Genomic DNA, 141,207 nt, shown 5'->3' with positions numbered 1-141,207 from the left:
CTCTGCCCTGTTCCTTCCAGACTGCTTAGGGCAGGGACTGTTCAGATGGCCAGTGGCTTCCCTACAGGCAGGTGGGGAGGCTTGGTGGAGGCGGGGTGGCTGGGGAGGGGGGAGCAGTGGTACTTCAGGAGGGAAAGGACCTGATTCCCGCAGGACAGCTGAGCCTGGCTTTGCTGCCTTGGGGTCTTGTTTACCCCACCCACCTCTCTGCCAAAGGGGCAAGTTCTCCCTTTCTCTTATGACTGAGTGGATCCTTGAGATGAACTGAGGGAGGGACAGGAGGCCGGCTGACTGCCAGACCAGCCCCATGAGGACGGGGGCCTTCACCGGCTTGTGTTCCACTGTGTCCTCCATTTCTGGGCTTCCTAAGCCATCAGGGAGTGTTTGTTGAGTGACTAAAAGAGAGTGAGTGGCCAAGGGCATGAGAAGAATAGATGTCTGCTGCCCTGGGGAGGTCGCAGTGAGAGCCCAGGTGGGCACCAGGTCTCAGGGCAGTGAGACCAGGCTAAGGGTGCTCCCCCCAAGTTCCAGCAGCCTGAAAACACCACGAAAGAAAAGGAGACTCCCACTCTGTCCCCGCGAGTCCTGGAGAAGAAACTGACATCAGAGAGAGGACACCAGGTGACTCTAGGTGAGGAGCCCCCCTGTCTGCCAAGCAAGGGGACACCCAAAGGCTCAAGGTGGAGGGGCAGGGCAGAGTGCGGGCAGACCCACTTGGGTCTGGCTGAACCACTCCGCACGCGCTCTCTGCCCCTGACCACGTGGGCGGTGGTTTTCTCTTCTGGAGAATGGGTCACTGAAGATGAACACATACTGGGAAGAATGAATGATAACATTGGGGACAACAGATAATGGGGCTCAGATGGTGGGTTTTGCTGCCGTGGATGGACACTCGCGCTTGTTGCTGTTGGACTGAGCAAGAAGCAGGACCGAGAGGAAGATGGACAGAGCGCGCCTCTTCAGTCCGCGCACAGCGACGCGCACGGGGGCCCCAGGAAGCCGCCGGCAGACCCAGACCCTTCCCCACTCCCCAGAGACACCCCGGCTGCCCTGCCGGGTCGGTGGCCGGCCCTTCCCCCTGAACTGATCCCCGGGCCCTGCCTCCCCCTCCAGCATTTGCCTTCTTTGCCCTTCACATAAAAGGAATCCCACAGCGGCTTTGTAGCTTTGTATCTGTGTTTTCTCCCTCTCACCACCGCCTTCTCTTCAGAGGTGCTCCCATCTGCCCTCGGGAACCCAGCCACTCCCCGACTCTGTCCACCTCTTCCTCCCCCAGCCTGGCATCCAGGACCCGACCGGTGTGGTAGCTTCCTAATGCTGCTCTAACAAACCACCAGACGGTTGGTGCTGTAAAACAAATGGATTATCTGGCAACACTGGAGGTCTACAGTCAGAAATGAGTTTCCCCAGGCCAAATTCCGGGGATCAGCAGGGCCGTACTCCCTCTGGAGGCTCTAGGGGAGAACCTGTGTCTTTGCTTTTTGCAGCTTCTAGAAGCCTCTTGGACCTCTGAGTCAGTAGTCATGTCGTCTCTCGCTGCCTCCCTGTTGAAGGACCGCTGAGGCTACTTGGATGGTACAGGATAAAGTCCCCATTTCGGGATGTGAATCTACACCTACAAAACCCACTGCCATGTAAGGTTGCGTCTTCCCAGGTCCTGGGGATCAGGACTCAGATGTGTTTGAGGGGTCATCATTCAGCCAAGGACATCTGGCCACCAGGAACGTTTCATCCCTCTCTCTTGCCCTCCACCTCCCTCCCCTCCTCCTCTCTCTCTCTCTCTCTCTCTCTCTCTCTCTCTCTCTCTCGGTCTTCCTCTCTCTCCCCTTCACCCCTCCCTCTTCCTCCTCCCCTTCCCAGAGCCACTGCTACGTCCTGCCTGGGACTCCGACCTGTGACTTTTAATCCTGGAGAGTCCTCAACCTACTCGTTGCCGGCTGGGGAAGTCGCCGGCTAACTATAGTAAAATGACTTTGGGCCATTTTAAAATGCAGACCGCCAGGGTGGGGAGAGAGGCAGGAACCTAAATGACTATAATTCAGGGCAGAGGGTGATAAGAGTCTTTTTGAGATGACAGGCCTACTGCTCCAGGCCAGGCCTTGGCCCCTGGGTTGCTGCCGTTGATGGGACAGAGACTGAAACAGGTAATTATGGTGCTGGAGATAAAGGTGGTTAGAGAGCCCTTCGCAAAGGACTGTGGAAGCAAAGGACAGTGGGAGCTGAGGAGAAACCAAAAATCTTTGCCCCAGAGCCCAAGAGGAAGCTTCCAGAAGGAGGGGCCTTATAAGGCGGGGTCTGCGGAAAAATTCTGAGCTTGAAGGGCAGAGATTGCGGGAGAGCTGTCCCAAGCTCGGAAGCAGCATGGCAAAGGTTCAGAGACTGATTTGGGCTAGAAACAGCCAAGACAGCAGGTCTGTGACATCAGGAAGCCTGGATTTACATTCTTTGCTGCCCCGTACTTTCTGGGTGGCCCAGGCATGAGCCTTTACCTGTCTAAATGTTTGGGAAGCGAGGAGAGTGGTGCCCACGTCCAAAGCCACTGCTGCAGTAGGGGTGTGGAGAGATGAGCCGGTGGACGCCTGTGGGTCTGCTGTTCCCGGGAGCCCCCATCGCATCTGCAGGGCTGTGACACACCAACAGAGACTCGCTAAGCTCCTCAGGACTCCCCAGAGTCCTCAGACTTCTTCCTGTCTGCCGGAATAACCATTAGCATTTATTGAGCACTTACAGTATACTGGCTGTCCTACCTGCCTTATTTCTGACCCTCTGCAAGTAGAGGCTACGGTCTGCAGTTTATAGACGAGGGAACTGGGGCACAGGGGCACTCGCTGGATGTTTGAATTCATGTAAGTGAAAAGCGGGAGACATAGAATTTGAACGTGAGACCCTGTGGGTGGAGGGAGCAGGATACCCAGGGGTCCCAAATCCTCGCTCACAATCTTTCCAGTGTGCATTCTTGATTACTTTCAGAGATGGGGAGCTCAGTCAGGGAACCTGAGGTTTAAGCAGGGTGGTGGGATTCCAGAAAGTCTCTCTCTGGGCCTCGGTCTCCCCGTCTGAAATATTTTGGTGTAGAGCACTCCTGTGTCTCAGTCCCTGCCCCACAGAATCAGGGAAGCGTGAGCAAACATATTATTGTAGGCAAGGTACCCAAGGCCAAGGTAGGTGGTTCCAGAGCCTGGCGGGAAAGCGGGCCATGAGAGGAAGGAGGAGGTTCCTTCTGTTTGGGTTTGCGCGGAGCAGGGAGGCAGAGTGTGAAGTGTGGAGAGGGGGTCACAGGGCAGCTGCGTGAGGACAGCAGAGAGGGCGAGCACCCCACGATTGCTGGGGGAGCAGGAGGGGAAACTGTCTCCGTCAGGAGCTCAGTTCACCTCATTCAAGTCGTTGTTTCCCCTCCTTTTCTTTTATGGAACAGCTGATGTGTGTGGCACGTCTGCACTTACCTACAAGGACAGAAATATAAACAAGCCTGTTCCACATCCCGACTTATAGCATTCCTCTGTTCCGCTCGCCTGGATTCTGGAGTGGTCGTTCTCTCTTAGGCCCACTGGGAAGGCCAGGCTGGGTATGGAATCTGGAGCTTGGAGAACCCCACTCTACGTGACCTCCAGCTGCTCATGAAAAACCCAAGTGACCTCCCACTCCTGGCAGTTCTGCCCGGTTGGGTAGGTGGGAGTAGGCCCAGGCCTCCCGGGGGACCGAACTTTCAACCAGCCTTCAGCTAACTTTGGGGAGCCCCATGTTCTCTTCCGAAAGTCCCCAGTTGAGCTTGGTAATGGTTATTTTATCTGTTTCCTTGGACCACAGTAACAAGCTACGACAGACTGGCTGGTTTGAACACAAATGTATTCACCTAATCCTGGAGGCCAGAAGTCTGAAAGCAGTTTCACTGGCCACAACAAAGGTGTCCGCAGTGAGGTCCCTACAGGGGCACTAGGGGACAGTCTCCCCTTGCCTCCTCCCGCTTCACAGAGCTCCTGATGTTCTTGGCTTTGTGGACGCCTCACTCCGATGTCTGCCTCTTTTGTCACATCGCTTTCTTCTCTACGACAGAATTTCCCTCCACCTCCCCCAACGAGGACATTTGTCATTGCGTTCGCCGCCGACCTGGGTAGTGCAGGTTCCTCTTCCCATCATGAAATGCTTGATCTAATCATACCTGCAAAATCCCTTTTTTGCCCTAGGAAGAATTGTTCACAAGTTCCAGTGACTAAGATCTGATATCTTTGGGGACCATTACTGAGACTGCCAGGATCATATCCCTCGTCCCTCAGGCAGGACAATGGCTCAGAGACACCAAGTGATACAGAAACCCTGCTTGGCTTCACCCTCTTCTCCGTTGCAATCCAAGTACAACTAGATTTATTTACAGTGATGGGATAATTCACGGGGACAGCTGATAAATGGTAAAGGTCATGTCATATCAGAAAAATAAAGGATATGTTCATGATGGAAAAGAATTCGGGCACTAAAATAATTGCGCACCTATGTGCCAACAAAAAGCTTCATCAGTGCAAAGAGACTCATGCTTCGCACTCTCAGGAAAAAGGAAGAACCGCACCCAGATCAGTGTGCGCAGGGATGACTCCCGAGAAAGACGATGGTCTACAGAGCTCACATTGAACTCTATTCTTACAGGGACATGTGAAGTTATAGCTCATTCCAAGAATCAGCCCTTCCTTAATAAGGGGGTCCTGGGCTCCCAGACAGTGATGCAGAGAAGGAGCTGGCAGAGTGAGAAAAAAACAGAACAAAATGAAAAGGAAACCAAAGCAGAAGGAGGGGGGAGGGGGAGAGGGACGAGTAGGAAGGTGAGGGGGAGAGGGTGGGGGAAGAGGAGAAGAAAAGAAAGAAGAGGAAGAAGAAGAAGGAGGAAGAGGAGGAGGAGGAGGAGAGGGGGAGGAGGGGGGAGGGGAAGAAAAGAAAGAAACAGAAAAAAGAAGACTTGGAGACCACAGATGAGCACCAGCAACCCCTCCCCATCACTCTACCTTCACTTAAATGAAAAGGGAAGCTTCCTCTCATCCATGATATATAGTAATGAGGAACTGTGTTTCCCATTTAGGAGCCATCCATGGGGGAGTCCCTGCGTGGCTCAGTCGGTTAAGCATTGGACTCCTGGTTTCTGCTCAGGCCATAATCTCAGGGTTGTGAGATGGTGCCCCGCATAGGGGCTCCACGCTCAGAAGGAGTCTGCTTGAGATTCTCTCCCTCCGCCCTTTCCCCGCACTTTGTCTCTCTGGCTCTCTAAAATAAAGAAATACATCTTTAAAAAAAAAATCCATGGTTTTTGCCTTAACTTGATTTTGTCTGGAGAAGGCTGTTGAGGGACAGAGGTGCTGGCGGAAGCAGGGAGGCAAGATGATGGAATGTGGCATTCCGGAAAGATTCCCTGCACAAAAAGGATTCCGTAAGAGCAAGATCAGAGAGTGGATCCTGGTCTTTGAGTCCCAGCGCCACTTCCCTGCGGCCAAGCGAGGCCACGGGGCTCTGCAGTGGTATGTGGTTGGTCAGCAGAAGCGAGATGGGCAGTTTCCGGGGTGAGTCATGAAGGGAAAGCACATTCTCTGACCTCCCCCTCTCTCTAGCCTTTCCTCCCCGACAGAGGCGATGGTGAGCGGCCGCCCCATGTTACACAGACCCAGGAAGCCCCATTCTGCTCACACGTCCTGCGCTCATGGCCCGGAGGTTTGTGCAATCTGGGGGCTGATGGTGAATCATCTCCAACTCTGGACTGAAGTAACACCCTGAGGACATCAGAGTGGTGAGGGAAAGAGCTGGTGCTCTCTCCTCAATGTGCATTTCAGCCACCGGGTGCCCAAACCTGGACGGTCGCATGAGAGAGAAATGAAGTTCTGTCTGGTTCTGGTTGGGGTTATTTCTGGTCTCTTTTGTAGCATCTGACCCTATAATCCAGCAAAAGTCAGCTCTGTCGTAGTCTCTCCCTCCAACACTGAGGGGTGTTCTGGTTAAGACAAGACCTTTCTTAAAACGGGCATGACTGGGGTAGCAAATCCCCCCTCCAGAGTCCGTCTACTGCGCCCTTGATGACCAGAGAGAGCAGTTGGCGATGCAAATTCAAATATGACCTGTAAGCCCCAGCAGGGCAGAGATTGCCGCACAAAGCAGACGGTTTTCCTTATTGTTCCATAGCTCGAGTCCGTGGCTCCCATAGCACTTGGTGGGGCTCAGCGGGTACTGGCTCAGTGGAACAGGAACCCAGCTCGTTGGTGAGCCAAGCCTGCACTCGCTCTATCTGAGCGCCGCCCCGCATGCAGCCAGCACTCAGGTTCATCCCTGGTCTGGCTCCTTCTGACCGTGCTCCTCCTCTAGGACATCCTCTTCCCCCAGGGACCAGCAGCAGGAGCAGGGTCGCCTAGGAACATGCTGGAAATGAAGATTTGTGAGCTCCACCCCAGGAACTCTGGGATGAGGTGTGGTGATCTACGAGCACACATGTATGTTTTGTTTTGTTTTTTGTCTTTTAAAAAAAGTATATAATTTTATTAACATATAATGCATTATTTGCCCCAGGGGTACAGGTCTGTGAATCGCCAGGTTTACAATTCATAGCACTCACCACAGTATATACCTTCCCCAATGTCCATAACCCAACCACCCTCTCCATACTCCCCTCCTTCCAACAACCCTCAGTTTGTTTTATGAGATTAAGACTCTCTTGTGATTTTTCTCCCTCCCAATCCCATCTTGTTTCATTTTTTCCTTCCCTACCCCTCCAAACCCCCCACTCTGCCTCTCAAATTCCTCATATTAGGGAGATCATATGATAATTGTCTTTCTCTGATTGACTTATCTGCTCAGCATAATACCCTTTAGTTTAGTTTGCAAATAGCAAGATTTCATTTCTCTTGATGGCTGCATAGTATTTCATTGTATATATGAACCACATCTTCTTTATCCATTCATCTGTTGATGGACATCTAGGTTCTTTCCATAGTTTGGCTATTGTGGACATTGCTGCTATAAACATTCGGGTGCATGTGCCCCTTTGGATCACTACATTTGTATCTTTAGGGTAAATACCCTATGACCTATGCTGGGTCATAGGGTAGCTCTATTTTCAACTTTTTGAGGAGCCTCCATGCTGTTTTCCAGAATGGCTGCACCAGTTTGCATTCCCACCAACAGTGTAGGAGTGTTTCCCTATTTCTGCATCCTCGGCAACATCTGTCGTTTCCTGACTTGTAAATTTTAGCCATTCTGACTGGTGTGAGGTGGTATCTCATTGTGGTTTTGATTTGTATTTTGCTGATGCTGAGTGATGTTGATCACTTTTTCATGTGTCTGTTGGCCATTTGGATGTCTTCTTTGCAGAAATATCTGTTCATGTCTTCTGCCCATTTCTTGGTTGGGTTATTTGTTCTTTGGGTGTTGAGTTTGATAAGTTCATTATAGATGTTGGATACTAGCCCTTTATCTGATATGTCATTTGTGAATATCTTCTCCCATTCTGTTCAGTTGTCTTTTGATTTTGTTGACTGTTTCCTTTGTTGTGCAAAAGCTTTTGATCCCAATAGTTCATTTTTGCCCTTGCTTCCCTTGCCTTTGGCAATGTTTCTAGGAAGAAGTTGCTGTGGCTGAGGTCGAAGAGGTTGCTGCCTGTGTTCTCCTCAAGGATTTTGATGGATTCCTGTCTCACATTGAGGTCCTTCATCCATTTTGAGTCTGTTTTTGTGTGTGGTGTAAGGAAATGGTCCAGTTTCATTCTTCTGCATGTGGCTGTCCAATTTTCCCAACACCATTTGTTAAAGAGACTGTCTTTTTTCCATTGGACATTCTTTTCTGCTTTGTCAAAGATTACTTGACCATAGAGTTGAGGGTCCATTTCTGGGCTCTCTATTCTGTTCCATTGAACTATATGTCTGTTTTTGTGCCAGTATCATACTGTCTTGATGATGACAGCTTTGTAATAGAACTTGAAGTCTGGAATTGTGATGGCACAAACTTTGATTTTCTTTTTCAACATTCCTCTAGCTATCTGGGGTCTTTTCTGGTTCCACATAAATTTTAGGTCTATTTGTTCCATTTCTTTAAAAAAAAATGATGGTATTCTGATAAAGAATGCATTAAATGTGTAAATTTTTTTTAAGGTAGGAGTCAATCCCATTTACAATTGCACCCAAAGCCATAAGATACCTAGGAATAAGCCTAACCAAAGAGGCAAAGAATCTGTACTCAGAAAACTATAAAGTACTCATGAAAGAAATTGAGGAAGAAACAAAGGAATGGAAAAATATTGCATGCTCATGGATTTGAAAAAAATATATTGTGAAATGTCTATGCTACCTAACGTGTGTGTGTTTTATTAATAGATTTTATTTCGTTTAGCAAGTGGAGCCTCACAGCAAAACTGAGCAGAAAGAACCGAGAGTTCCCGTATCCCTCCTGCCCCACCCATGCACATCCTCCCCCACTATCAGCATCCCCCATAAGAGGGTGCATTTGTTACTACTGACCGTTGTCCTGGGGTCTGCGGCTGACATCCAGGCTCACTCCTGACGCTGCACATTCTATGGACGTGGACACGTGTGTATCATGCAGAATGGTTGCATTGTCCTAAAAATGTTTTGTGTTCTGACTCTTTGTACTTGCCTTCCCTTTTCTCCCTGGGTGAACACCAATGCTGTCACTCTCTCTCTAGTTTTCCCTTTCCCAGAATGTCATAGAGTTGTAATCAGATGGAGCCTCTTCAGACTGGCTTCTTTTACTTAGAACTGTGCCTTTAAGGTTATCCCCTGTCTTTTCACAGCTTGATAGCTCATTTCTTTTTAGCACTGAATAGGATCCTATCATCTGGATGGACCACGGTGTATTTCTCCACTCCTCTATGGAAGGACATCCTGGACACATGACCTGTGTTTTAATACACCTTCCAGGTGATTCTGACAGTAACTAGCATTGGAAAATGACTGCTCTATACCGTAATTCCACAAATTTGACCTTACAGCCATCCCTTTACCTGGCTGCCTCTCAGTCTAGCTCTGCTTACAGCAGTCTCTCTCATATTTGGAGGGCACCTAAAATGCCCCCCTCTTCCAGTTCACCATAGTCTGAAATAACTCCCTGGGAATGTCCATCCCTACTGGAGCTCCCTGCCTCCTCCACTGGCATGTGGGCTCCTGCAGATGGGATTGGGTTTCCCGCAGTCCCAGCTCCTCATTCCAGGCTGGGAATACAGTGGTGCCCAATAAATGCCCTAAGCTTGAACAATACGATAGGGCAGCAAACTAGTGAGCTCCTAAATACAGACTTGCCAACAAGCAAGCAACAACGTGGCAGTGTGATTTTTATCACACTCCTAGGAGTGACATCTTACAAACACATGTCTCTCCAGACCAAAATGCATTTCCAAAAAAAGAACTGATAAAATCATCTTTTTTTTCTAGCCACGGAGAAAAGAAAAAAAAAATTAACATACATCAAGCATTGTCCATTTGCAGGCACCGTTTTTGCTTTTTCTATCTTATTATTCCTCACCACCTAGGTGGATGTGGTGAATTATCTCCAGTGAAGACAGGGATGCTCAGAGACATTCAGTAACTTTCTCTAGGTCACACAGCCAGCGCTTCAATATGGGCCCGGGGACCTGTGATTGGACTGCTTTCTCCACTATGCCAGGTTTACTTGGAGGGAAGGACTCGGTGAAGGGAGGAACAAAAGTTTGGCAGGCACCAACCCCTCCTGGCCTTCTTTGCACCATTCCAAAATTGCCGCCTCTTCTAGGTGCACCGCAGCTCTGGTGGGTTGAGCCAACAGGAGGGCTCGTGTGTGACCATCACAGACACAAGAAGAAGCATTCGTCGTCGGGCAGGAGGTTTACTGGGTCAGGCTTCATCTGGTTCGACTCCAAGTTGGTTTCTAAGGAGAAGTCATAAAACAAGTGGAGTGCAAGGGAACAGACTGTCCCTGCCTGGCAGAAATCAGTTCCAGGAATGTTATCCACAGCTGGTGGCAAGAGGCTGTAGAGAAAGGACACAGAGGTAGGCCTTGCCTGCCCTGGTCAGCATTTCTGGCTTCTCATGCAAACACTCATGTGTGCATACTGGGCAGTGCAGATGAACTACCAGTAAGTGGTCAAGCCTAGTGTTTACAAGTGTGCTCCAGCTCCCACGGATTGGAAATCTAGGGGCTGCCCCTCGGTGAGGCTTCTGCATTGTTCTAAACCTTGGTTTCCTCACCCACAGCGACAAAAAAGGATCTGCCTCTGGGCGGCTGTGAAGATTTGGGAACATAACACTAAAAGCCCAGCCCCGGGCCTACCCAGGACAATCTTGGTGAATGCCCGTGTCAGCTGTCTCACCAGGGTCTGATCTAGCCCAGGGTTTTCATACATGCTGCTTCCAAATTGTCGCAGCAAAATGGTGAGGAGAATGTAAATCCCAAATCTACAGAAAGAACAGCATCAGAGGTAGAGCTGGAAAGTAACTGCGCAGCTCGCCAGTTCTGGTCACCGCTCCTTCTCTGGCAGGCTCGGTCTCTGGGGGTTGGCAAGGGGTTGTGTCATTAGCAGCACCCAGACTGGAAAGCTTGGCATGCTGAATTGAGGCAGGAACTATCCCCACACTACTGCTAGGTCCATATTTGGAATCCACGTGCCATGTTTTAGAGCATCCATGGGATGCCTCTCCTGATTTTCCCTGTGAGGCCATGTGAGGGTGACCCTCAGGGAACAAGGGGGAGAGGCATGGCAGCCAAAGCAACTTGGGATCAGTCTGCAGCTCTGCCCCTTACAGTGTATCCTTCAACAAATCTCTCCATTGCTTCCTTCCCTACACAAGGAGAAGAACCCATCTACTGGAAGAATCCATATAGCCTTCTAGGCACAGAGCAGAGCAGGGGCTGGTGAATGACGGCCCCCCACCTACTTCCCCCACCAAGGCAAAGATATTTAGGGTCTTACCCAGGAACACTGGGGTAGAGAGGAGCAGAGTTCAGAAGTGAACCTCAGAACCAGCTAGTGGGGAATACACTGCTCCAGTACCCCCACTGCCATGGGCCTTGCATAACACAACCTCTGCCCTTAGGAAATTTCCAGTCTCCCCTGGAGAACAGAAACAGCTCACAGGTGACTTAAATCTAGTGGAATCAAAGGGCCTGCAAAAGGTACAAGAGAAGAGCTATGGGAGATCCCAGGAGATAACGATCCCAGTCTGGAGAAAACATGCAAGCTTCCAGCAAGAGGTGACACAAGGTTCTGTCTTGAAGGGTGAGTGGGTTTGGAGGGGAGGGGGTGTTGGGCCCTGCTGTGCTGGTATCTGCCATTCGGTGTCAGGATGACTCTGTGGTGGGCTTCGGGTGTGCTCCTTTCTAGATTCTTCTGCACATCCCTCCCCACCCCGGCCCCTAGCCCCCCACTTTCCACTCTCTACTGGAGCCCCTGAATTGGTAGAGGAACCAATCTGTAGTACCCCTTTTGACTAGGTACAATGCTAAGTTTTGCGAAAGTAGAGCCAGAACTCTGAAGCATGCGGATCAGATAGAAACCAGAATGGCTTAAAGTCACACAAAGGGCGGGGGGAGAATGAGGATTCCAGCCCCCTTTCCTCCAGTTCCCAAACCCAGCATCTTCCCATTAAATGCACTGCCTGAAAGGCCAAAAGGGAGCCTTTGTAGTAGAGAGAAACAGAGTCTTGTCGGGGAATGGTTTGGCTTGAACAACTGCCCGGGGGATTACTAACTGCTTGTTAGCAAACATCTATTGATACTAACCTGTATGTGCCTTGAGGGTTTTAGATCTTTCACCTAAATCCTCACTGCTGTTGCCTGTAGGGGAGACACTATTATGATGATCAGCTTCTATTTCACACTGGGAAATTGACAGGCAGAGTTTAAGTAGCTTGTCCAAGGGCACATGATTAATAGGATTTAAAGTTGGATTTGAATCTGCGCAGCCTGAATCCAGCTTCCTGTCCTAACTAGAATGATGTCTGAGGTTGCTCAGGCTGTGCCCTGTACCAGTGGAGGCTGAAATCTGGCATGAATTCTGCTCTTTGGGCTGTGTGTGCTGGCACGGGGCCTCTAGGAAGAAGGAGCAGCTTCACGTAACTTCTGCACAAGGGCCGCCGAGCAACAAGCTTGTCCTCCTGGCAATGACGGCTGCTGACCACATCGAGACTTTTGTTATTTGCACCACCAATTTTTTTTTTTTTAATCGTGACCTTCTCAAGGCCATTTAAGAGCACAGATTAAAATGCAAAGTGTATGGGGGCTGGGAAAGGTAGCTCTGCCACCAGCCATAATGGGAAAAACCATGTGAACTCAGCCAGCTCAGACCTTCTTCCTGCAGCGGATGGAAGTGAGCATTCTTTCCAGTAAACAGCCCTGCAGGCCTGGCTGGGCTGCATGTCTGCCTGGTTGACCTGGCGGGCTCTCTTCTAGGAACCGATCTGGCCGAAATGCTCATCAGCCTCTGAGAAGGTCTCTGTGGCAGCATTGTTCATAAGGGAAGAATGTTGGCACCTGCCCAGAACAGAGGAGATTGATCGGATCAATGATGGTGTGGCTCACATTTGAAAGACCACACAGGCCTTGGAGTGAGGGTGGTAGATTGACTTGTAATAACAGTGAAAGTTCATGAGATCTACTTCAAGTGTAGGACATTTTGTACTCTGGGAGACTGGGTGAACCATGTTTCCTTGCAGGTGGAAATATTTAATCACGATGTCGAAGGCAACAGAGAGTAGGGTAGAATCCCTCATCCCGGACACTGGCCTGAGTGGGTGATAAAACACAGGTCCCTTGGCTTACTGTGTCTGAGGGTTAAGGGCTCAGACCCAGCATCAGGGGTCCTGGTCTTGCCACTTTCTCCCTGTTGCCATGTTCAGTTTCCCTGCACTGAAAACAGACATGCTGATAGAGTTTTCCTCCTGAAGGTGTTGAGGATTAAACAAGTAAATCTACATGAGGCTTTCTTTGCTGGCCTGGAGAGCAGTGAGCCCCTGGGTCCTTCATTATGTTGACGCCTGGAAGAAAGGCTGGAGAAATGCACTCAGCCAACATGGGTCATGGCTATATCTGAAGAGTATTTATTGTTGAACGCACACATTCCATAGCACTTAACATTTTTTTGGGAAAAAAAACAAAGAATGAATTCTTGCAGTCAAAAAGAGAAAGAATTGATTTCAAAAGAAGACACTCACCACTGGCCCTCTAGGAGAAGTCAATGACTCCTTCCACTACATCCCCTGGACTAAAGGGTGGGTAGACTCTTGACTCAACCACAGGACTCCCCACCCAGGCTGCTGACTGTCCCTGCCCCCTCTCCCCTTAAGTCTGGTGCTCATCACTGTCACTGTTCTTAGCCCCTGGGTTGTCCCTTTATAAATATGCCCCCCTCCCCCACACATTGGGAGCTCTCCAAGGACAGGGATCTCATCTAATCCATGTCTCTGAGTCTGTAGGCCAGGCTAGGGCGTAGCACACAGTAGGTGCTAATGAAGGTTTGCCAAGTACTCAGTCTTGAATGTCCTGCTCAAGGGTTTATACATGACCCAAGGGCTGACTGGAGGAAGTTTCTTGTACAGTCTGGCAATAAACACTTCCTTCTGACCCCTTAGGAATGCTCTTGGCACTTGTTTCCAAGTCAGGCCCTGAAGATGAACACTGTGTGTTAATTACAGAGCAAAACAATGCATTCTGGACTCCACCCCAGGGCGTCCACGTGTGGGGTTAGCTGTTGCTGAGGCTGTCCCCAGGAAAGGGACCTCTGGTCCTTCCAGGCCTGGGCAATAGCTCCTGGTGTCTGGATCCCCCAGGGGCAAACCACAGAAACCAGGGGCCCACTCTGCATATTAACAGGAAGAGGTCTTGTTGCCGTGCATGTGTGTGTGCACCTGTGTCCTTGTGCACACCCACATGCCCCAAGCAAAATAAAAGCAAAACCAAAATATGATGAAAGAGAAAGAAAAAAAAAGTGGGAAGGACAAGGAAGAAAGGAACAGATAAATGTGTTTGTGGGCCATATAAAGCCCATGAGTGCATAATTCCTAACATCCATCCCCATGGCACAGATGAGTACACTGAGATGCTACAGCTTGCCCGAAGTCACTGGGAGTTAGTGTGTGGTCCATAATGAAGGTTTCTGCTTTCCCTGCCCAGGCTCTTCCTTCTGTTCTCCACGCTGAGACCAAGGTCTGCATGCCCCAGTGGCAGGACCTCTCTAGAGAGGCACCAGGCGCACCTGCCACCCCTCCCTGCCCCTCTCCTACCTCTCCCCAGGAACTCTTTGTGAGAAGGGGTGCCCAGTACCCATGCATCGAGTGGCTGATGCTCCTGTCCCAGGAGAGGGCCAGAGATTAGGGACTTGGGCTATCACATGAATCCTGGGAGATGGGAGATAGAAGCTTCTCTGAAATTGGGGTTCAAGAGCAGAGGGATCGATGTCAACTTTGGTGCTATAGATGAATCTGAATTGGAATGTCAGCTTTTTCCCTTTTCAGCTGGGTGAGTGTGGGTAAGTGATGGAAACTTCTAGGTGTCAGGATACTCGGGTTTAAAATGGGATAGTGCACAAGGCTGTGTGCAAGATCGCGTTCGTATAAATAAGGTCCCAGGCCCCAAGCGCAGGCTCCTAGGTTCAAGAATTCCAGATGGCCAGGCATGGATCTTGCAGGAGAAAATAGTCCTGTGTGGTTGAGGGAGACAAAGCGGTGTTCCCATGCTGGTCAGCACAAAGGAGAATCCCACACTTTATGCGGAGACGGTGTGGTGAGAGTCACCACTAGTACTGGGGAGAGACTCTCAGAGAGGTCAGCTCAGGGCTTACAAGCTCACATCCCAGCTCCCCTGAAATGCGCAGGGGAGGGGAGAGGGGAGATAGGGGACGGGAGGCTTCGGGCTGGGGTAGGGGGACAGTACAGGCCAGGGGGAACAAAGCGGCAGTCCTGCCTCTACCTCAGTGAGCTGTGTGACCTTGGGAAAGTCACTTAGCCTCTCTGAAACCCAGCCTTCAAAACCATAACAGGGAAAGTAGCGTTTCGCAGGCCGGTGAAGAGTAACCAAGTTTGTACAGTGCTGATGCATCACAGGCACTTAAGACACGTGACAGGTGTCCTGCCACACGCTGGCTGCCTGGCAGCTGGTGTCCCCTTCTTTTCCCTGCCCGGGCTCATGTTTGTGTCCCTGTAATATTTACCAATGGAAGTCCTTGGCATATTACATTTACGATTTTTGCCATAATGCAAACACATTTTGCACAATGTATTACTTCGTCAGGTTTTTCAAATGTAAGGGAAGCCCTTATAGAAACTGAAATACAAACTCAGTGAAGGCAAACATTGCAGCCCTGGTCTAAGGAGAAGCCGTTTGCTGCTGGTTCAAGAACTGAAGTCTCTGGTAAAAACAGGCACAGCCCAGAGCACTTGGAGGTTCTAAATCCTGCCCCGGAGGGACTTGAGCACAGAGGATGCCCTCTCCTTTCCAGGGAAAAGTAAGGAAGCGTCGGCATTAAAGCGAAATATTGAAGATGTGCTCCTTGATGGAACCAGGAGCATTTAAGGGTTAACTTGGGGGATATTTCCCTCTTCCACAATTTGGTTTTATTTAATGCCTTGAGTACATAACTCAGGAAGTGATGCTAGGGGACCCCTGCCCTCATCTCCATGAGGTTCACACCCCGGGATAGGGGGCCCCCTGGGCGATCCTGTGGGGTCTCCCGCTGAGGCAACCAGGGAATCCGGGGTGGGGGTGGCAGGGCTGGGAAGGCAGAACGGAATGGGAAGGAAGGCCGGTGAGGTGTGCAGAGGCCTGGAATGGAGGATGGGGAGCAGGGCTTGGGGTGGGGTGGGGAGCACAGGCCTGCAGGAGTGACCTAGGAAGTGGCTCCCACCAGGAACCAAGTCAGCCTCCATCTCGGACTTCCAGCCCGCAGGATGGAGAGAATCCGCATCTGTTGTTAAAGCCTCCGGCCTGGGCTTGAGAGCCTGAGTGGAGGGAGGCAGGGAGGCTGAGGCCCACACTTGGGTATCAGAAGATTGAATGTTCATTCCTCTTCTGCTGCTGGGACTCGAGGACCTGGTTTCCCTTCTCTGGCCTCAGTGTCTCCCTCTGTAAAGGAAGAACATTGAACTTTGCATGTACTCATTTCTGATCTTCTGAGGACAGGCAATGCCTGCGCCTCAGCTGACCTGTGCTGAGGATCCGGAACCGGAGGGAGCTTGGTGCTGCCCGTCTGGGAACTACCTAGAAGCACCCGGAGACCATGACGGTGGGGTGGCCCTGGGAAGGAACCTCACACAGCACTTTGAAGGAGGGCCTGGGGCCAGCACACACTCGTGTGCAGAGCTGTGCAGGCCTTGGGAAGCACAGGCCAGACCTGTCTCCTCCCTGGTTCAATATTTGCCTCCTTCGGCTCCTCTCCAGAGCCGTGGACATGGCCTTGGGAACATGTGGGTTTCAGGCTTAGGCAGTACTTTGCTATCTGGTTTTTTTATTTACCGGGAAGACAGATCCGTGGACACTTGCTCCCTCCCTCCTATATGCCCCACCTCACTGGCCAGCTGACCTTGGCTCCACTCAGGACCAAGGTCAGCCAGGGCCTCAGGCCACCTGGCAGGGGAAAGAGCTGGAGTCCTCCTGCTGATCGTGTGGGTCTGCATTCCCGTTCTGCCACTGGGCCAAGTGCATCTGGGCAATTCCCTGACCTCTCTCGGCATAGTCTGTACCCTGGCAAAAAGAGCTCATGGGTTTGTGGCCTGAGCCCAGTTGGTCTCAATGCTGCCCCCTCACAGCCTGCTCCATGAGCTCATGGCAGGTCTCCTGTGCTCCTGCTTCTTCTTTTTTTTTTTAAGATTTTATTTATTTATTTTTTTTATTTGACAGAGAGAAATCACAAGTAGATGGAGAGGCAGGCAGAGAGAGAGAGAGGGAAGCAGGCTCCCTGCTGAGCAGAGAGGCCCATGTGGGACTCGATCCCAGGACCCTGAGATCATGACCTGAGCTGAAGGCAGCGGCTTAATCCATTGAGCCACCCAGGAGCCCTGTGCTCCTGCTTCTTAACCTTGGCATTTCTGCCTCGGCTACATCTGCCCTTCTCTGTGGAGGCCGCTGGTAGGGGTCGGGCTTGGGTGTGGGTCGTCTCCCAACCTTGATGTCCTGTCCGTACAATGAAGGATGACCATCAGGCCTTCTTCTCTGGGTCGCTGGGAGAAGGAAGGAAGAAGATGCTTATTCTGCATTGTCACCAGTAAGAACCTTGCTGGAGACCAGCATCACTGTCAGTGGTACCCTCCCTACGTCCCTCTGCCTGCCCCCTGCCCCCTGCCTCTAGCCTCCCCCTTTCCTCGTCGTTGGTGGTGTCAATCACCTCCTCCCCTTGCCGCCATGCCACGCTTACCTCTAAAGGCATATGGCGGAACAGGCTGTACCGTACCGCGGCCTTTGCTGGTGATGGTGGTGAGCACCCCCAGGGCCAGAACCGGACCCCATTGATCTTCCAACCCCCAGGTCAGCTGCGTTTGATCAGAGCTGGCTTCTTAAATAAACGAATAAGTGGATGAGTGAGTAAATGAAATGACAATGACCTTCCCAGCCCCATGGGGGAAATGCTTTTGGTCTTTACCCATCAATAGTGATCCGTGCCCCACTTTCTAAGTCACGCCCTAGACAACGATCCCCAGGCTCGAATGCATGACACAGGGATCAGTGAACCAGACAGCTAGGCAGGGCAGGGGAGGGGGGCCAGAGAAGTCACATGGCCCCACCTGGGTGCACACGCCTCGCACGAGGGGGGCTGGGGGAGGGGGGAGAAGGAGCATCGCTATGTCTTGTCCTTTCATTGAGCTCTCCCTGGGCATGAGCTGACCAGGCTCGCAGAATGGCAGATGCCAGCTTTCAGGGAGTTTCTTTCAAGGAGTTGTATGGGAAGCCACCCTGGAGGAGTTTGTTGGATACACAAGACCCAGAGTCCGGCCCCACGGAGGAGAAACCTGTCCTTGCCGTGCACAGACCTTGAAAACGCTGCCACCACCCCGCTTGGAAATGCAGCTCTGCACGGGGCTGGGGAAGCGCTGAGACAGACTTAAGGATTGTAATAAAATACCAAGAGAGGAACCAAAGGCATTATAGCTCATTGTCCTTGGCACCATGCCTGCATTTTATTTTATTCTATTCTGTATTATTTTATTTTATTATTTTTAAAGATTTCGTTTATTTACTTGAGAGAGAGAGGAGAGAGCACAAGCAGGGGGAGGGGCAGAGGGAAAAGGAGACACAGGCTCCCTGCGGAGCAGGGAGACTAATGCGGGGCTCGATCCCGGGGTCCGGAGACTCTAGCCGAAGGCAGAACATTCAACTGCCTGAGCCGCCCAGGTGCCCCATTTCATTTTATTTTTGAGACCACTACAATGGTCATTCTTAACACCTACTTCCTAAGATTCGATAGTGTTCACATTTTAGTTACATTTTTGCTTTTATTTGCTGGAGCATTTGAAAGTAAAGTACAGACACCGTGATCACTCACTCCTCAATGCTCCAACAATTGTCTCCAAAAATAAGGGCATCATCTCACATAACCACTCTCTAGATGTTGCATGAGAAAATGAATGATGAATTCCTAATATAATTTAATACTCAGTCCATATTCAAATGTCCAGAATGGTCCTTTAAATAATTTTCATAGCAGTTCTTTCCCCCAAATCAGAATGCAGTCGCAGCCTCCAATGGAGGCTGTTTTGTATAGGACATGTAGCCTTTTGTATAGGACATTTTGTATAGGACATGTAGCGTTTTGTATAGGACATGTAGCGTTTTGTATAGGACACATTTGAAAACTCTCTTAACCAAGAGGTGTGTCTCCTGCCTGCACCTGTATTTTTATGGTTTGTTTGTTTGTTTTTGTCGGCACGTGATTCCTGACATTGGCTGTTTGTCTAGAGCAGGCCAGATGTCCTGGAGGACGACCCGCACCCTGGACATACCCACTGCTTCCTCCTCTGCCTGCAGCTGGCTCCCAGCTGGGCCTGAACTCAGCCGTTTTCAGATCTTCCTCTGGCTAGTGGTGTTAGTGAAACGGTTTTTGTGAACCTCTCAGAGATAACCCGGTGGCACGTGCCTTGGGGGCCCGGGAGGGTCTGAGCAGATGGCGTGCACTGCTGATAAGGCTCTATCTCTGTATCCGAGGGAAGCCAGAGGACGCCAAAGCCGGCAGGTGAGGGCATCTGGATTTCTCTTGACCCCACACACCTGTGTCACCTACTGCTCCTGCCTCCAGCCAAGAGTGCTGCCTCCCTCCCCACCCCACTGTCTTCCCCCAACCCCTTCAGGTCCAGGAAGAACCCTGGGTGCCCACAGACTTTTTCCTCCACCCTGCCCTGGCTCAGTGTCCATTCTGGATTGATAGAAGCTTTCAGGATCACATATAAACACACACACACATACGCACACACTTGAAACAACAGCAGAAACCAAGCTGAATATTATTGTACTTAATTGGGATGAGGAAGAGCTTTACCCATGACCTCAAAAGCTGAAACTGTGCAGAGAAGAAGGAATAGATCTGACTAAATCAATCAGCTCTAATGAGAAGCCAAACCAACTCTGGGGGAATGAATGAACCATGAAAATTAAATTCTGACCCTTAATATCTTCAATACAGAGGCTTTGATCTGTTGACTTCACACAAAGAGTAAGCGTTGGGATAGGACAAACTACCCCAAACTAGTATCCTGGGAAAACAATCATCTGAGGCATTTGCTGGTGATTCTATGGCTGGACAGGGCTTGGCACAGCCAAGTCCTCTGCTCAGCAAGCTGGTCACCAGTGGGAGCTCAGCCAGAGCTGTTTGGTGTATCTTCAGTTTCCTTCCTGAGGATTCTCTATGAGGCTAGACTGGGCCTCTGGCCGCATGGGAGTATCACCAGTTCTTGACTGCTGGCTTCCAAGGGAGCACAAGCAGGAGAGGCTAGGCTCTCTGACGGCTGAGTCCTGGAACCATCCCAGCGATGCTTCTACCTTCTTCTATCTATTAAAGTAGGTCACACAAGTAGCCCATACTCAAGGAGGAAGGGGAGCACAGGCACGAGTACCAGGGGCCCCGGGTCATTGGAAATGCCAAAGTAACATTCTGCCACAATAAGACATTAAACAAAATCCCAACAGAAAAATCGCCTATGCCAAAGAATAAATAAAGAGCAAAATAATAAATACAAATGGCCTCAGACATCAAAAAATGTATTCACTCTACCTGCCATTGAAGAAATACACTTTTTAATTTCACCTAAGTTTTCCCAGCCCATGGGAGGAAGAGGGCATTGGCAGGATTCATAGACCACTGTGGGAATGAAAATCTCTGTAAAGCTTCTGGAGCGAAGTGTTGATACAGTGTATCAAAAATCTCTCAAAATACTAATGCTTTTGAGTTAGCAATTCCACACGTAGATCTTTCCAGAACTTTTTAGGAAGGAAATACTCACAAAACGTGTACAACGTTTTTTAAATTAGTAAAAGACTAAAAGTGGATTAAACAAAGGGTTGCATTGATTTGTTGGAATACAGTGCATGAGATGATAGCCTCATGACCTTGGTTTTTTTTTTTTTTTTAAAGATTTTATTTGTTTATTTGACAGACAGAGATCACAAGTAGGCAGAGAGGCAGGCAGAGAGAGAGAGGAGGAAGCAGACTCCCTGCTGAGCAGAGAGCCCGATGTGGGACTCGATCCCAGGACCCTGAGATCATGACCCGAGCCGAAGGCAACGGCTTAACCCAATGAGCCACCCAGGCGCCCATGACCTTGGTTTTTAAGCCAGTGACCTTGCATCAGAAAGTATTTGCCAGCCCTTCCTGCTTCATGTCATGGGGTTTGGCCATCCGGACATTCATCTACTCATTCACGTAAATGTATTTTTCAGGTACGTTCGCATTCACAAGTCTACTGAGCACCACATGGGGAGAAGAAATGATGCATGTTCCAGTCCCTGGTTGAGGAGTGTTTCCACAGCCTTTGGAGAAAAATAAATAGAAATATTCATTACTAAATATAACACAATATGATCAGATGAATCCACATCGACAAACCCACCTCTTTCATCCAGAAGTCAACTAATAATTAGATCCAAAAAGGAATAAACTCGTACGTAGTGCGGGTGAGGACAAAGTCAAACAGGCGCCCAGGAGAGAGCATCGTAACTGGTGTATCGTGCTTGTCTTCCAGGAGAAGCTCCGTTAAATCAATTATTACGTATCCATTATGCGGAACTCTGTAACTGACTAGAGAATGGTATTGTTAAAAGAAATTTTTAAAAGATTGCTCTTTATTCTATTTATTTTTTAAAACGTGTTTATCCTCTCACCGAACAATTTGTACCTCACGCCCCCAATTGTGTAAAGCATATAAAAGGGAAACTTTAAAAAACATAAACAACCATTGTGTGAGCGGGAACTTCTGGGGAGTGGTCTTTAGAGCTGGAAGAAAGACTCACTTTTCATATTATGCCCTTTGGGCACTGTTAGGGACCGAATGTTCATGTCCCCCCAAGTTCATAGGTTGACATTCTAACTCCCACCCCCACCTCCTCCCCCCCACCCCTGCTCCCGCAATGTGATGATATTGGGAGGTGGGGCTTTGGGGGGCAATTAGGTTATGAGAGTGGAGCTTAGAGTGTCCTTATAAAGAAGACCCCCTTATAGAGAGACCCCTCACGCCTCTGACCCTGTGAGGACTCCCCTTCCAGCATCAGGGAGCCAGGAAGCGGGCTGCTACCAGACAGCAGATCGCCCAGGGCCTTGATCTTGAACTCACAGCTGCCAGAACTGTAAGAAATAAATGTTTTTTGTTTAAACCTCAGTCTCTTGTGTTTTGCTTACAACAGCCAGGATGAACTCAAATAGGCATGATAGGAGTTTCTGGTATCTGGTGTGTATGTTTTGTAAAAATATGGTAATAAAAACCTTTAACATGAATCAAAGTGCTTTCACTAGAGTAACTTATGGGGTTTTTGAAATTCACTCACAAATCGATCTGCTTGTTGGTTGATTCATTCAATAATTTGGTGGTTGTCAGATCCCAGGTAGGAAGACACCAAGGACTGGATTCGAGTTTAGGGGGCGACCTGTGGCACCAGGCACTGGGTACTGGGCACCAAGTCAGCACTGCTGGGGGGCTCAAGGAATAGGGACACCCTTGGTCAGCTGAGTGCTGTTGTAGAGCTGTGGAGGGGAGCAGCCAGCCAGGGAGGGGCTTCGGGAAGGAGGGGCCATCTGAACCAGGCTTTGAGAGGCCCTAGGAACCTGTGCCAGGTGAGGACGACCAGACAGGAACGTTGGCATCCAACCACACAAACAATACTGTTTCCAAATCAACTGACCTACTTGGCAGGAATTGAAAATTCACAAGCCAAAGGGAAGAGAGAGAGGGAGGCATCCAGATTGGGCAGAACATAGGAGGCATCTTATAGCTCATCACAGAAAGAAACACACCTCTCCTCCTCCCCCCACCAACCCCACCCCGCTACCCAAGAGAGCAGGAAGCTTCTCTCAATCAAAGACCCTTCTGTGCAGGGTGATGGGCTTTGTGTCTTCTCTCCCAGGGTAGCTGGAGATGCTCCTGAGCCCATCCAGGTGGGCTCTTGGAAGGACAGCCCATACTCTTTCTTAGATGCTGACACACATTTCAGGGATAGAATGGCAGGTGGCTGAGAGGCTCTGGTTGGACCTCTCAAACTTCTGTTATTCAGGGTCCCAGTTAACAGGGCTCCAGTAATCATGGCTCGATTCCTGGATATGTGAACCTGGGCAAGTCACTTTCTCTCTCTGAAGAGCCAGCATCCCAGAAGCATCCAACTCTTAGGATTGGTGCAAAGATTCTAGGGACACTGCCCCTCACCAGTGCCACCCACAGAAAACTCATCCTCATCATAAGCCTGAGCTCTACACTCCAAGCATGTGGATGAAAGTTCTCCACCCGGACACCTGTGGACAACAGCCATCTCCAGCCTCACAACACTTTCTCTCCTGCCCCTCTGGACTCCCTCAGCCCAGTCCCCTTACTGGTTCCTCCGACCACGGTCTCAGATCAGTCTTCATCTCTCCCTTTCTACGAGATCACCAATTATCTCTCTGCTCTGGTGCTGCCATCACACAAGACACCAAGCCCTTTTGGAAAAACACATGTCTGCCTCTGTCTTCTTCCAGCCCATAACCCTTCAGTGGTTCCCAGTTACCGAAAGGGCAATCAAAACTCCTTATGTGGCATATGAGGACCCAGCTAGCCCCCATCTACCCAACAGACCCAATTCTAGATTTTCCAAACCCCATACTTTGTGCCCAATGAATGCGGTCCCTAACCAGTCCCAAAGCATGTCATGTTTTCTCCCACATCTGTGCTTTTGCCCAGGCTGTTCCCACTACCTGGAAATACCATGTCCTCCAATCCTTTACTTTGTCGAGAAGAGCTAGCTCAAGGGTCGTGTCCCCTCATAGCTGCCTGCCCGGTGGGGCTAGGTGGCCAGGCTCTGTGCTTCCCATAGCTCTCTGGGCTACCTTAGGCCATCACAGTTAGCACACAAGTCTGGGCTTAGCTTTCCTCTGTACCTACCTCCTCCCTGACCTGGGGTAACCTGAGACACCTGGCTCAGGGAAGGTGCTAATTGAATGACAGAATGGATGGTCCGATGCCAACCCAGTGTCTGACTGTGGCCCTTGGCTTACAGTTCCAAACACAGTGGCCCCTGCCTGGGAGCTCACACGGCATATGGAAATGACTGCTGCCACCTTCCTCTCCAGGAAGAATGTTTTCCTTCCAAGGCTATTTCTAGACCTGTGGAATATGAAGGGTTTAATGTCTGCCCATGATTAAGATAGAGATTATTTCTGAGTAAAGGAATTTCCCCTTTCTGTGAATATGTTTAAATTAACATCACCGGGCTTCCGGGGACCAACGGGCCTCAGAACACATCTGGTGAGTTCTGCTTCTGTACCCTGCAGACGGGGAAACTGAGGGTCAGAGATCAGACTTTGAGGCTGGGGCCAGCTGGTGGACAGAGCCAGTCCCGAGGTCCTCCCAGCATGCCTTGCTCTCTGGGCAAGGCCTGATTCTTCTCTCCAGGGTCTGTGGCCTCGCTGTCTGGGGCATGGGGTCCTGTGTTCCAGCGGATCTTTAGAGATCTCAAAACTCTCCACCCCTCAGAGATGGGACTATTAATTCTCAATTTTACAGATGAGGAAACAGGCCCAAAGAAGTGCGGTGTCCCGACATGAGCCAAAGAAGACAATTCAAACCGGGACCGTCCACCCTCCAGCCCTGCGTCTCTCCCACATGCCACCCATATCCATAAAAGCAGTAAAACTTACTTCCAGAAACTAGAGGGCAAAGACACATGGCGATTGCCTGTATCTTAGATGCCAGAGGAAAATATAGAGCAGAAAGCCAGGGAGGAATTATTGGAGGGACATGGAGTAACTTCCCTAAGCAGTGTTTGCATGCCTAAAATTCCACTGTGACCCTCTAGAAAGCAGTTCCTCTTCCTGACCTATGCAAAGGACTCTGTGCCCCCCTCTAAAAGTAAGTATCTGGCCCTATCTGGAAATCAAAATCATGGTCTGCTCACTCATACAATTAAAAAAAGAAAAACAAAACATGTAATGCTCCTACTTTAACACAAAGGAGGAATAAAAGGAAGACCATCGGTAGCACACCCACGCGGACTTCAGTCTGCAGATATCCGTGCCTGCGTCCATGGAAAACCATAACAAGCAGTCAGATCACCTACACCTATAAATAAAAAATCACCATGAATACAATTACAAATACAGACCGACATGGGTGTGTTTTGCTGGTGACTCAAAGCACTTCTGTGAGTGATGTGATTTTCCAAAACAGTGAACAATTCTTGGAAAAACCCCAGAGCCAACATCCCTTGATTTGCCCCGTAGTGGCATTCTAGAAAATGCAGGGAATGTGAAAGCCATGCAAAACCCCCTCGAGTGTCTACGTCAAATGGAAGTGGGTTCCAGGCTTCGATCATTAGAGAAAACTGTTTTACTTGTGGATGTCCGGGATGAGATTTTTCAGCAGGGTGGGGTCTGGGGGAATCTTTGTCTTATAGTAAATGAGTGAACCGTGCAGGGGAGGGTAGCGCACACCAACTAGAACGTGCTACATGCCAGTGGAAAGAGGTACATGGTGATAGTACAGATTAGCACGATTTGCCTACTTTTTACTATGTGTCACGGACTGTTCTAAGCGCTTCTGCTATAGTAACTCACTGAATGCTCACAAAACCCTAGGAGGCTTGTTTTTCTATCAGGCCCATCTTACAGATAAGGAAACTGAGGCACTGCCTTGAGGTCACACAGATAAGAGGTGTTTAGTAAGTGGCCACAAATGCCCATGAGTACCTACTGTATGCATGGGCTGTGCTGGGGGCAGGGGAGAGTTGGGGGTGGGGAGTGAGGGGGATGTGGGGGTTCATCAGGCTCGGGGTCCGTGGAAAGGAGAGCTGATGTTTACTGAGTACCTGTTCTGCACCCAGGTGGGGGCTGGCGGGCATACCAGTAAATCCTTCTCCAGTGCTCTCTGCTCTGTACCTTCCCTCCAGGGGCCCCGCCCACCTGAGGTGGGGACTGGTACCCTCATTTCCAACCTTACCCCCACACCTTTGCCCAGCAGTCAGAAGGCTTTCCCTGCTGCCCCACCGTAGGTCTCGAGGCTTCTCCTCACCCGGGATGGGGCCCCGGGCTCCTGGTCAGCCCAGCACTCTGCCTCCAGACCCTGCTCAGCCCTGCCTCTTCCTCATGGCCACCCCCCACACAGGTGATGCTTCTGGCCCTGGCGGGTTCCTCCCTGCCCTGAAAGGCAGATCATAGAGCTGATCAGAGGCCTCCTCTGGACCTCTCCCAGAGGTGCTAAGTCCTCTGCGGGCCCAACCTCTCACTCTGGCTCCCTTGGAGCTCACGTGGCTCTTCCTATCACCTAGTGGTATCACCTGCCTCCTCTGGTCGCTGTACACGGACATCAGGGCAAACACCGGTTCTCCAAGTGCCCCTGGATTCTCTGTATCCAGCACAGAGTCAGCCTCCACATCACGGGCTAAGCAGGTAAAGGCGTAAATGAGGAATAAATGGATATCCCCACTCTGTACTGTGCACACAGGGGAGCTCTATTTTGCTGGTCTGAAGCAGGGGTGACCGAGCCCCTGAGACCAAGCCCACAGCTGCCAAGGTAACCCGGGGGTCACCAGCCCCTGACCAAGCCCAGACTCAGGGTGGGTCCGCAGCCCGGGAGGTGGAGCAAGGGCTCCCACACATGCGGCAGTCAGGCGGGGAGGCATCTGGGGATGCCGACCTGGAGCTCTTCTCACAGCAGCTTCTCACAGTAGCTTCCTCAGGCCTGACTCACCCACAGGAAAGCTGATGAAACATTGAGAAAGTTACAGGAAGGCCACTAGGTCCATGCGCCGTGGGGCTGCCTGGCTGGCCGGTGCCCTGGGGCAGCAGCCCTGGAAGGCCCTGGAAGGCCTAGAGCTGAGCTCTCCCGATGAGGGATGAGGGCGCCCACTGGGAGAGCCCAGCTGCTAAATCCCTGTGGCGCCTCGCAAGGCTGAGACCTGAAACCTGGGGGTCCCCTGTTTCTTTAGCTAAGGTTCCGGCCAGTGGGAAATGCTCACAAGTCAGAGTGGAGGGTGATGTCCTCAGCTGGGGAGGGAACCAGGAGACGGCGCAGGTGAGCCGGCAGAGAGTGTGGCATCAGATGGAGGCCTCTGGACTCCTCCTCCAGCCATGGACCTCCTTAGTTTACCTCCCTGAGAAATGGAATAGGTCAGAGTGTGTGCATTCCTGACACATCACTGGATTGCTATGCGATCACGGGAGAGAGATGTGTAAAGCAACCACCCTTCCCTTGTTGGAGAAGTCTGTCCTGCATTAGTGAGACCCTGGCATTTCTCCTTCATGCGGGAACGTTTGTATGCACAGATCCTGCTGTTCTTTACTCACTGGAAGGAACCAGCCTGAACCTTGTTCTACCTCATCTTAGGAAGGCAGTCTGATGGTTCCAGGGCTTGAGAAGAGGGCTTCAGTAACCCCGGAGCCAAGACCACTCCTGAGAGGCAGGCAGGGGGAGGGAAGGGGAGGAGGGAGCAGGCCCTGTGTGCTTTGCCCAGACTTTGCAGAGCACTTTGACATTCTGCACCTCAATGGGCAAGGTAATATGATGGCTATTATAGGCTTAGAAGCACAGAGGCACAGAGAGGTTAGTCCCACAGCTTCTTGGGACTCAAAGCCAGGTCTTCTGATTCCAATTCCAGGCTATGCCCTCTGTTTTGAGCATGTTCCAAGAGCATTTGGCATCCTACCTGGTAGCCAGGGAAGGACCACAGCTGTGTGCCTGGCACGTACTCAGTGCTCCATAAAATGCCACCGTCCTCAAAGAGTCTCCTAGTCCTCGAAGGACAGGTGGCTCCCACCTCGCAGCTTTCTCCCCCTGAAACACACAGGAAAGGCCATCATACCAGCGATTCACTTTTGCACAATTCTTATCAAAGAGTCTATGCCTACAATCCTCTCTTCCCTTTCGGGATGCACACCTGCCATGGAAGGAGAATGGCATACGTCAAGGTCATCAAACACTCCGTCCCTGCAATCCGTGTTAATGGTCCAGGGACCGAACACACCCGTGGCCAGGCTGCCTGCACTCAAACCCAAGCCTTCCTGGCGAGCATCGTGGTCTAGAAGTTTCTTCAGCTTCCCTCTTCCTGGCTCTGTCAGCGGTTCATGGGATCATGAGGTGACCGACCTCAGAGGGCTGCAGTAAGGATTAAGAAAGTCAGCACACGTGTCTCATAAGATGGCTTTTATGAGTCCCTCAGAGCAGTCAGCATTTCGTACGTCCTACTACCGCGTTGCAAGAAGCATGGGCTAATGGTAACACCGTGCAGCTGCGGTTAGCTATGTGGTCCTTTCAGGGAGGTTTGGGACCGAATATCTCATCTCTGGTCGATAGGCTGTGAGCAAAAGTGACTGGGCGCCCGTTTGAAGTCAGATGCTCCCTCCCTTTCCTCCTTGACATGTGCCCCCGATGGCCCCTGTCCTACATGGAGCAGGGCTGCCCGACCTGGATCTGACTCTGATTGGAGCAAGAAATCAATTCTTATGTGAAGCTCCCGAGACATCAGGAATTATTGTCATTGTGGCATATTCTGGCCAAGCCTGACTAAGACAGTGGAATGCATCAACGCTTACTCAGGCAGAAGAAATTCCTCGTGGTGAAGCCCCGGACTTTGGGAGTGAAGTCATATGGGTTTGGTTTGTATTGCTCAGGCTGCCCTAGACTGCGTGGCAGGAAAACCCCAACTCTCGGCGATTTTAAACCACAAAGGTTTCTTTCTTACTTGCCCGATGTGACTGGTAACCTGGGTAAGAGCTCACACACTCGCTGCCTTGATGCACTGAGGGGACCGCCCCATCAGGAAGGGGTGTGACCGCTTACAGGGGGAGAGGGAGAAGCTGACAGAACTGTGCCTTCACTCTTAAAGCCCCAGCTTGGAAGCACCAGCCCCCACTTTCTGCTCCCACCCCACTGGCCCAGACTGGTTACATGGCCACACCTCGCTTCACGTGGTCAGGGCAGCCCACTTCTCCAGCAAGCCTGGCAGGAGAAGGGGGACGCTTGGTCGAGGGCATCAGTGAAAGCCTCCAAGTTAGAGAAGAACCTCCATGGATTCCGTCTGCTCCTCTCACTTGGGCTTGAGCCTTTCACTCGAGCTTCTTTAGAAATGCTGCCTCAGTTTCCCTAACTCTATAGAGCTTTCTGAGGCTGTTTGAAACCCCGTCAGCATCTCCCTGCCTCTCAGGGTGAAGGCTGTCCCCACGCGTTTGTCTCCATCACCAGACGGAGAACTTCTCAGGGTCGCAGACGGCATTTTGTCCTTCTGTTTCCCCACTTTCCAGGCTGGAAGAGTTTTTCGGCAAATTATTCTGGAGCGAATGAATTCTCATTAGGAGGGTTCAGGCAGAGGAGAGAGCTCCCAGACAGCCAGCAAATACCGCACAGCCTGTTCAGACTTCCGCAGATCTCAGGAGCCCCGACGGAGTGCAAGACTCGCATCCAAGGGCTGTTTTGACGCGTCCTGCTTGGATGTAAGTAACACGCAGGAACAGGAAGTCCCGTGGAGATCGCCTCCTGATGATTCAATCTGATTTTGAGCCTCGTCTGGTGTTCTAGTCCTGCCACTGTCTTAACACATGCCCTGGGCAAGTTCTGTTCCCTGTCTGGATGTGGGTATGTTCCTGAGCACCAAGGGAAGGACTCAGAACATCAACAACATGCTTGTTTGGTTTCTAGGCTGCAGAAGCCCACATCACCCGTTCTTCTGCACAAAAAGTTTTCAGAGACAGGTGAAGCCTGAGCATGTGACTCTTGCAGCTTCTTCAAAGGCCCTGTCTGCTGCCCCAGGGGCTCTGTGCTTGGGGAGCGGGGCGATTACCTCAGACCTGATCTAAGCTTGGGCTCTCTCAGTGGGTCTTTGTGACTTCTGCAGAAGCCCGGAGAGCTGGGGGGGGTGGGCTGCTGCGGCTTTCATGGGTGCCCAGAGCAGGACTGAGCTCCCTGGGACCAGAATACATTTCACCCCCTAGTCCCACCTCCCTGGGCCACCTCCCTCCCCTCCATCCCACTGGTCTTTGAAGGCACTTTGCTCTCAGTAGTGGGGGGTTGTGCCATACAGCTTTGTGCCCTCTCGGTTTTGTTTCCTTTCACTATGGAGCAATTCTTCTTGCTTACCTTCATTCACATGCAAAATATTTATTGAGCGCCCACTATGTTCCAGGCTCTGTTTTATGCACAAAGAACACAGTGGTGACAAAGACTGCTGGGGCCCTTCTCCCCGGGCCTCTCAGTCTCTGTGGAAAACAAGCGATAGACAAACCAACAGGCAGAAGCACCATCTTCCATCAGCAACGACTGCCATGAAGCGAACACAAAACAGATTCATGTGATAGAAGAAGAAGATGGGGGAGGCATCTTTGGAGAGCGGCCATCTGGGGAGCCCCACTATGTGGCTCAGAGTTGAACTGAAATCTGAGTGGCATGTCCTGGTTGAGGAAGGCAGGCACATCCAAGCTATCCCTGGAAAGGAGCTTTCTTTTTTTTTTTTTTTTTTTAAAATAGTTTAAATATTTTATTCATTTATTTTAGAGAGAGCTTGCAAGAGCAAAGGGAGAGGCAGAGGGAGAGGAAGAAGCAGACTCCCCACAGAGCAGGGAGCCTAATACAGGGATTGATCCCAGGACCCTGAGATCATGACCTGGGCCAAAGGCAAAGGCTTAACTGACCGAGCCAACCAGGTGCCCCGGAAAGGAGCTTTCAGAGGCAGGAGGATTCACAGGGAAAGAGAAAAAATTAACATTGGTTGAGTATGTATTGTGTGTTAGGCTTTTAATATATACTATTATATTTAATTCTCCTAAGACATTAATGAGGTAAGGATGGTTTATGCCTATTGTAAAGATGGAAAAACTGAGGCTTCAGTGAGCAAGCAAATTGCCAGAAGTTGCTCAGACAGGAAGTGGGATTCAGGATCTGAAACGCAGTCACTGAGGTGGCACGCTGAGTTCTTGGTCACTGAGGTCTTACTCTTGCTCTGTCTATGAGATCACTTCAGTCCACTGACAGTTTGAACCAGATAATTCTTCATTGTGCAGGTGGCCCTATACAAGGTAGGATGTTTAACAGAATCCCTGACTTCCACACAGTTGAGACACAGTGGTACTCTCTCTTTTGTTGTGACACAACTGAAAAGGTCTTCAGATGTTATCAAATGTCTCCTAGAGGCAAAATCACTGCAATTCACAACCACTGGTCCAGAACCTCTGTGACCATGTCTTGGAGAATACGTTTCTAATCTGTGGAAGGTGAAGAGATGTGCCTGTCTTCAGATGTTCCCCTACAGCAAGCTGATCCCTCCAGACTACCTCAGACCTTTTCTTCTGCTCTGGAAATATGTCATTAATCACCCACCGGATATCTCTAGGGCTGTGTCCCCCAGACAACTCAACCTGAATGAAACCAGGCTCAGCATCTCCCTGTCAACCCTCCCTAGTATTTCTGTGAATAGCTTCTCCAGGCTCAGAACTGCTCAAGCCAGAAACCTAGGAATCATCCTAACATCTCCCTCTTCCTCATCCATCTCAGGCAGCCGACTAAATCAAGCCAATTCTGTCCACCCTTCTCCATTCCTTTTGGGACCACTAGCTCAATTCTGCATTCCATGCCCTACACAGGGCACTTTTAATCTCTTAGTATTCCTAATAAGTCAAAAGATCTCAGAAATAAACAAGAAAAAGACTAGGAACCCCCAAATGGGCAAAAGATATCAATAGAAAGTTTATAATAAAACACATAAATGACTTTTAAAAATATTTTTAAAAGATGTATAGCTTGACACCAGACAAATGATAATCAAATAAGACAATACTGAGGTACCATTATTCACCAATTAGATTTCAAAAATTAAATATTAACTACAAATTCTGTTGGTGATTTTGGGTGGAAACTGGTTTATTGCTGGTGAGAGTGTAAATTGGTACAAGTTTATGGAGGGCAATTTGGCAATACTTGCAAAGTTATAAAAGCATGTGTCCTTTGAACCAGCCAGTCCCACTTCTGGGGATTTATTCAACCAATAATCTTGCTTAGTTACTAAGTGGTATATGTTATTGCAGCATTATTTGTAGTAAATGTTGGAAATATAACTAATATCTATCAAGTTGAAGACTAATCAAATAATCTAGTAATCCAGTCAATGGAATCCATGCAATGTTACTTACACACACACACACACACACACAGCAACCCATCAGAACATTCTTTATGTGTTAAAGAGCTCTGGGATATAATGTTACTTGAAATAAACAAGGCATAAGATATTATACAATGTATTCAGTGTGCTAATTTTCACATACTAGAAGTAGGGTGATAATCATATATGTTCATCACAAGTGTGTTTTCTCTGGGAAACTCAAAATGGAATACACACAAAAGTAATAGAAGTGGTTATTATGGTGGAGGGTAGGGAACACAATGGATGGGGGACAGGAGTGGAAATAAGAAATTTTCACATGTACATTTTTATACTGTTTATTTGTTAAGCTATTAGAATATACTCCCTATTCAAATTTGCTTAGTATTGAAACATTGGCAAAATTAGCACAAAAACAATTCAAAGAAGCTGGGATACAAGTGAGAGGAGAGAAATCTCAGGGTCATCCATGATGAGTCTGCTGAGGCCCCTCAAGCTCTTGGCCCATGGCTGAGGAGCTGGTGAAGAGAATGCAGGTTTTCAAGCTTTCAGTTCTGCTGGAACAAACAACCCCAGATCATCCAAGCATTCCTGAGTCAGCACCCAGCCTTGTCTCTGCTTGCAGAGAAATGACTGTCTAAAGGTGAGTCCGTGAAAAACGTGTTCCTACCCTAAGCTGGTCTGTGTGGGACAAAACACAGTGTTTCCCAACCCTAGAGGGACCACACAACTGTCCATGGTGAAAGCCAAGGCTTTGCCCCAGACTCAAAGCCAAATGCGGGTGGAGAAGTTTGCCTGGATGATTCAGCAAGAGCAGAGGAGAACGAAAGCTTCTGTAATTGTTGGCCTTATTGGAACACAGTGGGGCCGAACGGAAGATTCCAGTTCTGCCTCTTAACAGTCACTTAGCGGTCCAAGGAAATCATGTTTCCTAATCTGTAGAATGGGCATACTCGTACCTAGCTTGTGCAATTGTTGTGAGGTCAGAAAAAATGTGTATAAAGAGCTTCATCTTTATGCATTTGTCTTACATTTGTCTCAGTTCTGGGTAACCTAACACAAAATCCATATCAATACATCTTTCGTTTTCAGCTCTGCCTAGAGAAGACCTGCACCCAGGGAAGCCAGGTCTAGCTTTACTAGGTGTAACCAGTAGATAGGAAGAAACTAGCTCAGGTGTGACAAATACCCTAACTATGCATATATGCTCACCTCTCTGATCAGGACAGACATCACTAGTCGATATGACACTGAGAATTATTTTCAATATAGTAGGCCATTTCTCATCCACCGCCATGCAGGAGAGATGAAAGTCAGTTTATCCACTCTAGAGTGGTCTTCAGTGTCCTATTACAATCTTGTTAACCAATTTCTCAGGTTCTATCAGAAATTTAAATAGAAAATAATTTTAATATCCAATTATAAAAATCACTGAAATATATTGCTGCTTCCAGGTCACTTAACATTTCATTGACATTGAAACGTTTCTCTTTGGTGTGATTGCTGAGGCAGGGTGCAGAGCTTTCCTTCAAGGTCTTGCTGTGTCTGGAGGGGATATCAGCTGGCGTGAGCTCCACTTCTCTCTGTTCACCTGTAGACAGGAGATTATGTAAGACAAATGCATGTCCTTCTCTATGTGTGCTCTTGAAATAAGCTCTGTGTATCAAGCTTACCTGGCATAAATCCTCTAGGCACTCACTGTCATGGCCCTAGGGATGGAAAGGCACTCACTGTCATGACCCTAGGGATGGGAAGGAACAGAGGATATTTAAATGGCTTCTTCCCCAAGATTCCAGAACTGGTAAGCTGATTGAAGGAATCTCCTACCTGTTGAAATAACTGATATGTGGCAAGACAAACTCCCAAACTAAACCTGTCTGGGTCAGATTTCAACAACCAACAACAACCCAGGTTCCATCTCTCATTGTTCTGTTACATTTCATTCAAAAGGTTATCTCATGGTCCATCATGGCTGCTGGAGTCCCAGCCATTGCATTTCATTCCTGCCATCATTAAGAAGGAGGCAAATCTATTTGTGCATGCTTCCTCTCCTTAAGCATACTTCCTAGATTTTAACTACTTCTATTTAAAACTTAATATTGTCTAAAACCTTAGTCACATAAAAAGGAAGCTGGAAAATATCATGTTTTTGCTGGTTTTGTGCTAAAATCTGGTGTTCTCTTTCGTGGAATGAAGAGGAAAATGAATAGAGCCCATTCTTTCTTAGATAATTTGGAGCTAAAAGAAGGCCTTGGGCTGGGAATTAATTTATTCATTGTTCATTCATTCATTCATTCATTCTTCAAACAAATATGTATGAAAGGCTTACTTTGACTCATCTGCTTCTCCATTCTGGGGATTCAGGGTGATTAAGGCATACACAGTCCCTACCGCCCCGCCTCCCAAGAAATCCACAGTCTAATTGGGTGTCCAAGTTCCAGTTAGAACAGATTTTGTGACTTTGGTAAACCATATCCCTTCCCAGAGCCTCAGTGTTTTCACCTATAGTATTCTTGGAGCCCATAATTGATACAGATCTCCCAGTTAAATATTCTCTAATGAGGCGTCTCTGAGATATAGGGGAAAGGTAGGGCCACAGAGAACCTGACTTCCAATTTCTCCTTTCTGGGGTAACAATCACTAATTTGCAGGGTTATTGTCTGAGTTGGATGGGCCCTGGGGGCAGTACCCAGCAAGATGCTTAGTGGAGAGGAGAATCTTTTCTTCTGTTCACATACCTGTTGCTCTGCTCCAGGGGAGGGAAGATTCCATGGCCATGGGAGGAGGTCATTTTGTAGCTTAAGAGCTCCCAGGGAATGTGGGGGTGTCCAGGGCTTGGAGAGCTGTGAGGCAGGAGGGGACTTGGAAGTCACCAACCATCACTTCCTCTCACCCCCTCCCAGAGTCCCCTGCTCTGGGAATCCCCCAGACGTAGGTTAGGGGATCTCTGTGGCTCTGTCATCCACGCTGGCAATCCTCTGGGAGATGCAGCAGCCTGGGCCATGAACCAGGTGCAAATCCTGGCTCTGTCACTGTACTCCCCTTGCCATATTCATATGTTGAAGTCCCCACTCGCAGGACCTTAAAAATGTGACTACTTGGAGACAAGAGGTTTAAAGAGCTAATGAAGTTAAAATGAGGTCCTTAGGGAGGGCCCTAATCCTCTATGACTATGTCCTTATAAGAAGAGGAGGTGAGGACACGGTCACACAGCAGGGGGACCATGGGAAGACACAGGGAGAAGACCACATTTACATGCTAAGGAGAGCGGTTGCAGAAGACACCAACCCTGCTGGCACCCTGAACTAGGACTTGCAGCTTCCAGAACAGTCAAGAAATCGACTTCTGTTGTTGAAGCCCTCAGTCTGTGGCACTTTGCTATGTCAGCCCTTGCAAACGCCTATAAGCTGTATGACATTTTTTCACTTAACCTCTCTGTGCTCATTTTCCTAATCTATAAAATTGGACTGATAATAGTATCTCCCTTGTAAGAATGTTCTGAAGCTTCGCATACAAAGAGCACTGAGAGCAGGACCTGGGCAGAATGAGCGCTCAGTAAGTATAAGCTGTAATTGCACTGATTACTGCCCGTGAACCTGTCCCACTAGAGCTCAAGGACAGAGCTCCCTCCTGCATTCCGGGACCTCCAGGGCTCCCTGAAGCAGAAGAACACAGTGCTTAGAGCCGGGGATACTTCTGGATAAACGGGTGAGTGCAGAAATGATGAACATGCGAGTGAACGCTGTTTCCGGTGTTTCTCAAAAGATCAAGACGCCATAAAATGATGCTGCCAGTTGATCTCTCTCTACCGTCTAGTGAGGAATGCTTAGAGACAAAGTAAGTGCCCAAGTGTGAAAAGAAGGGATTTCTTTATTCCTGCAGTCGGTGGGGGAAGGTCGGAGTCACCAACGCCCAGCAGGTGAGCCTTGCCAGACACACCTTGGGCCCGGGGCCAGAGGCTTACCTGCATCCCGGGAGGCGGATGCAGCATACGTGGGGGACGCAGCCGACGAGGAGGACGTGACAGAGCACCCAGGCAGGCGTGGGCAGGGTGCCGATGTCAGAGAAGCAGTGAGTCGTGGGGCCAGTGGGCCGCTCCCAACACCTGCACCATGCTGCGCGCAGAGAAGGGCTTATCTGCCCCAAATGCTCCACATACCTGGCCTTTGTCCTCTTGCATCTACCGAGTTTCAGCCTCCCCTCCCTTTCCTTCCTTCCCTCCCCAGATTCGAGCCCCTGATCTCTCCGCTCTCCTAGCTGGAACACCAAAGCCTGTTCTGTGAACCTAAGAAAGCAAGGAGGAAATCTTGGATCACTGCAGAGAGTTCTCTGGCTCTTAAACACATAGGATTCTGCCCAGAGTTGGGGCTTGTAATCAGCAAAGATTTCCTGGAAGTGATGAGCTTTGAACCCAGTTATGCTGGCGATCAAAATCAGTTACCCCAAGCCAGCCTGCCATCTGACAATGTATCCATCCATCCACCATCCACCTATCCATCTTGTCAACATTTATTAAGCATCTACTATATGCTGGCCAGGCTCTGATTGCCAGGAACATACTCGTGACCAAGAGATTTTTCTTGAAAGGCTAGCTAGTACGCAAAGAGAAGAGACAGAACTGCGATAGAAAGTGAGGCTTCTTTTCCTTTAATTTGCTTTTTTTTAAAAAATAAATTAACTAATCTCTATGCCCAATGTGGGGCTTGAACTCATGAACCTGAGATCCAGTTGCACGTGCTACTGACTGAGCCAAGGGGACGAAGGCGGGGGGGGGGGGGGGAGAAAATGAGGCTTTGACATGAAGTAGACCTCTTTCGGCCTTCCTCAGGGTGCCAGAGGGGAACACAGCACTGGAGACTTCACCTCAAAAGAGCATCCTGGAAGGCCTTGAAGGAGGGACGCATGGGTGTGCCTCAAAAAACAAAGTGGCCACAAAATCCCCATGCAGGCCAGGTGGAAACCACCTGCACACACACTTCCTCTGCAGAGAGCTGTGTTTTCTGCTGTTTTCTCTGAGCTACTTCTTCCATACCCAACCTTGGAAATCCTTAAAGCCGTCCCTAAAAACCAACAGAGGTCTTCACTTGTTGTCAGGCGCCATGGAGAAAGTTGGTTTCTTGATGCTCCCTGGGGAACCACCCTGTGATCATGAACACCATTCACCAGAACTTTCTGCCACAATGGAGCTAAGTATTGGCTTGCCCAGTGGCTGTGAGATACATGGGGCTATCAACCACTTGACAGGCGGCTAACTGGAAATTTCATTTCATTGGAATCAATTTACAAACAGCCAGCCCTGTGGGGAGTTCAGCCTCAGTCTAGAGTGGGGCATCCGGTACCCCCACACCACACCAAGTGTCATCCCAGATGTCCCAGGGTGTGTGACAGAGAAGACAGCAATGGGGTAGGGCAGGCTTTCTCCCAGGCAAAGTTGCTACCTAGGCATCTGGACCCTCGGGAGAAGGTGGGTGAGGATACTGTAGCTCCTCCTCAAAGGCCAGGGTCAAGGGTCCTTGATGCTAAAGGACCCCTAGGCTTGCCCCCACCCCAGGCAGAGGGGTCTCCCTTTTTCACCTTCAAGTTCTTCTCCTTCCCTTCCAGGAACCTTGGAACAAAACCTCACTTGCTTCAGCCATTACTGAAAGAACTCCAGCAAGGTCCATGTCGTGCGTTGGGTCCGATAATCTCATAGCCGGGTGGAGAGAGCTCCAAGTGGTCCGGTTTCTTCCTAGAGCCCTTCAGAGAAAGATGAAGGGAAGAATCCCACTATTTCACTTTGCAGTGCGTCATACAGACTTCCTCAGGGGACTGTCATGCCCATGCGAAGGAAGGGATGAGACACCAGGGAAATACATCCATGTCCAGGGGGAGGCATATGTAAAGGCATGGAGGCAGCTGAGCCCTGTAGCAGCCTGATGGCATGGTGGCAGCCTCAGAGTGACAAATCCTAGAGCTGGGTCACCGCGTGGCTGTTACGTGATTCTCCAGCTGTCCTCACAACCCCTTAGATGTGCCCCGACCATTTCAAAGATGAGGTTCTAAGAGTTAAACAATCTAGACCAGGGTACGAACCCAGGTCTCGCGAACTAGAAGCTTCAGTGTCTACAGTCCATGGAGCAGATAATGTACATCAGGAGCAAGGAGGGAGGTCAGACAGCAATTTGCTTTGGGAATGGGGTGCCCTCGAGGTGAGAAACCAAGCCCTCCGCCAGGGGATGAGTCAAGGGAGACCGCCCAGAGTCTGAATCATCCAGATGACTCAAGGAACCAAGAGACCAAGCTGGCCTCGTACCCGGAACCTGCAGCCTGTCGCCAAAGGCACACACCTTCCTAAGCTTCTATTAATAATCAGCCACAGGAAACCTCCCACAGTCATTCACACGTAACAGTTCAGCCCATTATCAGCACTTGGGAGAGCAGCCCCACTGCCCTCTGCGGTGGAGGGGCGTGGCCGGGGAGGAGGTGACGTCATCAGCGAGGCCCTCTTTCCCCTTTCAGCAGAGGTGGGCGGGAACCAATACAAGTTAACCTGATTCAGAGTCACAAGATTAGGGTGGAAGGCCAGCAGCTTTCTCTCTGGTTGTGCAGGCCCTGCAGACAGAATGTTGGCCCCAAGCATCTGCCCACCGAAGTCCCATAACAGAGAGTTTGCGGAGCCCCTTGGATTTAGAAGGCACGTGGAGGTATAGGAGAAAGAATGTGGGTTGGGGGGCCATCCAGATACAGAGGTTAGGGACAAACTTGGGAGCTGGGCTGCCTGGATTTGATTTCTAGCCCTATCACGTACCCGTGGGGTGTCTTGGGCAAATCCCTTCACATATTTTCCGGCCTTGGTTTTTCCATTTATAAAGTAGGGATGACAAAAAGAGCCCCTTAAGTCTTGGAGACATGGTGAAGATTATCATTGTTACATGCAAATACTTTACAATAGTTCCCAGGCCCTTTATGCAAAATGGGTATTAGCGACTCTTGTTAGAAACATTATACGCAGCGCGGTCCATCCTTCTGAGGGAATAAATACTATGCATTGTGAAGAACAATCTCATTGCCTCGTGGACGGTGGTGGTAGCAGCATTAAGGGTTCCCAAGGGGAGGTTGTGTTCGCCGTCTTGGCCCAGGTAGTTGCTGTGGACTCTGGGGCGTTCATTTTGTAATTATTCCATTATACTCTGTGCTTACATCTGATGCACATTCTGCTTTATACATGCTGTCTTTTATGACAAGACAGTAAAAAGAAATGTGTGGGTAGATTTTTTTTTTTCAACTGCAAAGATGTTCATCACATCTGGTTATCTGAAAAAAGCAGGTTATAACAAAGTCAGTAGACCTTTTATAGGCTGTCATCAAAATACCTGCTTATAATTAAATGCTATCATAAATTTTTAATATATATTTTCACACACATCCAAACATACATGCTCACAGAATTTCTAGAGCAACAAGCCCCGAGATATTAACAGAGTATTACAAGGGGTGACTTCCTTTAATTTTTTTGTGATTTTTGTTGTATGTATTTCACGCCTATCTGAATTTCCTAATAATTCCACATGGAGTATTTATTTTTGAATTTTTTTGTTGTTGTTGTTAAGGCAACAGCCGCTTCCATAGCACCTCTTAGCGCATGATACGCTCAGATTAAAGTATGGTCTGCTGACATTGAACGCCCCTGCGCTAAAAATCACTGTCTGCTTGGGCAAGTGTACATTTCAATTGGCTATACACCAGGAATTGTCTGTTTCAGGAAGACTGGGTGACTCAGAACACACCCCAGCCCCAGATGTGGCTCTGGTGGCTCTGCCCCCTGCTTCGCCTGGCTGGCTGGTGGGACTGAGACCGCCATGTTTTCTCTTCTCCTGACACTCCTTCCCCGAGTGTCGCCCTGCTCAGAGACCACCTGCTCATGGCACCAGCTCCCGGTCCAGCCCTCACGCAGTCTGTCAGCCACTGGGGCTGCCTTCCCAGGCCTCGGCCAAGACGGATGGCTTTGTGTCATTGGTCAAATCTGGGCCTCAGTGTCCTCATTTGGGAAATGGGCACCTGCATTGCTCACAGGACAGGGGTGGGGGGGGCTTCCCTCTGAAACCTTCCTGTGCTCCACCATTTTAAGAAAGAGTATTGAGTACAGACCTGTCCTTCTGCTCAGGTGAACTCATCGACCCTCAGCAGATTGAGTAAGGGCATACTGGTTCCCCCTCCACAGTCTTCCCTTCTTTAGGAACAGGACAGCTGAGCGTTGGTCTTCTTGTACCTTGAAAATAATACTAACTTCTTCTGCCCCGGCCCCTCTCCGTTGTACCCTCACAGCTCTATCATCTGATCCCTTGCAGACTGCGGGGTGAATGCCTGCACTGTGCTCCCCAGCCTGGGGGGTCGACTGCCAAGACTCCTTCCCTTGAATTTGATCCTGGAGGTGGTCAAAGGCGCACATTGCTAGAATGCCTGGATGGGATGAAAATGTCAGTTTCTGTCCAGAAAACAGGACCAAGAGGCTTTGCAGAATCAGTGTTACCACTGAGCTGTGGCTTAGGAGGCTCCTAGCAAGGGGTGAACCTGAGAGTCATTTTGGTTTAGCTTCAGAAAGCACAGCAACTTGGGGGGGTGGGGGTGGAAAGCCACGGACTTGCCTTCCTAATTGTAATAACATGGGGCAGGCTAATTTATTGACCAAGATGGAATTCACCACTAGGTCCAGTAGATGGGGGGCTGACCCAGCTCCGCTTCAACACAAGGCATGCGAAGTTACATGATGTTCCTTCAAGGATCTGGTTGGCAAGTCAGTTGCATGGTTACTTGATCAAGGTTCCAGGGGATGGTGGGCGGGGCGGGGGGGGCATCGGTCAGGAGCCAATGGGGAGACTTAGGCTCAGGTTTAACTTCTCCAAGACAAGCTTTCACTCAGGGCATCAGGGAGCACCTCTACGGGGAAGGGGGAGGGAAATGCAGCCTCAGAGGTAAAAAGAGCAGATTGAAGTTTTGAAAGTACCAAGGGGCAAAGGAAATACAAGAAGCAGCAGTAGTTGTAAGCTGATCCTCTGTACCTAGGTCCAAAGCCTTTTCCTCCTCTCCCCTCTCTGCTTCCTTACATTCAATCAGCAAATACCACTCAGGTCTTGCCTGCTACCTGCAGGTTGGTGTGTTCCCAAGAGAGAGGAGCCGCTGCCCCTGTTGGCCGTGGGCTCTGCAAAGACGCAAAGTGTGAAGCTGCCCGGCGTGACTGGCCTGGGCAGGCAGGCGAGTCTGACTGGAAGGTGCGGTCTGTTGGTGGAGGCGGTGGTGGCAGTGAAGGGAGCTGGTCAGGCCAGGAAGGTAGGCGGAGGAGGGTTAAGGGCCAACAATTTTAGGAGGAGGGCCTGCCAAGCATACATTCAGGCTCCTCACGGCTGCCATGGCCTCTCAGAGAAAGGCAGGAAAGATTTCCCAGGGCTCTGCTTTGTTCAGAGATGAGGAATTCTCTAGCTCACTGCGCTGCAAATCCCTGATAACCTTCTGATGGAATCTAGAAAAGCACTGCCTGAGAACAAAGCCAACTTGGACTAAAGGAATCTGAGAGATACGGAGAGCTAGAGAGGCAGGAGCCTGGTGACGTCAGGCCCTGGTTCCCGCTGTGCCTGAAGCCAGCCTCCACCGGACTCCGCTGCTCCAGGAGCCCATAGCCAATCCCCTCCGTCGATTGCTTCAGCCATTTGAAGTGGTATGTATGCCACATATGCACTGAGGGGTTCTGACTAACAGAAAGAAAGGAAAACATGCAACGTTCCGAGAACAGAAGGTGGTGAGATCACGCTCCCCCACCCATGCCTCATTTCCTGGCAGCCTGCTTCAAATACCCCTTTTCCAGGAGGGTTCTTCTAGACCTTCCAGGGCAGGCGAGACTCTCGGGTCATGGAGTCTCCTAAGACCCTCTGGGCTTACCTGAAGACACCTACCCGTAAGCTCACAGGCCTGCCCTTGTTCGATTCATCCCTTGGTTCCAGCACCTCACCCTGTGCGGGAAAGGCTTGGGAATGCTTGACAGCTATGCATTGAATTTGAAAAATGAGACTGGTTGGAGAAGAACAAGAGAGCATTCCTGGAAGAGTTGACATTTGGCGTGGCCTGGGACGACACAGATCCAGTCAGGATGGGCTGCGGGGGCTGCAGCGACAGGTCTGCTCCAAGTTGTAGTGGCAGCTTAATTCTTCTCCATGTCACATAACTACTTTGGGTCGGAGGGGCCGGGGGGGGGGGGGGCTCTGCTCCATGCATGCCTCCTGCTGCTAGGCCTCAGGGATGGAACCCACAATATCTGGGGCATTGGTTGTCACAGTAGCAGGAGAGCAAAGCGAATCACATGCCGGCCATCCGGGGATGCCTGGGGTGGCTCCCTGCTTCTCCCTCTGCCTGCCGCTTCCCCTGCTTGTGGGCATTCTCTCTCTTTCTCTTTCTCTGAAAGGTAAAGAAATAAAATGTTAAAACAAACAAACAAACACGTAGCCATCCAAAGTGACCCAGGTCCCTTCCATTCCATGGTCATCGACAACGCCAGGAACCCCACATGCTGAACTTCAGGGAGAAAGGGACAGGAAGGAGGAGAGGTGAGATGGGGAGTGACTAATCCTGGTGGTTTCCCCCAGTGAATGAAATCCCCACAGGGGGAGGAGGCGTGGTGGGGGCTTTCTGGAAGGAGAAACAGTGTGGGCAAAGGATCAGAGGTGAGGATGTGAGGGGAGGCACTGGGTAGGTCTTTCTGCAAATACACTACAGATATTTGTAAAACACATAGTAGTCTAATACTGGCGTGGATCCCATCCCCCGGAAAATCATTTCCACTGGGAACCTCCGATTGAGACCTTATTCGGCAATGAGGTCTTTGCAGATGTAATTAGTTAGGGTTAGATGAGATCTTGGTGGATCAGGGTTCAATCACACTGGTGCCCTCATTAGAAGAGAAGAGCCAGAGATGGAAGCATCCAAGGAGAAGTCCGTGTCATGTCAGAGGCAGGGATCAGAGGGACCCGTCCACAAACCAAGAGACATCAAGGACTGCCAGCACACCCCAGAGGCTGGGGACATGGGGTACAAGGAAGGATTCTTTTCTACAGCCTTCCGGGGGAGCAAGACACTGAAACTGACCTTCTATGGGGCCAAAGTTGTACATCTCTTTGTCTGTTCAAAGTAAAGGACCATTATGAGCTCGGAGCATAGGCTAACATCCAGCCTCCAGTGGAATTGTTCCTTTGCACCTTTTCCCATTGCTTGCAGCTGGATTTTATAGGGTAGGCTTGCTCTCAGAGCGCTGGGAGAATTTACACAGGTCCGCGCATGGAGGTCCTCCCACATGGACTCCCAAAGCAAGGCGAAAGCTCCCTTCCCCTCCCAACAAAGTCCAAACAAGTCCACACAAGGTAGGGAGAACTGGGAGAGAAGCACCTGGATCCGCTCACTTACTCAACCGATGCTTACTGGATTTCGGGATGAACTGGGCACCATGCAAGATGCCAGGGAAGCCGGGCGGGATGATGAATGTGGTGATGATGATGATGGCTGCTAACGTTTTATCAAGAACAAGAGTTTCTTATGTGCCCCACGTTGTTCTAGGCACTTCACATGTGTTAGCTTGTGTATTTCTCATAGTGACCCTGGGAGAGTTAACGCTATTACTATGTGCTTTTGGGTTTTTGTTTTTGTTTGGTTGTTTGGTTTTTTAAAGATTTATTTATATGAGAGAGAGAGAGAGAGAGAGAGATGAGAAGGGGGAGGGTCAGAGGGAGAAGCAGACTCCCCGCTGAGCAGGGAGCCCTATGTGGGACTCCATGATCATGACCTGAGCCGAAGGCAGTTGCTTAACCAAACTGAGCCATCCAGGGGCCCTTGTTTTTGTTTTTGATGATGAGGCTGAGACAGGAAATCCAAGCACTTGCCCTTGGGTGCAGAGCAAGTGAGGTAGGGAGGGTCAGGAAGGCAATTGTTCTTCCTAACAAGGTTGGCAGAATTATTTGTCCATGAACTTGATAAATTAAATACTTAAAAGTGAAAGGGAGGGGGCACAGAACATGGAGAGATGTGTAGAGACACCTCGTTAGCGTAGTTTGGTGGGGGAAAGACAGGGAGAGGAAAGGGCTACCGTCCCCAGAGGGCAGCTGGGGTCATAGGACGGGTCATGAATTGCAGTGAACGTGTATTTGTTGATTAGAATGATCCAGAAAGGAGGTAGATGTGGATTCCAGAGGATGGCGGGGGGGGGGGGGTGGGGGGGCCCAGGATTGGAGCTGGGAGATGCTGGCTTTTCAGGGACATAGTCTCATCTCAACTGGAAGAAAATTTGAGATGGCGGCCTCGGGCTCCTGAGTTGTGCTGGGAAGGCCTTCTCACCCATGTGCTCCAGGTGCATGTGGGGGGACAGGTGTGCAGAGAGGTGGGAAAACTGCCCCAGCTACCATCAGCTCCTCAGTGCTGGAATCCGGAGAAGAACTCCAGCTTTCTCTTGGGTCTGTCTCAACTTCGAGTACCCAAGCCAGAAGGTTGGGACTAGATGAATCCTATGGTCTTTTTAGTCAAGATAGTGTATAATCAAATCTAAGGTATTGCTAGATAGAAACTTCCAGAGGCTATGAGTCCAGAAACTCTGATCTCATCCCGTGATGGATTTGCAGCACACACTCATTTACGAAGCAAATCTAATTCTCTTGCTGACCAGAGAGAAAAAGAAATAATTTAAACAGTGCAATTCAATTGCACCCACATTTGGCTCTAGGTGCTTTTGCTGCCTCAGCGTGTCTGGGCTGGGGGATGGGGGGGTGTGGTGGGCGGCTCTCAGCTCCCAGGGTCGCTCTGATGGACGGGCATCTTTAGAGGCATGTGCATCCAGAGTTGTGCCAGAGTCAGTCTTTCCTCGACAGTGGCCACCTTGGGTACAAGAACGTGGTTTCATCCGGGGCTCAGTGGAAGAAACAACACAGTGCAGCGGGAGGAGAAATTGGCTGTTCTGGACCTGCGGCAGAGGGTATGTGGGATCTAGTGGCACTTTCCCCAGAACATCTCCAAGTGGATTTAGACCCTATACCCATCTCATCTCAACCTGGTTTTAGAATGCTGCTGCTCCCTGAAATTCTACTCCTCTGTGGTTACAATTCTTTTTTTTTTTTTCCTCTCTATGCCTTGGGCACCTTCCCTCCCCTTGCTGGAATATGTTTTCTGCTCACTGTCTTCTGGAAAGTTGCGGCTCCTATAGAGCGACTTTGAGGCCTCTGGCTGCAGGTCTGGGCTGCTCTGTGTGCTCTGCCCCAAAGACTTCCTCAAAGGAGGATCTTGAAATGGCCTCTCTTGGCAAAATGCCCTTCTGTGGCCCACATACTAGCGTTTCAATTTGTTGTTGAAGGAGGAGGCAGCTTCCTCTGTAGTTTTGAACTTGACTCTGTGTATTTGGCAGGTAATAAACCAGAGGTGCTCAAAAACAGAGGAGGTAAGGGAAAATGGATTTACGTGAAAGGGCTGCCAGGTTTGGGAGGGTCTTCAGATCGCAGGCTGGCTCCGGAGGACGTGAACTTTCTGTTCATGACCATGTCCTTAGTGTCTAGGATGGTTCCTGGACACGGTAGGCGCTTAATCCAGGTATGTAATGAATGAGTTCGGTGTAGCCTTCTTGCTGTGTGGATGGGAGAACAGAGACTCGGTCTTCTATGCTGTGCTCCTGAGGGGAAGGATTTTGCCTCTTCAGTCCTTATCCCAGTGGCTGAGCACAGAACCGGGCTCATTGCAGAGGATCAATAAATATTTGTGGAATGACAGGAAAAGTAAATGTCAGGGCCTATGGAGGTAAAGGGGCTGCACAGAGAGTCAGGTCCCTTGCCTTGAGCAAAGCATGGGCCGCTGGAGGGAACAGGTTTGTCACTAACCAGAGGGAGGAGGGTGGGGGAAGGGCCCTTGAGCTGCCAGTATGAGGCCTGCCGGGGCCTGAGGGACAGTGACAAGGTCTTCCTCTAATGCAGTGGTTCTCACCTGGCTGCACATTCGAGCCACGTAGAGAGCTTTAAAAACACCCCAATTCCTCCTCTGCAATCCCTGAGGTTCTGATACGACTGGCCTAGGGTCCATCCTAGGACCCCTGGTAGGTATCTTTTAAAAAAAATTCCTCTGGGAATTCTAATACGCAGGGTGGGTTGAGAACACGAGGTAATCTTTAAACAAAACGAGGCCGCAGAGAAGGGCAGCTAACAGTGCAAAGGGTGCTCAGAACAAGGTCTGGGCAGCAGAAGACTCAGGGGGTGAGGATCCTCCCAGCCAGGGCTCCTGGGGGAGGGCAGAAGGCCAAGGGAGGGAAAGGACTAGCACGGTTGGGCTTAGAGCTGATGGGGTGAACAGAATGAACGCGATGGATTCAGTGGGAGCGAGGATTTCAGCGGAGAGATGATGCAACAAGACAGGGGCATGGAGTGAGAGTCGCTGGGAGCCGCTCCCCCCGGGAAGGCAGTTAAATCGGGTTGGGGAGCTAAGACCTTGAGACTTGGAGGAAGTAGGGAGTCGCCCACCAGGGATGTCAGGGCGTGGCGCGATGGGACTCAAGAAACTCTGAGACCGAGATGGGGCCCTTGGGTCACACAGAGACACACAGCACATGCTCACGCGCGAGCACACGGACTCATCCCCAGGGCACATGCCCACTGCACCCGCGGAGGCCTTGGCCTTCCGGGGGAGGAAGGCGACCGCGCAGCCGAACCGCAGCCAGAGCTCGGAGGCCCCTCCCCGCCGCGCCCCTACAAAGGCTTGCGCAACAGGCGGCGGCTCCGGCGGGCGCCCGGCGCGCTCAGCCTCCGCCCGGCCGGTCCCCGCGAGCTGGCGGGAGCGGGAGGAGCGCCGGGGAGGAGGGAGCGGCAAGGGGTGTGTCCCCGCGGTGTGCGGGTTCCGGAAGGCCGGGGCGGGGCGAGCGCGGGGCGGGGCCGCGACCGCGGCGCCTATAAAGTCGCCCGCCGCCCGGGCATAAACAAACCCCGTCGGGCTCCCAGCTTGGTCTACGGAGCGCACGCCCGTCCTCGCCGCTCTGCTCCGCGCTCGCTGGCCGCCGCGCCTCCAGCCCCCGCTCCGGCTCCTTTTGCTTTTCTCTCTATACCTTAGGTAAGCCCGACACCCTCCTCGTGCCGGGCAGGGCGGGATCGGGGATCGATAACCCCGCGCCTGCAGCTGCGGCTTCTGGATCGCTCTCTGTGGCCCCCGGAGCTGCAAGTGCGTGGTGACCCTGCGGCGAGGGCGCGCGGAGGGGCTTTGGGGCGGGGCCGCCGCTGGAATGGGTGTGGGTTTCGATGAGCGAAGAGGAGAAAGGGGAAAAAAAAAAAAAAAAAAAAAAAACAGGTCCCTGCTCACCTTCCCCCAAGTGGGAAAGTGGGATCTCTTGGGTTCCAGGGAGGGGTGGAGAGCCGGCCTGGGCACACCTTCGTCGCGCTTCCCAGCGCCACCCGGAGTCACAGCTGGCGCCGCAGGCCTGAGAGCGCACTGGAAGTGGGAGCCGGAGGAGGGCCTGGGAGAGTGCGTGTGTGCGCGCGCGCGTGTTGGGGTGGGGTGTATTCTCCGAGTGGGGTGTCTGGGGAAGGAGGGTGTGAGCGCGCGTGTGTGGAAAGGAGGTGAGTATGGGAGAGCGGCGAGCTGAGGCTGGAGAAAGGGGGCGTGGGTGTGTCCGGTTTCCCGGCTGAGCTCTGAACCGATGTGCCTGTGAGGGGCGGGGGCCGATTCAGCCTCGAGGCCAGGGTGGGGTGTGTGCGTGCGTGCGTGTGTGCTGCCGGGGGGGGGGGGGGGTTGGGAGGGAGGGTCTGAGTGTGTCACAGTGCGTGCCAGACGCGCGGGAGCGAGTGTTGGCCAGGACCGCTGGGCAGGGTGCGTCCCCGGAGGTGGCCCGGGGTTGGCGCTGTGGTGGCACCGAAGAGGTGGCCTGGTCCAGAGGGGTCGTGTGGGCAAGGGGCGACCCAGCGCCGGCCGAGGCTGCGAGTGGCGTCATTTTCGCCTCCGCCCACCTCCCTGGCCGGGTCCCCCTGCCTTCGGGGACTCCTCTACTGCCCTCCTGAGGGAAGAACAGCTGGAATTACTCCGATGTTCCTGGGAGATCCGCGGCCTCTGATTCAGCCTGGGGCGGGGAGCGCAGGGCGTGTGGAGAGTGGTAGGCTGGGGGTAAAGGCGCTGTCACCACTTCTGTCACTTGAGTGGCTGAAGCTGGGATTTAGTGAGTCTTTTCCTTCACCGTCCCCCGACAGGACACAACCCCCCTCCCAGCCACTCTGTCGCCTGTGTTGTCAGACGTCCCTGTGGGTCGGGGCAGCACCCATATGTGTCTGGAAAGGGGAGGTGCTTGGCAGCCAGTGGGGGAGGGAAATCTGGTTGGGGAAGGTTCAGGCTCAGATCTTCGAGTGTTCCAGGCCCTTCAGTTCTTTGCTTCCTTTAAGTTACTGGGAAAAGGTTGAAGATTCAGAGTTCAGCCCTTGGCCGCCCGGGAGAGCATGATTCTCTTTGTGATGTCCATTGGCCATACTTAATGTTCTCAGCCACCTCCCATGAGCCAAATATTGAAATACAAACTGCTCTTGCTATGAAAATGCAGTTCGAAGACAAGCTCACCAGCCCCTCCTCCTGTACCGAAAATGCTAGGTTTTTACTGATTTTCACAGATACGAATTGAAATAAGCAAGGTAGAGTGCAAGTTCCAGCCCTTGCCTTCAAGGGGCTCACCCATTTGGGGGGAGAAATGCAGGCAAAGAGTGTAAGTGCTGGTGTGGCCCGGGGTGGGGGTCCCAGGTATGGCGAGGTAGAGGTGATCAGGAAGTGTTGGGGAACTGTGAGGGACGGTGCCCTGGTGTAAGCAGTGAAATCTGGGGTGTCTGAACTGTGACCTCTTCGTTTTGTGGGACCTTGTCCCCCACAAGAGGGTGAGTTGGAAGGCTTCCCTAGCCCTGCCCTGTAACCTGGTACCTGGCCCAGGAGTTCAGATACATGCATTGAATGAATTGAATGGCTCCTTTCCTCTGTCCCATTCCCCTGTAATCTCTTGGGTAGAGTCCCAAGCAGGCAGTTGACCTTCGGGGTGGTGGTGTTTGACTTGGCTTTCCAGGGAGACCTTCCAGCACCTGTTGGGATCTTCCCTCCCCAGAGCAAGAGTCTTCGGAGCAAGGAGCAAATCCAAGACTACCAACAGTCGGTCTGATAATTTGGGATGGAATCAGGAACTCAACACATGTTCCTGATTCTGTATCTTCCATTTTACAGAGAGAAACTGAGGCCCAGAGACAGGGTATGACTTGCCAAGGCTGAGCCAGAGCTGGAACTTGGCCCTCCAGACCCCTCTGGTTGCTATTGAAGGTGGTGAAAGGGGTTCTTGGTCTTGATTGTTGCCCCTCTCATAGCTGACATTGGGTCTTCATTGCATTTCTTGGTGAGGAAACTTTCCAGGTGGAATGTGGTGATTATTTATTTATTTAGTGTCAGTCACATGTTCTTGAGAACTTAGCAGAAATCAGTCCAGTGAGCAGGAGGAGCTGTAGCCCTGCTGAGGGATGGTTGACTGGATTCTGGCTGCCCCCTCCAGGTTGGACTTAGATCTGAACAGAGCTGGGGACTCCCTCCACCAGGCTCACAGAAAGCTCCTGGTCTGGGCTTGCCTTGGCATGGATGTGGAAGAAGGGTTGTGTTGTGTGTTTTTGGTGGCCCAAAGCTGCTGTTCTTCCTTGGGACCCAGCTCCAGAGAATCCCATCCAAGGCGTGACTCAAAGTCCCTGTGCCTCAGAAAGGAAGCCAGGATGATGAGTCAGCATCTAAGACTCTGGCTGGGAGAGGGCAGGGAGGGGCAGGACAGTCTTCCTAGTCAGCTGCTGCATCCCTCCTAACCCCCGTCCTCCTGGCCAGAGCGCGGCCTGATCTGTATTGGCTCCATTGAGTAGATAAAAATGAGGCTGAGAAAGTTGGAAAGATTGGCCCGTGGCCACGTGGCGAAAGGTGGGAGAGCCGGACTTTGACCCCAGAGAGGCAGACACCTAAGCCTTTGTTCCTTTTCATGACAGCATGTTGGGATAACTGGAAAAAACTGGAATGAAAGAAAAGTCCAGAGATGTGATGAGGAGTGCAGTGCTTCAGTTTCCACTCCAGTAAAATGCGAATAACAGACACTGTCTCATGGGGACATATAAATATTAATGAATTAATCCATAGAAAGAGCAGAGAACAGTGCCTGGCACGTGGAAGCACCATGTAGGTGTTGGCTGTCAGTGATTCCCACAGATTACATTTCTCAAGGCATTCCTTGGCGATCAGTTTCAGGGACTTGTGTCCTAAGCCTGCCCATGCGGGTGAAAGTGCCTGCAGGGACTGAACTCATGGTTTGAGTTCAAGAACTTCTTGAAGTTCTTCCAAAAGAACTAAGCGGATGCAGACAGCATAAGAATATAATGCGAATGTTGTCTGAAATGCAGATTTCCAGGCCCAGTAAGTCTGGGAGGCCCCGGGAATCTGCACCATCTCCAAGCCGCCTGGGCTGGATTAAGGGTGGGGTGTCGTGAAGGCTGGTGGAGTTGAGGCCATCTGCTCCAGAATGACTGCGGAGAGGGAAAGGAAAGGAGAGGCCAGAGCAGCCCATACTTCTGTACCTCCATTCCCAGGTGCTCTGTAAGCCCCGCTTACCTGGCCAAGGAGCCTTGATGTTTCGGCTCATCACCTCATTCAGCTGAGATACGTGACATTACTGCCATTTCTCAGGTCAGCGAACTGAGGCACGGGCAGATGACCTGCTTGTCTATAATCAAGTGAGTGGGGTCCTGTTCTAGGTGGACCATCCTGGTGGTGTCAAGGTCCTCCAGACCCTTCTAGACCTGTCTTTGAAGCATGAACTTGGTTTCCTTGATTCATTTCATGCGCCCATTTCATGTGTGGCAGTTCCTACCTGCCTGATCCCAGGCCTTGCCTTTCTGCTTTTTTTTCTCCTTCCATTTGGAGACAAGAGATGGACGGAAGGTAGTGTGTGCTACGGAGGTAGAGGTGAGTTGTCTGATGCCCTCTTGGCCTCCTGCCATGGCAGCCCAGGCTTGCTGGAGGTGGGTGTTCTGAGAGATGGGATGTGCTCCCCTTGGGGAAGGTCTGTGCAGGCTCTGTGTCTGGGCTTTTCCAGTCCAGCTGAGGTGGTGGGAGCTGAGGCTCGTTAGTGTCTGCAGGCATTGAATGGCCTGTTCAGGAGTTCTATCTTTTTTTTTTTTTTTTTTTTTAAGATTTTATTTATTTATTTGACAGAGATCACAAGTAGGCAGAGAGGCAGGCAGAGAGAGAGGAGGAAGCAGGCTCCCTGCTGAGCAGAGAGCCCGATGCGGGACTCGATCCCAGGACCCTGAGATCATGACCTGAGCCGGAGGCAGCGGCTTAACCCACTGAGCCACCCAGGCGCCCAGGAGTTCTGTCTTTTACTTTATAGTTTTTCTTCTCTGAAATCTGTAGAAACCTCAAAATACAAGTGTGAGTCTTACATCCACGTGCAGCCTTCCTTGAAGGGGTAGATGGGGACCAGAGCTCTAGGCCGTCCCCATCTCAATCCCAGCTCCACGCCCTTGGCTTTGAGAAGATTCTCTACAGCTCTTTGGGCACCGCCCAAAGGTCCACAGTTCCCCAGCTGGGAACCCTGGCCGACTCTCCTCTGTCCTTAACAAGCATTGAACTGGCCTCCTTTCTCCAGGAAGCTGTCGCTGGCTTTCCCTTCCAAGCTGGCATGCTGCTGTGTGTGCCCTCCTTGGATCATTCTGGACTGAGTCTCTGTTTACCCTGTTCCTGTGGCCCCTGAGGGCCTGGCACTTAGTAGGCACTCCGCGTTGGTCAGAAGAAACCCTCTGTTTATGAAGCAAATAACTTGGGCCATCCTGTGTAGGAAAGATCGGAAGACCATCCAGAGTGTGGAAACAGCGAGACCATTTTGAGCAAGGATCCTGTCAATGTGGCAACCGCCCCATCTCTGGGACAAAGGGTTTGTAGGAGGAATCTGTTTCCGTGTCCTGTGCCAACACTGGCTCTGTTTGTGGGCTTTTGATATCTCACAGACCAGCGAGGGTAGCTCATGCTTGTCCTGCAGATTTGCAGACGAATCCTCGAATCCCACCAGTGTCCTCCTTCAGACTTCCATTATTCTGCTTGTCCTCTGGATGGTCTTCTCTCTGCCAAACCGTGGATCGGGCTGCCAAGACTCCACTGAGAAGCTTCAGGAAGATCCCTGGGTCATGTTACAGAGAGGGGGTGGGTGGTGATGGATTGCCAGCCCTTCCCTCTTCCTGCTCTGTGTCCCGGACCCCCTGGCTAGTTCTGTGCTCTGGTTGAACACAGGCCGTCCTATTTTATGAGACTGACAGCCCTGTAAGCTGGGGTTAGCCTTTTTCTGGAAGATTCCTTTTTCTTTCTTTTGGCATCAAGCAGTTTCTTGAATGCTGCTGAGCAGGCCCCATGCAAAGCGGGAAGGGGACACTCTAGGAATTTCTAGTCTGATGTCCCCTCTGCTTGGCATTTTTACCATTTTATTGACTTTGAGAACCCTGTTCTCGACTTCGTTCCCCTAAACTGGGGGACTTTCTTGAAAGTCCAGTTCTTCTAGGTTCTTCCATATTGTTTACTAGCTCAATTACATAAGAAAAACATGGCCATTTAAGACCACCAACTTCTTACTCTCCCTAGAGCCTTGAGTTTCAAAAGATCTAGAGAGAACCGTGAACTACCTTACAGTTTGACATCACAATCTCCTTGGCCAAAAAAGAAAACACTGCCTCTATCTACAGTAAGAAAGGGGTAGCCAAGGCATACCCCAAGGCTGCTTTCCTTGAGGTTCATATGGACGTGGGGCTGTTCTGGAAGCTTCGGGGATTGCAGTATCCAGGGACGTTGCTATGTCCAACAGTAGCAGCACACATTGATTTCCACCCCAACCCCTGCTACCCCCTTTTCAATTCTGTTCCATAAAGAGCCCAGTGTGCTGGAAAGAACACCACTTTCATGTGGCTTTGAAACCGGGTGTGTTACGGAGGGGACAAAATCTGGGCCAGTTGCTGACGATCACAATCGATGCAAGCTTGTCAACAAAGCCTCCTGGCCTGCCTTTCCCTCTGCTCCACTAGAGGTGACCATGAGGATGCCGTCTGTCCGCCCCTGCTCTCCATGCGTGCCCCCACATTGAAGGGGTGGGTCTTGGCCTTTCGGAAGTCATGTGGACCTTTGCTTTTGTGCCTCGGGTTACCCATCTGGAAGCCTGGCTGGTGATCCCCGCCTTCTGCCGGGGACCTCCACGGGGCACAAATAGAACAAGGCAATGAACACTTTCTCCAAGTGTCAAAACTGCTGAAGGCATCTTGCCGGCGCCTGGGTAGCTCCATGAAGTGTCTGTCTCTTGACCTCGGCTCAGTTTTGATCTCATGGTGGTGAGTTTGAGGCCACATTGAGTGCCATGTTCTGAATGGAACCTACTCAAAAAAAAAAAAAAAAAGGTGGAGGGAAGCTAAAAACACAGCCTTTCTGGGCATTATGAAGGAAAGTAGGAAAGTCTAGGACGGGGACTCTGTCCAGAGCCTAAGCCTAGGCGTGGGGGCCCTGCAGGACTGCGAGGTGGAGGGGAAGCCCGTGACTCCCTGAGCTGACCTCCCACAGGAAAAGCCTCCTGGCCACAAGCAGCTTGTTTTTAGAACTTAAGAACATCCCACCTGGACGAAGGGTGGGCGCCCAGTATAGACCAAGCCAGTTGCACAGTCAGCTTTCTCCTGAAAGGTTTCTTGAACCTGGGCTAGCTTGAGGCTAGGTGACTTGGGGCACATTTCTTCACTGCTCTGTGTCTCAGTTTCCCTGTCTGTCACATGGTGGACATGATAGTGCCCGCCTCTGGGTCCTGAGAAGCTCTGAGGCAGTATGGAATTCAGAGTCTAGTAAACACTGGGGACGTTGTCCCCGTGCTATTTGTCATGGTGTGTCTGTGTCTGTGGCCTCTTGGGCCAGGCTGGGTGGATCCGGGCAGGACGCTTGTGGCCTTTGGGTAAAGCACGTTCCCATCTCAGCAGCCTTCGTCCCCACGTTTCTCATGGACCGTGTGATGTCCCTAGGGCACACTCAGTCTGGTTCGCAAGTGGGGAAGCTGAGGCCCCCAGAGAGGTGCTGAATGACTTGGTCAAGGTCACATGGCAGCAGAGTGACTGGCTTTCCGTGCCCTGCTGACTCCTCGGCCAGGGCTGCTGCTGCTGCATCAAGGCTTTTGAGAGTCACAGGCTCTGAGTGTCCCTGGTCCCCGTGACTGGTTAACCGTTTTCTGGGTCTCACATGACCCAGCATACCTCAGTCTCCTGCCCTCCCAGATCCCCAGAGTCATGGTCTTCCCTTCTCTGGGCAAATGCCAGTCTTGGCTTCCCTTGGAACCCAGGAGGTCCAGCTAATTGCTAACTGTGTCCTGAGTCTACTGAACCGGAAAGGTGCTCGCCCAGCTGCCCTTGGGCCCTCGTTACTCATTCACCAACATGGCTAATGGAAGGAAGACCCCCGTGGTGGTGCGCTGGGTCCGATTGCGGGAAACCCACCTGGTGCTTGCTGAACTTCCGTGAGCGCCCCCTCCTTGCTGGGTTGATTCGGGGACTCATAGCGTATAAAACCCAGGGTGTGTCCTCACAGATGTCCCTGGATCTCTGGGGCCACCAGGAAGGGGGAGTGCACTGATGAGTCAAGCAATCAAGCAGACAGCCCCTTATCCATGGTTTCAGCTCCCCACGGTCAACCAGGGTCAGAGGCAAATGACCCTCCCTCTGACATGTCCTCAGAAGGTTGACAGTAGCCTACCACCATGACACACGCCTGCATCGTTCCCCTCACTCCATCTGGTCCTGGGGGCACGTCGCCTCACAGCGACGACACCCTTCCAGGAGGGGTGAGCTCGGCACAGTAAGACCCTTCAAGAGACGGAGCTCGCAGTCACAAAGCTTTGGTTACAGTATATCGTTAGAATCACTGCATTTTATTAGGAGGTATCGTTCATACTGTGCCTTTGACACGGGTGCGTATATACAGGAGAACGGTGCGCGTAGTATTCAGGGCGTCCCCTGGGGATCTTGGGAGACTGTGCCATGTGCCAGATTGTGTTCTAGTCTTCAAGCCACGCTGCTGCTTGCTGGGAGCAGGAGTTGGACCCGTTTCACAGATGCACAAACTAAGGCCATGAGGCTGGGGAACTTGGCAGGGATTACAGAGCTAATAAATGACGACGCTCAGGCTGACCCTCCAGTCTTCCGCCAGCTCCTGGTGACTGTCCCCTTGTCCCCTTGTCCACCATGGTTTTCCCCTGAATTCCTTCTGGGGAGAGCCTGTGGGAGAGGAGGACGTGGTGCTGTGAACTGGTTCTGGCAGCTGGTGTGCTGCCCCAGAGCTGGTTTTCAGCCCTGATTTGGGGTCTTGGCCGGAGATCTGTCCTGATCTGATTCCATGTCTGTGCTTTCTGGGGACACAGTGGGCAGATGCTGCTCACCCATCGTCATGCTGGGTGGGGCCAGAGGCCTGGAGTTCGGACACCCGGCTTCCCACCTAGTGCCCTGTATGTCCTTGTCCTGTCACCTTCTTCTAGAAAAGATCACCTTGGCCCTTTGGGACCTGATGTTCTGTGTTGGGACTCTCCAGGAGGTGGCAGAGGGGCAGGGACTGGCATGCAGTAGTGGGCCGTAAGCTTGGGGATAGAACCTGCTGAGACATGTGGGGCCTCGGATGGCCTGGGGGCACCAGGCAGAGCACCCCAAACCAGGTGACCCCACAGGCGTCCCTCCCTCCTGGTGAAGGAAATCAGAGTTGCCTGCAAAGCGGCATGAGCTGCTGGACCTGCTTCCTTGAATGGGCCATAGGGTCTCGCTGCTGTGGGTTTGAAACCTGTAGCAAAAGCTTTTTAAGGAAAAGTGTGGTGAAGAAGTTGACGATGCAGCAGAGGCCTCTGCATCCGGGCCAGTCTGTCCGCACCGGCACTGTGCCGTTCCAGGCCGGTCCCTCCATCCCCCGGGGCTGCAGGCGAAGTGATGGTGGTGGTGGTGGGGGACATGTGGGACTCTGAGTCTGGGAGAGTGTGGCCTTGCGGGGAGACGGGCAGCCATGATGGGGGTCGGGGGTGGGGTGAGCCAGACTGCGAGCTCGGTGGGGCAGGGCTGGCTGTGCTCATGACATTGCCCATGACCCATCACACAGTAGGGCCTTGTCAGCAAAACTTACGGGAACTGTCACACTTCGCTTGGTCCTGGGCACGGGAGAAGCGAGTACAGAAAACAGTTTCTGAACGAATCATTGTTTCAAAGCCCACTCTCCTGGGACTCGAAGGGTGTTTGAGGGTGGGCACAGAGGCACAGGGCAGCAGGGACCCACGGTAGGAGGTGGGGTGGAGGGGGAGGTTCGGGGGGGCTGCCAGGGGGCATTGGGTCCTATTCTCCGTGTCACCCAACACATGCCAGCTTTTTTTTTTTTTTTTTTTTTTTTTTTGGCTTTTTTGTAAATCTGTTTTATAAGATTTCTTTAGGCAAACAGGTTCTAAATAAAAGTTTGCAATGTTCTGAGTCAGGCAAAGGAAAACGGGGTGCGGGCTGGCCTGGGGCTGGCCCGAGTCAGCAGAATTGTGTTGGAAGCAGTCACCTGTCTTTCTGCCCCTGGCAGACTGACCGCCTGTGGTCAGGGACAGAAGGGGGGCATGCCCCAGGGGCAGAGAGCACCTCAGCAGCCCGGGTGTGGGCAGCCGTGGTTGCTGCGGGGCAGTGACCTGGCACAGCCCTGCCGGAAAACTCGCGTTCACAAGTACAGGCGGCCGTGGACCCGCGGCACCCCCACCTTCCCCGGGGACACGTAGTACGGAAGCTGCTTCTGCTTTATCCCAATCTCCCCACAGACCTCAGAGTCCCCAGGGCCCTATGAATATTTCTCCATCTAGACCTGGGTGTCTCAGCCTGGGTGCTGTTAACAGCTGAGGCGGGACAGTCGTGCCGCGGGGGCCGTCCTGTGCAACACGGGGTTGCTGAGCGGCGTGTCTGACCCCCACCCACGAGACACCAGCAGCGTATCCGGGCCGTGACCATCAGAAACATCTCCAGACATTGCTAATGTCCTCTGGAGGAACCGAATCACTTGTTTGTCTGGAGAATCACTTGGCGGGGGTTTTCGGGGGCCTCACCAGAGCCTCTCCGAGGTCCCCAGGGGCTCCAGAGAAGCAGTGATTCTTGAGTATTTGATCTTCAAGACAGACTGGCCAGTTCTTGGACCTGCTGCGTGGCGTGGACTGGGAAGCTGAGTTGTAGGAAGGAAAAGGAGGGAGTGGGGGAAGGAGGCTGCCCCGGGAGCACATCTAGGAACCCGGGAGGGCTGGGATGAAGCTCTTTCCTGTTCTGAAGGAGAATGAGGGAGCCGGTCCAGCGGAGGCTGAGGTTCTGATGAGATCCCAGTATCAGAAAGCCACACACCACGCTGGGCTGAACGCAGGCATGTGCTGGAGTCCCGGGGCATGGGGACTGTTTCAAGTCCTCGCTCCTGTGGTGTAGTGATGATTTAAGACTGAATTTAAACACAGACGTGGCTGTTAGACTGCATCAGACCTGTTCATGTAATCAACAAGCGAGTTGTGGTCCCAACTTTGGGGACGAGGTAGGTAGCTCCCAGTCCTGGGGAGCTCGCAGGTGGGGCTGCCCTGCGTGTAGGAGCCTGTGGAATGGGAAGGGTGGCATTGCCAGAACCTGGGGCTTCTGGAAGGCTCCTTAGGCTGTGTAGGCGAAGGTGTCCCACGGGCCAGGGTCTCGGGACCACGAACACGCTGAGTTAGCAAAGCCGACAGATTTCTCCCTTTCATGCTTCCTGCCTCCGAACTGGCAGCTGCCCAGGAATGCTCACAAACATAAAACCGACTTTGTTTTCAGAATGTTCTCGAGCATAGACTCCAAAGCCTGCATAAAGGCATTCTTGTGGGGCTGGTTATCTGCTGGGGATAATCGTGCTGGGGCCCCAGACCAGAGCATCCCGGGGGATCTGCCCACAGAATGCCATATGTTGGCACAGGGGGTGGGTTCAGGGTGACCTCTGAGAGGTGCCTCACGATGAAGATTCTCACGGGTTCTAAGAATGGGTCTTCAGAGGAGCCCTAGTTAAATAGCTTTTGCTCTCTCGGCCCCCTTGTGTCTCCGGAGTGCTGGGCCATGCATCACTGCCCAGAGCTTGCTCCGGGGACAGCTGATGAGTCCAGAACTCTCCTGCTGAGCTCTGTAGGGGTCCCTTCCTGATCCTTCTGTGCCTTCCCATGTTAGAGCCAATCAGAGCCTTCTCCGGCCCACTCTGCTCCCTCAGCCCGGCTCCGTCCTGCTTCCCTCTCACTGCCCCCACCCCTGCTCCCCATCCTTGATCTCACCCTCCCCGTTCCCTGCCCCCTCGCCCCACACCTGCTCTCCCACTCCTACCCCCACCCTGCCCCCACCCTGCCCAACCCCACTCTGACCTACCATCGCCTCCCCCCCCTGCCTCTCCCACCTTACTCTCCCACACCCTCTTTCCCACTCCCTGCTGCCTTGAAAGTTTTTTCTCCTTCAAAGTCCCTCTGAATGTCGAGTCCTGTAGACCCGTGGAGATGGAGGTGTTCCTGGCCCGGCCCCGTCCTCACCAGCACGTAGCAGAGAGCCCTGCACGCTGGCGGACATGGAGGTGTCCGGGCGGCGCAGCCCACTGTTAGGACTAGTTGGAGAATGAAAGGGGACGAAGCTCGCACCAGGCCTTCATACGGGGAACCTCCCCTGACTCTCCATCCCCTTTTGGTCGTCAGCCTGGGGCTGCCGGACTTAGGATCAGTGATGCGGGTCCTACCCAAATGCAGCAAGATATCATCCGATTTTTGCTTTGGTTGCCCTTGCCTGAGGAGACACCCCAAAATAGTGCTTAGACCAACATCTGCGAGCTCACTGCCTACACTTTCAGTAGCAACATAGGTCCTGTAGTCAACACCGTTGTCCTCACTTGGAGACCTGCCGTGGTGATCATTTCGTAATGGATAAAAATACCGGTCACCCTCCAGAAACAAATATCTCCGGAAAGGAACATCATACCGCATGCCAGTCACAAGTTAATGAAAAGAACGCCATGAGAAATGCCCTGGGTGAGGCGGGGGGGTCTGGGGGCTGTGGGCGAGGACCCGGCTTAGAGTGTCAGTCCATCCCTTTCCCTAGAAAGGCAGTTGTGTCCTCGAGCCTTGGTTTCCCTGCCCGCCCCCGATGCAGGAATGGTGGCACGGAGCGGGGGGTGGGGGTTACTTGTGACTGTGATGTGCTGGGTGGGTGGTGCGAGCCACTGGGCAGAGGGGGGCTCATTCCGTGGCCTCAGATTTGCTTCCTTTGGGCAACGTCTGTGAGCAGGAAGAGCTGACCCATGGCCTTCGTTTCTTTGCCAGGTAACAGCAGGGACATGTCTCGGGAGATGCAGGACGTGGACCTCGCTGAGGTGAAGCCTTTGGTGGAGAAAGGGGAGGTGAGTGGAGACGCTCCTGGCTCCATCCGCTCCCATGCACGCTCGTACGTGGACATCGGTGGGCATGCAGTACAGACACGTGTGTGCCCGCGTGGATACTCACTTGCATCTGTCCCCTGCTTCCTAGTGTCCAAGACTGCAGAAGGACAAGAGGTATCTTGATGTTTCACATCAAGGAGGCCTCCCTGTTGGAAACAGAAGCCCATGTCCTCCAGCTTGGGCTGCCATGGGTCCGTCCTGGGCCGGAAAAGCCGTTCCATTTGCACGGTTGACGCGGTGTTCGCCTCCCTGTCCTCCCAAGCTCTGTAACTGCCTGGGATGATACATCTTTTTAAGGATACAAGGCTCAGGCTCAAAATGAAGTTATGCTAAGGCCAAGTAAAGGCTTTCAAAAATAATGATTAACACTCACCAGCCATGTCTTGCATGCCCGTTTCATGGTTCTCTTGGGCTGACCGACAGGATAGACTAGGATGAGTTGATGCTAGGTTCTATGATCGTTCCCATCTTAACAGAAGGGAAAGGGGAGTCTTGGAAAGTTCATGTGTTTTCCGTCACATAATTACAGAGCGTGGGGCATGGAGCCAAACCCAGGCCAGTTGCTTTGGGTGAATGGCCTGTTCCTTTGGTATTTTCATGACTTTGCATGTGGCTGCTGTGTCTTAGGTCCATTATTTCGTAGATTTTTTGTTAGGAATGTGTGAGGCCATCGTGTCTCTCCCCATTTTGCAGAGACAGACACTGGTCTGTATTGGGAAGGGAATCACCCACGATCATCCAGGAGGAGGAGGAGAAGCCAGGCCCAGGGAACGCTGCAGACTCCTTATTACCATTCTGCCCTGGGGGTCTGCAGATATTTTCTGTAAAGAGCCAAACAGTGAATACCTCAGGCTCTGCACACCATTCCGTCTTTCATAACAACTGAGCTTTGCCATTAACAGCATGAAAGCAGCCATAGACAGTTTGTGAGCAAATGGACTTGTTTGTTCCAGTAAAACTTTTATTGACAAAAATAGAGGAGGACTGTCATTTGCTGGTCCCTGCTGTCTCTACACATGCTCCAAATCCATTTCCTCTTCCATCTGGGGTCAGTGACAGAGGCTTTAAAAGGAAGCAAACCAACCAACCCACCCTTGGTCATACAGAGACATAGCAACATGGTCTAATTTTTCCCTTTTAAAAAGCCATATGGGGTGCCTGGGTGGCTCAGTGGGTTAAGCCGCTGCCTTTGGCTCAGGTCATGATCTCAGGGTCCTGGGATCGAGTCCCGCATCGGGCTCTCTGCTCAGCAGGGAGCCTGCTTCCCTTCCTCTCTCTCTGCCTGCCTCTCTGCCTACTTGTGATCTCTCTGTGTCAAATAAATAAATAAAATCTTTAAAAAAAAAAAAAAGCCATATGAAATAGTAGAGCACACCTTGCCTTTACTCATGTAATGAACTCTCTTGGAGACCTTTCCAGCAAGGGTCCACAGGACATTTTTCCCTTCCAGTTTCCCAGCGTCCCCCAGAGTTGGTTGGACCAATGCCTTGTCTGTGGATATGTGGGTCTTCCCAACCTTTTGCCATTCCCAGCAACGCTGCGGGGTACTTGCATCATTTGGACCTTGGACCTGCGTCATCTGTATACGTGCAGGTGCAACGCTGGGATAAATTCTCAGGGGTGGCATCTCTGGGTCCAGGTCTAACTGCATTTCTACACACAGTCATTATACTTTCCAGGCAGCCTACTGGTATCTTGGGAAAATTTTATTTTCGAAACCAACATCTAGGAGGTTATCACTTGCAGGTGGCACGTCTATCTCAAAGTGAATATTTGCCTTTTCTTCCAAGGTTTTGATGGAAGGAAACCTTCTAGTTCTTTTGATTGTCTCAGCAGAGTGTTTTTAATTAGACTTGCTTGGGGAAGCTCTTTCTGATGCCTCTTCTCAATCTGGATGGCCATGGCGCTCTTGTTGACACTTGGCGGGGTTGTACAGAATGGCTTTTCCAGCCCCCTCCCACCGACACACACGTTCACAGAGTGGGCGTTGGCCACATCTGCTTGTACCTTAACCCCGCCCAGGGTGTGTGAAGCCCCTTTAATCTCCAGCAGCGGGACACCTGTTACAATCGGGTCTTCCAGCTCTGGCTCTCCCAAGGGGTTTCCCTCTGTATTTCCTTCCCCTCATTTGCATTTTGCTCTGCTGAGCTGTCTTCCTCCCTAGTGTTTAACTATAGGGTCTGGAAGGGGTTTCATTTTCAGAGTGTTTTGGACTCCCATCTCTAGGCCAGAAAAAAACATGCCAGCAACATCTCCTGGGAAAGTTGCAGTCCCTTCTCAGAGCCACGTTCTCCCTGCTCCCCAGGGGACTGGGACCCCTGATGATGGCGGTAACCATGGAAGATACTGAAGGACAGTGACATGGTCAGGTTTGAGTTTAAAAGTGTAACTTGTGGGTAGAGGCAGGGAAACTACTTAATAGCCTGTTACATTCCTGTATCTCTCAAGCTTGTGGCCAGCTTAGACCTTCAGATCTTTTTTGATCAAGTGTATTGTCAAAAAGGATCTGGCTAATGTGTCTACTTTTTTGCTGGACTGCTCTTCCTTGAGATGAAAAGGAAAGTCTCTCTTTGTGAGAAATTGGAGAGGTCCCACGGAGGAGGGATGGTCAGGATAGACTCAGGGCTCGGAGAGACCCGGGTGTTCCAACATTATTTTTTTTTCCCCAGGAAACTGACAGAACTGACTGATCTCATCTCTGTTTCTCTCCACAGACCATCACCGGCCTCCTGCAAGAGTTTGATGTTCAGGCAAGTGAGAGGGTGTGGCTGCCCTTCCCCCTCCCCTGTTCTGTTTTCTCTCTTTCCTTCTTCTTTCTGTTGGTTGAAGATCTTTGTTCGGACACTAGGGGCAAGGGGAGGGAAGGAAGTTGCGTCACCGGGTTCTCCACACTCCGCTCCTTCTCCCCGGAGAGAAACTGGTTTGATCGCTGGTCGAAGAAGCAAGAGCCCGTCTCTCCCTAGGAAGGCAGGAGGGGGTTGTTGGGCTGTGGGGCATATGCGGGAGGGACATGGGGGAGAAGTTGGGTGGGCTTGGAACCCGGTGATGGGAGGAAGCCGAGCAAGGCTTGATGTTCTTGGCTCTGCTTGGGAAAGTGAGCCCTTCTCTGTGGTCTCCTGGCTCCATCCCTGCTCAGGGTTGGCGCGGGCGAGGGGGGTGTGTCTGGAGCTTTTTCCAAGAACAAGTTTTCAGGAGAGCAGGCTGGCTGGTCTTGGCAGAGGGAAGGGTCAGAACCTCAGGAACTGGAAGCCCTGGACTCATTATTTCAAAGCTGGCATGGGCCTCACGTGGGGGTGGGGGAACCCTGATGGGAGGTGTCCTGGGCAGTGCTGGGTCAGTAGCACACCCTGTCTACTAACTCTTCTGCGAGTTGTTGTGTTGTGTCCCCCCCCCCCCCAATCCTTGTGGTGAAATACACATGAAATTTACTGCCCTAACCATTTTTAAATGTAAACTCCAGGGGCACTAACAACATTTCTGGTGTTGTGCAACCATCACAGCTGTCCAGCTCCAGAACTCTTCATCTTGCAAAACTTAAACTCGAACCCCAGTAGACACAGATTCCCCACTGTCTCCTCCCCGCAGCCCCTGGTCACCGCCGTTCTGCTTCTGTCTCTGCATCTGGCTGCTCTGTATGGCTCATGTAAGGGGTATCCTGCTGAGTTTTGTTGTCTTGTCATTAGCTTCTTCTGCTTCACGCCACATCCTCGGGGTGTGTCTGTGCTGCGGCAGGTGTCAGGCAGGATTCCCTTCTCTTCTAAGGCTGAATACTGTCCGTTGTAGGTGTTATGGACCATGTTTGGTTTATTCGCTCATCGTTCAGTGGCGACTTGGGCTCCTTCCACGTTTTGGCGATTGTGTGGAATGCTGTTGGGAGCATGGGCGTGCAAATGTCTGTTCGGGAACCCTGCTTTCATTTCTTCGGGGTGCACCCCCAGATGGAGAATGGTTGGATCATGTGGTTATCGTAGATTTTTAAAAGTTTGGTTCTGGATTTGGAGAAACCTTGAAAGCATCGTTTATTTGTTTCCCAGGAAGATAATTCCCCGTGTTTGTGTCTTTTTTGGTAGTGTGCAAACCACTGTTAGATGCTGTGATTTCCAGGCACTGATAGCCAGTAGAACAGAGAACAGCACCTCCGGCCCCACCTGCCATCCCAGGTTACCACCTGACTTTAAGGTCGCCCCGGCTGGGGTGGGTGGGATGCTGTATCTTCAGGACATCAGCAAAGGGAAGTCCTGGCCGGGGGCTGGGAGAGAGAGGGTGAGATTCTCCCCCAACCCATCATGCACCAGGCTGGGTTGGGCTCTCGCAGTTAATCCCAGAGCTGTCCTGTGAGGTGGGAGCATTTTTCTGATGTGCCTCCCTTTGTTCCTTTCACAAATGCCTGCTTTGTGCCTGGCATTGTCTTAGGTGCTGGGGACACAGTGGGGGGTGTGACAGGCGGTGATCCTTGTTTTCAGGAACTTAAATTCCGAACTCCTAGCTCAGCACTGCCAAGCCCTGAACACATGCCAGGCATGGCTCTGAGCGCAGAGGGGCGAGCTCACAATGGTCCCTCTCACCGTGGTGCGGAGGGAGAGCCCAAAGCACAGAGAGGTTGAGTAGCTTGCCTGGAGCCTCAGGGGTGGAAAAGGGTCTGAACTCAGCTGGTGCGTTTCCAGAGCGCCTGTTGGAAACCATTTCTTCTGAGTTTGCTCTGAGTCGGGGGAACCAGTCAAACACGCCAGCGCCAGCTCCTGGACGGGCTTTGAGGACATCAACTCCCCCTCCCACGGTGGGGTGCTGTCCGGGAAGGCTGTTGGAGGCGGTGACATTGAGCTGAGACAGGTATGATAGATGGAGCCAGTCATGTGATGAGCAGAAGCTTAGGGACCCATCATCCCACACAGAGGCCCCTCTGGCTTGGTTCCCGAGCCTTCTGAGGGTTCCCTAACATCTTCTCTAAGCGAATAGGTGCGATCTTTCCTGTGAATCGGTATCGGGGCTGAATCTGGGTGCGGAGTAATACTCTGTCAAGGCTGTTTGCAAAAGTATCTCTTTGTATAAAACTATACTAATATGGATTTGGCTCCTAGACCTGGTTGACTCATGGTGTTTATGAAAGGTTCCGTCAGATTTCCAGCAGTCTCCGAAATCGTGGGTGTGGGTTGCTGTGGGGCATTCCCTCTGAAGCTGCACGGCCCTGTGAGGCTCTCCGTATCCTAAAGAGTTACCGACCACAGGCCAGAGGTGGAGAAGGACAGAGCCGTGCTTCTGTGCCCCAGGGAGGGACTCACCAGCCGACCCTGACCTCAGACTTCACACGGGGCTCTGGCAAAGGGTCTCCTGCCTGCTGCAGATTTCATTGGCCTCAGATGAGCCAGGCTAGTGCCCAGGGCTTCCCAGGCACTCTTGCTGACTCTTCTGGGACTTGTCCTATCATCCCTCCTTGGCAGATCGGGAAACTGAGGGTTTCCAGCAGGTGTGAAGGGGCCCCACTGAACCCAGTCTGACCCTGACCCTTTCTCTCTGCTGTGATGCCTTACAGTGGTGATGGGCCTGGGAGGGCCGGTGGGGGCTAAAAGCCAGCATATCTTGGCAGCTCCGGTTGTAAACCAACCTGGCTGGGCAAATACTCTGGACAGTACTTTGGAGGGGGTGAATGTTTAACCCCCGAGGGGGAGCCGATGCCGGACTCACAGCGGGTGTGCCCTCGTGGCGAACTGCTTTCATCTGTTCATTTAGTTGGTTCCTTGATGCTCATGAAAATGGGGGCCCTGGCTGGGCGGTTCCTTGAGGGCCAAGTTTAAGGAGTCTGAGCAGCCTCCCTGCATGGATCCCACGGCAGCCCATGGTATTTCTTGGAAAAAATTTGGTGCTTCAGCATTTTGACTAACTTAGGCAGACTCTTTGTTCTTTTCCCAGAGTAGTCAAGATTTCTTTTCCCCCTGAATCAAAACACACTGTAGCCCAGATCTCAGCAGTCAGAAGCTGCTGGAGGGTCTGTGGCATGAGCCTCAGGGCTGCCTGCCCTAGGAGAGAGCTCCTTGTGGGAGAGCTCGCTGCCTGGACACAGGCTTTGTGGCCTCGCCTCTTCCCGGCTGACATTACCTTAGGCTGGGCACTTAGTTTGGGGCCTGGCTGATGTTTTGGGGCAAATTGATTGGTTCCCAGCCTTGGAACGTTGTGACGTGCTCTTGGGACCTTTCTTTGCCTGCCTTTCCTGGCGACCCTCTGGGGTCCTCAGAGTACAGGGCTGGGTGGGCTACTGGGCTGAGGTGCCTTGGCTGTAGCATGGGTGCAGTTCGATCTGATTTTGCAGAGAAGGTTTTGGCATCAGGAACTAGGCTGTTGTGTTTGCAAATTGGATGAGTAGGGTAGGTGGAAATATTTTGGGTTCCAGCTTGCTTTCTTTGGCTAGACTCACAGAATCCAAGAATATCAGACCTGGCAGATGCTTTATGAGCTGGCCCTTCCCTCTCCGCTCCAGGTGGGGAGGCTTCCTGGAAGGCCACTAACGGGAGGGGGGAGAGGGGCGAAGGGAACGAATGCATTATTTGAATTCCTGCTTACTGTTGGAGGCCGTCCGTGCCAGGTGGGAATGTTACCCTCTTTCGCAGATGAGAAATCAGTCTGGAGATGTAAAGAAATGCACCAAAGGGTGCTGTCAAGATAACCCTCAGTGACCCACGGGACTCTGAGATAGGAGATAATCACGGGAGTCCTGATTACTGATGTTCTGAGCACTAACCGTACCCCGGAAATAGTTCTGGCCTCTTCTGTGTGGTGTCCTTAACCCTCACACCAGGCCTTCAGCTGACGGCTTAGTGCACCCGTGTTTTATAGTGGACAAGGCCCCAGAGAAGGTTGAAGGGATTTGCCCCGTGTTGCCCCGTGATGAAATAGATGACCAAGCCTGACCCAGTGCCCATGTCTGGAGCCAAAGTCAAAGTCCCTATAACCAGTTGCGGGGAGAGGGTGGCAGGGTTACAACCACTGCCCCTCACTCCAACACTCCAGAGGTGGGACACTTGCTCTGGCCCCAAATGGCCTCCCTGTTAGATTTGCTGTTTCTCATTCCTTCCACCTGGATCTTCAGTTATTCAGGTGGTTTGATCTGATTTGGTGTCCGTGGGAATCTGCGTCTGTGTGCTCCTCAGGGCTCCCTGGGCAGGGAGCTGATGACCCCGCTGGGCCTCTGGGTGTGGAGCAGCAGGGGCCATGGCACAGGAGGCAGTGAGCAGCGTCCCCTGGGGTCTGGCTCCCACTTCTTAGCTCTGTTCTGAGCCTGGCAGAGGGTGATGGTGTTGGGAGAGGTGATTTTCCCCCCATTTTTTGGAAGCAGATCAGCTTCTAGGGAAAATGGAAACAGTGACCTTTTACTAATTTTCTTTCTTTGCACACAGTTGCTTCTTGTGTTCATGCTCCCTGACTGAAGGTGGGCAGAACTCAGAGGCTTGGAAATCCTCAACCCACCATTTCCCATCCCTGCCTTCCCCAGCCCCACCTCCCAGCCCAGCCACTGGGGCTTAGAGCCAAGCCAGAGTGACAGATGGCAGAAGTGCTCCTCTGGGTCACGGAGATGACTTGCTGCTTCTCTCCTCTGGGGGTTTCCTGGGAGTGCCCTTTGTGGGGAGGGGGGCGGTGGGCCAGCAGAGGGGTGCCTCACCCGCCAAGCACCCCCGTGGTGGGGCTCAGCTCTCCCTAGGTCTAGGCTCACAGTATAGACATCCATGTCCTGGAGTCACAGGGCAGGTCCAGTGGACAGAAGCCGGTTGTCTTTGTCGGCTGTGTGTCCTTGGCCGGTGGCTTGACCTCCCAGGGGCTTAGTCTTCTGATCTGTAATCTGGGGGAGGATCACTACTCCCAGGGGTGTCGTGAACATGATAAACACAGCGTGGGATGCAGCACACAAGCCTCCCTCTTCTGCTCCGTGGGTGGGTGGCTGGCCGGTGCTGCTCCTTCTCTTTTCTCTGATCCGACAAGACTTCCCTCCTAACTCTCTCTTCCCTGCAGAATTGCGGTCTTTGGTGTGGGCTCCAGCTTCACTCTGTATTCCCAGGCTGACACCGTCTGCCCGCAACAGCTGGTTTCCTGACTCTGTAGCTTTTCTTTTCCCTGATGTGATGACAGCATTCTGCTGGGCCTCCTTGAGGTCGTGTCTTCCGAGGGGGCCCAGTGTGCCTCCTATAACCTGGGGCTTGGCTGGCAATCTGGACGTGGGGGGCCCAGGGGCCTGTCCTGAACCTTGCCTCTGCTACGTGCAGGTGCGTGTGCTGAGGTGCACAGATGCTGGCTTTTTCCGTCTGTGAAATGGCTGTTACTGTGTTTGCTCAGTAAACAGACGACTGTCCTTACAGGCAGATCATCTATGTTTCTTGCACACACGCGCCCCTCCTCAGCATCTTCCACTCTTCACCTGCTTCTTAATGGAAAGGTGGTCAGTGGCCTAGCCAGCGGTGCCCCTCCCCAGCTGTGGGCACTGGAGATGAACCAGGAGGATGGGGGGAGGGCAGTCCCCTGCCATTTCCTCTTGAGCTTCTGTGGTCATGATTTGCCTTTTCTTGCCTCAACAAAGCTTGACTTCATGCTATGTCTGACTAGCCCAAATCGGTTTTCTTTGCCTATTTGTTGTTCCAGAGAGTGCCCTCCACCCTTGGCTGTGCCTTGACCAAGGATTGCTAGACTTCGGGGAGGGGCAGCCCAGTGCGCCAGCTGACTTAGCGTCTGGCTAAGTGTGTCATCCCTTAGAGTCTAGATGATTCTGTGTCTCCCTGGGGCCAGCTGGGAAGGAGGGGATTAGGGAGGGAGGTGGTGGCAGCTGGTCTCAGAGCGCCCCTGGATCACTCAACCAGTTGACTTAAGCCATTGGGACCCCCTTGTGGCTTCACACTGATTATCTCTGGGATAAGCATCTGTGACAGCCAGCATGGAGCCAAAGGCTGCCTTTTCTAGAACACTTTGCAGCGCATCCCATGGGGAGCAGCCCCAAGAGCAGGTGGACTCCTTACTGCCCTCAGCTGACAGCTGAGGAATTCCCACACTAGTCTGGTAATTTGCCCAAGGGCACATGGGGAATGTATCATTAAGATTAGTATTCCTCAACACACACTGCTCTCAACAAGGAAATGTTTGCTATTCTGCTGAGTTGGAAGACCTGTGAAGTCACCCAGTCCCCGACTCCTTCCAGCTTCCTGCTCTGTCTTCTCTAGCATACAGTTTATGTCCTCATGCTCATAAGATGGCTGCCAAACCTCCAACCATCTCATTCACATTCCAGGAAGGAAGCAGGCAGAGGGGTGAAAGGGAAAAAAAAAATCAAAAGGCCAAGTTTGACCTTTTTTAAAAAAAACTCTTCTCAAAACTCTGCTGACATCTCATGAGGCAGAAACGAGTCTCTGGACCACCCCCCCACCCCCCGCCCAACCGGCTAGAAGGCAGATGGGAGAAGGGAAAATTTTATCAGGCACATTGTTGGGAATTCTGTCCTAAAGGGGGAATAACAGATGTGGGAGAGGCCAGCCCACATGGTCAGCCATAGTTAATAAAGCTCCGAAGCCAGGATTGGCAGCTGAAATGAAATCTTGAAGGAATACTTAGTGGTAAGTGCTGTTTCCACCACCTGCTGTCTTGTAAGCCATGTAGACAGTAGGAATAGGATAGGTGCCCTTTCGCCATTTACCAGCTTATAGGTGGTATGGACTCTGTGAATTTTGGTGCCCTTTGGGGGCCAGAGCTGGCCTCTCTCTCTGGGAGTTGGCTGTCAGGTGGGAGGTGTGATCAAACAGATACTTGCCCTATAGTGGGCACTGCAGATAAAAGTACCAGTACACGGTGAAGGGGTCAGCCCAGTGCAGTGATGTTTGTGCTGAGGCTCTTCCGAGTGGGACACCTGCCGGCCTACGACAGTGTGGAGGCAGGTGCACGTCCTGGGAAGGATGGGCGGAGCCAGTGTCATGCCTCTGTTCCACGTGCCCAGTGTACCCCTAGCACCTTGTCTGTGGATGGCACGTTCCTGGAGATGCTGGGGCCGTAGAAGGCCGTCCACAGTCACATGGGAGGGGTCTGACTTAGAGTCCCAGTGCACATTCTGTCTTAAAGGTTTCTTTTCTTCGTGTACCATCTGGCACCGAGAGCAAACAGGTGTCAGAGAGCACACAGAGTCCAGGGTTTTGGACTTGGAACAGCCTCAGATTCTGTTGCAGCTGTGTGACCTCGGGTAGATCACTTGCCCTCTTTTGGCCTGTCTTCTCTTCTGTAAAGAGGACAGCTGTTACCTGGTGGGGCTGCGTGCATTTGGGGAGAAGACTTGAAACGAATGCTCGGGGTGGGGCTGGAGTCGAGTAGGAGGCCTGATTGGGTGAGTATTTCTGCCATATTGCCACCTCCTCTGTATCTTGAGAGAGTGGCTTTCTAGGCTTTAACAGAGGAGGTGAGAGAGGAAAACTGTACAGCTTGGGTTTCTCTCTGTTGCTTGCTTTTGGCTGGATCAGACCCCTATGCAAAGGCATTTCGAAGATCTGGCTCTGAACCAGAGAAGGGTGGAGGTTGGAGATCTGGCTGGTGGAGGAAATCCAGCCAATGTCGTAGCCAGAGAGAGGAGCCTTGGCAAGTCCCAGAACAGGGGACGTCCTCTCTCAGGCAAGGGGACAAGAAGTGCATGGGCCACTGCGTTTCTTGGTGCCCTCTCTGTGGGAGAATGTGGGGGTGTGAGGTAGGCCCCTTCCTACAGGATACGGCGTAGTGATTCATCCCCCTGGAGACAGAAGGACAGAATGTTCTTTGGGTCGAAAGAGGACAAAGCATGTGTTTTTGTTTTAATTCCTCCATCCATCTCAGGTGCAGTCTTGGTTTTGGCCAGTGCAGAGAGAGCACCAGGGCTGGCTTAGCATCCTGTGCGTGCGTGTGCACGTGTGTGTGTGTGTGTGTGTGTGTGTGTGCGTGCTTCTGTGACTTAAGGAATGGGACTCGCACAAGAAAGATCACATCGGTCTTTTTTCCTCCTGCTGCCCGAGTGCCCTTGCTGTATTGCTTCCGCTTTCTGAGACTGGCTGCCTTATCCTTCAGATGAGGCGAGCTGCGGCGAATGCTTTTGGCTGCACAGAGGTCCAGGCTAGTGGTGAGACGGCGCGGGCCATGGCCACCACCGGCCACCACCCTTGGGTGGTTCCTCCCGAGGATGAAACCTTAATGCTCCATGGGGCTTATATGCAGTCCTGGGAGGTTCTGCACTTGTCCTGGGAAATTTCGTGCCAATCCTGGAGTTTGCAAGTGGGAGCAGGAGCTCTCCAAGAAGCCTAGAGCCAATTAAGAGGCAGAGGGGAGCCTGAACCCAGAGTAGTTAGTGGACTTTCTGAAGAAAGATAATTTATTCTCAGGTCTTAATGCAACAGTTCCTGACTGTCTGCTGGGGGCATGGACTGGGTGCCTGGCCTGGGGACAGAACAGTAAGCCAGGCAGGGCTGCCCCTCGCTTCTTGGACACCTTTAGTTCTGGTTACAGGGAGGTATAATTTTAAGGCCTCCACAGAGCTGAGTCAACATCAGCTACACATCCCCACCCCAGTGGGCTGTCAGGGACATCCTTGGTGCCTGCCAGGGCTGGGCATCCTGTATCTGCCACTAAGTAGTACCCAGGCACTGCATTCAACACCTCGTTGCCGTGTCCCAAAGACCTCCTTTCCTCCTGGCACTGTTTCAGACCCCAAGGTGACCTCCTCCCTTGAGGATCCCAGGGTGAGGTGGTTCGCTCCTGTCCTTCAGCTAGGGACCCAGGGCTCAGAAGCATCGGGGAAGGGTAGGACTCAGATTTGAACCCTGATGACCTCAGGCTGGCAGGGATGCTGCTTAGCCTGGCCTATTTTTAGAGGGCGCCGTGTGGGTCCGCTGAGGAGACAATGGAGAATGTGACCCTCTCAATGAACCATTGTCCCCGATTGGCTTCAGGGCCAGGGACGGGCCCAGCAGATGACTGTGGCCCCCACTGGGGCCGGGCTGTTGCTCCCTCGTCTGTGGATTTTTCCAGTGCTTGTAGAGGCAAGATCGGAGTGCTGGGCACCAATGGGAAGAGAGACCGTGGACTCTGTGTTCGAGGGACTGACTGCCATTGTTGGGGTGATGAGGGAGGCGGCTCAGGAGGACCCTTGTGATGGGGATGGGCCTGGGACCGACAGGGAACAGGCGTCCCCTCCGTGCTGTGGTCTGTGTGGGCCCATCAGCGTCACCTGGTGAGCGCTCATACTCGGTGAGGTTCCAGCATTCTCCCTATGTCACAGGTGTGAGGGCAGCCGGGGAAGGCCCCCTCCAGGACCCAGAATCCCCCAGCTTGCTTTAGGGGTCCTCGAGCGAGGGCTGGAAGCGCCAGCACTGCTTGCTTGGGATGGGGAGGGGAGCGGCTTCTTGCTACATGCGTGGAGAGCACGCTGCCCTGTTCTGGAGGGAGAGCCTGAGAATTGGGGTGTATTTCTTGATTTGTGAGCCAGTTTCTCACAGGTCTGGGATGGAGGGGCTGTGGGCACCGTCCCTCCTGCTGTGTCCTGTCCCGTGGGCCTCCTGGCATCCCCGGAGCTGCCAGGTCCTAGGTCTGCTCGCAGGGTACAGCCTGGGGGAAGGGCAGCTTGCCCAGCTCCATGAGGCTCCTAATTGGGGCATCTGGCCCGTTTCTTCTTCTTGTCCACGTGGGGTGGACCCTGACCTGCTCTTTCCCGCCATTCATCAGCAGTTGAGATGGTTCACGTTTAGGTTGGTTTTGGGAGCAGGTTAGATGGCATCTAGAATGTTCTCTCCTCGGTGAATAAATGTCAAGGGCTGACCTAAGGTGGCTTTCTGAGGCATGAATGTGGTTTGACTCTTCAGGCTTCTCAGAGTGTGAGGGCGTAAGAAGCCTGTGAAGAATATTGAGTGTGATCCTGTGGTGGGTCCTGAGTGTGATTCTGGGCAGCTGCCTTGGTTTCCCTGATCCAGGCTGTCACCATCCACCGTGGGAGCAGACAGTCGAGGAAGCTCAGGCTTTGATGACCTCCATTTCCCAGGTGGAGAAAACCAGATCCTGTGCAGAGAGGGGCTGGGGCTGGTGCCTTTCCCACATTTCGGGCGGTTAATGTCCGCATCCGAGCCAGGACTCTTTCTTTCCTCTGCCTCCTAGCTTAGTTCCCCTTCGCTCCCTGGCTCTTGGAGCGGTTTCTCTGGCCGGAGAGATCTGCTCCCCAAAGGCCAGAGCTCTGCTGACCAAATGAGAAACATACGTGGAGCTTCCTCAAAACACAGTTGGAAACTGGACGCACGCAGTCAGCGGTCGCAGCCGCAGCAACGCTGAGAAGCCCACATCACAGAGCCCTCTGTCTCTGTCTTTCCTCAGGAGCAGGACATAGAGACGGTGCATGGCTCCATTCACGTCACGCTGTGCGGGACCCCGAAGGGAAATCGGCCCGTCATCCTCACGTACCATGACATTGGCATGAACCGTAAGTTCCCGGGAGCCTCGGTTCCCGCCGGGGTGGGGAGGAGGGCCGCGCGGAAGGGCCGCTGGTGGGAGGGCCGGCTGTTCCTCTTCTGCTGACACTTCCTGGGGCGGTTGTGAGAGTCTAGAAGAGGCTGGAATGCATGACACAGGGCACAACGTTGTCTTTGTGCCTGGGTGTGCTGGGAACTCGGGGCCCTCCACGTCTGTGGGTGACAGTGACTTCTTTTGATCAGTGTGTACAGTTGTTTTTATGATTTTTGACCGAGTTGTACAACCATCAGCACAGGCCATTTAAGAACATTTTTTTATCACTCTGAAAACTTTGTTCTCGCAATCTCCCGAACCCCCCAGCCCCCGGCCACCTCTGGTCTACTTTCTATCTCTAAGGACGTGTGTATCCGGGACATTTGTTATAAACGGAGTCCTACCACACGGGGTCTTCTGCGGCTGGCTGCTTTCCTAATGGTTTCCGTCCATCCACATCATCCCCTGTGTTACGTCCGTCTGTCCTTGTTCCTGAAGGATACTCCATTGTGGGCATAGACCACAGTTCATATTTCTGTCCTTCCGTCGATGAACACTTGGATGGTTTTGCTTTTTGGCTATTCCAAATGAGGCTGCCGTGAATGTTTACGTTGTATTTCTGAGATTCCCAGGAAGTGTTACCATATGTGGGTTCCCCATGTTTCACAGACGGTAAAGGCGTAAGGTCTGCTGAATGTTAAAATCGCGCAGGATAGAAGCGAATCTTTCCGTGGAGATCGAGAAGGCACTGACGGCTTGCACGTCCAGGCCCCTCTGTAATCCTGAGTATCGCAAGCTGGGTGATGGTGTGATCGGTGATTGACAGCCTGCCTGGCTTGCGTGTTTTTCCTCCAGCTTCTTAGTACCTTGAGGTAGTGATGTCAGTCACGGAAAACCATTTTCTTTCATCATCCCTTCTCCTATATCCCTCTTCCTCTCTGTGCCCACCCTTGGATCCATTAGCTACCAGCTCCCGTGCTACGTCCTTGGATATCTGCCATCTTATTTTTCCAAGCCCTGCTAAGGGATGGAATTGCCTGTGGCTGTTACCCTGTGGTGGAGGCTCACTGCTTCAGTAAGCCAACTGCAGAAACAGAAGCCCCCAAGATCTCTGTGGCTGTACACAATACACATCTGTCTCTCCCTCCTGTAATGCCTCTGGGCATTCTGTGGGACACCTTTGGCTTGGTGATTCCAGAATGTAGGTTCCTGCCAGCTGTGGCTCCTCCATCCCCTGGGGCCTCAGAGCCTTCTGCATTTGGCAGGTGGCAGCAGGGAGAGAAACCTAGAAGAATGGGTGGCAGGTATTAACAAGAAACTGCGAGCTTCACGAGTTACTGGCTAGAACCCGGTCACATGGCTGCCTCTCATTGCAAAGGAGTCTGGGAAATGTAGTCCCGCTGTGTGCCCAGGAAGAAAAGGGGGGTGGATGGGTGAACAGCTGGCCCTCTTTGCCTCAAGCACTCAGCAGTTGGGAGACTCCTCCAAGGCCACATAAGAAGTGAGAGCGTCCGTGCTTTATCTCCTGTGCCCTCCTTGGTTGAGAGTCATGTGCCCTGGCCATTACTTCCAATGCGGGGGTTCCAGGAACACAGACAGAAAGAGGACATGAGTGCAGCAAGGTCCGTCGCAGCCCAGCTGATGGGGGGTGATGCTGGAGCCATGACAGGAGCCTCCTCACAGCACCAGCTCCATCCGTGTTTGGGCTCCAGCCGCTGCCGTATGCGGTGGAGCTTACCTGCCCTTGGCACCACCAGGCCCGCTTGCTTGCCTTTCGGCACCAGAGGCAGGTGAGGGGACAGGAAGGTCGGCATTCTCGCTCCTGCGTTCATTCCTCCCTGCATGGGAGTGAGAACAGCAAAAGGCCATTACATGCCACCAAGCACCCAGATGTATTCCGCCCTTACTCCTTCCTCGTCTCTCGCCCCTGCCTGTTCTCCAGACAAAACCTGCTACAACCCCCTGTTCAACTCTGAGGACATGCAGGAGATCACGCAGCACTTTGCCGTCTGCCACGTGGATGCCCCTGGCCAGCAGGACGGCGCTGCCTCTTTCCCTGTGGGGTAAGACCTAGAACCCCGTGCCCCCAAAGGGGCACAGAAAAGCTGAGCAGAGGGTGGGGGAGGCGTCACACTGGGTCTCTGTTTTATGGCGGTAAGGTATATATAACCCCAGATGCACGCTTGGAACCATTCTCGAGCCTGGAGTTCAGTAGTGTCACGTGCGTTCACACTGTAGTGCAGCCGTCCCCACTGCCTGTCGCCAGGGCTTTTTCAGCCTCCTAAACTGAAACGCTGTCCCTGCTAAGCACTAACTCCTTGCCCCCAACTGCCCCGACCCCCACTCTCACCCACCCAGGGAGCTAGCTTTTTAATAGGTGCGCATGACAGGCACACGATCGAGTGGAGAAGACTTTCACAAGAAAAACAGTATGGCAAGTTCTAGAAAGGTGGGAAGAAAAAGAGAGGGAACAATAGGAAATAATCTTGATGAAGTACTTCCTGTGGTCCAGGCTTAGGTTATTTTTTTCTTTTTCTTTCTTTTTTTTTTTTTTTTGAAGATTTTTTCAATTTATTTGACAGACAGAGATCACAAGTAGGCAGAGAGGCAGGCAGGGAGAGAGAGAGGGAGGGAAGCTGTCTCCCTGCTGAGCAGAGAGCCCGATGCAGGACTCGATCTCAGGACCCTGAGATCATGACCTGAGCCAAAGGCAGCGGCTTAACCCACTGAGCCACTCAGGCGCCCTCTTTTTTCTTTTTTAAGATTTATTTGAGAGAGAGAAAAAGAGTGCCCAAGGGCAGGGGAAGGGGCAGAGGGAGAGGGAGAGACAATCCCAAGCAGACTCCCAGCTAGCAGGGAGCCCAATACGGGCTCAGTCCCATGATCTGAGATCATGAACTGAGCTGAGATCAAGAGTCAGATGCTTAAATTAACCTACTGAGCCACCCTGGTGCCCCCACCCCCCAGGTTGGTTTTTATTCATACGGGTCACTTGCACTTAGTCCTGTGGCTAGGATATATGTGCCTAGTGTTACAGTTCCATTTCCTGGATGAAGAAACTAAGGAGTGAAAAGGCTAAGTACCTTGCTCAGAGTCCTGCAGCTCATTTAACTGGGGGAATCGGAGACTCTGCTGACTTGAAGGATCATGTTCTTTTTAGAACTTCAGGGTCTCTTGTCCCAGGGATTTAGCTGCCTGCTTCTCCCCAGTGTGCAGCCAGCATGGGCTTCTGGTTTCTGCTGCGAGGCTGAGGCTTCCTGAGTGCCCGGGACCATCAGTGGCCCCTGGAGGGAGGCAGACCTCTTGGAGGCTGTCATTAAACCGGGGTGCAGCAGGCTCAGGGGTTTCAAGTCTCCCAGAAGGGGCCTCTTGACATTCACAGGTAGCTTCCTCTCCGCTCTTCTCTTTTCTAATTGGTGTTCAGAATTATCCTTAATAATGAACCTTTGTCAGAGACCGGGAAGGACACCGGCACATGGGGCCACGACCAAAAATGAAAAGCTTCCTAATACCCTGGGACCCTGTTATCTCTTCACTAGCAGATGAAGCCATAGGTCTGTCAGCAAATCCATCCTAGTTGGGAGCCAGTGTTTGAAAGACTTGTGGTAACGCAGTGGCTCTTAGCTCCCCATAGGAGGATTAAAAAAAAAAAGTCCTGAGCATTGAGCCCCACCCTGGGGAGTTTTTATTAAGCTGACCTGGAGGCCAAGGTTCAGGGTGTTTGCCCCCCATCCCCCGGGTCAGCAGGTGATCTTAGTGTGTGGCTGGTGGCAGCCACGGCCTGAACAGGCCCTGCCGTATTTCTACCTTCTGTAGTTGGGGGTCTCCTGTACCCTCTGGGGTATGTTCCCTCTGTCCCGAGGCAGAGGCAGCAAAGCAGGGTTGGGGACCCCAGCTCTGGAGTCAGCTTCCTACATATGGCGGGGGGGGGCTTGTGTAGAATCCCTTTGCCTCCTGACTCTGCATCCAACCCCAGGAACAGCAAGGAAAGAAGCCGTTGGGTAAGTGGCTTCCCCAGAATCCCCTTTTAGGGACTGCTGGCTGTAAACTGAGCCATGGCCATTTCAGAAGGAAACTGGCCCCATTTATGTGTAGACAAACCAGCCAGGCTTTTTCTGGCTCTTTCCAGAGCTTTTACACCTGCTGGGTTTCCCTCCTGGAATATGTTTCCTCTACTCTACACTCCTCAAACCCCAATGCCTCTTTCAGTGTCACTTCTTCCAAGAAGCCCTCCCTAACCACCTGATCCAAAAGAACAGGGATCCCTGTCTGAACACCCCCACCTCCCTCACTGTTACATCCTTTGTCATTACACTCCCTTGTTTCGCCTGGCCTCTGTGTGGGACTGGGGTTTTGTGCTCATGTGGTCTCCCTGGGGAAGAGTGAGCACCTGTAATTCCTTTGTGGAAGGGCCTCCTCCCGGAGTCTTCCTCCCGGAGACCAGCCCTGTGGGATGCCTCCTAGTCCAGGATGCTCCTGTGCCTCCCCGATACTGTGGCCTATCTGCTGGTCTCGGGCGGAGTTTTTCGGGCTCCTCCAGGGACCCGTCCAGAGACTCATGGGATGTCCGAGGAGCTGGTCCTGAACAGCGAGCCGTGTGCATCTTCTGATAAAAAGGGCCCGGCTTGCTCATGGCACCCAAGGCCTTGGGAAAAGGGGTGATGGAGTTCTTCCAGGCAAGTCGGGAAAGAAAACATGCAGGAATTCTGGCTAGGGTTGTTGGCTCTTGCAGGGGCAGAGCTTTAGTTTTTCTGGAGATCCAGGGAGGTGAGCACACACGGTGTGAGCAGGCAGAGGGAACAGCTTATGTGAAGGCCAGGAAGAGAGCAGGCGTGGAAATGCTCCACGAGACACTGGGGGCAGCACTGGTGGGAAGTGGCTCCTCACTGTGCAGGGGGTTGGCATGGGTATGCCCATGGGAAAGGGGGGCACAGAGGGAACAAGAAGCCCATGTGGGCCTGGCCTAAGGACTTGGTGACAGGCAATGGTGGTTCCCTGCACTCTGGGAAGGGGAAGCATCCGCCGTAATACGTAGGCTTAGGACAGCCTGCAGACTCCACACTCAGGCAGGAACCATGGTTCCAGAAAATGGGTGAATCGAGGCATCCCAGTGCTTTCAGATCCTGCTGGGTGTTCCGTCTCCCAAAGCCCACTGTGTCTAGCTCATCTGCATGGCCTGCTTCTCTGTGCTCTCTCCGAGTTCCAGAGCATCTCTCGGGGTCAGGGGGGAGAAGGGAGGAACTTCCCCGTGGCCAGGAATGTTCTAGGGAGAGCTGCTGGCAGGCTGCCTTCTGGGAGGTGAGAAATCCCAGAGCCCACGGGAGATGCCATTCCAAAGGCCGGCCTTGCTGTGAAGCCGAGTGGCTTATTCCAGCTTCACTGCTATTTATAATCTGTATACCAGGGGAAATCACGGGAACCTCACAGGGTTGCCGTAAGTATTAGATGAGCTGCTAAGCCTCCTCTGATGCTTGCTGTGGGACCTGGAGCCTAGGAAGCAATCGTTCAAGGGTCAGTTAACAAACGGGGAGGATTGGGGTGGGGCGCGGCCTCGAGCAGGGACTGAGGCTGGTGCGTGTGGCTCGATGCCGGGACGGAGGGCACAGGGGACTGAGCAGGGGGCTGAGCGGGGGCTCGGGCACATGGGTCAGGTTGTGCAGGAGTCCTGCCCTTCAGTCCTGTTCCTGCTTGAATGGTTCATTTCCGCCGGGGTCCAGGCCCCCACTAATGGCCTCTGCATGGCTTCTCCCAAGGTACATGTATCCCTCCATGGACCAGCTGGCCGAAATGCTTCCTGGAGTGCTCCACCAGTTTGGGTAAGAACGAGGGATCGATGGCCCCAGCAGCCTGCAGAGAAAGGTGGCTTCTAGCCTCTGCCTCTCCTTTGGCTTTGATCTGGCCTAGCCACTGAAATGTAGGGTGAATGGTCAGGAAAGAAATGAGCTGTCACACCGTCTCTACTCCATGGTCTACCTCCCTCCCGCTGGGCTTTTCTCCATGAGCAAATCCATCACCTAAAGCCCGCCTCCCCCCCATCCTTTCCCTGCCCCCTCTTCTTTCATTGCTCTTCCTTATTGATGGAATGTTCTGGAAGAGGGTGGCCTGCCTTCCATTTCTCCCTCCATGCCCTATTTCTGAAGTGCTCATTTGCCTTTTACTTGAGCCTTTTGTGTGAGGATCATACCTCAGAGTTCTTGGCCAATTTATTTTCCTTCCTAGTTTCAGAGTCTAAAATAAAGCTTAAGAGGGGAAGAAGTGGTGCCGTAATGGGCCTTCCCATAAATGTCAGGCAGTCTCTCAGAGCCTGCCTGAGAAAAGGGATGAGTCTCTCCCAAGGTCACGGTGTTCTGTCAAGCCGTAAAGCATGATGCATGTCGGGTCCTTGAGGCAGCGTGTTCTGGCTTGCCAGCCACACTCCGCCATGAGCGGGACAGACGCTGGGGGCAGGTGGTGTTCCTTAGGGGCCAGGAGTGGGGGGGGTTTTAAGAGGGTCATTAGGGCTCCCATTGCTCATCCTTGTGTGACATGCCTTTTTATTTCTGCTTGCAGGCTGAAAAGCATTATTGGCATGGGAACGGGAGCAGGTGCTTACATCCTCACTCGCTTTGCTGTGAGTTCTTGGGCATTTTTTAAAAAAAAAAAAAATGTGTTAAATGCAACTGAGTCAGGATTAAGGAAAATAACTGGAAAAGCATCAAAAATCCCAGAATGAAGAGAGAAATGACCCATAATTTAAGTCTGAAGGAAGAACCGCAGTTCACATGGTGGTGTGTGGTCCAGAGTCATGTGTGCGCACACGCGTGCGAGTGTACTCATATACGTGCTGACAACCTTGCCTTTCCTACCGCAGACAGACTGACTCTTTGATCACTGGTTTTGCTCACTTCTTGGTTGGTTATGGGAGGTCCTCATGTCACCATATCTTCTGCTGCTTCATGAAAACCCCACAGCTTCCGGATTCTGACTGATTCTCCACTAGAATCAGAGACACATAGGTTCACGTGACTGTGGGTCCAAGCCAGGTGCTCCTGGAGCCCCTGTGTCCTTACCGAGCAGCTGCTTAAAAATGCAGCAGTGCTCGTTTGATGAATAGACTTGAAGGTATTCCGACTGCATGTCATTTGCTGGACGTTGTCAGAACTCAGAAATGCTGGTATGAATTAAAAAAAAAAAACAACAACAAAAAAAAAAAAAAAACAGAAAAACCCAGAACCCTGATGGACGAAGCTCTGGGCTGATAAAGGAAGATCCGTGTTCGATATGAGATGGACACAGATGTGTCTTCCAGGAGTGGTTGCTAAGGAGCCATGACATGCCCTTCCTGACCTTGAAACTGGTGCTCTGGTAGACCCATCTGGCAGCTGGGGGTGCAGGAAGGGGAAGTGATTTGCCCAAGGCAGGTGTGCCAAGCGCACACACGTCTCCTTCCCCTGCTTCCCCGCCCCACTGTCTCGGGCTCAGTCCTGTGTCTGTTGCACTGGAGCCTCCATTTGGCATGGGAGGTGGGGCTGAAGGGTCTTGAGGGCAGCAGACTGCTCTGGGGATGCACATGGGCCCTTTTCTGGTACTTTTCTCCATTTTCTACTTCACCTTGGAAGTGCATGGTATCTGAGATCACAGCGTTGCCACTCACCTTATGTCTTGAATTGCAGCTAAACAACCCCGAGATGGTGGAGGGACTCGTCCTTATCAACGTGAACCCTTGTGCAGAAGGCTGGATGGATTGGGCTGCATCCAAGGTGAGGCTGGGGGTCAGGGCCAAGACCAAGGTCACTATCAGGGTCAGGGCTCCAGTCACGGCCAGGGTTAGGGCCAGGGCTATGGTCAGGGCCAGGGTTAGGGTCAGGGCTAGGGTCAGGGCTGGGCCAGGGGCAGGGTCAGGGCCAGGGTCAGGGTCTGGGCCAGGGGCAGGGCCGGGTCAGGGCCAGGGTGAGGGTCTGGGATAGGGTCAGGGTAAGGTCTAGGGTCAGGGTCAAGCAAGTGGAATAGTTGTGCCCACCCAAACCCCTTGCAGCCTCCTACTCCCCACCCCTTTAAAGAAAACAGTTTGCTTTGCTTTGTTTGGGGTAGTAAACATGACCTCAGCCATTTGCCATTCAGAAGATTCCAGTAGGACACTGTGATCTAAACTAGACATCCCATGGGGATGCGAGTCCTCGAGCCAGCTTGGATAAGCATAGCTTGGGTTAAGAAGTGTTTCCTGAGGACCTAACATGTACTGGGCTTCGGTCAAGACACTGGAAATCAAAAGAGGAACAAGACAAAGGCCTCTGATGTCAGGAACCCACATATCATTGATGAAAAAGGAGGGTGTGTTTAGGACCAGCGCCGCTACTCATTTGATGACGACAATAATTAGCTAGTGTGTCCTGAGTATTTCCCAGGCGCTCTTCGCACTGTCTGACCACATTGAATCCTCCCAGTGACTCCGGGCGGTGGACTTGTTAAAACCAGGTTCTGGAGGAGGAAAGGGAGGCTCAGAAGTGAAGGAAGCTGTCCAAGATCGCACAAAGCTAGACAGTGGGAGAACTAGGGCTGAATCCAGATCCCATGGACTCCGTAGTCCTTGGGCCTCACCTCCTGCCTCCTTCCCCGGTCTCATCCAGCAGGTGTGGAACGGCCCCTTGACCCAAGCACTGCAGGTCTGGGAATACAGAGGGGGCAGGACCCATGCCTGCCTGGAGGGGAGGGACGCATGCTGTCTTGGGAGGCTCAGCTCTGGCTGGCGTCCTAGCGTTCCTTGTTTATCTTTTAAAAATGATTATTGTGTTTTTTCATAAAGGCACCAGTATTTGCCAAGGGAAGAGGTTAGCCGTTCCAATTGAAACAGGACAGAACCTTTCAAGCTGGGGTGATCCTGGCCCTTCATTTTGAAAGTATGTTTTTGCCAAGTGTTGGGTGGCTGTCGCAGACCAACGTTTGAAGGGGTTGCGCCCCTCCCTGCTACCTCCCACACGTCTTGGCCACTCTGATACTGCATTTTTTTCTGGAACCTTCTGCCAAAATGCAGGAGCCCATCCCTCTGATCTGCGTGATATTCAGAAGCGGAGCACACTCCCTGTTTTTTATTCTATTTTCCAGGAAAGGAAGTGATATTACCGTCAGCCAGTTTGGCTTCTGGGTAACTGTTTGGAGCCAGACGTGGAGGGCTGGGGACGCTGACCATTGGCCAGAGTAGGGCCTGAGGAATGTCTGTGTGGCTTTAGTATCTGCACCATATCCTTCCTTTCCAACCCCAAGAGGAAAAAGCCCTATATCGGGAGTCGTCTATGATGTGTCAGGCACTGATGTCAGATCCTATGACACGTGTGGTCGCTTCATGTTATCCTCACCTTGACCTTGCGTCTTTGAAGCTCCCGGCACGGCTGCTTAATAGATAAGAGGCTCGAGCTTCAGAGACTCTGCAACCCACCCAGACCCACACAGCACGTGTAGGGCAGGACCCCCAGTCTGAAGAGTCCCCTGGTCTGGAGCTTCTCTATCCTGCCCATCCTTGCCTGACACTGAAATTGGTCAGCACGCATTTATGGAGCTCCTGCTGTATCCTGATCATTTATGGAGCTCTTCTTACGCACCTAGCGTTCATGGGGCTCCTGCTGTATATCTAGCATTTATGGAGCTCCTGCTGTATACCTGGCATTGTGTTGGGGAGAGAGAGAGGGGAGAAAGTTGGCCGTGTCTTTAGTGACCTCCATATATTCCAAGAGATGATACTGGCTCGACGGGGGTAATCTAGAGGATGATACAGGAAGGCTAGTTCAAGGTAAGCAGGTCCTGGGGTAGAGACTAGAAGAGCTTGGTGTGTGTATAGAAGAAAGGGAGGGGGCCCTCCTTGGGAGAACCCAGTGTGCTACAGCACAGGGAAGGCCAGGAGCAGGCTGGGTCTCTGTTCAGCTCCTGTTTTCTGTGCATCTTTGCACTGTGCGTGGGGCCCTGGGAACAAGTGATTGGTGGAGACTCAGGTGCTGCCTTCAGGGAGGGCCCAGGTCTTTCAGGCAACTGGAACAGGTAACCAAGTGCCCATGAGGGGGCTGTCTTCAGACCTAAAAGTGTGGGGGGCGCAGCACTGAAGGCTTTGCTGACCCACCACCGCAAACACCTGTTCTCACCACACCTGTTCTTGCCCTGCCCAGATCTCCGGATGGACCCAAGCCCTTCCAGACATGGTGGTGTCCCACCTCTTTGGGAAGGTGAGTGGCGTGGCCTCACATCCTGTCCTTCATGCCATGCGACTGCGTGCTGCTTGGGCCTTGGGCGCAGAGACCAGCCAGACACAAACCCCTGAGACCTCTGCTGACGTCCGCCTCGCCCACAGCGCCCGTGACTGCTTTCCAATGAGGTCCCGCTTGCTCTCTTTCTAACATGAGGCTTTTTAAAGGTGCTTTGGTATTAGAAGTATGAAATTTCACCAATGCTGACACATACGCACATTCCCCATAAAGCCACACTGATTGAGATGATGACCATATCCATCACCCCTGAAAGCCCCCCATACCCTTTGCTAATAAGCCTTCCCTCCCTGCCCCTTGGACAGCTTCTGATCTGCTGACCATCGCTGGAGATGAGGTCGTATTTCCTAGAGTTTTACATAAAAGGCACCACCTCGTGCGCTGGGCGCAGTTGCTTTGAGATCCGTCTCTGCAGCTGCTCCCTTGCTTTTCCCGCTTCTGGTAGCTTCAGAATTCTCTGGCTTGTGGCTCAGCCCTCCAGGCTCTGTCTCTGTCTCTGGGGGCCTCTCCGCGTCTGTTTCAGATCTCCCACTGGGGGCGCCTCAGTGGAGCGCCCGACTCTTCGATTTCAGCTCTGGGCATGATCTCGGGGTTGTGAGATCGAGCCCGGCGTCAGGCTCCGCGCTCAGCATGGAGTCTGCCCGCCCCGTGCCCTCTGCTCCTCCCACCGACTCACTCACGCTCTCTCCCTCTGTCTCAAATAAATAAATAAAATCTTAAAAACAACAACAACAACAACAACAACAAAACCTCCCTCTGCCTTTCTCTTATAAGGACACTTATCGTTAGATTTAGGACCTACTGGGATGATCTTGAATGATCTCATATCAGGATCCTTCTCAATGGTATCTACAAAGACTTCTTTTTCAGATAAGTTAGCGGTCACGGTGCCCAGGGGCTTGACATGGATGTGGCCTCTGGGGCTAGCCTCGGCCCACGGTAGCTGTCTTCCCCTTTGTGCTCCCTTCAGTTTGCGATACGATACGTCTCCTCCACCGGAGTGTGTATCATCTGAGCCTGAGGGGACCATGGGAGAAATTAAAGTCAGTTTCTGTATTTCCTTGCAGGAGGGGGTGTCAAGTGTAGGGTGAGAGTCTGACCTGCTTCTGCCCCACATTACTTGAGGAACCCCCAGGTTGCTATAGTTTGTTGTTTTGTTGTTGTTGTTGTTTTTGTTTTGTTTTGTTTTGTTTGTTTTTGTTTTTTGTCTGAACCGGCAGCACAATGTACGATGGTTTTTTTCTTGATTACGTTTCTAACGGCATGTTGGCTTCTTTGTTGCTTCACTGATTGATCATGGACTGTCAGACAATAGCTCGGGCTGGACACGCGGTCCCTTTTGCTCCCTCCCTGTCCTGCCCTGGCGGCCACTGATCACATCAGGCCATTTCGTGGAGCCGTCACATCCGCTCTCTTACAAATGACAAACAGAGCAAGCTTGTAACTTGTTTGTTTGTCCCAAATCACATTCAGAAAGAAACCAGGGAGAGGGAAAGCTAAGGCTTCTGCAGGTCTCTGGCTCGCCCCCCCGCCCCCGGAAGCTGAGAAGGCCCTTCTTTCCAGAAGGTTCACAGGAGTTGCATGCTTTGGTTTTGTGCTTCCAGCATGAAAAACTTCTCAACTCCCCCTTAAAAACATTAACTTCTAAGAGTTGCATCAATTTTTACTCTTTACAAAGGGCTTTTATGTGCACCACCTCTCTTAATCCCACAGCCTGCTGATACAGGGAATAGTCATCCCCCCTTTAATTTTTGAGGGGACTAAGGCTCCAAGAGGTTAAGACACTTGCCCCCAAAAAAGGAGAGTGTCAGAGACAAGCTCCAGGTTTGGGAGGACTGACCTCAAATTAAAAAGGCCTGAAGAAGTAAGGAACCCAGAAGAGCGTTTTTTTTGTTTGTTTGTTTGTTTGTTTGTTTTAAGATTTTTATTTATTTATTCGACAGAGAGAGATCACAAGTAGGCAAAGAGGCAGGCAGAGAGAGAGAGTGAGAGGAGGAAGCAGGCTCCCTGCTGAGCAGAGAGCCCGATGTGGTACTCGATCCCAGAACCCTGAGATCATGACCTGAGCCGAAGGCAGAGGCTTAACCCACTGAGCCACCCAGGTGCCCCCCAGAAGAGCGTTCTTTTCCTTTTGTGGGTTTGCATTCCTTCCTGTTATCAGCTGATAGGCAAATCAGACTGCATTTCCTGCAGTCTGTTCAGGCTCCCTGGGAGTTGAATGCATTATGCCTTATTATCTCTGTACCTGCATAACCCGAAGAATGGAGGTACTCGGGAGTGGCCCCGGGGACCTGGTCCCAGCAAAGGCTGTCTTCCTCTTTCAATGCAGGAGGAAATGCAGAACAATGTGGAGGTGGTCCACACGTACCGCCAGCACATTGTGAACGACCTGAACCCCAGCAACCTGCATCTGTTCATCAACGCCTACAACAGGTATTAGTCCGCGGCTCGACCACCGAGTGGCCATCAATCGAGTTCCTTTTGTTGGTCTGGAATGTGGCATAAGGCAAAGGGGGCTTATGAAGTCAATAGAGGATCCAGCCCCTGAATTTGAACAGAGATGGCTGGGAGAGGGAGACAGGTGCTTCCCGGAGTTCTGCACTCCAGACGAGGGGGACGCAGGCATGAGGGAGACACGGTCACGCGCACACCCCCCCCACCACCGGGGTTTGGAATAAGTGTCCGTGCCCCGGCTGACCCTGCAGAGAGGCCAGGTGTGAGGAGGGTGAAGAGAGTGAGGGGCGGGAACGAGTGGGAGGGAGGAGTCCAGAGAAGCTGCCGGAAGGTGAGTCAAGCCAAGGACGAGGAGCACATCCCTCCAGCCTTTGGCAAGGTGTTAGCCCTCTTCATGATAGTGAGGGGCTGGTCTGGACCTCAGCTAAGGGAGGGGACAGCTCAGGGACACTGGTGTCAGCCAGGTGTTCTGCAAACAGGGAACGCCATCTGCTGCTCTCCCATTTGGGGGACAGGAAGGAGCCTCGGGACTGTATCTCTCTGCAGTCAGTAGCTTGCTTCATGAAAGGCGCTAGTGTCTAACAAAGTTCAGTGTCCATCTCCTCTACCATCCTCCCAGCATCCCGCCTCTCAGTGCAGGAGGGAGAGGTCCTGCCCCAGTGGGCAACTGAAGACGTGGGACCCTGCAGAGCATTTCTTAAGCAAATACTTCCCGAGAGCCTGAACAATTAGGCTGTTGGCTAAGCAGCAGACCTGCAGAGACCAGAACAAACCTCCAAGTCCCACACACTGCTTTACCCTCATGGTGCCCCTAGGAATCAAGTAAATCCTCTTAAAAATCCTGGGACACTGTTACCATCACCATTTCCTGCCAAGGAAGCACATGCACAGAGAGGTTCAGCATTCTGCCCAAAGTCACACAGCGAGTACATGGAAGGGTGTGATTTGAATCCAGTCTCTCTGGCTCCAGGCCATGCTCTGGAAAAGGGTGTCTGCCCTCAGGAGGTGAGAGGCTGGATAGACGGCTGCAGGGGTGAGCCATGGGGCTGGCCGGGCCCATGCTGGGCAGGAGGTGGCACAGTAGGAAACCGTGGGAGGCTTTGAAATGCAGGAGGGAAAGGATCAGGTCTGCAATGTAAAAGAGATTGTGTAGAGGACTCGGGTTGGGGACAAGGAGGTGGGTGCCATGGGAAATGAGTGAGTCCTGCTGTCCCTAAAACCATTTACATGGGCCCTGAGAGGCTGTGCTGGCCCGGAGAGCCATGCGGGTTGGGACACGAGTGTTTTGCCAGGACAGCCAGTGGCAGGGCCTCCTGGGATTAGGGAGATGGGAGGGGCTGTCCAGGTAACGATGTAACCATGCGTTTGTCATCTGCAGCCGGCGGGACCTGGAGATTGAGCGGCCGATGCCGGGAACCCACACAGTCACCCTGCAGTGAGTGGCCTTTCTCCCCCTCGCCATCTTGTCGTCTTGCTCAGCCCCTGGCAGGGCCGTCCTTCTGTGTTTGGCAGGGTTGGCGCTCTGTGCCAGGACATCCATCAGTGGCGCACCCTGGGTGTGTGCTTCGCAGGAGGCAGGCCTGGCCCAGTCTCTCTCGCCTACTTGATGTGCAGGGGTTCAATTCCTGGGGGTGTCCCTGCGACTTGGGTGGGGGCCTAGGGTCTCAGAGAAGGAGCGATGCGTGTACTTTGGATAAAACTTACTAAGTACCTACTCTATGTTGAATATTGCATTAGGCTTTGCTTTCACAGAACCGGGAGATGGCTAAGACATTAGTCCCACCCTGAAGTACCCTATAAGCTAGTCATGGGTACAGCGGACTGCATTCTGCCAGTATCCTCTGTCTTTTGTAGTTCTGTCAGTGAGCCATGTTATTTGACACCTGAACTTGGCATATGCCATTCCCTTTGTCGGGCATGTCCACGTGGTCTCTGGTCTTAATTGTTGGCAGAGCCCTACTCCTCCTTCCTTGAGGAGAGGATGCTTGAGACTAAAACATCAGGGCCCAGAAATTCTCTGGCTGAAATTCATACTAAGGTGTAAATGACTATCATCTCAGTTTATCTTAAAACAAAGCAGAGAATGGAAGGAGAAGAAATTTCGAAGAGCAAAGGGTACTGGGGAGACCAAAACAAATATTTTTAGAACTCTGGTCTCAGCCTGGGAGGCCTGGGAGCATATGAATCTTTAATAAGTAAACTTTGTGTTAACTCGCTCTTCTCTCTCTGTTCCCAGGTGTCCTGCTTTGTTGGTGGTTGGGGACAACTCTCCTGCTGTGGATGCTGTGGTATGTAGGAATCGTCCACTTGTTTCTGTGCTTAATTCGACAGTCTGAATCTGGTTGGCCTTTGGGCAGAGGGCCCCAACATCAGCCTCTACCCCTGGTGACTGCCAGCCCTGTTTGCTTGGCACCGGGTCCTCTGTCTTTTATTTCCAGGCCCAACACCTGCTGTTCCACCTCCCATTGGTCTGTTTAGATGGGCATGTTTGCCGCTTGGCTTCCCGGCCAACAGACTCTCCTCTCGTTCGGGAATCTGGTAGAGTTTCCAGACGTGCTTGGTGCCTGATTTTCTGGCAGGGCAGAGAGGGCCTTGGGGAGTGGCGTTTAGACCAGGCTTTCTGACTCATTTCATCCCTTAATTCCCACCTGGGATGTTGGAGAGGCAAAGTGCAGACCTGACCCTCTCATAGCCCCACAGCTGAAGACAGAGAACCTTAGGGGTTACTGAGCAGAGTGCTAGCATGGTGACACACCTTGTGGCTACAGAGTGGGACTTGCAAAGGGCCATGAGTTTCCTGTGATCTGACCCACCAGGCGTAATCGTAGGATATATCAGTGCAGAGATATTGTTCATATGAAGGGAGATAATAATCTTACTGTAGGGCACTTGGAACATCACAGGTTACATGTGGGTATTTTGTCCAGTTTGGATGTGCTTCTGAGATAGTCATTGACAAATTAAAGCTAGTGGGTGTTAATCTCGTATGAAGACTGGTTGTCAGGACTGCAGATGTTGATCCGCTTGTAGAACCTCTGGCAGCACTGGGTTAAGTAAGCCCATTCATGCAGCAGCTGTTTCTGGAGCGTCTGCTGGATTTTAGCTCATCTTTGTAACAATCCTTCGAAAAAAGATTACCCCCATTTTATGGATAAAGAAACGGAGGCTCAAAGAAATTAAGTAACTTGTCAAAGGTCGCTAGTAATGATGGAGCTGGAACTTCGGTTACGTCGCTTCATCTTGAAGCTCACATTCTTGCCTCCGTGCTAGTGGGAAGACGAGTTGCCACTCTGGGGGCAGCGAAGGGGGAAGGCTGATGACCTTGGCTGTGGGTGGGAAATTAACAGATCTCTTCTCCCTTTTCCTGGTTCAGGTGGAGTGCAACTCGAAGTTGGATCCAACAAAGACTACTCTCCTGAAGGTACAGGCAGAAGGATGCGAGTTTGCCTTTGTTTCTTTCTCAGAAACCCCTAGCTCGCTGCAGAATGGAGTAGTGCCTAATTGAGGCACAGCTGGGGGCAGAGACCATTTGAAATAATTATTTAATGTGTGTGTTCGTGAACATCTATCTGTTGTGCCCGTGGCTGGACACCCTAGGCTGCAGAGATGAAAGGAACTGTCTAGACCCCTGGGGGGAGCCCTAGAGTCTGTGGGCTACTGGCCTTGGTTCTCCAATGAAGGATGGACTAGGATTTGTGCAAGCAGGGGCTCTCCTAAGTGTTGGGCTGGATGTTCCTCCAAGAGGGGCTCTGCCATGGGAGGGCAGGACTTTGGCAGCTTCTCTGGGTACTTGAGGTGCTCGCTGTCCCTGAGGCCAGATGGAGGGTCTGTGCCCTCCCTGACTCCCAGTCCAGCCACCATATTGTTTGTGACTTGCGTAAAGGCACCACACAAGATGAGGACCCTTTCTGGTTGTACCTCCAGGAGGGCAGGCAACCCAGGTAGGGCCTGCGTGGAATGAGCTGAGGGTCTGTGGAGGACTGTGCCTTCAGTGGCCTTGTGAAAGGCACTGGGAGGCGTCTGATACTGAGGAGGGGACCTGGTCCCCGGAGCCGGCTCTTCACATACATTTCCTTTCTTTCTTTCTTTCTTTCAAAAGGTTTTATTTATTTATTTGACAGAGAGTGAGATCACAAGTAGGCAGAGATGCAGGCAGAGAGTTGGGGGGAAGCAGGCTTCCTGCTGAGCAGAGAGCCCGATGTGGGGCTCGATCCCATGACCCTGAGATAATGAACTGAGCCGAAGGCAGAGGCTTAACCCACTGAGCCACCCAGGTGCCCTGACTTCACATACATTTTCTATCAAGATTCCTTCACGGGAAATTACAGGTGAAGATGTGGGGCTTTGGGCCCCGGGGGGCTGCTGATCGGCACCAGGAGGCCCGTTGACTTTCCTAACTGTCCCAGCAAACTGTGTCTGGATTCTGGCAGCACTGGGGCCGCTATCCCAGGAGAAAGACAGAGAGGTCACAGTTACTGCTGATAGGGAGAGGAGGATGGAGCATTCGAGAAGGGGTTTAGTCTCCTCGTCTCCATTATAAGCAACCAGATCAGGGGAAGGGGGGTGCGGTGCTGAAAGTCACAGGAGTCTGTTCTCTTGCTGCCATGCGGTCAAGAAGCTGCAAGTCCCAAGTCCAGATGTGGGCAGGGCCACGGCCCCTTCGAGGGCTCTAGGGAGGCCCCTTTCATGTTCTTCCCTTTTGTGGCCGTTGCCGACAGGCCTCAGTTTCCCTGCTGGCAGCCGCATTCCTCCTGTCTCTGCCTCCATGCCGCCCAACCTTCTCTCTGGGCAGCCCTGTGTCTAGATTTCCCTCTGGTTTTAAGGACACCCCCCAGTCACTGGATTTCAGGTCCACCTTCCTCCAGTACGACCTCATCTTAGCTCAGCACATCTGTGGAAGGAAGGTGACAACCTATGAGCAGGGGCGGATTTGGCCGCGATGAGGATCTGAGTCCAGACAGCCTGGCCCCTGGGGTCGGTTCTGGTGTCCTGTCGCTGCATGGGTGCCCCCAGATACCCCAGTTAGCCTGACCCTGAGGCGAGACGCTGGGCCTTGGCCTGGCCCAGTGCCAGCTGCCGTCCCGGTCCCTCACCAGGCCTGCCGGTCCCGTGTCTCTCCTAGCCGTCCTCACCCCGTCCCCCCTGCTGTCCCCACCTGCTGCCCCAGTCTCCCGAGCCCTGGGTCTCTGGGTCATGGTCCCACGTGCCTGGTGGTTTGATGATTCCGTAGAAACTTTGGAAGCTGTGGTGTTTGTGCTGGTGTAGCCAGTGGGGAGACTGAGGCCGGCCTTCCCAGGTGGAGCGGTTTCTGTCTAAGGGAACGTTCGGAACGTTCGACGAGAACGTGTGTGTGTGCGGGGCCTCCCGCACGGAGGCTTTCTGGTCAGATGGACCCTGGCCTCGGGCCTGCTGGTTCCTCGAGCTCTCTCTGGCCCACCATGTGCCTCTGCTGTGGGATGTTCGCACCTTCGGTTCTCAGGGAACTGGGGAAATATCCAGGGGCCAGCAGGGTATCTGGCATCTCAGTCAAGAAGACACAGATCCATGCCGAGATGGACAGAAACGAGCAGCCCTGGTGGGTGGGGGTGGGTGTCTCTCCACCCGTCAGGTGCCCAGTGTCAGCTGAACGAGGCCAGACCGGGCCGGGCGGTGGCAGGCGGGTCCCCTGGGGAGGGAGGCCTCTGCCGTGGTGTTTGGCACTGACCAGCTTCCCTCTCTCCTAGATGGCGGATTGCGGTGGCCTCCCACAGATCTCCCAGGTGAGTTCCCACCTGTCCCGTGGGTGCCTCTGTGTCCTGTTAGCACCCATTCCCCCACTGTCTGCTTGTCCCCCAACTCACTGTGACATCTGACGACACCACGGACATGTCACTGTATACAGAAATTGCTTGAGCATCCTAGGAACCCCAGCGGGGTGGATGACGCTGGGGTTTATGAGGGGAGGGGGTTTGATGCACGGACACGGCTTGACCCCTGCAGACCCAAGTCTAACTGTGTCTGGGGTTCGCCCTCAGAGACCACAGGATTCTGCCGGAGCTCAAGGCCAAGCAGAGCGGGGCAGTGGGGAGATGAAGCCAAAGTGTGTGTGTGTGTGTGTGTGTGTGTGTGTACACATGTATGACTGTGCCTGTGAACACGTGCGTGTGTCTGAGCACGCCTGTGAGTGCGCATGTGAACACATACGTGTGTGCACGTGTGCGTGCATGTGCGTACAGACGTCAGTGCAGTGTGTTTGCTGCCCAACCACTCATCCCTCCCATCCCCCATCCGTAAATAACCCCACTGACCTAACCAGGGAAGGAACTTCGGAATCTCTGTCCTTGAGTTTTCATCATCATAGTTTGCTTCTCTATCCTAACATGGAACATGATGTGAATCGTGGGTCGCCGTTGCCACCAAACGGTGGGAATGGACGGAATGATGCCTGTTCTGTCTTCTGTTCCCTGCCCTCCTGAAAGGGACTTCATGGCTTCTGCAATCCAGCACCTTCTTGATGAACAGCACTAGAATCTGGATCTTTTTCTAGAGACACGTACCCTCTTTCCCCCTGGGCCCCCACCGTGGGAGCCTCTGGTGGCAATGAGCCTGCATTCAGGGTCCGTCTCACCTGCCAGGGTGTAGGGAGAGACAGGGACGAGGGCACCGAGCACCAGAGGGTTAAGACCACGTCCCCCTAGGTCTTCCTACTGACTCTCCCTGGCAGGTGCCCTGAGGGCCGCCTTATCCACGAGCCCGTTATCCCAGCAATGATGTCAGGCTGGGGAGATCAGACAAAACAGATTTTCAGAGGAAAAAAGGGCTATGTGCCCTCCTCAGTAACGAACCAGGACCTGAAATGTGTATTTTATGAGTTTGAGGTGTTTTTTTTTTTTTAAATCAATGCTATTTAGTACTTCTAATTTTCTAGTTACAAAGTAATACATGTTCATCAATGAAAAAGATACAGGTGAATAAAAGAATAGTAAAAAACCCACATCCGTAGTTCCCCAACTTCAGGTTAACATTGTTACAAACTTTAAAGTTATTTACTTCTAGTCTTCCTTCTCTATATACTTGTGTACATTTTAATTTTTGTTACTTTAAGCAAGATTAGGATCATATCGTGTATCTATTTTTTACTAGTCCACATAACTTGACATCTCCAAGCTCTCTCTTCCTTTGGTTAAAAATGCTTTGTACCTTGCTTTTAATGGCAGGACAGAATGCCTTCACACAGATAACCTGTAATAGGTTTTCTTGACGCACTACTGCTGGACACTTACAGGTAGTTTCCAGTTTCTCACTGTTCATTGTGGGGCTCTGGAGAGCCTCTCAGTGGGGGAAGGATCAGCTCTTGGTTAATTTCACGCGGCCCTGCCAGTTTCAAGGACTGTGTGATGGAAAAGGGAGAGTCTTGGCTCTGAGTCCCCAGGGAGTGGGCGATGGCTGACAGGTCCATCTGGGGGCAGAACAATCTTGGTACTAGCCAGAGCTGTCCCAACAGAGAATGGTCTTCTGTCTGGGGTCATGGGGTATTTCGCTGAGGGCTCTGAAGAGGAGACCCCCGAGAAGCAGATTTCTGGAACAGGTGCATCCTGGGCTTGACTCGTTTCTCTGCATTGTCTCTCAACTGCAGCCACTCTCTCCAGAACTCTGCACAGAAGTGCAGGCACAAGTGGCTTTTGGTAGCTCGACTAGCCTCTTGGCAGTGGCTCCCTCCGCTCCCACTAGGAAAGTACAAAATCCTTGTAGTGTTTCATCTGCTGTTGTGTTACGCCTCATTACAGCTGGGAGAAACCAGAGGAGGGTGGGCTGGTCCCGCCTCCAGAGGGAACAGATGGGCTCCCCGCCATAGAGCCTGCTTAGACAGAAGCAGGGTTTAATACCTGCACGCGAGTGGTGCATCCTGCAGCATCCAGCTCGCTGCTGGACTTCTAGTGAAGCAGTATTTCTCCAGGACCCACGGTCCTCAGGCTGGCTCGGGGAGAGGGACCCCAGGGTTCCTTCGATCTGCCCTCCCTTCCTCCCTCCCCCTGTCGCTGCCCCCTTCCCCTTCTTCCTTGTCTGTATTGGAAATGAGAACAGCTCCAATCCTGACCATAATGGAAACACGTTGTCAAAGCCTGGCAGGGGCTGAACCAGCCTAGTTTCCGGGAGACCAGTCCAGGGAGACCCTGTTTACTGTCCTTCCTCTTCCTCCTGCCCTTACGAGGATTGGGGGTGTGTTTCCAGGGGGCATCCCCATCCCTCATTCCATTTGCAAGGCCTCAGAGGTGAGAAGAACAGGTGTGTGTTGCAGTGTCACGGAAGGGGAAGGGGGGCTGAAGAATTGTTCTGTGCTGGGCTCCGATGACAACTCCTGTCACTTACTGTTGTCGCACAAACCCCAGACGGCAGCTTGAACACAGCCTCTCCCTTATTGATTGATTGATTATTTTTTTAAAAGATTTTATTTATTTGAGAGAAAGCGAAAGCGAGAGAGATCACAGAGGCAGAGGGAGAAGCCGACTCACTGCTGAGCAGAGAGCTTGATGCGGAATTCGATGCCAGGACCCTGAGATCATGACCTGAGCTCAAGGCAGACGCTCAACCGACTGAGCCACCCAGCCCCCCTACAGCCTCTCCTTTAAATGTCACATGGCTGTTTGTAGAATAGTGGCAGGCATTGGTGGGGGTGGGCAGGAACACTGCGACTGCCGATGACTTCTCACTGGGGCGGAAAGAAACTGAGGAGCGCAGACCCGGGACATCGCTTGGGATAGTTGGCGGTTAATGGGACTGTGGGTATGGCCTTGAGAACATGTCACCTCCCAGTTCAGATGAATTTAAATTTGGAGAGATTAATTGATGGAACTGGGTAGGTTCTCAGTATTCCGAACTCATTTCACTTAAAGTCGCCCATAGATTCGGTTAGTTGGTTTACCCAACTGTCCATCATCCATCCATCCATTCATCCATCGATTCCTCTTCTGTTTTTAATCTCTTTGCATCCATCCTTTCTTTTCATCCATCTGTCGATGCTCCTTACTTCTGTCCATCCGTCTTTATTTTTCTCTACCTGTCCGCCATCCTTCCAGCCAGCCAGCCAGCCAGCCTTCTCTTGAAGCAGAGAGTGAATTGCCTTGAAAGCATGGAGTTCAGAAAGCCCCAGATGAATCTGTAGGACCACGCATGAATTGACTGTAAGACCGTGGATGGATTATTTACCGCTCCATGACTGTTGAGCAATGAAACATGCATGGAAATGGCACCAACTTCAGAAAGTTATTGTCAAAAGAAGATGGACTGCTTCCGGCTGTTAGTGCTGTTACATTCCAGATGCTGAGTTGGACACATCACTATCAGTGTAATCATCTTCATGGAAACCCTCAGCACTTAGTGTGGCCATCTGTCCGTGTTTCACAGGGAGAGGTCATATAACGTGACCAGACTCCCCCAGCTATGAAGTGAATTTACAATTTTTTCTCCCTAGCCAAAGTGAATTCTGCTCCCCATGACTAACCCACAGTCTTTCCTTTCCTTTTGTTCCCTGTCCAATCAGCACGGGGTGGCCTTCCCTCTCGGGCCCAGCTCTTTAATAAAGGCAACTGTGGGCACAGCTCCACGTAGCCCTTCAGGAGGGAGACCTCCGACGACTGACCACACTGTCCCTTTTCCTCTTGCAGCCAGCCAAGCTTGCCGAGGCCTTCAAGTACTTCGTGCAGGGCATGGGATACAGTAAGTGTGGCCTTTCTGGGCGGGTGGTGGGGTGAGGGGCAGGCACGGGAATTGAAAACACAATGACCTGGACCGGGCTTGTAAGTAACCACTCTCAGTACTCCCGGCCAGCCTCAGCTTTTTGCAAATGAGGAAGGTCAGGGGAAGAAATGTTTAGGTGTGTGGTGGATGGGCGGTAGTGCGGAGGTTCTAGTATCTTCTTTATACCACGGTGGCTTCATCTCCATCCACTAATTACCAGGTGTGGTTTCAAACGGAATTTTCTTTAGATTAGGTGAGGACCCACCGTCTACGCACCAAAAAGAGCACAGTGGAACTCTGAAAATCTTCCACATTTCGGTTACATGCTTGCTTGCTTTTCTTAAAAATTTAATTTCAATTTAATTGACATATAGTACATCACTAGTTTCAGGGGCAAAACTTAGTGATTCGTCAAGTTATGTGTATGTGATTATGTGCTTGCTTACGAGACTTCCAGTTGGGATGGTGGTGGTGATGATGGTCATGATGAAAGATTATTACTAAATCATTTTTTCCCCCTCATTTAACCATCACAGTGAGCCTATATGATACTTTTTTTCCCCCTTTTTTTGAGAGAGAGGGAGAGAATGCATGTGCATACAAATGGGGTTAGGAACAGCGGGAGGGGGGAGACAATCTTGGGCTCCACACTCCGCACAGAGCCTAGTGAAAGGCTCAGTTTTGCAACCCTGAGATCATGAGCTGAGCCGAAATCAAAAGTTGGATGCTTACATGACTGAGCCCCCCAGGCTCCCCAGGTGCCCATCCTATGAAGTCCTCTTACCTCATCTTACAAATAATGGAACTGAGGTTTGGAGAGATTAAGCAAGCAGCAGAGTGGGTAGCTCTGCAAGTTCTTTGAAAACCATAAAACTCGGTACATTGGTGATAAAGTCACCCATATTCAAGACTGTGCCTCTTTGCCAAGTCCTTGGATTTGGGAATTGAAGGAGAAATAGAAGCATACTTCAGGAACGTGCTGTTTCTCACGTGATGGTTATAGTTTAGTTGTTAGACACATCCAGCCTTCTTCAGCAGTGCAGTCCCATGACCGGGACAGACCATTGCCAAGTGTAAGCACTCTGGCGGGTTGTGGCCACAGATTGTATCAGTTGAGGTGTGAGCCATGACGTGGTTCTTTTGGCTCTTTCTGCCGACGGCTTTGAATTATAATTTATGTGCCCATCTTAACGAGGATGTCTGAATGTCTAATCTATTCATTTTTTTCCCCCTGGGAGACCGAAACTTTTTGTCATTTAAAACAGTAATGGTATCTTTGGTAAGCCAACCACACTCTTAAGATTGGCCGCAGCCGCCTTTAGTTTCTGGAGAGGCCAAGAGCCAGTGAGTCTCATTTACATGCTGCAGGCAGGGCCCGTGTCCCCAGGTGCCCTGCTCCAACAGAAAACATCTGTCTCTGGGTCTGCTGCCTTCTCAGCTACCTGCCCAATGGGAAAGCGAGCAGGCAGAGGCAGTGCCCGGAGAACGCTGCCGGACGGACTTAGTTTACCTGGCAGGGCGTACATCATGGCTTGTTTGCTTTGGACCTGCCCTGGCTTTGGATTTCTGCCCCGAAAGTGTATTCTGAGGAGAGAGGAAGTGAAAGACAGGCCTTGTTCCCTCCAACACACACATATCCACCCCCCACACACACACACCCCAGCTTCTGTTTCCAGGAAGCTGAAGCATCCGGCAGGTTACAGGGGAAGAAAGCAGGAAGAGCTCTCGTCCCAGAAAGCAAGTAGTCATCTGCTGAGCGTCTGCTCAAGCTGGGCCAGGCAGGACTCGCTCTTTCCCTCCGTGACACCATTTGCTGGTCAGCCTTGAGCCCTGGGACATCAAAAAAACTCTCAGATTGGGGGACTGAGAAATAGGGGTTCAGAAAAAAAGGTGAGCGACAGATGTGGGAGAAATCCCGATTCTCCCTGGATCTAAACACTCGCTCTTGGAGAAGGGAATTCAGTACAGCAAAGATTCGTTTGGTTTATGGGCACGTGTCCCAGCAGGCCAGCCCCTGCACCCTCGGAGTGACGGGCGTAATCACCGCCAGGCTTGTGTATGTATCCGGCTCCGTGGATTGTGACCAATTGCTCAGTGTGGCCTTCGCAGTGATGCTTTGTTTGGGTGGTGTACTAGCTTCCTATAGCTGCTATAACAGATCTCCGCAAACCGGATGGCTTAAAAACACCGAGTAACGTGTTTTCACGCTACTACAGCTCTAGAAGCCAGAAGTCCAAAATCAAGATGTATGCAAGGTCATGCCTCCCCTTGGAGAGTCTAAAAAGATCTTTCCTTGCCTCATCTCAGCTTCTGGAGGGAGCTGGCAGCCCTCGCTTTTCTTTGGCTTGTAGCCACATGACTCCCATCTCTGCCCTGGGTTCACATGGCCGTGTGAGTGTGTGTGCGCGCGCACGTGTAGGGATGTTCTGTCTCATGAACAACCGGCCTAATCTAGTATGACCTCATCTTAACAAAATGTATTGGCAAGGACCATATTTCTGTTCTTCAGTTCTGCTGCCTGTGAACTTAGGGCTGGTGGTTAGGAGTTTGCGGGGGGTAGAGGGCAGGGTTCAGCCCAGTGCCCGTGGGGGAGTCGCTTTGTCTTCATTTCACTTTCTCAGCCATCTGCTCTGTGCAAGGCTAGTACAAGTGCTAAAGGATGGACATCGCCATTGATAGCTGGGAGCTCACGAGCTCTCTGGAAGAGATGACCAGTCACAGCTGGGCTGCAGATTTGCCGGCGCGGGGGGGGGGGTGCCCTCAGATTCCCCACCTGTGGCATGCGGGGATTAGCCCAGCTGGTGTCCTCCAGGGGTGTCTTGACAGTGGAGGGCTGTGGTACGTGGGCACACACGGGGGTGCTGATACTGGGGGATCGGTGTTTCCATTTTACTGATGGGCTTGGAGGGCTCCGAGAGGGACATTCCCAGAGTCACACAGCTGTTAAGCAAGTAGCAAACTTGGATTCAGACCCACCTCTAGGTTCAAGCCACTGTGTGATTGCACGTTCTTAGCTTCATGGGGACTTGCTGTCCACCATGGCGAGCAGATACGGAGAGGACAGGGAGCCCGGTGGCTGGGTGGATACCGGAATGGACAGGTCAGGCAGGAGGAGGCGCCGTTGCTGGCCTGCAGGTGCCCGTCGTGTTCTCTAACCGGGTCCCTCACCGGGGGCATCTCTCTCTCTCTCTCCCCAGTGCCCTCAGCCAGCATGACCCGCCTGATGCGCTCCCGCACGGCCTCTGGCTCCAGCGTCACGTCCCTGGAGGGCACCCGCAGCCGCTCCCACACCAGCGAGGGCACCCGCAGCCGCTCCCACACCAGCGAGGGTGCTCGCCTGGACATCACTCCCAACTCCGGGGCCACGGGCAACAACACCGGGCCCAAGTCCATGGAAGTCTCCTGCTAGGCGGCCTGCACCACGGCTGCCCCTGGACTCTGGGCTTGCGCAGCTGCCCTTTCTCTGGCCCTTCCCGCCCCCGCCTGCCACACCACACGTAACTCGTATTAACCCAAAGCTTATGGTGTAAGAGAGCTCTGGGGGGGGCACACAGTGAGACTGGGTTCATCAAGGGCGCCTTCCCCAGCAGAAGCAGGGTGGGCGGACCAAAGGAAAAGAAGGATCTCAGTGTCTGTGCTCATGGCCGGGCTGGCCTGATGGCCGCCCCCCACCCTCCCTCAGAGACACCGAACTGCCAAAAACAAGACACGCCGCCCTAAACACTTCCTAAATCCAGGCCTAGGCTGACCCGAGCATCCTGGTTCTAAAGGGCACTTTGTCGGAAGCCAGCCCCCTCTCCTTCCTGTTTCTTCTCCAACTAAAGACAAACTGACCCAGTTTCTGGAAACAGAACCCTGTTCTGATTTGGGGAGGGGAGAGCAGCAGATTGTAGGTAGCTCTTTTGAACTCCACCAAACAGGAAGCGGGAGAGAGGTGGAATTTATGTGGAGGCTAGAATGCTTGGAAAAACAAATCTACGCAGTTGACGTGAAGACATAGATTTTCAAATTTAGTGTATATAGCCACTCTTTCATGCCGAAACATACAAGCCTCTTCTTCTGGCATCCTTTCAATGGACAGTGAAAGTGGGCAGCAAAATCTCTGGGCTTTCCAAAGAAATGGTCTTGGCAAACATCAGTGTCATTGGATCGGAGCCCTTGGCTCTGCTGTCTGCCTCCTCCTCCGTAGCCCGACTTCCCACCCTGAATACGTGAGTGATGATTTCGTTCATGGGGAAGAGGACTTAGGTTTGTCCTTGCTTTCTTTGACATGGAGGGAAACATTCCAAACAGCCCTACATGGCTGTGATGAGTCTCCGCGCAGTGGGGCGGGGGTGGGGGTGGGGCAGGGGTTGGGGTGGGGGTGGTATTTGGTTTATTAGGTGTAAGGGATTTCTGTGGTTGTGATGGGATCCAGGGCAGTCGTGATTTCAGTTGATCCCACTCCGGTTCCCAGGAATCTTGGGTGATGGAGTTAACTTGCTTCCAATCTCTGACTAGTGGGGTTGAACCTGAGTGTGACAGCCGAATGGAATGTCTCTGACTTGGTAGCATCACTGGGTCTTCGGGGAGAACCGTTTGCCCCTGCAGGGGGGTGGGGATTCACACGGAGAGTGTTGGCTGAGAAGATGAAGGGATTCTGGAATATTCCATGGGACTGCCTTCCCTCTCCTGCTTGCCCCTCTTCCCTGCCCCTCTAACCTTTTGCTGAATGCAGCGGCACCACTGACAGTTCTGGGCAATGTCAGCGTCGCTGTCAAGTTTCTGTACTACTGGCTTTTGATTTTCATTTTGGCTAACCATGGGTGATCTTAGAGGAGGTTTGATCCGAGTGGGATGAATCCGTGCGAATCAGCCACTGGGGCCTGGTGCTTTCTGGGACCCTACGATTGGTAGGTAGAAGGAAGTAGTCTAGACTTCAAGGTAACTGGAGGGGCAGTGACTCAAGTTTCTTGCCCCTACCATCCAGAGGCTTCCCCATCCCCCGACTTGTGCAGAAAGGTCAGGGGTCAGGGCAGGAGTGGCTGAATCGAGACGCAAAACTGTTCTGTACACGTCTTTCCAAAGGAGTTTCTTAATGAGATATTTGTATTTATTTCCAGACCAATAAATTTGTAACTTTGCAGTGGCTTGTGTCTTCTTCCTCTGAGAGAGTGGGTGTGTAGCCCCACATGGCAGGAGGGGTCCTTCCTCACCTGGGAATTCCCAACGCCTGCCTTAGGACATCACTGTCCCCGAAGACTACAATGCGAGCCACCGATATAAGTTTACCTTCTCTAATAGTCGTATTTTAAAAGGTAGAAACCAGAGAATTTTAGTATGTTTCCTTTAACCCAGCATATCCAGAATATCAACCATTTCAACATAGAATCAGTATGACAATGATTAAGATAATTCACCTTTATGCTAAGAAAATCAGTAATTCACACTATAGTACCTCTCAATTCAGACCAGCCCTATTTCGGGGGCTCCATAGCTCAGACGGCACAGCAACAAAGGATTAAAAGTTTTCAACCCGTATTTAGAAGGAAACATCCCTTACATTTTATTTTTATTACAGCAAAGCATGTGATAAAACCACTCCTCACACCTTGTTTCTACTAGACTAAAAAAATAATTTAAACACAACAGGTTTTAATATCTTGTTACTTAGGCGGCTTGGGATTAGTTTAAAATTTAAAATTTGTAGAACAATTGGAAAGACAGTGGAGAGTTCCCATATACCCCACACTGTTAGTAAGACCTCACTTTGCTCCGGTGCACTGGTCACAACTAAGAAATCAGCATTGGTAATTAACTATTAACTAAGCTCCATACTTCCTTGGAATGTCACTACCTTGTCGCTGTTCTTTTTCTGTCCCCGGATTCCATCCAGGATGCCACACGGTATGTGTCCTCATGTCTCCCTAACTTCTCTTGGTCTGTAACGGTGTCTCCAACTTTCCCTGCTTTAGAGGACCTTGATACCTTTAAGAAGTGCTTGTCAGGCATTTTGTGACTGTCCCTCCGTGAAGGGTTCTATGATACTATTCTCATGGCTCCACTGGGGCGATGGGTTTTTGGAAGGAAGATCGCAGAGACCGTGCCATGCCAACAGCGTGATGAGTCATCGGGAGTCCCCACTCAACACCGTCGACCCTGATCACCTGGCTGAGGCAGGGTTGGCCAGGGTCCTCCACTGCCCTGTTAACTTTTCTGCTTTCCTACACTTGTTCTTTGGAAGGAGGTCACTAAATTGCTGAAGACAGACCCCACTCAAGCCTGCCTTCCCTTTTAAATAGCTATCTTGCTGTTATTTATGCGGGATTTTCTTCACTTACGTGGGAGAGTTCCTTCAAGTGTAATTGGCTATAAATTCCCTATAAAACTTGATGTCTGCGCTATGGTTCAGGGAGGAGATCTGCTGTGATTTCAGAAATGAATTTGGGCTGACACAGAGTTGTTAGTGCAGCACGGAAGGGTAAGAAGGCTTTCCTAGCCACGGGGACTGTGTGGACCCCGGTGCGGAGGAGGGAAGACGTGGGCCTTTGTGAGGAGCCTGTAGTGGAGACGGGGGCGGGTGACCAGGCAGATAACCTGCCATGGTGTGATTTCAGTCGGTGATATTGGGGTGTGTTGCGTACGCTTAAATGGGGGGGGGTACGCTAAACCGCCATCAGATTAGTCAACACAAAGATGCGTTTTACCCTCATCCCATACATGGCCCCTGGATTCTAAACACGGACCATGGGTCAGAGCACCCCACATTAGGGAAACCTACTTTACACACGGGAGAAGGAACTTTACCCACACTCACTAGAAAGCCCCTTTTCTGCATCGGGTCCTATGCAGGAGTCAGAACAGAGAGAGGGCGGGTAGTGGAAGAGCCCAGAAGCACGCGGTGGGTGCCTAGGTTGGCTTTGGGAGTGGGGGCGTGGTGCAGCCACGGCTGGACCCGCCATGCTCATAGCTTGGGGCTCGGGCTTCCCCCGGAGGAAGAGCTGTGGCAGGTGTGTGCATGCACCAGATGGCTATTGAGAGACGCTACACTCAGAGGATTTCTGCCTGCTGGGGGGACCTATTTCTGTTCTCCTAGATGCCTGTTTTGGTTTCTGTCCCCTAACCTTTGGGTTTCAGTAGTAGCCAGCAGAGCAAGTGTGCATGGAGATGAACCATGTGCAGGATCTTTAGGGACATTGGGGACTTGACCTGCCACCACCTTCATTGTCCCTTCTCAGATACAGCTTCACTGTTGATCATTGGATCGGTCCCTTGATGTAACCCCGATCCTTCTGGTTACCTACTTGTCTTGGGCTAGCTGGGCTGCGTGGAAACCCTTCAGGGGTGTCCCATGTGGAATCCAGGGGCAAAGAGTAAAAGTTGGCCTTAAGAGGTTGGAGACCAGATGAGGGAGGGACCCTGGGGAGCCCATCAGCCTCGTTCTTTGTTCTTCCAAAGAATCAGATTTCTCTGTATCACCTAAGCCTAAAATGGTAGTCCTAACCCAAGGGCTCTGACCTTCAGGTTCTTGGACATGGAACCAGTCAGGTCTTTGTGTCTCCTAAGGGAAAGAAAACCACTGATTCAGCTTGACTTAGGTGTGCACTTACTGTCCAATCAACTATGACTGGGTTCACCCTCCTCCCACCCCCTCCCCCCACATAAGTGCATCAGGGGTTCTAAGCAATGTGTGTAGTTGTAACACGTGAACTGCTATGTACTCTTCAAGGTTAAATTCACTGACAGCCAAACTCACTGTTGCAAGACAGAGCCTTCCTCACCCCTGCTCTGAGAAGTATTTTCCTAATTACCCGTCCTCCGCAGGAAGCACCCACCATGTCCTGCAGAGCCGGACCCAGTAGAACGTGCAGTATTTCAACTGTGGGTTACCTTGGGTGTCCTTTTCTCCGGCAATGGCATTTCTTCTGTGTCCTTAGGACCAGCACAAAATGCCCAGGGCGTTTCAGCAGGTTTTTGTTAAATGGAGAAACACTTCCTCTAATAAGTGTAATATTTAGCAAGTAGTATTTTTCTTTCCCCTTTTTTATTCTGTCTCTCAGGATGAGTGATCCTTGTTTCACAGATAAGACAGCCAAGGTTCAGAGAGATTAGATGACTTGCCCAGGCATTTCTAAAATGGACCACGTCCCTCGCTGCCTCTAAAAACAGTTCACTGAGCACATGATGAATAGAACCAGCGATCGATGTGTCGGGATTGCAGAACGTCGGCTGAGTTCCCCGGCCTGAACCTACAGATGCCCTTAAGGCTTGTGTTGCTTGTGGAGATGTTTGTTCCTCTGTTAAATAGTCCCACCCAGGCTCCGGTGACCTGTGTTTTACCGCTATCTTCTACCTGCCTCTCAATTCTTCTGTCCCCTCTGTTGGCGGGCTGACATTTTCTCATGGCTATCAATAAGCCTCCTTTTAGTAGCTGCCTCTGCCTCTGTATGTGATGGACTAAGAAATCCACTTTGTTCATATTGTGTGAAAAATGAGAGCAATCCCGTTTAGCACGGAAATCTGGAAACATTCTTTATAGAATATATTATATGAAAACATACAGGGGCGTGGTGCCAGCTTTGTCATCTCCTTAGAAGACATTTTCGCTCAGTTCCACACCGGGAAAGAACCCAGATTCAGCTGGAACCCAGACTTCTCAATACAGAGGATGCTTTGGCATTTTCCTTTCATCGGGGAGGGGATGGAGAACACCGACTTCTCTGCCATGTGTTTTACCTTCGCGATAAAATGCTCTGGCCATTTCCGCCAAATGCCGTGTTCCCCAAACTTCACCCACCTGAGAAGTCATCATAAATTTCTCCCCAAATCTGCACATTTATCTTAATCTGGGGCATCCATAGGATTCCATGATCTAACTTCTGGTTTTGAGAAGGTTCTGCTTCAGGATAGAAATGTTCTTGGAAAGAATTCATGAGGCAATTATTCTTTTCTTGGAATTGACACTCCTCTGACTTTATTATAGTAGCAGAACGTGTTTTGGAGGTAGTGGAGGAGGGGGATTTGGCCAGAAGGCATCACGCATGTCTTTCACCTTGTGTACTCAGCTGGATGCACATCTGTTCACACAGCAGGGCGCGTGCTATGTGCTGCACTGGGTTTGGGGGACAGACAAGAATGCCTTTCCTGCCTTAAAGAACCAGTGTTTAATCAAATTATAACATCTAATGAAAACATCAAACAGAAAAGGTGAGGGAGCAAGCAGCATATGATTAAAGTAGAAAAACACTCAACTAAACATTGCTGACACTTTCTCTTTATATTTGCTGCTGTGAAACAATGATCTAAAACAAAATATACAGACACATACACTGACTCGAATTTTTACTCTACGTTTGCTGACTATACCCCATTCACAAGGACACGGACACGGACAAGGACACAAGGACACGGAAACATCGGCCAATAATAACTGGTTTTGTTAAGCACTTATGGTCTGCCAAGCTCTGTTCCAAACTTTGCATGTCATTTGCATTTTATTCATCACGGCATCATCCCCCTGAGGAAGGTGCAGTCATTTCCTGCATTTCACACCTGGGGAAACTGAGGCTCAGGTGGGTGCAGAGAGGAATTCCAGGAAGGAATAAGGTACGAAAAGATCCACTTGACTCCCAAGGTCAGAGCCCTTTCCATTTCATCCCGCAACGTGCCTTATCTGTCTCTCTACTCCCACCCGTTCCTAAGGCAGCTGGCAATAGATACCCGCCCCTCTCCGTCTCTCCATGGGTCCAAGCCCTGCTTACCCAGCCCCTGACACATGGCACACACTGTGTGAGGCCAAGAGGATGCAGTCATAGTCCTTGACCTCAAGGCACCCACAGTCTAGTTGGAGATGTAGAAAGGCACTGAATAAATGAGACAGGGAATGAACAAATGAACACAGGAATGTTAAAGTTTCCTTTTTGTATTTATGGGAGGTGTCTTCCAGCCCGGACCCATTTGTAGTACCGACCTTTTGTGAATTCCAGAATTCATCCTTCTGAGCCCATCTCCAAATGTCCAGCTATTTTTATTACCATACGTAAACTGTCTGGGACCTAACTTTCCACCATCTGCACATTTATCAAATGTACTCAATGCTCCGTCTTTGCGCATCATAACTGAATGTACAAGAAAATCCACCAAATCCAGGAGGTGATTTTGCTGACGATTTATTGCTTTAAGGAGAAAAACATAAATGGGGAATTTGAGCAATGAAAATCCTTCACATTGAACAAAAACGTTCTGTGCTACACAGATCATGAGAAAATGAGGAATGTTATAAAACATGACAGATTGCCCAAGTGCTGTTTTTTCCTCTGTTGGGAAATTCTGAGACATTCCTTCTTTTGTATTTTAGTCCCTTGCAAAAATGGCAGTAGGAATATTTAAATACGAAGTCACAGTCTGAATATGATATAGATATACATACACACACACAGACACACACGTGTGTATGTGTAGAGATACACAGGTGACCATTCTGACCGTTCACGAGTCCCAGCTGTGCAGGCTTAAGGCAGTTACTTTGGATCAAGATAAGTCCTTAAAAAGGCAGTGACCTAATTCAATAGACTAGTCAGGGGCTACATTGCTTCCCCATTATCTCTAACACAGTACAATGTTAATGAAATTATATCAGTTGGATCATATCATTCGAATCTACTTTCTTTATTCACTCCCTGAATCACTTTGAAATTATCATTGTAATTATTGTCTTGTCGGTAAAGCGTCTCTTTTATCTTTTAATTGGGGGGGCATGCTAACTGGGCTTAGTGACAGGAAAGATGGCTCAGGTATCAGACTGACCTGGGTTTGCAATCCTGGTCCACAGTTCACTACTTGGTAAGACACTGAGCGAATAGCCCCTGTGAGCCCCAGTGTCCTACCTCTAAAATGGGAAAATGATTATAATGCTACACCTCGTAGGTTTGATATGAGGATTGAATAAGTTATTGCAGTGAAGCACCTAGCCCAGGCCTGGCCCTCAGGGGTGCTCCCCAAATGCTCAAGGTTTAGCAAGAAGCAGTGGTTTGGTGAAGGCAGGTTTCCTCTCTCTGCCCGCCTGAGCACGCCCAAGAAATTCACTCTGAGCAAGAATGCGAATTTTTTCAACAAAGGTTAACAAATCCTTTCCTGGAGTTACAAAGGACTAGAGAGCTCATTTATCTCACCCACTGGATTCCCCAGCCAATAAACACTCGGTTGGGGGTCATTTACGCTCTGCCTGGAGGCCTCCCGGAGAGCAAGGCCCAGTGCAGTAAGCTGGAATTTGGGCTCCAGCGTGTTTTGGCTGAATTCTCAGCCTCTTTGAGTCTCAAACTTTTCGTGGAAAATATGGGAACGAGAGGCTTACTTACAATGGTTGTGATCATGAGTAAGAGAATTTAAAAGCTAGCAAAGTGGGTGGTACCACGTAAGCTTTCAATAAAGAGACATTTTTGCATTGGGATTATTTATTCCTAACTTTGACCGAAGTAGGTTGCACCAGGGCAGAGTGACCGTGGCTGCTGGAGGGATCTTCCTTACTTACATTTGTCCCGAACTTCCTTCCCAGTGACGTGGTAACATGGGGCTGAGGCGTTCTCTGCCCTGGACCGGTCTGTTTCTCAAAACACGCTGGCCCTCTCAGTCCCAGGATAATCCCAGATTTCTCCAGCCCGGCTTCCCAGGATCTTGGAAGCTATGCTTATTTTCCCAAATTGGGATGCAAATTCATTAAGAACCTAGCTCTTGGGTTTCTGCTGAATTTCAAATGCGGTTAGCTGTCACCCAGTCCTTGTCATTTACAGATCTCACTCTGAGAAAATCTGACCCACATGGGCTCATTGGAGAGTCTATTCGTAGGGCGAAAGCTCTTCACACAAGAATTCTTTTTTTTTTTTTTCCAATAAAAATATACCTTTCTTTAAATATTAAATGCCTCTTTCCCTATGGCGCTTAAAATAAGACTTGGCTAATGAAAATTAGACTGGCATGTACCTTTGGAAGAAGAAAGCCTCTGAGTAAAAGTAGGAAAACATACAAGGTTCTTTTTAATTCATCAAATATGTGTTGAGCACCACTGTATGCCTTGTACTGGACCAGGCATGTGGGAGGTACAGTCAGGCGGGCCCATTCCCACCCTTGGTCCTCCTCCAGAATCCCTCTGCACACCACACAGAATTCCCTGAGGAACAGCTTACACATCCCTCATCAGCAGCACTGGGTAGACAAAATCATCTTTTAAATGCACGATGAGAGCTGGTTCTGATTTGGGTGGGGGGTGGAATCGGCAGGGAATCCATGGGGTTTTGTCTAGCCCATGTATTTTTGGATGCTCAGGCACCTAAAATATCAGAAAGTCAGATACTCTTCTCTTGGAAAAGGAGCCAGAGAGACAGTAAAAAGAGTAAGGAAGGAGACCGTGAAGTCTGTGATGCCGACATATTTTCCCGCTCGACACGTCTGGAAGCTGTACACGCAGGGTCAGCCACGTGGCTTAGAAAGTCAGCTCGACTTGGATTAGAATCCCCGCTCCCTCTCTCACCAGCCGGGCGACTTTGGTCAAGGCTCCATACCTCTCTGGGCTTCCATTTCACATTTGTGAGAATAGAAATAATACTGGGCACTTTTCAGCATTGCAAAGCTTCTCCAGGAGCTAATGCACAGAGAGCACTGAGAACTAGGTCTGGGACCCAAAAGGTACTAAATAAAAGAAAGAGAACAGTAAATATTTATATTCTACTAATAACATAAATAATAACCTCGTTTCAACTCCTAACAGCTTTCTGTTCTGTTTTAGCTCCAACCCCTTTTTGGCTTTTGATTCCTGTTAAAATATATTTCTGTTTCTAAACAACTGGTATACCTCTGTCTTCACACCAGAACTGGGTTGTTTGGGTCCACAGACCCTAAGTCTGTGGAAGGGGTCCCTGTGGCAGAAAGAGAGGTGTCCTGCGCCGAGGGGGTGACCCGACAACTCTGGCTTCCCAGGCTCGTGCTGAGTTGGCTCCAGTTCTTGGTTTGAGCCACATCCAGCCTAAAACTATGTCGGTTATTTCAAGTTGGGCTGCCCCGGACAACGACGGGGTCGCCCAGGGCTCTGCAAGAGCAGAAATACTCCCGGAAGCCATTCCCAGGGGCCCCAGGGGCTATCGTAGGGGCTCTACCAACTCCCACGAGCCCCCCAGCAGAGAGAGGGCGTGGATGCGAGCCCGAGCTGGCCGGCTGCCCCTGTCCTGTGGATGAGCATCAGATTCATCGCTAGGGGCCGACACTTCTGAAAATGAGCTGACCCTGCTCTGACCCTAGAGACTTTTCCCATGAAAAAGAGTGAAAGTTATTTAAATTGCATTTCTGACCAAAATGAATCCAATTTTTACCCTTTACTGGGCAGGGATGAAGACAGACTTAACCTCTACAAAACCTAGGCTAATGAACACAATTTTCCATTAAATTTCAAAACCAAACAACCAAACACTTGGCAAATATTTGGTGACTTTAGGGTGCACAGATCTTTGGAATCAGAGCTCCGTGGGTGGGCTATGGTCAGAACTGTCTGTTAGGGTGCCCCTTGGCAGGGCTCAGATGATAGACTGGTCCAGGGTCCTACATCCCATCTGTCCTTCTGAATAGACCCAAAGAGTCTCATGGCTCGGGATCGAGAACAGAAATGAGTGATATTAAGTGCCTCGCTGATGCTGTTCCTCGGAACTCCGGCGAGATCCGGCAAGAATTCCGGTGACTTGGACAGGCTTGGGTTTTGTCCAGAATCTTTGGAGATGGACACTTTTTCTGGAGTGTGTATGCAGCATGGGATATTCGGGTAGATGGAGACAGGACAGGGGGCCAAGGATCTGGATCAGGATAGTTAGAAGTCAGTGGGAAGTGGATGAAGAGGGCTCAAGTGTGGGCCTCAGAGGGCTGGCTGGCTTGCAAACACTGGGCCAGGCCCCGAGCCCCGTGTTTTGTGTCTGCCTAATTGGCAATTTCTGAAAAGTCAGGGTAGGACTCTAAGTCAGCAAAGATATCATTGGGATTCCTACAACTCAGGTTGCAGAAGCAAGCATTAATCCATAGGACCTGGCGGGAGAAGCCGGGCCCATCGGGACACTGGAAGGCGACATCGATGGTCTTGGACTTGTAGGGGATGCAGCACCTGCTATCCGTGCAGACCCCACAGTACTTCGGCCGGTAGGAGCGTGTGCTGATGCAGCCGGCGAGGGTGAAGTTCATGGGTGCCTCTGGCTGGTACACGGCCAAACACTTCTTCCCTTCCTGCAGGAAAGGTGGTTCCAGCTGGGTTGCTCAGAAGATGAACAGCCACTCCTCCCCACCAAGCCCTCAATTCTCCCTTTGCACGCACCATGTGGGACCACTGCACCTTTCCTTCAGTTCTGTGGCTCCTTTAAGCTGGGAAGGACCTCCCCAAACACAGGAAGGCCCAGCCACACTATGCAGGACTAACCGCGGACCTCTCGGGGCATTGTATCATTGTATCTCTGTCCCCAACAGAGAATGCCCATGTCGCTTTTCCAGTCCACCCAACACCCCAGCTAGTGAGTAGCAGACCCATCCCGGGGCTCCATGACTGGGGAGATGCACGATCCCCCAACCTGTTCCTCCTCCTCTCTACTCCCAGCCTCTCGCACATACCCTCCTCACCTAACTTGTCCAACCAGAGTGTGTTCTGTCTCTCCGCTGGGATGTGGGCCAGTCAAGAGCAGGCCCTTTCTATGACTCTACAGTCCAAGTCCGTGCTTGGTACACCGTAGGCACTCACAAAGCTCATCGCAGGCGTGGCTCTACTATGGACCGGTGCGATGCCGAAACAGGGAGGGTCGTGGTGCAGAGCCAGGCTCCGTGGGGGCTGAGGCGTATACGGTTCGAAAAACCATCTGAGGTTCATAATTGTAAAACCAAAATTGGGTGGGAAGCGTGAACCAGCAGCGAGGACTTGAGACGTTGGGGGAGACCCTCAAGGGCCCCAGGCAGTCACCAGCTTAGGACCTTTGCTCCTGTTTCTCCTGCTGCTGGTAGCCTTTCTGTCCATGCTCTCAGCGAAGCCACATCGGCTGAGTGCCTACTGTGTACCGAGCCCCAAGTACAGAAGGCCAGCATGGCCAAGGTCCCTGATCAGACAGGGAGAAGAAGAGAGACGGGGAGGAGAAGGACGAGGTGGAAGAATCCCGCTGGCCAGCACGGAGCTCATGGGAGCAGGGGCGGGGACAGCCAGCGAGGAGGATCTGGGGGTGCTGAGTTGCCTTGTCTACCAGGCCCCCCTCTCCTCAGCAACCCCAAGACTATCAGTACTCCAAAAATGGAGTCAGTGCTGAGTTTTTCTTTTCTTTTTTTTTTCTTTTCCGGGCAAGGCAGATGACCAGTCCTAAGACAGAAGTGAGGAGGCCTCGAGAGAGGCCAATCAGACTCATTTCTAACCGCCGTGACCTACTCTATCCCAGATCCCTTGTTTTAAGGATCTTTTAAGACTCTGCAAGCTGGAGGCGAGGCCTGAGACCCACGCCACGTTTTACTGATGAGGGGCCTGGGGTTCTAAGACATAGAGAGTGGCCCCCGTCACACGCAGCGAGCAACAGACAGCCACTGAACCTCTGCTGCCTTGAGCCCTGTTTCCAGCTCCCCGACTGCCCAGCATGGCTGTCATGCCTGTGCCGGGGGCCGTGTGGGCTGGGTGGGACAGGAGCAGAGGGGGAGCGGCAGTCAGCGAGGGTCCCTCCCCGGCACCACGCGTCTTCCCATTTCACAAAGGGCCCCCACGAGGAAGTCCAGAGGCCAGGTTTGAAGCAGGCTCTACTGCCTGCAAGTCCAACATGGCTCCCTCTTCCCTGCCCGGGGGAGGTGGACTGACCTTGATGTGCGGACGGATGTCCACGTCACAGGGCCGCAGGCTGCACAGGCGGCTCTCTTGCTCAGGCCAGCAGCGGCTGTTGACATTGGAGATCCGAGTAGAGACCCCCAAGCCGCAGGTGGTAGAGCAGGGGCTCCAGGGGCTTGTGTAGGTGAGGCAGTTCCTGTGCCACGACTCCATCTCACCTGTGGCCGCTGAGGATAGAGATCAGACTGCCCATGAATTTCCAGCTGCTGGCAGCCCCTCTCTCCCACCTGAACCTCCAAGGGGAGGGGGGCGGGCTGTCGACCCCCAGCCCCGAAAGGGCAAGTCCACTTCTAACCATCATGGGTCCCCTGTGCCTGTGCCGGGGGCCGTGTGGGCTGGGTAGGACAGGAGCAGAGGGGGAGTGGCAGTCAGCGAGGGTCCCTCCCCGGCAAAGGAGGACCCGTTCTGAGCTCCTGTAGTTCTCCAGAGGAAAAACCATCTTCATAGACAGGCGGACCCGAGTGCAAATCCTACCATCCTATTCAACTACCTATAAGCTATCTGGTTCCAGAGAATTCCCTCCGGGTCTCAGTGTCCTCACTGGAACAGCCTTCCACGGCTGGTGTGACAATAAAAGGACCTGTTGACTGAGTATGTATCAGGCATCTGCAAGGTGCTGGGATTTGAAGAATGGAGCGTACTGGCCCTACCCCTACAGAGGTCAAGTTCAGATGGAGAAAATCAGAGGGAGTGTCTATACGCTGGTGCCTGATGTCTAAGCCGGGTGATGCTGAGGACAGAGTGGATAAGGACACACACAGCCACGTCCCCTGGGTTCAACTCTGAGCAAAGCCACTCAGTAGCTGGAACTTCCATAGCGCCCACCTCCTGTCTCAGTCTCCCCACCTGCAAATGGGGTTTGGCGATAGCATCGTCCTCACATCTGTGAAAGCTGGGAGCCATCCCTGGCTCAGTAAATGTGAGCTCGTATGGTTTCTTGACTGTTAACTGCACAAGTCTTGTCTGGCTCTATTTTTTATTTTTTCTTTTCTAAACTTTTTTTTTTTTTTAATTTCTTTTCAGCCTAACAGTGTTCATGTTTTTTGCCCCACACCCAGCGCCCCATGCAATCCGTGCCCTCCTGAATACCCACCACCTGGTTCCCCAACCGCCCACCCCCCCCCACCCCCTCAAAACCCTCAGGTTGTTTTTCAGAACAATTAACATGGAAGACATGGGGAGATGGAGAGGAGAAGGGAGTTGAGGGAAATTGGAAGGGGAGGTGAACCATGAGACACTATGGACTATGGACTTGTCTGGCTCTATTAACGTACGAATCGCAGCATCTAGAATGTGGGGAGTGGTCTCTGCGTAATGGAGAAATGGACGGAGCTCGAGGCGGAGGCAGATAAAAAGCCAGGAAGGGAGAAGATGGATCCCACGGAAAGACCACGAGATACACGAGAGGAGGGTCTGAAGAGGACGTCAGTCAGTCCAGCCCTGACCCACGCACATGCACCCAGCAGGTGGGCATCACGGGAAGCCGAGGAAGGGACAGGCAGAGGGAGAGAGAGAGGGAGAGACGGTAGGGTACAGGCGGGGAGAGGAGGAGAGAGCGAGCTTTGCATGGTTTATGGGGGAGAACAGGAGGGGGCAGGAAAGGAATAAAAGAGTGGGGGAGGGGCAGCGAGTGGGAACGGGAAATGTAGCGAAGAGGAGACACCTAATGGAATCGGAAGGAGGGAGCAAGGGGAAGGGGCAGCGCCGGATGCCCACCCCCACCCCCACCAAGGTAGCAGGCGTGCAGGGAATAGGGCGGGATGAAGGCGGGCATGAATGCGTGAGAGGGGAGCTCCGTGAGACTTGAGAGGTGGAGGAAAGCGGGAGAAGCATCTGAGGACAGAGGAGAGTGGGGCGGGGATGGCTGCGGGGATGGCCGCGGGGCGAGCGCAGAGCAGGGCAGCGGAGGGAAGGATTTGCCTGGGAGGATAAAACGGCTTTGGTTTCTGGGTCGCCCACCAGCAGGCGGGGGCCCTGCTTGTCCTGGGTCAGAACGGGGTCACTGGGCCACACACAATGGGCAGACAGCCACGGCCCCGCCCCCAGTGACCCATGTGTGGCTCTGCTAGGACAGAGCTTCCCCTGCCACCTCCTCCGTGGACATGGGACAACCTCTTCATGGGGCTGGCTCAGACCCTGGGAGCCACCCCCAAACCCCTCCAGAGAGACTGTGCACCCCTGAAGGGCGGGCAGGGCAGGATCACCCCCGCGCAGGCAGAGCCACTGAGGACACACAGCCTGGAGGCAGGTCTCCAACGCCTGGGCTGGTCCCCTCGGACCCCGGCTTTCCAGGGCGTTCTCTGGAACACCTTCCTCACTTGGCTCCTGCCAAACCTCTTTCTCCGGTTTTCCTCCTGCGTCTTGGATTTGTCTTCCCCAGCTCTCTTCTCTCCCTCGCCTTGGATGGCGGGATCTTCAGCACCACACACGTGGTTCTCCCCCAGACGACTGGGTGCCCCAGGGTACAAACAGCAATGTCTGGAGGTATTGGGGGTTGTTGCTACTTGGGGGGGGGGGCAGGTAGAGGCCAGAAGTGCCACTAAACATCACACAGTGCACAGGAGTCTCAGGTTCGAGATATCTGAACCCAGGCTGAGAAATGCTGCTCAGCACAGCCTCCTTGAGCAATCTCATGCACTTAATAGCTTTTTAAAAAATTACCAGCACCCTCAGAACTCCTCTGGGCCATGCCAGCCTCAAACTCAAGCTGTTTCAAACAGTGCAATTCTTTATCCTCAATGTGTCCCTCTCATTTTCCCTCCCAGGTCACGATGAGCCCCGAGAGTCACTGTCTATCTCTCTCTCTCCTTCATTCCTCGCAGTGGATTGAGGCCATGGCCTCAGGCTTACTTCTCACGCAGTGTCTCTCTCACCTCTGTCCCTTCCTTGCCACTTCCACTTCCATTGGCCTAGCTCAGATCCTCATTGGCCCATCCATCCATCCATCCATTCATCCATCCATCCATCCATCTGCCCAACCATCCATCCATTTATCCATCCCTAAGACAACTATGGATTTGGTACCTGCTAAGAGGCTGGCGTTGGGCCACTGCAGCAAGCAGTGGTAAAACCAGTGGGCTTGTCCCTGTCCTCCCTTTCCAGGACTTCCCTCCGGCCTGTGTACCTGGCTGCAGCCTCACCTGCCCATCTATTCTCCATCGTGAGGGAAGCCACCCACCCCCCTCTCCTGCTCTTACACCTTGTATCCCTGCTTCTCCTTCCCCGGGTGCTGCATACGCCCCAGTCTAATCTCTTAAGTAGGATAACTAACAATGAATCCCATGGATCTGGCTTTGTTCTTTATAAATCTCTTCCTCATTTTGTGTTGGGAGGACCTCACAGAACAGTTGGGACACAGAGAGAAATAGGGTCGCAGAGGACAGATGGCTTTGCCAAGGTCACACAGCCAGTGGGCAGAGGTCTGGGGACTGGGAGTCATGGCACTTGTGTGCCAATCATAGAGAGTCAGGGCCCCGCCCTCTCCTCCCTCTCCCCTCCCCTCTCCTATCGCCACCCCCTCCTGCGCTCTGTCCTCCGACTCCTCACACCCACCTAGAGCACCGGTGTGGCGCTGTGTTGTCTTGCGTGGCCTCCTGGCGTCGTGGTCGCATACCCACTGCTGGCAGCAGCGACCAGGGATGCTGACCCGCCGGGGACGATGGCACCAGAGGCGCGGGGGGCGCGCGCGCAGGCACAGGGGTGTGCAGCCCACCGCGCCATCCACGCATGTGCAGTTGTACTTGCAGTTGGGCTGGAAGGACTGGCCGTTGGTGTAGCGCACCCCGTCCAGGACACAGCCCACGCCGACCACCTCTGCAAACACATGTGCCACTCGGGTCAGGCCCGCTGGGCATCGTGCCCCCACGGACACACAGCCCGCCCCTGGACCTGGCCCCGAACCTGGGGAGTGCCCACCCTGGGGGCTGGCAGGCCGGCAAGGCAGGCAGGGCCCAGCCAGCCCCCCTTCTCCCTCCCAGAGTGTGGGGTGCGACTCAGCCACCAGCCATCAAGTGACCCTGGGGCCAGGCTGGCTGTGGTGAGGAGACAGAGTCTGGTCGGGACTGGAACCTGTGCCACCTGTCCTGTCCCACCCATGCTGTCCCAGCACATGGCACAGAGCTGAGCACTGAGGAAGACCTCTAGGGCCAGGGTTCTGAGGGGCCAAGTGTAAAACCTATCATAACACTTGGGAACAAAGATCCCACTCATTCAAGGCAGGCATTTACAGAAGGTTCTGGGCTTTGGAGATACAGTGAACAAAATGGACAAAACCATGCCCTCGTAGAGCTTCCCGTGCAGTGGGGGCCACTCAGAAGGGATGCAGAGATCATACAGAGAACGGAAGGCTACCGGTGTGCGCGAGAACAACGAAAAGGAGGGGTGGGTGGGTGGGGGGCGGTGGCTGATTAAGGCAGACCCCTTGCCTGTGTGGTGCTGCTTCGGCAAAGGGGGAAGGAGGTAAGGAAGTTCGCTGGCACGGGTGTTGGTGGGGGATCTTTTAGGGAGGGAGGGAAGAGACCTGGGAGGTTAGGGGTAGCCAGAGATGAGGTGACAGTGGGCTTCCTTGGTGGCTCAGAACTGTTAGCAGCTAGACGTGCAGTGTGTGCTCCGTAAGGAACTGTTGAGTCAACTCGTGCTTCACAAGAGCCCGGGAGCTGCTGAACAGAACAGGGAGTAGGGACAGTCAGGAGGCCACCCCTATAGTCCAGGCTGGCGGGGGGCCGTGCTCACACCCTGGAGGGACCGGGAGCTCAGCTTCTGGGTGTGTTTGGAAGGAATTGCCGCTGGATGAGATGTAAGGAGCAGAGGAGATGAGTCGGGAGACACTCCTCGTCCCATAACCTGAGCCCTGGCAGGGGAGTGATGGATGCTCTGTCCTTGGAGGAGCTGGTGGTGGGGTGAGTGACCTCAAGAGTTCTTCCTTAGACATGAGAAGGACATGGTTACAGAAGCCTGGAGGGCGGGAAGGACCTGGGGCTGCAGGGCCTGGCCAGCGCTGCCCCCTGGATGCCATGTAGCCTTGAGGACAGTGTCTGGAAATACAAGCATAGGGGTATCCACCCAAGGAGGGCTAGTTTGGAATCCGAAGTCTGCCCAAAGCTCCGGCGTATCTCCCGGATTCGCTGGCAGCCGGTCGTTGATAGTAATAATCCCAGTATCTAACCGGAGTGAAGTGTTCCTAAGTTCTGTCTCTGTTCTTGGCCACCTGACCTGCTCTGGGCCAGACTTTCATGCATTGCTGATTTCGTCCTATAAGGAAACACCACCCCATTTTCACATACAGCAAAACTGAGTCTCAGTGAAGTTGAGTCACGCGCCGAAGATGACACAGCTAGACGCAGAGTCTCAGCCTGGCATGACGGCTGTTTGTCCTGGGAAGTGATCGTGCAGGGAGAAGGAAAGGCACTACCGCTTGGCGGCCATCTGATCTTGTGCCAGGCACCATGATATGTTATCTCATTCGGTTCTCCCAGTGACTTCACCAGGAGAGTTTTCTTTTCCCCATTTGATGGACAGGGAGGTCGAATGATTCATTAGCTCAAGGTCACCCAGCTGGTGATGACAGAGCTGTACCTCGGTCCCCGGGGATCTGACTCCACAGCCCATTTCCTTCCACCAGACACCAGGAAAGGAGGGGGAATTGGAAAAAAAAAAAAACAAAAAAAAACAAAAACCAAGGCACAACAAAACAAAGCAGAGGAAGCACTGGGTGAATCACTCATCCTTTTGTTCTGAGTCACACGCCGACCACGCCCTTGCTCTGGGAAGGTGTGAGCCCGCGTGTGTGCACATGTGTGGACACGCTGGTGGATGGGGAAAAGGGAGTGTGCTGAAGCCTGGTCTCTGCCCCTGTTGGGGGAACTTTGGGTAGGCAAGGCAGTACCGAGTGCCCGGGAGCCCTGTTAAGGTGACACCACCTGGGGAGATTTCAAAAATGCTGATGCCCTCACCATGCCCCAGAATATGGGGTGGACCCGGGACTTGATATTTTTGTAATTTTTTTAACTTCAATATTTTTTTAAGATTTTATTTATTTATTTATTTATCAGAGAGAGAGAGAGAGAGAATGCACACAAGCAGAGGGAGCAGCAGGCAGAGAGAGAAGCAGTCTCTCCTCTGAGCAAGGAGCCCTACATGGGACTTGATCTCAGGACCCTGGGATAATGACCTGAGCTGAAGTTGGACGCTCAACCCACTGAGCCATCCAGGCATCCCTGGCCTTTGATATTTTTTTAAAGATCTCCAGGTGAATTCAGTTTGTAGCCAAGATTGGGAACCACTGCTTCCAAAAGCTGCTCCCAGTCTCCTGGGAATTTGGGGCAGATGGGGACAGTGGTGGTACTGGTGGCCCTGAGCAGCCTGCCCACCATTGGCTAGAGTGAGAGTAGGGTGCACGACATGTATGGTGACTGGACCCACAGCAGACTCTAATGCCCCCACATCGCTTACTTTTGAACTAATGGAAGGACCGGCTCCTGGTGAAAACCGTATCCTATCTAATCTCAGGCTTGCAAGTACTAGAGTAGTGTGGTGAGCCTTCCTCTTACCGAAGGACCTGTAGGAACTCAAATCCCTGGTTCCACCATCAAGGTCTTCACTTTCCTCCCTTCCCTAATGGACTGTCAGCTGCATGGGAGCAAGAACAGGGGGTCATGCCATGTTGTAACCCAACTGTTGCAGTATCACCCACCTATTCAAAACTGTGTGAATGAATCAAGGGATGGAGGGATGGATGGATGGATGGATGGGAGGTGGGGTGAACCCTCATCTGTATTTGGCTACCATGTGTCAGGTTCTTGACATCTCAACCACACAAAGAAGTATTATTTGTCACATTTCCTTGATGACAAAACTAACACTTAAATGGTTAAGTAGCTTGCCCAAGGTCACCATATCAGTTATGGCGCTGGGATTTGAACTTAGATTATCTGTCTCTAAAGACCATGCATGAGCTGTCTACTCCTTTGCTCTGGAAGGAGACTGCCTCCTCCTCTAAGGATGACCATGGGCAAAGGTGAGATAATTTTTTACAAGGGAAGGTTAAAACAAAGCAAGTAAAACAATGACCCAGAACAGCCGGTCACATCTGAGGTTTTAATGCGATCCCTTGTTTATTCTCAACAATTGCATGAGGTTGGTTTGATCGAGCTTCTTACATGATGTGCCCAAGGTCACGTAGCCAGGATTCAAAACCCAGTTCTGTCTGCCTGTAAACTGCATGATCCTTTCAGCAAACCACACTGCTTTCAGGCCTGGCCCAGCTGTATTAAATGCAGAGTAATGTTTGTACAACAAAAATAGCCAAAGAGTGTAATTCAGAGGTCACTCTTTGCCCATAGAAGTATTTAGTTTGGCCCACAGAATGTTTTGGGGGAAAAAAAAAAAATTTTTTTTTTTAACATGTTGCCAACATTTACAAAACATACACAAATCTGAACTTTTGGATTCTCTTGAAAATTGAGTAGACTAGACAAGACCAAGCTCACTTTTCTGCCTGGCCACAGTGTCTGGTGGCCAGGAGCAGGGACCCCTGGTAACCACAGCTTGCGTTCACCAAGTTGCCATGATTCACCTTTCTCTGAGTTACCTGTGTCGGTGTTGTGACTGCTCATTCTTAGGACCTGTCTTTTCTCAGCCTAGTTACATGCACAGCTCCAAGGACAGGTTTAACCTGTCTTGGGGACCGTCCAGTGGTTGAGTTAACCATTTGCCACAAGATTATCTGTGGGACTCTTCTTTCTCTTTCCCCCTCAGACCCTGCCTGCTCCTCCGTCTTGCCTTAGGGTCTCGTGAACTCAGACACCGTGATCGCCATTTCTAGGAAGATGTTTCATAGAACACTAGCGAGTTGTGTGTTTGTGTGTATGTGTAAACACATACAGGCATGTGATGTGTGTATCTGTGAGTGTGCACATATGTGGTGGGGTGGATGAGTGGTAAAAATCTACCTGGACAAAACAATTTCCTGTGCAAATAAGTTTCAAAAACAAGGGCTTCTTATATCTCCCAATTTTAGAATTTTGCAGTGGATGTGAACATTTGAAACCTCTCATAAATTGGGTAAATTTGTTTATTACACTGTCTGCAAACTTATATGACCAGGGAACCATTGGCAAGTCTAATACCTATTAAAACCTGTGGACCAGTTCTCTTTCCAGGTAAAAGGAAAGGAAACACATGGGGGCTCATGGTGAGGTGAAGCTAAGAGGCGATAGTGAGTGAAAGCAAGACCCAAGATACAAGGAGATACATGTTATGGATGGATTGGGAAGGTGGTTCTCCAAGCGTCTGGTGGAGAAGGGCAGGTGCGAGAGGCAGTTCCAAGGCCTGCACAATCTCTGGGTCCATGAGAGAATGTCTATGAAGACATGGTGCCAGGCACATAATCAGACATCAGTATAGCTTTAGAGATCAGTAGGATCACAGTGAACTTAGTTACCTTTTTAATGACCTTGAAGAACAGCTGTAAAGAGGGAAAGAAGTGATGAAACAATCTCCGATAACAAAGGGATTTGAGTATAGGAAGTCTCAGCCAGATTTCTTCACCTGGGGATGAGGAGAGACTATATGACTTTCTATATGTGTAAGCAGTTAGTCTCAAACTTGTGTGTAAATGAGAATCATCTGGGCATCCCGTTAAAGTTGTAGGTGCCCATCTTCACTTCTAGAGAATTTTATTCGGTTAGTCAGGGGTTGGGCTCCGGGATAACATTTTCCACCAACACATCAGATGATTGTGTGCAGGAGTGGTGCAAGTTCTGTCTGAGCACACTGTTGTGTGGGGCTAATAGTGAGTCTGAATGAAAGGGGAAAAGTAAGGAATGGGAGGGTCAAGCGTAGTTACTTGGAAAGCTAAAGACAGATGACTTTGTATGAAAGTTGAAGCATGAATCAATGATAAAAGAGCAGAAAGTGCATTTAATTAACTGTAAACAGGCAGGATTGTCTGACTTGAAATTATGGTTTTAACCTTTAGCAACCGCCTACCTCAGGATATATGATAGGTTACCTGAGGAAGAGAGACTATGCTATGTGTGAACATATAATTGGGTGCATATGGAGTCATAGTTAAGGAGAAGTCTTGACTCAGCACTAAGGGAAGAAAGGCATTCTTGGGTTTATGAGGCTTTGTGTGTTTTTCCAGAAGTTAAGCTATTGTGTCATGATGCCTAGTTACCTCTCTTTATCATGCTGGGTCATGTATTTTGGATAAATGCTTAGACGATTCAAGCTAAGTGACTACCATTCCAGATAGAAGCAGGAGATCCAAAAGTCCCTGAAGGAAGTCTCTTGGAAACAAACAACGACATGATAGAGCACTTGAAGAGCAAACAAACAGCAGCAACACTTGTTCCCCCAGCATGAGGATATTCTAAAGAGCAAGAGTAAAGAAAAAACAAAAGCAATTAGAACCCCAGGAAAAACAAAAAGCTTCATGAGGAAGTGGAGATGCAACGTGAGAGGTTTGGGGGGTAGGAAAAGAATAAATGAAACAAGATGGGATCGGGAGGGAGACAAACCATAAGAGACTCTTAATCTCACAAAACAAACTGAGGGTTTCCGGGGGGTGGAGGGGGTAGAGGTTATAGACATTGGGAAGGGTATGTGCTATGGTGAGTGCTATAAAGTGTGTAAATCTGGCGATTCACAGACCTGTACCCCTGGGGCTAATAATACATTATATGTTTATAAACAAACTTAAAAATTACTAAAAACTTTAAAAAATAAAGAGAAAGAAAATTCAAACAAATACAATACCTCATCCTTCAGCAACATTATTTACATATTCATAATATTATAAATACTGATTCCTGTATAACCAAAAATTATGAAAATAATACTGAAAGATAGGCAATGTGTCAGGTGGTATTGAGGAGTTAAGTCATCAGGTGTCATATACGAACATTGATATGTTATCTAAAATTGTTTTTTTAAGCCAATTGAGTTATAACAGAAGACATGCATTATATGGTAATAACTACCAGAAGAAATGAAAACCAAAAGAGAATGAAACCATGCTTAGGTCTTTCCTGGTGGCTCCCTTTTCCTGAGTCAGCCATGGATGTACCTCCAGGACCAAGAAGAGAGTGGGAAGCCAGGCTCTGGAGACAAGAGGAATGCAGGCATCCCTCCCTCTTCGGGAAAGGCACAACTTCTGACCTCTCATGATGGACTGGAGTAGGAGGGGGACAGGAGACTGGCCAGGGGACGGGCTACAGGGGAGGATAGAGCTGGGGTGCTGGAGGCTGGCCAGAAGGTAGGGAGGGTCTCACTTACGTGCACACACTCCTATTGCGTACCTCGGGCGGTCCCCACTGTAATCACAGTAGAGGCCCCGGTGGGGGTCACAGATGGCTGCCTCTGTGCAGTTGTCCCCAAGCTGCTGAGCACACATTTTACAGCATTCACAACCATCTGTGATGAGGCTGACCCCCAGCGGGCAGCGAGGGGGTGACGGTGGGCACTCACACGGCCATTTGCAGAATTGGGGGCGTGAAGCTGTGTCCTCCAGTGGCACTGGGGTGAAAGCCATGGCCGTGGAGCCTGGAGAGAAGGCCTGTGGGGGAACAGCAGAGATAAAGGGCTGCCAGGCAGGGGTATCAAAGCCCAAAGGGCCAGCAATCACCTTCTCATCTTCCTGGTGTTAAAAGGTTTATATACAATTATGTTTCTTCTACCATGTTTTTAATAGCCAGAAATCTCCTTTCTCTTCCGTAAAACAAATAGGAGCAAAGAGTCAGGAGGTTGGAGAAGTCAAGCCAATTTCCCCCAGTCCCCCTGCTGGAGGTTGTGGGGCCCTGATTTTATGTCAGAACTCTGGCCACGCTAAGCCTCATGTGTGTTTCCTTCCATCCCCAAGCATCCCACAACCTGGGTGGGTGTCGGGTTGGTCTCATTTCACAGATGAGGGAGTTGAGGCTTTGAGCAGCAAATGCCTTCTCATGAGCCACACTGTGACCTGTTCTGTACCCACTGCCTTTCCTCCACAGCCCAAGGAGCCACCTTCTTGATGCCACTGTGAGTCCTAGGAGCTTGTAGAGCAGGTGACTCATACTTGACAGCAGGTTTTAGCCAGGTGACCTATTATTATTATAGTTAGTTGCCCTCTGAGCCCCATTAAAGGCTATGGGTGGGCGCCAACCAATGACCCCTGCAGCTGGCCCTCTCAGCCCCTCTAGAGGGGAGTTCGGCCCCTGTTGCTTGTGCCAGGTCTGCAGACAGGAGTCCCCCAGCCCACGCACGTCCCATGGCCCCATTCCCATCCCCCAGGTTTGCCATCATCCTGAAAATAACGATGGACGCAACACTGGGAAGCCGGGAGGAGGGGAGATAGGCCCACAGAGCCGTCCCTGCCGGGAAGAACGAGTAGACAGAATGCAAGGCTGCTCTGGGGTATCTTTGAGTTTAGGAGGTTCAAGCTGCCTGTATCTCTGGGAGCCAGTCACCTTCCCATGCCCTCTGGGTGCTGCCCTGACCCCTATCCTGCCCCTTGCTCTTTACACTGGAGGAAGCAGAGGCCCGAGGAGAAAGGGACTTGTCTGAGGACAGAGTGTACAGCCGGGTCCCAGCCATTCTCTCCTTCCCAGGCCAGTGTGGTCCCTGCCGGGGAGCATCCCATCCAGGGCTTCTCAGATGTGCTCTGGAATTCCAAGGTCCGCAGGGGTAGGGACCAGGGTTTCTGCAAGCGGCCAAGGTGGAGCCACAGCACCCTCCCCACCCCTACCTTGAACCCAAGAAACCCCCCTCAATGGAGCTTAGAGATCTGCCTTCCATCCTTGGAATGACACATGCTGACATATACAGATTCTTCTTCCCTTTTCCAGAGGAGGAAACCGAGACCCAGAGAGGCGGAGGGACACGGCCAGAGTGACACAGTGTGCGTCAGGACCGAGGCACAAACGACTCTTGTAACTCTCGTTTCTACACCCTTTGCCCTCTGGGTTCTTAGAGTTGCACAGCAGATGTGTGCTGGGCTAGCCCATAGCCTCTCAAGAGCTTTAGATGTTTGAAGATGAATTTAAAAATTCTCGCAGTTTGGAGAATCCACAGCTTTTGGGAGAGATGGACACGAGAGATGGTTTATTAGAGCGCAAAGCTGTACGCAGAGTGCCGGGCGTCCCATGGGGAGCCCCAGGAGCTCCCTGAAGGCGAGGGCAGGAGTCGCTCTGTCCAGGGGAGTGAAGCCCACCCTTGCACACTTGGCCAGGAGCGATGATTTAGGTCGAGAGGTTGGACTCACGGGCATGTACACCTTTTCTCTGTAAATATTGATTGAACTTTTGAAAATCCAACTGGCAAACCTTGATTTGAGGCTTCTGTCACCTCTGGGCTTGGTTTCAGGGCTCAGTGGTGCCCACTCCTTTCCCACCGCAGGACCTCAGCCCTGAGTTCCCTGTGACCAGAATGTTCTTCCTGCTTCCCTTCACCGGGGCACTGGCACTCAGGCCCCACCTTACGGGCCTCCCGCGGAGAGCACGCTCCTGGCCTGCTGACCACACTTGGTAGTCAGACTTGCATGTGTTCGGGTGACTAAGCCAGCCCATGGGGAGGAGGGCAGAGCGGGGCCCTCCACAGGGGACCTGGCCCACAGCAAGGCGCCGTAGGGAGGCTGGCGCTGTCTGCCACCCATTTCTCTAGATGCCATGGAACCTGTCCCTTCCTTCCCTCATTATCTTCTCTTTACTGGGGGCTTCTCTGCTCGGCCAGAGACAGAGACGCAGGACAGCCAGGAGAATCATGCCTGCGGCCACTTCCATCCTTCATGGGTGATGTGGCTTGGCAAGGCCTTGCTGGCTGGGGTCCAAGAACTCTAGGAGGTCGGCAGTGCGGGTTCCCATTCACCAGGCGATCCACTTCCCTGGCCCTGCTATTCCTTAGAAATGCAACAAGACACAACAAAACCTCAAACCCCCTCATCAATAAACCAGCCAGATGTGCACACGCCTGTGCACACACGTGCACGCACACACACACACACCCCTCTCTTTTTGAATCTGTGGAGAGAATTTTCCTCATCATTCTGTGACACTAGAAGGCTCAGAGGTTCGTAAGCACCCATGAACTGTCTCTGACCAGTCCTCAGGCCCATAATATATATATATATATACTCTTGGCAGAGGAAATTTTAAAAAGCCTTTTCCTCCAGGAAGCCTTCCATGCCTTCCCCAGGTGGTGTTAGAGGGGGTCCCTTCCCACTAGATAGTGAACTGTAAAGGCCTTACTGCTGTCTGTGAAACATGGCCCATGGCCCACGGCAGGACTGTGGAAGTGTTGCCTAGAGGAATGGGCCATGGGGGATTGCTGATTACAAGGGGCTTTGGCATCCTTTCATACTCAGGACCTCCAGTCCTGGAACCTTGCCTCTCAGCTTGGATTACATTTGAGTGTCTAAAAAAGAACATGGGACCTGAGTGTGTTCCTTCTGTGTGGCCACGGACAAGCTTCCTAACCTTTCTGGGCTTTGACATCCCCATCTGTGATCCAGCCACAATAATGTCCCCCTCCGGGAGCTATGGGGAGGGGGTGCAGCCCTGTGTATGCAGAAGACTAGCAGGTTAGGTCCTTTGAACTGAGCTGGGATGGGCTGTCATCTGGCAGATACCCCTCTCCACATGGCCGCCGCCTATCCCGGGGTCTCCAAGTTAAAGCTCCCCAGAAGGAAACCTCCTTTCCAATACCTGCCTGAGCCCTAGAGCACACAATCTTAGGGGAAGCAGCTTAGGGGAGCTGGGACATTGAGGGATGGGCTCTGGGCCTTCCGCTTAGCCCTGCTCTAGCTGTTGGCGCCATCTGCTGGTGGGAAACCTTCCTGACCTCTGTCCAGGGAAGAAGGTAGGGGGGAGAGCATGGGTGGGGGGGACTGAGAACTCCTGGGTTTGATGTGAGACCCTTGAATCCTTGCTGTCTTGTCCAGCCTTGACACCACAAAGGATGTGACTGAGGATTCTTCCTAATGATGAGTTTTCTCTGTGTGTGCACACAGGGAAGCCGAGGGGTGCCATGTGCTTCTTGCCCTCAAGAGTAGACGGTTTCGTTGGGGAAATGTGCTCGACTCTTTCATGCATTCTGTGGACAGATGCTTAATGAACACCAACCATGTGCCTGGATTTGTGCAAGGCTTGAAGGAAGCAAGGCTGCATGGGACACAACCCATCTGCTTCCTAGTCGACCACCCCCGGAGGCCCAGAGATGTGAGCACGGTAACTGTAATTCAGTGTGATCAAAGCTATAATGATGGCACCACACACCCCTGCCCACCCCTCTTATTCTCTGGGTCACCAACACACCTCTGGTCAGCTCTCCCTTTGTCCAACTGTGGCACTCAGTGCTGGGCAGACAGTGGGGGATACCACGGGGAGACAAAGCTGACCTGCCTGTGTGAGCACTTAGGAGGGTTGGCCATGTCTGCTGGGACTAGAGGGGGCGTTTTGGGGGGTGGGGGTGGGGTGTGGGAAGAATAGCGAAGGGCAAGCGGGAACGTTGCAGCAGACGCAAAGGCCATGTGCAGGGCGTGCGTCTGGGATGGGGGAGAATTGCAGGGAGCTGGGGCAGACAAGACGTACAAGGAGATGCAGGCTGGACTAGATCACAATGAGGTCATTGTCAAATAGATCAAGGAGGGCCCTGAATGCCTGGCTAAGGTCTCGGGCTTTTGGCTGGATTCTGCCGTCATCCTTTGTTGAAGGATTTTAGCAGAAGAATCAGGACAGATTTGTGTTTTAGAAACATCACCCTGTGTCAAGCCTAGTCTTTGCAACGTACTGTCCAAGCAACTCTGGGAGTTCACTTTCTGAGCCTTGGTTTTCTCTGCTGTTCCTGCTAGATACGCCCACCAAGGTTCTGGGAGCAAGCACCAAATGAGATCATGGCTATGGCTTCCAAGTGTCCTAGCCGGTCCATCTACAGTTCCATTGCAGACCTTAGCTCTGGTGACCACTAGGGGCCAGTCTTGAGCTAGATTTCAGTTCCTGTGGCTATTCTTTTGTCTTCCCCACAATGGTTGCTATCATGAGCTCCACTGTACAGATCAGCAAAGTGACTTGTTCATGGTCAACAGGTAGTAAGTGACAGAATTTGGGATTAAACTCAAATATGCTGACTTCATGATTTTCCCACCACTGTACATGAAGGAGAATTTTCTAATGGAAGAAATCAGTGGTAAGATAGTGAGCACATCATCAGTGGAGGTAATCAAGAAGTAGCATCATCTGGGCTGGGGGCTGCAGAGGAGTTTCAGGTCTCACAAACCCTGTTACATACTAGGTGTCGACAAGCATCTGCGAATAGAATGAATGAGTCAATGTACATTTTCCCCCTGATGCTGTCCTCCCTTGAGGGCAGAAACCATATGCCATCCATTTCCCTATGTGTGCACACACACAGGCCCTTACATCATAGCTAATATCTACCAGTGTTTGTTGTATATGGGGAACTTTTTAAAAAATTTTTTTTCTTTATTTTTTGAGAGGGAAAGAGAGAGAGAATAAGTTGGGGGGAAGGGCAGAGGGAGAGAGAGAAAGAATGTCAAGCAGGCTCCATGCTCAGCTCAGCTCAGCACGAGCCCGATCTCATGATGCTGAGGTCATGACCTGAGCCAAACTCAAGAATCAGACACTTGGGACGCCTAAATGATTCAGTTGTAAGCATCTGCCTTCTGCTCAGGTCATGCTCCCAGAGACCTGGGATCGAGCCCTGCATAGGGCTCTCTGCTCTGTGGGGAGCCTGCTTCTCCCTTCTCCCTCTGCAGCTCCCCCTGCTTATATACACATGCTTTCTGTAAAATAATAAAAAAAATTAAATTAAATTAAAAAGAGAGAGAGTTGGACGCTTAGCCAACTGTATATGGGGAAGCATTTTATGCCATCTTATACAGTGCCCCCAACACAACACAAGACAGACCTATTCATTTTCCCAGAGCAGAGGAAATGGGCTCAGAGGGGTTGAGTGATGGTCTGAAGCCACACAGCTAGTCACGGTTGGGAGGTGGGGGGCACAGCCAGGATGCAGCAAAAGTCTGCCTTGTCCAAAGATCTTGAACCCCTCACTCTTCTGCCGTCTGTGGTCACCCTCCCAGGAAAGACGGCGCTCCTGTGGTCCCTGGGAACGCACTCCCATCACAGCAAATATCCAGAGGCTGGGAGCTCCAGGAGAGGCTGTGGAGATCCTTGTGTGACGTGTCCGTCCCTTCAGGATCGCATTTCGTGACATGAGGAGACCTCAGGTGTTCGTGTCACGGCCAAAACTGAGGCCCAGCAGCCAAGAGCCCTGTTTCAAAGTCCTGTTTCCTGCAGAAATTGTCCTGAGCTATGGTCCTGGGGTTGAGCAGGCTGGAGAGAACAGAAGCGGGAGCCTGCTGCCAAGCGAGGAGTAGGGAAGGGCTTAGGACCTTGTTCTCAAGGGTCCGGGAGGATTCCAGCTTGGGGTGTCTTAAACTCCTCTCTGACCAACCTGCCCATTTGGAAGAGAATGTGAAGCCCATGGTTTCTTTTCTGTAGAGTATTTATTGAACATCGGCAGCGGGGCAGGACCTGTGGGGGATGTGGTTAGAGCAGCAGACCCAGAAGGCTCACTGTCCTTACAGAGCCCCCCGCCCCGCCCCTTCCTCTGCATGAGGGCATAGTGACAAGTCACCAGCTATGGCCCAGGGAAAGGGTCCTTATCAGAACATGGCCACGTGGCCACCTTGAACTTGGTCTTCCAGGCTACGGAATTGTGAGGACACATTTCTGTGGTTCCTAAGTCCCCCGGTCTGTGGTTACAGCTGCCTGATGGATTAAGACAGTATCAGACACTTACCCCTCTGGACAGGGAGGGTGACCACGAGGCAGGGTTAAAGAAAGGAGTTGATCCCTTCGATGGAACTTACTGGACAAATTTAAGCAAATGAAAATTGGGGGCAAAAAAATTAAAGCCTCTGTAGGAAATGCTACAAATGGAGCTTGGAGATGCTGTTTAACCAAGAGCAGTAACTGTGGATTTTATGGTGTTTTCCAGCCTCTGAAAATGGACCGGAGAACAAGTGAATCTACAGTTGGACTTGCATTATCCATTCTCCAAGAACACATGGCACCAGGCAAGGGAGCGGAAAGTAGGAAGCCGGCTGGGATGGGGTGGGGCACCCAGGGGACTGAAATGTTCTGCTGGATGACAGAGATGGACACGATCGTCTTCTGAGTGTGTGTGTGTGTAGCTCATGGCGGGCAGGAGCTCTTGTGGGAGAGGAAAGGGTACAGCATCAAGACTACCCCACCGGTGGTGAGGGTTCTAATGGGGTTGAGCCCCAGTTGCCAAGGACCCCAGGAGAGGAGATGGGAACCTCTCACCAGAGGGTTTTCAAGGCAGGGCTGTCATCGCCTCCTCAGTGTCCAGGAAGGTGCCTGGCTAGGGGTGGTGAGGGAGTGTTCAGTTCCTGGAGGATCTGGATGGTCCTGGAGCCTGGCTTCTCTGCTTTTGGGAAGCCGCAACGAGATGCTCCACAAGGGGGCAGCCTTTAGACAGAAATGGTCTAAGCAGCTCCCCGCTGTGATCTGGGGACCTCAGGAAAGGGCTGCCCTGCCTGGAAGCAGTTTCTGTTCACCTCTTTACAGAAAAGAGGGCCCTGGGAGCAGTGGAAGACTGTGACCCCCTCTGGCCTGGGCGCAGAGGTGTGGGGACCCCCACGGCCCACCTGCCTTCTCTACCACTTTGTTCTCACGTCTGGTAGGGACAGGAACAGTCACACTGTAAGCCGGTGGACCCCTATTTCCCGAGCTCCTTGTAGGAAAGCACCCCTAGGAGTCTATAAGCCGTGTTCCTGGTGGGGCTGGCTTCAGGTGGGCAGTGTCTCGGAAAGATCTTAGTTCCCCACCCCTAATGCCACCACGCCTGAGTGAGGGGAGGACCCAGCACTGCCCGTACCCTCGCATGCCCGGCTCTGGCTCCCACGCAGAAACTGAACGCCCCGCAGATGACTCAGTATTGGCCAGGCTGCAGGTCACAGGGTGTGGAAGAGTTTTGGGGATTTTTCTGTTAATTGGTTTTATAAACATGCAGTCTTGTGAGCTTCTGGAAGGGGTGGGGAACTCAACTGTATAGGACAGGGGTGAAGGCTCAGCAAGCCAGACTTCTTTCCAAATAACAAGCCCTGGTGTGTCCGTTCATTCGTTCGTTCATTCATTCATTCATTCATTCATTCACCAAGCACATGAAGCATCTCCTAGGTTCCCAGTACGAAGCCTCAAGGAGCACCCCGCCTTCCGAGGAGACAGGACTCTAAAAGGGGTAACTGCGTCCAGAACAAGGATTGGAAATTGCAGCCCATCAACCACATCTGGCCCACTGCATTTTGCAAGGGGGAGGATGGATTTCCCATTTTCAAAAAAATTTGTGAAAAACAACCCAAACAAAGAATATTCCTCAGAGACCTTCTAGCTCACAAAGCCTAGGCTATTTACGGTTCCATCTTTCATAGGCAGCGTTTGCTCGTCACTCTTTGTTAGAGACGGGTGTGGCTACGCGCCAAAGTCGGGAGAATAATACAACCTCTCGTACCCTTCACCAGCATCAGCGATTATCGACGCTGTGTGGATCTTTCTTGATCTGTCACTCCTGGCTACTCACAAGGGTTCCTTCCCTGAGGATTTCAAAACGAGTCCCAGACACCGCGTGATTTTACCTGAGATTCTTGAGGGTGCATGAAAGTACGAGAAATTTTTAAAAAATGTAACCCCCATAGAATGGTCACACCAATAAAATCAGTTACAGTGTCGTGATTTTCTCTGGTTAGTACCTACACCTTAGTCCTTATTCAAATTTCATGGATGTATCTCCAAGATTTCTTTTTTTTTTTCTTAATGGGATGGTTTCTCTGAATCAAGATCAATGCCAGGCCTACATTGGGTTCTGCATGTTGCCTTTTGTGCCTCCTAATCATTTTCATTCTGTCTAACTCATGACACCCCCAGGCGGCGTGTGGCTTTTGCAACCATCTTTCCCAATGTACAGATGCATAAACCGAGCCCCAGAACAGTCAGATAATCTACCCAAGGCCACCCACAAATGGCAGGGGTGGGATTTTAACTCCAATGGCCACACCACGTGCTGTCTCAGCAGAGTCTAAATAAGGGCTTTGAGAGCAAGATACGACGGTAAGGGGTGAGGGCATAGGAACAGGGAGTGCTTCTTGGAGGAGGCGTCCCGTGCACTGTGTCCTGAAGGATGACTGAGAACTGACCAGAAGGGCAGAGAGAGATACAGCAGGAGCAGGGTGTGCTGGTAGCAGTGATGCAGTGTGGAGCGGGAATGACCTGTGGTCAAGGTTGGGGCTTAGGGTTCAGGGACACGGAGAAGGTAGGCTGGCGCCATGGTCAGAGGACCTTAAGAGCCACACCTGGGATATGTGCATCCCTGGGGGAAATAGTCTTTCATGACGTAGCCAACCCATTGTGCTGGTGATGATCAAAACAGCCCTGGGAGGTCAGCCCTCATGGTCTCAATTTGACAGATGGGGAAACCGAGGTCCACAGAGGTTAGCATGCAGCAGGAAAATTACACACTCTGGTCTTCAGACTCTGGATCTCATAGTCTTCCAGTGGCCTCTAAGCGACGCTTCTCTTGCCCAATGTCCAGTTCCTGCAATTCACCCAAAGGAACTGGGGGGATTCCCTGTCCTAGGTCTAGAAATGGCAGTGGCCATGAGGTGACCAGGGACAGGGCTGTCCAGGAGCAATAGCCGATAGCAACAAGGGTGGAAAAAATTGCCCTCGATGGGAGGCCCTGGGCTCCAGCCCCCAGGCTGAGATTTGTGGCCTTGGACCACCCTTTGCTCCCCCGCAGGGCAGGCTTAGGTGAGGCAATCTTCTGGCACCTTCCAGCACTCTTGGCTGGCGGAGCTGGGCCTCTGATAAAGGTGGTTCCTCCCTCCAGCATCCAGACCCTGACCTCAGCTCCTTTCCCCCATCCTGGATCGGGTCCAACGCAGACATCAGCCGGGCTTTTAAAGTCCATTTTATGAATGACAAGCTGATGCTGCGCTGAGAAATGGCAGAGCTGGCTCTCGCCCCGGGCCGTGTGCCGCCGCCTGCCCTCAACCAGCACGCCGTCCAGCACAGGCAGCCCAGGTTTCTTGTCTGCATTTCAGATGGAGAAACAGGGACTCAGAGACTGTCAGAGCCTGACTAGGACCACGCCTTTGGATTCCTTGTTCTGAGCTCAGGAAGTCAGTCCATACGTTCCGTTCCTGTTCCCCGTTCAGCCCTCTTAGCATTCAGGCCCAGGCCTTGTCAGATTCCCCTGTCCCCTTCCCCAGCGCAAAGCCTCTACCGTAAAGGTCAGTGCCATAGCTTCCCTCCCTCCCTTCCCCTCTATACCCATCCTGCCCAGCCTTTCTGGCTTTGTTTATTCATTCATTCATTCATTCATTCAACTGACCAACCAACAAGTACGTATTGAGCACTTCTAATATTCAACCACACTGTTGTCCACCAGGAAGTGTCAGGTCCAGAAGGGGAAAGTGTGCTCAAGGCCAGGGGAGTGGGGCACAGCTTGTGCCAAGGTCACCGGTGTGTATCCTTGCTGGAGGTAGGGGCCTGAGGGCGGATGGCTCATGCATGGGGGTGGGGCCAGCAGAGGGCTCCGACACTGTGACATGTTTCCTTCTCCGTGGGCGAGAACAAGGACCCATGGGTGCCCACTGCCTGCTCCACCTGCGAGGGAACCAAAGGGAACATCCTAGAGGGTGTCAGTTCCAACAGCATCAATTTCAGCAACAGAGAAGAGAGGGAAAACATTTCAGGCAGAAGGAACAAAAGGGGCCTGTGACCAGGAGAGAGGACGCTTGTGTATTTGGGACAATTGTCCTTGATGTAGGGAAGAAGGTGAACGAAGGCAGTCCCAGAGGATGAGGATGAGGATGCAGGCTTGGCCAGACTCACAGTGGGGAGGACAGCGGTGTTCAGGGCACGCCCACCTGCTTTAGGCTCTGTGTTCGACCCAGCTCGTCCCCTGGCACAGTGACATTCAGGACCAGATCCCTGTGTCACAGGACACTGAGACTTAAAAAAGCTAAGTGAGGGGCTCAAGATGAGCCCCTTTCTAAATTCAGACTCCATGGTTTACTCTCGATCATTCTGTTTGCAGAGTTCACTCTCTTCCCTCCAATGTCCGTGTGTGCACTTGAGCCTCGAGGTCAGAGGAAACCCCTGGAGGGCCCAGAAGGAGGGGCAGCTGAAGGTCACAGTGCTCCCGCTGGCAGCTGGGAGGAGTGGGGGACCTGAAGACAAGGCTGGCCTTAGGGGCAGATGGAGACTTCCTCACCGACATGGGGAGGCAGCTGGGGACTGAAGTCCTCCAAGGGCACTGCTACCCGCCAGGGTGCCTCCCGAACTTTCAAGGCATCAAGGTTCATCTGTGGTGGGAAGTGTTAAACCTCTGGAGTCCTGGATCCCTGCCCAGCCTGACTCAGTAGGCCTGGGGAGCCTGGGATTGCTTTTTGTAGGGAGTACTTGGGGATCCTCAGGATTGGGCCCGACTGGGGTGGAATCCTATGGAGATTAAGCCGGGGGTGTGCTTTACGGCTTTATGAGACCAGCGATACACTCTGATGTAGGCACACAGGAAATCATCTTTGGACACCTTAAGGGGAAGAGGCATATCTGGAGGGTCATCCCAGAGCATGGGACAACCTTTTCAGTGTCCTGTCCTGCAGCAACAGCATGAGAATCCCAGCCCATGATCTCTGTTCCTGGTGTGAGGATCAGCCGCCCAGTGAATCTGTGAATGGACCTCAGGACTCTGGTGGCTCCAGCTGGAAGCAAGCTTAGGAGTCAAGTCCAGTCTCCTCAGTTTTAAAACCAGATAACAAGGGCTGAGAAGGCGAGCAACCAGGCCAGTCCACCACCTGCCCCAATGACAGAGTGACACATCCTTGCTCTCTCAGAATATTCCTCCACCCTCTCCCCCCAGACCCACCCTGACCTAGGCAGGCTCATAGAACACGCCTCTTCTCTCACCTCCAAGGCTAAATGCAGGATTCCCAGAAGGGCAAGGCTGGACCCGTCCCTTCCTCTTCTTTGGGCCCCGACTCTCATTTCCTCTCACTCCCCCTGCCCACCCCTACTGGGCCTTAGCAGTCCCATAGTCGATGTCCCAAGCCTGGACTTCCCTCCAGGCTGAGGGCCTTGGGGTGGGTGGGCACAGATAATACCACATCCCCTGGAATGTCCATTATTCATGCTTTGAGAGGCACAGTTCCTTCTCCAAGTCTGTCTCTCCTTCCTCCTCCACCTCCCCCTTTCACAGAGAAGTGCAGGAAGACATTTGGCAGATGAGCAAAACGTCAAGGCTAGATGACAGACAGGAGTGATTTTTGAATTCAGGTGTGTGTTAAGAATCACCGAGGTGCCAGTTAATGTGCATGTACCTGGGGTGTCTCCCCAGGAAATCAGGTTCAGAGCCCCAGAATTGGTGTTTTTCTCCTGAAGCCCTCTGAGCTTCCTTTTGGATTCCTCAACATGCTCCTCTCTGCTAGCATAAAAGTCTATCTCCAACACACGAGCCATTCTTGAGAGTAGGGCAGAAATGACCATTTATCACCATGTCTCTAGAATAGGAAGGGGCTGAGTGCACAGCAAGTCTGTGAGCATCCATGGAGTGCATAAGTGGATGGACTATCAGCATCAAGAGATTCAAGGTTGTAAGACACAAGTCTCAACTACAAACACCATAATTCATCAGCACCATCATCAAGACTACTGTCGTCTTTACCAACTTCACCCCACCACAACCATCACCATCATCTCCATCTGCATCACCACCACCACCATCATCACTATCATCACCATTAGCCCAACCACCACCATCATCACCACCACCATCACCATCATCACCACCACCATCATTATTATACCACCACCATCACCAACACCATCACTGTTACCATCATCATCATCACCATCATCACCATCTTCGCCATCATCACCACCACCATCACCGCCATCATTACCATTATTACCACCATCATCACCATCACCACCACCACCATCATTATCCCCAACTTCATCATCATCACCTTCGTCACAGCACCACCATCAATCAGCTCCATCCTCCTCATCACAGCCAGCATTAGTATTTCTCTCTCCTACATGATAATCCAAACATGTTCCTTGACTCCCTCAAAATGTACCGGAAAGCTAGCCATGATGGGGAAATCTTGGGAGCTTTAAGAGACCAACTCAGCCCTGAGCCCTATATGGCCCACAGGTAAGTCTGCCCCTCCTCTCACCCACCTGCTGCTGTCTGGGGTCTTTCTGAACCTCTGCTCATTTGTTCAGACCTGGCCCTTGTCGTGGCCAATGCTTCCTCTCAAGCTGGGATGTGAATCATGTCCCCACCTCCCCTTGCATGTGCTGGGGGTTCCTGTGCTTTATCTCTGTTTCATTCTTTAATCTTGTCAGTAACCCAAGGAAGCAAGTACTAATATTACATCTTTTCACAGATAAAAAGACTGGCTCCATGGAGGTGCTGGGATTAGAGCACTTTGTATCTTTCTCTCTCCACTTGTTAAAATCCATCTATGCACAATTGCGTCTTCCCAGGCCAACAGTATCTAGTAAAACACAAGATGAACCATATATGGAATTTTATATTTTCTAGCAGCTGCACTGAAAACCAGTAAGAAACTAGTGGAAGTTTAACATTCTATTTGTTTAACCCAAAGTATTGAAAATATTCTTGTTTTAACATGGAGCCGATAGAAAAATTTACAGTGAGCATGTGATGTTCTTGTGCTCATACCAAGTCTGAAATCTGATGCGGTTCTCCATCTCACATGGGATGAGCCACATTTCTGGCACTTGGTGGCCTCACGCAATGAGTGGCCACATTGGACGGTGGCGGGAGAAGGATGCTGCCTGCCTTTTGGGTGTGGTTTTCAAGTGAGCTGATAGATACAGGTGCATAGGACACTGTGAGCATTTACAGAGTGACCGCCTTCATTATCATCGGTGTTTCTGAGACCTGGGGAGCTCCAGAGGTGTTGAATGAATGTACCATGTGCTGAAGGCTTGCTCTCAGGCACTCGCAGCATTCTGTGTTCTTGCTCAACACTTCCTTCCTTGCTTTGCTTTCCTGGCTGTTGTTGGCAAGGCTCCCAGCCCCCATTGGGACCCCCCCACCTGGGCCACTCCTGTCTTACTTTCCTTGCCCCCATATGGAAACCCGTGTGTGTCGCGGCCCCTCACAGCTGCCCAGAGAGATGGCTGAGGCTCCTGGGAGGAACCCCGTGCCCAAATCCTTGTACAAAGCCAAAGGCTGCTTCCTGGTATTTGGCTGCGTTGTTGGCATGGGGCAGGGGCCTTTTCTAAACGCTGGGGTTGGTGAGTCTGCTGACAGGCCAGAGGTACTGCTCCACCTCTAGCCAGGATCAGGTTCTCCAAGGAGCACGGCTCCCATGCCCATTCCAGATGCTGAGGCTCTGTCAAGCGCTGTGCCAGGTGGGAAATGCCTGCTTGTGCTGCACTCACTCCTGCACCCTGGACAAGCGGCGAGTGGGAGGGGCTGCCGCTGTGAGCAGAGCAGCGAAGCTGCAGGGGCCGGGGTGGGGGTGGGGTGCAGATTTGCATGCTGGATTGGGTCCAAAGTTATGGACAGGCGATGTAAAGAAGATGTGTCACTTCTGTTCTCACATTTTTAAAAGGGACAGGCCGCCTCCTGGGCCGCAGCGCCCCGTGGTTGGTCCTAGGAGCGGAAAAAGAGTGTGCGTCCCACATGCGCATCCTTATGTATTCACACACGCCAGGCCGATTTGTACACTCAGACAAGCTGCAATCTCAGACACGCGTGCACGCGCACACCTGTGCCCATTCCCATGTACGTTCACAGGGGAGATGGGGCGTGGGTCTCCTCTGCACACTATCAGGGACCCAATGTGTACTTGGAATTCCTGGCACATAATATGTTTCCCCAGCCCCAGGCTTCTGGGCAGCTTCCCTGATGCAGTCCTGTGGTCATTCCTCAGCCCCAGCAGGGCGCTGGGTAGGACTGAGGTCGTGAGCCCCGATTAACAAGAGAAGACAGAGAGGCCCGGAGTAGTTAAGGGTCCTGCCGAAGCTGGCACAGCCCGCAGCCTAACCTGCACCCAGCCTCTCCCTCCTGGATGACTCCGCCCCTGCTGCCCCACTTCCCCACGCGTGGTGGCTGTCATCCATCTCTAGCCCGTACCCTCTGTAGGGGCAGAAACTCTGTGCCTCTCATTTCTCTGCAAGTACCTGGACCAGGAAGGCAGCCGGCCGTATGGCAAAGCGTGGGACCTAGGTTCAGTCAGCTCTGCTGATCACCAGCTGTGTGACCTTGGGCAAATAACTGACCCTCTCTGACTTCTAGTTTGGGCATCTACAAAGAGGGATCATCACATCCACTCCAAGGTTTTGTGATGAGGATTTCAGGAGGTGTCCGATGAATGCCCTTGACTGTTGGATGATTCGAGGAAGGTCTGGAGCACCTGGCAGGGCATGTGAGATCAACCACTAAGGGTAGCCCCGTTCTCGGGCGTGGGGGGCGGGGTACTCTCCACGTGGGAGGAAGAAAAGAACAAAGAGATGGGAAAACCAGTCGAATCTGTAGTCACCTTTATCACAGATATCACGTTCTCAAGTCGGCTGGCTGGGTTTCTGAGCGCGCTGCCCTGTCCTCCTCAGCGTTTCTCTTCCTGGTCGGCATCTTGCTCCTTCAGGCACAGATTCACTATCCAACAGGGCAAGTCTTCCCTCAGAACGCTATTTCCTCAAGTTCTCTTGGCAATTCCCACAAACCTTGTCTTCCATATGAACCTCTATGATCCTTTTTCCATTAAAACCTCACTGGGCCCCAAAGGGAACTTGCATTCCTATTATACACTAGTGAGCAGAGGACAGCTACGTATGGAATTGGCCAGAAAGCAAAGCCCTGGTCGACATCTGTCTCCCAGCCCTTGCCGAATGTTAGGCTGCTCCGAGAGCCCTCCTGCTGGGAGCACCTTAATCTGTTTGTTGTGCAGTGGGTGGGCCTGGGGGTCCAGAGATGCCCTCGGGGTGGGGGTGGCTACACAGGAGAGAGGAGCCTGATATCCTCCCAGAAGCTTCCCCTCCAGCCTGCTGTCCGGAGGATCTGTCCCGGCTCTTGGCTCCCTGGCTACATGGCCCCATGGCTGGGCCCCTGGATCAGGACCCCTCCCTTCCCCAGCACTGCCTGCTGTGGGAGGTAATGGGCCCCAGGGCACTGGGCTCTGCCGTTGTCAGCTTCTTTCCTCACACTCCCTCACACTCCTGCTCCCCTACCCGTCTCGCCTCTCCATCCACCCCTGGTCCTCCCAGCCAGAGCAACCCCCCAAAAAGGCTGCTATGGCTCCTCGTGGTTGCTGCAGTCTGCAGGAAATGCTCGGTTTCCCCTCAGCTAGGAAAGTTCTAGAAGGAAGAGTGGGATTTGGCAGGGGAAGGTTTAAATTGGAGCCCTGGTCACTTACTCCTTGTGAGACCCTGGGTAAGTCCCTTGCTTGCCCCGAGCTTCCGTTTCTTTCTTTTATAAAGTGAAGTCAGTACCTCTTTTTGTAGCGCGGCTTGGCACCCACCCTGGGCGGGGACCACACTAGCCTAGGTTCAAAGGATTTCACAACAAATCACAAGATACACTCCCTACCTTCCTTAATCTTACTATGGTGCTTGGAAGAACCTCTACCCCACTTCGCCCCCAGGTCCAGAGGCAGCGGGGCTGCGGTCAGCAGCCAGCGCTCAGCCTCAGATCTGGTTGAATCAGAACCCATGTCTTTGAGCCCGGGGGTGAGTCACTTTACCCCTGAGCCTCAGCTCCCCCATCCACAAGTGGAGCACAGTGATCCTCAAGGAAACCGTCATGGGGAGTTGGTGATGAAAGCTTCTCACTGCCTCTGGGCACTACTACAGGCAGCAGGCCTTGGCCCCGGGCCGTAGGGTCTTGGATTCTGTTCTTCCCTGCTGCCCACCTCCTTTGCACCCTGGGTCTGCCCCGTCCCCACGCCAGTAGGCTGGCTGTGTGCCGCCACGTGTCTTGCTCCCCTGGCCTCTTGGAGGTGCAGACCCTTCCCCTTTTTTCCCTTTGGCATGCCCTGGACTAGAGAGAGGAGAGAGAGAGAAAACCTCGGGATCCGCTGAACAGCAGGTGTCACGTGCAGGGCCCCAAGGCACACGCTTCCTAAGCTGTAGAGGGCTGTGCCAGCCCGAGACACCAGCAGCTGGGGATGGAAAGCACGCCCAGGCAATGTTTGCTTAAGGGAGGCACTTGTGTTGAAAGCTGGCATTAGCCTTCCCAAGCTCTCTGGGTGTTTTCTGACTCCTCTCTCTGTAGTATCCCTAGCATTTGGAGACTCAAGTTCCAGACCTAAGACTTCACAAGTCTCCTGCCAAAGTCTTCAGTTAGTGCTGCGTGGGGAGGAGTGACTGGCCCAAGGTCACACGGCCAACCTGGGCAGAGCTGGGACTGGAGTCCAGGGCCCTGACTCCCTGCTCCAACAAGTGTCCCCTTTTTTTTTTCTGAGTTTCAGGGGGGAAAGAAGGGCGTGGGCCACCTGTTTGCTTGGTCCCCCCACCGGGGGCTTATCCCCCCCGCCCCGCATTCCTCCAGCATCAGCCGACCCCGCACAGTCCTCCTCCTCCCGCCCTGGGCTTCACTGGCCCCCACACTTCCAGCCCCTCTTGATTGGCCCACCCATGTAGCAGAACCAGCTGGAGAAAGGGATCTGGGACCCCTCTGCAAGCCCCTGCCGGCAGGACTCACCGTGGCCGGGACGCTGCCCGCGGCTGCTGCTGTCACTGCTGCCAGCGTCCAGGGCAGGAACCACCTCATGCCTGGAAGTCAGGGGCAAAGGCATCTACCAAGCAGCCTCTCCAGGGTTCCGGCTGCCTCTCCGGGGAGCTGGGCCGAGAGACTGGCCTGGCCCATCAGGAGCAGCAGATATGCCTCTTCCCACAGCCCTGGGGGGGTTTTATTAAAGCAAGATCTGACGTCAGAGTTAAGGACAAACCCTGCATTTTCCTCTGAAAAAACTTTTCCTGCCTCTCTCCTTTTTTTTTTTTTTTTTCCCTTTCTTCCCTCTGTCCCCACCTCCAGCCCAAGCTTGGCCAGCCTCTCCCGCTCTGACAGCTCTTAAAGGGAAAGTTACAGGGCTATGATTTCACACTGGGGCAGTAAATTCTCAGAGAAGGAGCTGGGGTCATCCTGCCCGGCTATTTCATAAAGGTGGGGAGGGGGAAGTCGGGGAGGGCGCAAGGTGGAGGTGGGGATACTGTTACCCTGGGCGGGCGGGGGGCTTTGAACGCGCTCCCAGCGGAGGGAAATGAACTCCCTCCCATTTCTTCAGACTGCGCCTACTTCTGGTTTTCATTTGCCATCATGCACTCTTCTCTCCCCGGCTGCAGGCGAAGGGGGATGGCTTTGAGAGCAGCCATCTAGAAATGGCTACAGGCTCCCTGAGCCCGCCCACTGATTTATGCAGAATCCCCAGTCCTGCTGAGGCATCTGAGACCTCCCCGCACACTTCTCTGTCCTCTCTCCCTGGGCTACACTTGACCATGCTGGCCGCCTTGCTGTTCCCACTCACACCCCAGCAAGGTCCCATCCCTGTGGTTCCCAGAGCAGTCACTTCCCCTCTTCTCTTTTCCTGCAGCCTCTACAAGGGGATATGGAGCATGCATGGCTGCTCAGTGTGATGTAGGTTTGTGACCATGGACATGACCCCTCAAGAGGGGACTCTGGTGATCTTTCCATTTATTGATTTGGCCTCTGTCCTCATTCTGGCCAGTAAGACATAAAGAGAGATCTGCTGGGGGCTCCTTAGAAAAGACTGAATCCCTTAGAAGGAGAAAATTCTCTACTCATTCTGTTTTTACCTTGTGTGCAGAATTGGTGGCTGGAGCTGCAGCAGCCCTATTGAGTACATGAGGCACAAACTTGAGGATGAAAAGCCAGCGTGCTGAGGATGGTAGAGCAGAAAGAGGAAAAGAGGCTGGGGCTTTGGGATTTTATGGTGTTACTAAACCAAACCTGGAACAGTGACCTCCAGACTTTCTGTTACATGAATTAACTCAGTGACTTACTGAGCATGCTGAAATTAGGTATCTTATTCTTTGGTGCCAAATGCCTCCTAACTACTATATGGGGCTTTACAAAAATCATGCATGTCAAGTGGCCAAGGAGGAGGGTTATGATACATGGACACTGCTTAGTAAGTGTGAATCCTTGCTTCCTTCTCATGAACTTACTTGCTGGTCTTCAGAATAAGTCCCATGAAGCAAGCACCATCAACAGGTGTCATTAAAGGAGTCATGCAAGGTGTTAGGTGCTAATCCACGTTTGGTGACCCTTTGATGAGCACCAAGTACAGACTGGTCCCCATGCTACGAGATATCTGATGACCATAAGAGAGACAGTGTAAACTCAGAGATGCTGGCTGATTCTGGGCATACACTAAGTTAGTGGCAGGCCTGGGGCAAGAACCCAAGACTCTGAACCCTGACAAGACCGAGTCAGGACCCGATACTTCCAAGCAAGTGAGCTTGACTTACCAAAGGCTCTGGATATTCTCTGCCAGGAGCCATGCAGAACCCAGAGAATGCCGGGCTGTTTTGGGAAATCTGATGGTGACAGGCAGTCAGAACAGATACTGCAAAGTATGGCACAGTGCTGACCGCTTGCCCCTGCGGGGGAAGTCTCAGATGGCCAGCTGGTCCTGCTGGAAGCCGCCATCCTTCGGCACCAATGACACCTTGAGAAAGGTGACGTGGTGACCCAGGCAGAGCGGTGCCACTTACTGGAGGGCCTTGGACAACGAATGGTCTCTCTGTACTTCAGTTGCCTTTGCATAAAAAAATAAGATGGTGTTAGTGCCTACAAGGTCATCAGGAGGCCTGCCCGAGATAGGGAGGTGTGTCTTGGCATTTGTGAAGGGCAGCGTCAGAATGGACCAGTATGACTGGATAGCCCCATGCACATCCTGTTTCAGGGGTCCAGCTTCTTGGAGCTCATGGAGCAGCCTGGGTGTATGGCTGGGGTTTGCCTTGGTGGGTGGGAGTTCAGGGCCAGGCACTCCCCTCCCTCAAGCTGGACAAACTGTAAGTGACTGGCTGGTGGTGACTGGGACTCTAGCTGCCATTTATGGGACATTCACCACATTCCAGGAATGCTCGCTGTCCCACCGGGTCCTCCTCTTAGTTCCTGCTCTGGCACAGCCCCGTCCTACAGATGAGGAAA

General features: G+C 51.9%; 2 protein-coding genes across 3 annotated transcripts; one reads left to right on the top strand and one right to left on the bottom strand.

Annotated features, from left to right (window-relative positions):
• The first annotated feature begins 46,683 nt into the window (after positions 1-46,683).
• Positions 46,684-100,245, top strand: NDRG1 (N-myc downstream regulated 1). Of its 2 annotated transcripts, XM_004743589.3 has the most exons (16): positions 46,684-46,839; positions 59,138-59,214; positions 61,968-62,003; positions 72,592-72,697; positions 74,663-74,783; positions 78,474-78,536; positions 79,270-79,330; positions 80,373-80,459; positions 82,854-82,910; positions 85,279-85,382; positions 86,782-86,838; positions 87,640-87,691; positions 88,777-88,824; positions 91,127-91,162; positions 95,048-95,099; positions 98,318-100,245. In XM_004743589.3, exons 2-16 carry the CDS (start codon positions 59,152-59,154, stop codon positions 98,527-98,529), a joined length of 1,155 nt encoding a protein of 384 aa, XP_004743646.1. In that variant the 5' UTR covers positions 46,684-46,839; positions 59,138-59,151; the 3' UTR covers positions 98,530-100,245. The 2 variants fall into 2 exon arrangements, with proteins under 2 accessions (XP_004743646.1, XP_044934085.1); XM_045078150.1 differs by lacking the exons at positions 46,684-46,839; positions 59,138-59,214; positions 61,968-62,003 and adding an exon at positions 62,097-62,220.
• A 5,007-nt stretch (positions 100,246-105,252) lies between these two features.
• Positions 105,253-139,021, bottom strand: CCN4 (cellular communication network factor 4). The gene is made up of 5 exons (XM_004743588.3): positions 138,736-139,021; positions 121,252-121,531; positions 114,526-114,786; positions 110,947-111,140; positions 105,253-109,355 (listed from the first exon to the last, which is right to left on the bottom strand). The coding sequence occupies exons 1-5, from the start codon at positions 138,802-138,804 to the stop codon at positions 109,056-109,058; spliced, it is 1,104 nt and encodes a 367-aa protein (XP_004743645.1). The 5' UTR covers positions 138,805-139,021; the 3' UTR covers positions 105,253-109,055.
• Positions 139,022-141,207: the final 2,186 nt, after the last annotated feature.

Source organism: Mustela putorius, unplaced genomic scaffold (assembly GCF_011764305.1).
Source record: "Mustela putorius furo isolate JIRA1106 unplaced genomic scaffold, ASM1176430v1.1 tig00000228_pilon_pilon_pilon, whole genome shotgun sequence".
Lineage (NCBI taxonomy): Eukaryota > Metazoa > Chordata > Mammalia > Carnivora > Mustelidae > Mustela > Mustela putorius.
This window is presented reverse-complemented; position numbering and strand designations above follow the sequence as displayed.

Excerpts from the sequence above, each read along its gene's own strand:
- NDRG1 (XM_004743589.3), top strand. The coding sequence starts at position 59,152 with ATGTCTCGGGAGATGCAGGACGTGGACCTCGCTGAGGTGAAGCCTTTG. Across the intron at positions 72,698-74,662 it reads CCATGACATTGGCATGAACC|ACAAAACCTGCTACAACCCC; the intron begins GTAAGTTCCCGG and ends CCTGTTCTCCAG. Across the intron at positions 82,911-85,278 it reads TGTCCCACCTCTTTGGGAAG|GAGGAAATGCAGAACAATGT; the intron begins GTGAGTGGCGTG and ends CTTTCAATGCAG.
- CCN4 (XM_004743588.3), bottom strand. The coding sequence starts at position 138,804 with ATGAGGTGGTTCCTGCCCTGGACGCTGGCAGCAGTGACAGCAGCAGCC. Across the intron at positions 121,532-138,735 it reads CGGGCAGCGTCCCGGCCACG|GCCTTCTCTCCAGGCTCCAC; the intron begins GTGAGTCCTGCC and ends GTTCCCCCACAG. Across the intron at positions 109,356-110,946 it reads ACATCCGTCCGCACATCAAG|GAAGGGAAGAAGTGTTTGGC; the intron begins GTCAGTCCACCT and ends CCTTTCCTGCAG.